This window comes from Pleuronectes platessa, chromosome 1, assembly GCF_947347685.1.
Source record: "Pleuronectes platessa chromosome 1, fPlePla1.1, whole genome shotgun sequence".
NCBI classification, from domain to species: Eukaryota; Metazoa; Chordata; class Actinopteri; order Pleuronectiformes; family Pleuronectidae; genus Pleuronectes; species Pleuronectes platessa.
This window is the reverse complement of record NC_070626.1, coordinates 16,766,788-16,905,193: the sequence shown is the minus strand read 5'-3', so window position 1 is coordinate 16,905,193 and position 138,406 is coordinate 16,766,788. Positions and strand designations below refer to the sequence as shown.

The 138,406-nt window shown below is 41.2% G+C and overlaps 2 protein-coding genes across 4 annotated transcripts; both read right to left on the bottom strand.

Moving 5' to 3' along the window:
* Positions 1-35,811: 35,811 nt before the first annotated feature.
* kiaa1549lb (KIAA1549-like b) lies at positions 35,812-93,431 on the bottom strand. The gene is made up of 22 exons (XM_053419289.1): positions 93,221-93,431; positions 70,140-70,508; positions 65,994-66,491; positions 65,764-65,879; positions 61,632-61,851; positions 61,350-61,483; positions 60,540-60,708; positions 55,759-55,818; positions 53,893-54,044; positions 53,251-53,422; positions 52,603-52,766; positions 51,842-51,877; positions 50,207-50,397; positions 47,059-47,189; positions 46,096-46,220; positions 45,031-45,260; positions 43,927-44,059; positions 40,890-41,273; positions 40,701-40,795; positions 40,173-40,321; positions 39,843-39,994; positions 35,812-38,207 (listed from the first exon to the last, which is right to left on the bottom strand). Exons 1-22 carry the CDS (start codon positions 93,429-93,431, stop codon positions 37,944-37,946), a joined length of 4,155 nt encoding a protein of 1,384 aa, XP_053275264.1. The 3' UTR covers positions 35,812-37,943.
* Positions 93,432-95,941: 2,510 nt separating this feature from the next.
* hipk3b (homeodomain interacting protein kinase 3b) lies at positions 95,942-133,452 on the bottom strand. 3 transcript variants are annotated; one of them, XM_053421007.1, is made up of 16 exons: positions 133,087-133,452; positions 124,591-125,926; positions 113,601-113,724; positions 108,755-108,874; positions 108,322-108,408; positions 107,709-107,893; positions 107,453-107,612; positions 105,887-106,010; positions 105,669-105,790; positions 105,063-105,184; positions 104,027-104,194; positions 103,604-103,939; positions 103,361-103,507; positions 103,011-103,267; positions 101,739-101,878; positions 95,942-100,839 (listed from the first exon to the last, which is right to left on the bottom strand). In XM_053421007.1, exons 1-16 carry the CDS (start codon positions 133,157-133,159, stop codon positions 100,369-100,371), a joined length of 3,972 nt encoding a protein of 1,323 aa, XP_053276982.1. In that variant the 5' UTR covers positions 133,160-133,452; the 3' UTR covers positions 95,942-100,368. The 3 variants fall into 3 exon arrangements, with proteins under 3 accessions (XP_053276982.1, XP_053277119.1, XP_053277049.1); XM_053421144.1 differs by lacking the exon at positions 133,087-133,452 and adding an exon at positions 132,810-132,929; XM_053421074.1 differs by lacking the exon at positions 133,087-133,452 and adding an exon at positions 132,691-132,827.
* Positions 133,453-138,406: the final 4,954 nt, after the last annotated feature.

The window sequence follows — 138,406 nt, the reverse complement described above, 5'->3', positions numbered from 1 at the left end:
AACACAACATGAAATACATGTTATAGTTCACACAAAAGTCCCACAAAAATAGGGTTGTAAAATAGGCTTGTCACAGGGTCCCGCCGTGCCCTGTAAAGTATACATGGAACTGTAGCCACTTTCATTAGTAATGAAAATTGAACCTGTTCTATGGTATCGGCGTTGTAGGATAAGCATTATGGGATTTCACATTTTCATCTGTTAACGTCAGGAGGTCTGCCAACAAAGCTTTTTTTAGTGTGTAAGTGTGTAAGTGTGTAACACAATTCAAAATGTATTTCAAAATAAGAAATGGACTGGAAACATCTTAACTCGCAGAAAGTGTTTAATAAAAAGAGAATGAAGCGTGAGTAACCTATGTTTTCTCTGCTGTGCTTATGCTCCTCTGTTTAAATTCAGAACTGAAGAAAGGTAGTGTTGTAAGGGTAATGATTTGTTTCACAATAAGGTATTAACTTTGTAATTTACATTGTACGAAGCACAAGCAAAAAAAATTGTTTTAGTATGTTATATAATGCAAATTGTAATTTGAACAAAGAAAAGCCTGTAGGTAAAAACTGAAGGGTACCAACATTTAAAGGGGTATTTATTTATTTACAAATATGTGTCTTGTCGCAAATTTGTTTATATGAAGTTATATGAAAAGATTGATACTCTGATGTCTGTCTGTTGGTTTACCTTAGTGCAGACACTGGAAACAGGGGAAGACCTAGCGTGGCTCTTTCAAAAGGTAGTAAAACATGCCAATAACAACATTATTGTTTCTTTAAATCCATCATTCTTCAATTCTTTAAAAGTCAGAGGGGGAAATTAACATTTTACCTTCATTAAAGGATTAAGTATTTCTTGGCGCTTATCAGTCACCATGTCTCCTCCATATAGAAACTGTGTCCGGCAATTAAGTGGTCCTGTACATAAACCACTACACTCTAAAAACAAAAACACTTAAAAATATATTATATATATATATATGGACAAATATCACGGTAATTCTATTATTTCATATAATTCTCTGCCAACGCGAATAAGCATACCGTATTCCTTCCAACATGCTGCTTGATACTAATTTTGCACTTGAAACCTGTCAGCGGATGCATGTGTTGCATAATCTGATAATGATCCTCCCTTTCTCCACTTGCCTTTAGATTCTCAACTCCTGCACGAGCCTTTGAAAACTACCTTGAGCTCTGTTGCTTTCTTAGAGGAATAGAGGTCAAGCAGGAAAATCAAATTAGGCTCCCATTTGATCGTGTTGCAGCAGGAAAGCCTGCTCATTAGAAAGTCGAGCCCCCTGCTGCCGAGTCATTAAGGCCATATTTACAATGCAAAATAATATCTACGATTCTGTTTCCACTTGATTTGAAGTAAAACATTTTAAAGGGAACAGACAGAAAAAAAGGGGAATAAAACGTATTTGATTACTGTCAGACTGAGCTTTAATCCCAATGTGAGGTCTTCACATCATATGCAGTTATTCATGTCAGCCAGGATGTCCACAAAATAATGCATACATGGGTATATCTATAGTGTTTCATCTGTGCATAGAATTGTGAATTAGTGTCATCTTTAACATCACGTATAACCCAAAAAGCTCCAGTTCAGGGAGGATTATGTTAAGGTTAGTTGTAAGTTAGGACCCCAAAGCAGATGCGGATCGAGGGTTTTAGAGATGGAACAGAGTTTATTGTGACAAGCTACAGATGCAGGCTGTGGTGGCAGGGTGCTGGCTGGCTTGGAGATCCCAGATGAGACAAGGATTGAGACTCAGTGGCAAGGCACACCAGGGCTAGGTAGACGAAGGAAGATGCCAAAGTTAGTAGAAATCCATGAAAGACACGAGGGTCGAGAATAGCTGAAGCACATGTTCTACCGTATATGACAGAATAATCTGGCGGCATAGTGGAGAGCAGACCAGGTCTTTATGGAAGGGATGATGAGGTGAAATTGCGAGCAGGTGTGCCCCATCCGCTGCAGCCAGGGACCAGCCACGCCCCCTGCCACACACACAACCTGCAAAGGGAGACAGAAAACAAGGGGAGGGGAGAGAAAACAACAACACAACCTCACAGAATCATCACAGACTAGTCAACATAGATATCGAGAATAATACTTCTAATAGCTATTGTGAAATATGGGATGATGAGGAAAGAATATATGCTCACGAAAAACAGATAACAGATACTCCTGTCTAATTGGCTTCACCAGGAATCATTGAATCCAACCACTGTCATCACCATGTCCACCATAATGCAGCTATAACTACACCTGAGTGTTCAGTTTTTGAAGATTACATTCATTATTTAAATTATTTTGAATGAAAAGTGGTGTTGACAGTACTATACGTCATTCTTATTCAATTCAGGATTTAGGCTACGTATGAGCGTTATAATTGGTTGAGAATTGGAGAGTTTCTGTATTAAAAATGCCGTGATGGTAACAGTGAGATGATGAGAGAGATATGCCGTGGAAAATAATACTGTATTCTTAAAGCTACATCATGGAAGTTATGGAGAAGAGATAAACAAATATCACTATGTTTGAAGTAAAAAAGTAACAAAATAATTCACATCGTTAAAGTGTAGGCACTTGACAGCTTATCAAGATGTCTGAGCACATACATGTTTTTCAAATGGGCCTATATTTTCAGATCAGCAGATTGAAAGCAATAAGGAAGAATAAATGACACATGCTGAGCTTTAGTGTGTTAAAGATCCTTGATGTATCTACGCTGATGTCACTAAGCATAGATCAGCTATGTTGGTCTGCAGACAGAGCTAATGTCTTTTTTTGCACCTTCGCTTCACACATCCAGCTAGTGCTTTGGAGGAAATGCATTTTGATGTCCATCTAAAAGCCTGAGTGAAACGTGCTGCTGGGAGGCCAGCAAGCGTATGGGTGCTATCACAAATGATTACAGTCAGCCAGAGGGTGACGGGATTGCCAGGTGCTGGGGCCTGCTGAGCCATTACTTACTGAATCCTGTCTTTAGCTCTTAGGAGACCTGGGCCATATCTAAAGGGCTTTGAGGAAATCACACACCCTGTCAGAAACTATTAAGTTTCTGTCTCAGAAAAAGACTACCTCAGCCAAGGATTGCCAATAGGCTTTGGGTGGCAAAATCTAGTCTAGCTTAGTAGGGCCTTTGCCTAATGTGTTAAGACAATGATACATAAATGTGGGCATTAACACGGAAAGTTCAACATGTCTATTATGAGTGTATTCACAAGTGAGTCAAAGAAATACTAAATGCATCATGTGGTGTAATAGTTTCAATATATCAATTTGTCAGAAATTCTATCTATAAAAGGTAGCGTTTATTCTGTAAATGTTCCCAGTTAAACAGGTAAAAGTACATTTCCAGTTTATATATTCGATTATTGCATTTACATCTTACTGAATAATTAAGTGACAACTGTGAATTTAATTAAACTCACTCCAAGGGATCCTTATTAAAAATATAAATGCTGGACGTCTAACTGAATATGAATCATTGATATGCAAATATTGATCATGGGAGGTAATGCTTGTGACAGCATACTGTACATTTAGTTGTCCATGTCCACATTCAGAGTTAAAGGCCAAGGCATCAAACTGTGTGGTCTTGTTTAAATGTTACATTAACATCTATAATGTCCGTGACATAAATGCTTTAACCTTCTCCAACACGTCTGGGCAACAGCCTCTCATCATGATTCATTATACAGTCCAATAAATCTGTCAATAGATCACCTCAATTGCTAATCTATGATGTGTTTTTTTTTTTTAAATAAAACTAATGGTACTCCACTTGTTTATTATTCTTACTGTTTTGTTAGCAGCATTTTCAAAAAGGCTTTGACCTTTTCTCAATCTCAGCCCTGCACTTACATATGACCTTTAGCTAGTAAACGGCGTGCATTGGCTAAGGATGCTCTAATGCTATCTCTTCTTGAATGTCAGGCCCGCAAGCACAATAGGTCCTGTATCTCACATCTAAACACATACCACTCTATCACCTCTCAAAACCCTATCAGAACACCAGCACATTTAGAAGCCCATATAACCGCCTGGTAAAATTTACTTTTTATAGAATTAACCCCATTTTACTTTGTGAGACGTAAACACTGATGCCATGTTTGACCCCAAAAAACAGACCATAACAAGCATAATATACACTAGATACAGTTTGCATCCATGTGAGCACATAATACACTATGCCGGAAAAAAACACTGCACAGGTACCAGTCCTTGTAACTATTTATCGAAAGTATATGGTAGCAGTTACAAACACCTTTACAGTGCCTTGCATAAGTATTCACCCCCTTGGACTTTTTCCCATTATGTACTGTTACTAACTGGAATTCAAATAGACTTAAATAAACTTTTTCCCGTTTGATAAACAAAACATGCATAGTACTTTGGAGGTGCAAAATAAATTTTATTGTGACACAAACAATAATGAGAACAAAAAAGTTGACATCTGTTGGGTGCATAAGTATTCACCCCCCTGTGTCAATACTTGGTAGAACCCCCTTTCGCTGCAATTACAGCTGCAAGTCTTTTGGGGTATGTCTCTACCAGCTTTGCACATCTAGAGATGGAAAGGTTTGTCCATTCTTCTTGGCAAAAAAGATGAAGCTCAGTCAGATTGGATGGGGACCGTCTGTGAACCGCAATCTTCAAGTCTTGCCATAGATTCTCTATTGGATTGAGGTCTGGGCTTTGGCTCTTTGGGCCATTTTAAGACATTAACATTCTTTAATCCAAACCATTCCTTTGTAGCTCTGGCTGTATGTTTAGGGTCATTGTCCTGCTGGAAGATGAACCTCTGCCCCAGTCTCAAGTCTTTTGCAGACTGCATCAGATTTTCTTCAAGGATTTCCCTGTATTTGGCTCCATCCATCTTTCCCTCTATTCTGACCAGTTTCCCTGTACCTGCTGAAGAGAAGCATCCCCACAGCATGATGCTACCACCACCATGTTTCACTGTTGGGATGGTGTGCTCAGGGGGGGGCAGTGTTGGGTTTTCGCCACACATAGCGTTTTGCATTGAGGCCAAAAAGTTCAATTTTGGTCTCATCTGACCAGAGCACCTTCTTCCACATGTTTGCTGTGTCTCCCACATGGCTTCTGGCAAACTCCAAACGGGATTTTTTATGGATCCCTTTCAACAATGGCTTTCTTCTTGCCACTCTTCCATAAAGGCCAGATTTGTGGAGTAGACGACTAATAGTTGTCCTGTGGACAGATTCTCCCACCTCAGCTGTGGATCTCTGCAACTCCTCCAGAGTAACCATGGGCCTCCTGGTTGCTTCTCTGATTAATTTTCTCCTTGTCCGACTCTTCAGTTTGGGTGGACGGCCTCCTCTTGGTAGGTTTGCGGTTGTGCCATATTCTTTCCAATTTCTTATGATGGATTTTATGGTGCTCAGAGAGATGTTCAAAGCTCTGGATATTTTTTTATAACCTAACCCTGCTTCATATTTCTCCACAACTTTATCCCTGACCTGTTTGGTGAGCTCCTTGGTCTTCATGATGCTGTTTGTTCAGTAATGATCTCCAACAAACTCTGAGTCCGTGACAGAACAGGTGTATTTATACTGAGATTAAATTGCAGACAGGTGGACCCTATTTACTAATTATGTGACTTGCAAATGTGACTTGTGAATGCAATTGGTCGCACCAGATCTTTGTTAGGGGTTTCACAGTAAAGGGGGTGAATACATATGCACTCAACACTTTTCAGATTTTTATTTGTAAATAATTGTGAAATCCATGTAATATTTCCCCCCACTTCCAAATGATGCACTATTTTGTGTTGGTCCATTACATAAACTCACGATGAAATAAATTTTAATCTGTGGTTATACCATGACAAAATGTAGAAAAGTCCAAAGGGGGTGAATACTTATGCAAGGCACTGTAAATAAGTGTAATTGAAGCTGAATACATGTTTTATCATTTTCCCTACACTTGATATAAATCTGGCCATGACAAATATAGAATATCATGATGAGCAACAGGCATCATCATTATTATTTCTAAGTTCAATATAACTGTGGTTAGCATTGTCGCTTCACAGCAAAAAGGTTACCAGTTCAAATCCAAGCTAGTCGCCTGGAGCTAGCATGTTTTTCCAGTGTCTGTGTAGGTTTTCTCAGAGTACTCCGGCTTCCTCACACAGTCTAAAGACAGGTTAGAAAAGTTAGGCTAAACGTAATTTGACAATGGGTATGAATTGTTTTTTTGTCTGTCAATGTGATGTGCTGGCGACCTGTCCAGGGTGCACCCCACGTCCGCTCAGTGTCAGCTCCAGGATGGATGGACAATAAAATCTCTTAATTGTTTTATTCTGCAGATTCAGGGCCGCGGCTGCAGCCACATCGTGGATTATGATGGTGGATCGCGTATCACAGATCGTTATCGTGATGGTGGATCCTGTATGGCGGATTCTGTATCGTGCTGGTTGATTGTGATAATAATGGCGGATCCTGTATCGTGTTGCATCAGTCTTGACAATCACTGAAAGCGCTTTATATTTCATGTAAAATGTACCAATTTACACAAAGATTCATAAAGCACACTGCACACTCAACCTTCAGGGGCAATTTAGGGTTCAATACCACCAACTGAACAACTGAAATCTTGTTTGACCATTTATTGCAGAACCTTTGTACCCGACATATTACATCGTGACAGGGTTGTGTATACGGCTTTGGGGGATACTTTGGGGATGAATGATAAATTGTTTTTTTCAAGGCTAACTAAAAGTACATGGTACATGGTGCTCCAGCTCAGAAATAGATTGTACTTGAGGATTTTTCAATGCATGAATTCAACACAGGAAACCTGTAATGATGTAATGTATTGTACATGGATCATTCCTAAGAGTTTCCAGAAATAGTATGTGTTATGTATTAAGCACTTAAGCAGGTTAGAATTGCTCCTATATAGGAGGAAAGGTTTCATTCAATTAATTTTCACCTGGGAAAAACAGTAAGTTCACTGCAGGAAATGTCCACCGATCACTATCATACTCTGATTGTGCATATGCTTACATGTTGAGCCTAGTAATATGCATCTAAAATGCAATTTTTTCCCAACCACTCTGCCACTCACTTAGCATATTTTACATTTAAGCGAAACCCTGAAAGGATTTGAGATCTTACTGTATATGATGTCCCTTAAAGCACTTTACTGCACATATACAAGTCTTCCTAAACATTGACGTCCAGGTTTTAAATATTAATTTTGTACAGAAATGTGACACGTCATATCGTCTCCACTTCAAAAGATATCAAAACCCTCTTGCGGAACTGAGCATTTTGCAGAAGACAGAGAAAAAGAGACAGCGCTAAAAGCCAAATAATTGCACCTTTCGAGGTGAAGTGCCTTTGAAATAGACCTGCCTCTGACAAGACAGTTTCCTCTGGGGCTTGAAAATATCCAATACTCACACATCATGTCAGCAAATGCTGATACATTTTCAATCACAGCACACTGTAGTTTAGAAAAAAGGTGTGTGTGAAAAGAAAGAGGTTCTCATTTAAAACTAGGGCAGTGGTGACTGCAGCATTTCCGTATTTTGTTGTTTTTTCTTCTTACGTTGAATCATTATCATCATATATTTTCTCTCCCCTCTCCTAGTCATGATATCTACCACACCTGTACAACTCCTATTCCTTCATATGTCATCATGTGTATAGTATTCAACATTTAAAAGGCAACCTCTTTATTCCTTCATGATCCCTCAACTTAAAACTAACTTTAAATCATCTGATGATGTAAACCTAACGCGGTTGTCTGCTGATTCTATTGTGTACATCATCATCTATCCACCTCCTTCCCCAATCCACCATCTTGACTACATCCATTTTAATAGCGGGGGCGTATGTTGCTGGCATAAAGCACTGAGCGAGTCTGCTTCAAACTCTAATCTCTTTTTTGTATTGCTTCCATCTGTAAAATGTCCTAAAAGTCGACCTAAAAAATTATTGTATGGGTTTCAAAACTTTCCAGAAAACGGAAACATGCCAGTGTTGCCATAGAGAAATTAAAGATAGAGAAATATCTTCACCTCTTTTCCTGCTGGCAACAATGAAGATGAAAATGTAATCCTTGTGGAAGCCAGCAGTCAGTTTCCAATGCGGAATACATTGCTGGACCCAGAAAAGCTATCAGGCTTTGTGCACTTTCTGCTCTGAGCGTACACCCATCTATCCAACACATCTTCCCACACATACACATTTCATAGGCTTTCACACCAGCCTCCAGGCAATAAACTCATGTTTTTCTCTCTAACATGTAAGTTCTATTATCCGTGGGGGATAGCTCCTATTCTCAGAGATCATCACGACAGCAGGGCACTATCTCCCTCTGTCTCTCCATCACACCATCCTATCCCCCAAATACCAATATCTGCACATGATACTATTTTTCCCTTCTCTCTTTCCTGATATAATCTCTGCTGGGGGCAGTACTCATTTCTTTCCAGCACGTTGGGAGGTGTGTTTCAATTGACTATGGACATAAGAAGCACAAGGCGTGTGCGTGCATCTCAACAGTGTGTCGACAGCCCTGTAGCTTTTCACTTTACCTTTACTTCAAAAACAGACTCTCTGTGATTATAATTGATGAATCACAAGAGGGAGTGTGGAAAGCCCAGAAGGGCATAGACAGAACAACCCACTATAAACTGAGATACTCTGTGTCTATCAATTAGCAAAAAGCCATAAATTTACACAGCGAGTTCCTCTGAGACATGAAAAAAATTATAATTTTGAAGGAAGGAAGACAGTAACAGAAAAACCTGGGCTGAGATTATCGCCTGCATAAGAACAACATTACAGGTTAACTTAGTTTTCCGAAAATGAGGCAATAAAAGGCAGACTCTTTTAAGTCACATCACATTAACTGCCCTCAGTGGCTGCAATTTATCAGAGCAGAAATATGCATTTTGTTGCTCACGAGGATAAGACTGGAAGCAAGAAAAAAAAGTCCATATGTTTATTTATTTTTCCAACTATTTCCATAGCCGGAGGTCAGTATTACTCAAGGAGAGAGAGATTACTCTTAAGATCTCTTGTTGTTTATTTTCTGATGTAGTAAGAGAGTGATAAGAAAAGACAGTATAGAAAGATGGACTTAGGAGGACATTTCTATTCCAGGCATCATTAGTTTGAAATGACTGTCCTGGGTAAAGATGTTTTAGAGAGCCTGTAGAGGAAATCAGGGTGTCTGGGAAGAGGGGAATAAAAGGAAAGTAGTGGAGGAGAATCTCAGAGATGGCAGAAGATGTAAGCTTTGCCTCACAAGGATTTATTTGTTAATACAATGCGGCTCTACTGGCTCTCTCAGACCCTGACTGCTATACCATGTAGGGATAGGGGACAAGGGAGTGCTAAGAAAAATTACATATAATAAAGCAGAGAATGAAAACCTACTATGTGCCCCAGATCAAGATGAAATGAAGGCAATGAAACCAAATGTGGGTTAGCTTATGGAGAAAGACACACAGATATGAATATAATGTGCGTTTCCTTTGCACGTCTATTAACCTGACCCAATATGGATTTTGTCTTCATAGCAATTTCACTACTATACTCACTCATTTTGTCTATCTTTTTAACATTGACCGACAAGTATGATAATATAACATATATATATAGTGTGAGGCATCTTTGATGGATTGATTCTGTTCATGTGTTGCTTTTACAAGGATCAGTTAACCACTTTTCCACTTATTACTAATTTGTGTGATGCAAAAGAGTTCTGAGATAGAGATAGACCTCTATGAGCTTTCACCATCCACAACAGGGTGTGAATGGAATTACATTTGTGTTCCTATAAGCATAGAAAAAGACTATCCACGTATTTATCCATGGAGTTAGGGAGAAGCAATTCATATATTTATATATATACATATATATATTGTGAGGGAGCGCAAAAGTAATACTCAAAAACATTCTCGCTGTGTCCCTTCCGAGACTCCGTATGATCTGGCGATTTAAATGGTAAGAGAAGCATTTTATTTGGAACTAAAATAATGCTCTGTTCCTTTGAGGGGGTTTGGGGGGGTGGGCATAAAGTATGGTGATTATGGCAAATTGTGCACTGGCCTTTAGGCAAACTGCAGGGTTAACAAGGGCTGCAAGAATAAAACAAATGTATGACAGAATGCCACCCGGGTGAATGATGTATTGGGATGCTTGTTGATTCCCTCTTCAATAGCTTTTTGTTTGAGTCACAAGTTAAGGCCCACTAAGCTCCAAAGAACTCCCCTACACCTGAATACTAATGAAGAGCTTATGATCTTAACCTGACTTTGGCACAGCAAGGAGGAGACAATGTCAAGCACTCTGCTGGTCTGAGACAGAGACACGCAGAGGTGTTTCACTGAGCTGTCCAGGAACAACAGGAGAAATAGTGTGAGGGCAGAGTGAGGTGATGGGAGCAGGTAGAGAATGTCAATGTGCCATGTTCCCTGGTGTATTAACACATCTGTTCTCTGGTCAGTTTACCCAGCATTTTATCATTCTGAACAGTCTTGTGTTCACTTTCATTATTTTTATCTCAATGCACTCGCTGATGAACGTCCTCAATCCTCTATGTATTCCAACGGCAATAAAAGTAAGTGGGAGGGAGGGGAGTTTGGAAAGTGCTAGATACGGAACTGAAAGTGTGGACTGATCCCCCTGAGAGTGGAGGCGTAGGGTTCTGTGGGGAGCATTAGAGATGTTTTGTAGCTGGAAACAGAGAAATGGAGGCTGATCAGGGATCAAAGGAGGATGAAATACACTGTGAGAAAAAAAACATCTCCCACTCTTGGTTGGACCTGTGTATGTGTGTGTTGCTTAGAAACATGCGGGCAACTCTCTCAGCAGTCTTTTGACGTGGATGCCATGTCGATCACACTGACTCCCACTCACTCTCACTGCAGTGTAAAGTTGCGTTTTTATATACTCATTTGAATATGCAGATATTATCTCAATTAAAGATTAGACCTGGTATTTCCCAAAGTATCCACTATTTTACAACTAATTCTTATTTTAGTATGTAAATACAAATTTTGCTTGAAATCATGGTGCATAAAGAAGTGCACAGAGCATCCTGATGTGTAGTTGTTTAGCTGCAGTAATGTGTGGATATAAAACCGTATAACTGTGTCCGAACCATGGACTGCATATGCAGATGGACAACACTTCTCCACTTCCTTCCATTATTCAGAAATCAAGCCAAAAATATCCTGGATAAGAACGCTGCCATATTGTGCTGTTTAAGTAATCTGGAGCCAGAGACTTCATATTAATGATCAGGGGATGGAGTTGTGGGGTCTGCCGATACATTCTCTCGATTGGTGATGTCAGTGCCAAAATTATAGAAACAGTTTTCTTTTTTCAACTGTATTACCCTGCCGCATGTCCTCAATCCCCAGCTGCCCTGTGCTCTCTTTGCACGTTGATGGTGGACACCGTCACAGGTCAGAGGTTATTGGCAAATCCCAAACACTGCAGTTTGGGGTTTTCATTATGTTGGTTTGGTTCGCTCTGGAGATTTGAGACACATATTTGAACAGCACAACAGAGAGACGAGCAGACACACACACAGGAGAGAAGTTCTTCCTGCAGACTGTGACGCAATTATTGCAGAAGAGGTGACACCCCCTTTATCCAGGGACATGGATCCTAGTTCAGCGGTTCGGTATGTGGGTGACTGGAGAGGAGCAGAGGAACAGAATCACTTGTTGACTGGCACTAGTGGAGGCAGGGGGTTCCCCTGTTGCTAGAAAATAATCCTAGAGGATGTTTCAATGAATTGTCACTACTGCAATAACCTACTGCTTGCAGCATTGTGTCTGTAAGTAGATTAATTCTGCAGCCCCTGCTGTTTCTTAGTCATTGAGCTATACCTGATAACTGATATATCATAATTTTCCTTCATGTTACTTTTCCATTTTATAATTTGAATAGTCCTTTTTTTTTATTTATTAGCAGAAGGCTACATAGCCACTGTTAGTTTTTGTATGTTGAAGTATTTTCACAAAGGAGTGTGTGTTCATGTAAATGAGATTTATTGTTTTGGTTTTTGCCCTGGTATCGAGAATCATGGGAATTGTATGTTATTGGTATCAATTGCAACATTTTTGGTATCTTGATCCCTCCTCTCGACCAATCGTGAAATACTTTCGGTTGTCCATCAGGATGTTTCAATTCGGTTTTATAGCATCAAAGATATTTTAAACCAGATTAAATTATTGGACCAGTAATTTCCTCTGCAACCCCTTTTTGAGATCATAAACTAAGGAGAAGTCTATTTTTATAGAGTGGTTCATACTGTTTAATGACACTTCTGCATAAGCCAATGAAAATTTGCTTGAAAAGGGAAATTTCTTTAAGGCCAAATGGTGTGTCTTTGAGTTCAGACACTGCAGTCTGAGACATGCACAGGTTCCCTAAGATCGACCAATAACAATGATTAGCATATATGTGTATGTTTGTGTTTCATTTTTGCTGCAAAGTGCTGTTGGTGTCAAAGTGAGTTTATAAGAGCTGCCATTGTATCATCATTATACAACCACAACTTGATTTCTTCCACACAAACAAATCCAACAGAGTGACACATCTACATCTTGCATGAACCCAAGTTGGACCCTACAAAAGGCAGTACCTTGGCGAAGTGAGTCAATAATAAATCATGCATTTACGCCACAAAATGTTTAATTGCAGTCAAACGGATATTTGAGAGTGACCGATAAACCTTCCACAAAGAAGCAGGATAAGAGGTAGAACAGCAAATCAATTTATGGAAGTGTCTTCCCTGCTGAAGAGATGCCATCCTCTTCAATCTTAAGAAGGCTGAATAGTTTAAGAGAACGTGTCACAATGTCACACAAAGTGACACTGACTGCTATGTTTACCATTTAAATAACAAATAAGGTTCTAAAAGCACCTAAACCACATTTCACATTCAGAAAATATACAAGGTTCTTAATGTACCTATAAGCAAACAGAGAAACAAAAATCCATATGAATATTTACTGCAGTTAAACCAGGTAGGATGAACAACAACATTTCTAGCTCCACTCTATGCTGTATATAAAAAGCTCTGCACTCGTCCAGCATGCAAACAACAACAAAGTGACAGTTTATCGTAGATCTATTTTATGAGGCTTCACTAATAACAAGGAATAATTATTAAGTAGGCTCCAGAGCATTAACACAGGCCAAACAAACAGACATGTGTAGAACAGGCACTGCACTAGTTTCCTTTAATATGAGCTCATCAGAGCCCATCTTATATGATACATATTTATTTTTTTACATTTATTCAGTCCCATCTGATGGACTCTTACCCTCTCACTAGAAAGCAGCGGTACATACTCGGACTGTGGAACGAGGGATGGGTCCGTTTCTTTCCATTAGGCCTGCCTTGGGGTTGTCTGTTCATCAGCAGACTGTGGGGGCGTGTGCTGTTGAACCCCCACAATCTTACATGGAGTCTGTAGTTAGACCAGTTTGGAGTTCAGCTGCACAGAGAGGTTACGAAAACAATCACGACCAAGGAGGCAATGAATAAAATCCACCATGTAAACTGGTTATGGGAATGTAACAACTCAAAAAGGGAGTAAAGGTCAAAACTGTGAGATATTGCTGGTATTCAGGGGAAGCAATTCATGCCTGAATAAAGACCTCCATCCTCAAAATATCAGGAATTATTATTATTTATAACTATTAATGATGCATAGGTTGTACCTTTTTTTTTTTCAGATAGAAAATGTAAATTTGTACATGTGGGATTAAAATCTCATCTACATTTTGTTCCTGCCTACATGTGATTAAGTACAACAAGAGCACTGATTTAACATGAATACTTTGCCAAATGCACAGAATGTAAAAATATAATACCCATACATATACATCACATTCCATTATCTTTTATCCAAACCAACTTACAATATGTGCATTCAACATTACATTAATTATAGACCAAGATAACCAGACCCACAAGCAGTTAGAATAAGAATCGAACAGATAAACTGTCTGGCAGCTTGACAAAGCTGTAAATTGTGAGAGCAACTGAACACCCCGAGGGTTTAACATGGAGGAGCTTTAGTAAGCTATAAATTACCCTGTAGCTACGTTGCCTATACCACACGGACAGCAATAGTAAATCACAATCATTAGGAAACCTAAGTTCCAGAAAGTGCCAGAAATCTCAACTCGTAAGACAAAAATGTAATAAAATTCTAAAGAAAATAGTAATTATACAAATGATACCAAACAGAGCAGTTTGATCAAGTCAAGAAAATACATCCTAAGAAAGAAACAAGTTACAATCTCCACAGAAAGACTGGAAGACATACACCCTCTTTGTTCAAGTCAGGTAATTTACTCTTATATAACTGTAAGTGTAAAATGTTGTTATCAGTGATTAACAGAGCCGATATGCAGCCGTTCAATTAACTGGCTGACAGACGGTGCATTTGACCACTTGATCCACCATCAAAATGATGAACCTGGATTGATCTGTCCAAAAATCCAAGAGGATTCTCCCTACCCTGTCTAGTGCCCCTTAGCAAGGCACCTTACTCCCCCAACACCTGCTCCCCAGGCACCGTACATGGTCGCTCACTGCTCTGTGTGTCCTGCACCAGATGGGTTAACAGCAGAGGTTAAATTTCCCTACCTGCATGAGTGTGCCTGTGCATGTCTGTGCATGTGTTTGGGACTAATAAATGCATAAAGTGTTTTCTATAACACAACTGCTGTTGTAGCTCTTAGCTCCTGATGGGACATTTGAATTCAAGGCTCAGAGTTGGGTGCTAACCGAGCACGAGGAGTCGTACCCGACCAGCCCATTCAGAGATGGGTCGTTCTGCAGAAAACCATGTGACCTATGACTAATGAGACCCCACATTGCAGAAGAAATCTCACAGGTTTTACTTTCTCGATAAAAGCATCCTACTAAGACAATTAGTAGATTATTCTAGGTGATGGTTTGGTTGGTGTGCCCTAAGTATGGAAGAGTTTGTATCAAAGTTTGCGGTCACAATGCGTTCTTATTTTTATGACCCTACTCTTAGTTGTTGCCATCTCGATTATGTAATATTAAAATGTCCTTAAAATCCTCATTTAGTTTACATTTACTTATTGTATTCAAATTGGAATAAAGTTTCAAGCAATCTGTCATTAGCATATTAGCATTGGCAAAGATGAGAATTTTAGCATTAGCAAAAATATAGCCAATGTCATTCTATCTACACTTTGTTGTAATATCATTCTTATATAAACTGTATATAGACAACCAATTGCTTTCCATTAACCAAGGATCATAACACATTGAAGGCATTGTACATTTTCAAGGTCTAAGAACACACTCTCCTTTACTTGTGATGGATTTTGGTGAATAATTTAAGGCAGAACTAATTACTTTGAACAAATTCAGTGGGGTTACCATGCAATGCATTTAAGAGCACTAATGAGTTTCAGAGCATGCCTTACAAGGCATTCATCAAGGTCCGAACACACAGCTTCACATCAGTGCTCTTCTTTAACCACCGCAGTGACTCCAATGAGTTTTATAAATGTTCCACCTGTGATTTCATTAAAGGCAAAACCAATAACTGTGAAAAATGTATTAACATTAAACTCGAATGACGAGTTGAAATGAAATATTTGATTGTGGAATGAATTCCTGCCTTCTGGCGGGCCAGCTATTTCAGAAGAATAGGACTTTAACAATCTCTGGTTACGAACTGATATAATTTCCCTTTTACCTTCAAGCTATCTGCTATGCTACATCCATCAATAACGTTTTTTGCTTTCCTCTAATTTAAAAAACATTGAAATACACATTCATTATTTCCAGCATATTCTATTTTCCATAAATACGACTGATGGCTGAAGGGCAAAAATTTTAGAAAAGCAGAACAAGGCAGCGCTCATGGATGAACTTCCAGAGTCAAGGAAGTGGCCAATGGGATCCCGATGACTACCAAGGCTGTTTTTGAGTCAAAAAGAAAACGAAAGTGACTATGTATCTTGTCACATGTGACCTATGGTACTAATATGGCTGTTTGTTTGTATGAATTACTAATGTCATTGTGATTGAATTAGTCAAATGCTAACAGCTATAAATTACCTACACCAAAACCTTGACTTCCTTATAAATGATCTCCAACATAATATGATCCACATTTGTGTAGCAGGTTTTCCTTGAAAAAGAAAGCTTATATCAGCGTTATCACATAAATTGAACACAAAGTCAAGTCTCCTATGATAAACATACTTTATCACCTTGAATCAACAAAAATAGATGAAAAAGGTGATGGTGTCTGCAAAGGGCAGCAATCACATCCCATCACATTACTTACACTACATGAAGTAACAATCCAGACCCCGATGCTGCTAATTCTCAGTTTGCGTCCTTCGGTTCACCTTTGTTAGTTAATCTGAAAGTGTCTTTTCTTCAAAGGCACCTCCCTGACACTTGAGATGGTGGTAATGATAGAAATTACAGGGCTTCATTTGGTTTTTCCCCCCTCTTTAATCTAGTGTGTGGAAGCAACTGTGACACTTTCAGAGAATGGATAACCTCTTTGTTGTTGAGGAGAGTATAATAATGAGGTGCAGGGGAACATATTCAGTAAAGACACGCTTGGCTTCAACCACATATTTAGACATTTTCTAATCAACCTGTAATGATCAGGTTTTTTGTGATGTGAATCTCAGACTCAATTGACTGCACGATTATGCTGTATATTTGTATGTGTAGTTTTTAATAGATGTATTCTGAAATAAGTATCCATCACCTTAATAAAACAATGGATCTTTGAGCTAAATGAAAACTGAATGTTATTAAACCGTCAGCTCTATCTGCATAGGTTGTGGGACACTGTCCTCCCACAGTAAGCATTTTCTCTGTCTTGCCCGGGTCGACTTAGTTTCATTATCATAATAGATACCTTCATCCACATTCATTCAGAACAATACTGCCTTGTAATGGCGCTGATAAATTAAGGAGTGATTTAAGATTACCATGGGATGTCGCAGTTGGGAGTCGTATTTTCAAGAAAAAACAACCACTCTTTTTCATTCAGCATGGCAGTAGGGTTATTGGGACGGTTACAATAACCTGTAAATTATGCTGTAGCTGATCAGTAAATCATGTTTCAATTTAGGATGGAAATACTACTCAGTGTTAAAATCAAAGTCAAACTTTCCCTGACTTGTCTTAGTTAAGTGTTGAACAATCTACCACAGGTACTCAGACACACTGCCCCAGCTGAATATGAACAAGCACAAAGAAATCACGCAGGGAGACGTAACAGAGGAGGATGACTTGAGACACAGTACAGTTACGAATACGGCATTTGTGAATTTGATTGTGAAGGCAAAGACGAAAATGTAAAGACAGAAGAGTGTAATGAAAAGCTGCCTCATAGATCACCTTAATGATCTGTGCCTTATTTTCTCATGTGTATGTCCTAGCACTTATATCGATCAGAGCAGAAGCTGAAGTTGGTTTGAACCGAGCTGGAGTTTCTGTTGCCTCCTTAACTCTGACCTTCTCTCACTTTAACTAATAAACACTCATCACTAGTTATCAGGACATGATCAGTACACGAGGTAACTTAGTGTTTGTTTGATTCGCTGCAGAGTTTATGAGACTGCATTTAAACCTCATGAAAAAGGACTCGGCAACAGTTTGTGCTCATTAAAACAACAGGGGACGAGACGCACAATCAGGACTCAGTGTTCAAACGAGCAGAGCGACACGCAGACATGATCCAGCATTATCGTTTCATTACTAAACACATTATCACCTAAACCATCCCAATAAAAAATGGAATCATCTGCATGAAATGAAGGTTGAACTAGTTAATTTTAAGTGTGACCTGGCGCAACACTGAGTATAGCTGCATATATAAAACTTCATAAGCTGTGTTATCAAATATGTTTGCGGCTCCAGACAAATTGTATTTGGTGGAAGAGGGGGCAAAATTTCTCTTTTGATAGTAAAGGTTGCCAACCCCTGGGCTAGTGTGTGTGTGTGTGTGTGTGTGTGTGTGTGTGTGTGTGTGTGTGTGTGTGTGTGTGTGTGTGTGTGTGTGTGTGTGTGTGCGTGCATCCGTGCGTTTGGGTTATTCAGTCACTCTGTGTTTATCTGATAGATGTGATTTTTAAGAATAGTATTCACTTCAAAAAACTAGTAGTGAACGTCATTAAGACAGCACTCACAAAACATCCATAAAATAATTTCACAGCCACAAATAGTTTATTTTAAATTATTTGTGAATGCATTTGGCTAACTGCAGTAGCGGCTGCAGATTAACTAAGGGTTTCTTTGGAGTACTAAGTGGTCATTAGAAACCCTTATTTTAATGCAAGGCTTGGTGTTCCTGCTGGGTTTGCAGTTGGCACAGCTCGTTCAAACATCAGGGAGGCTGCAGTCAGACGGAGTGAAATGTAATGACCTGTTTGGTTTACATGAGACCATGGGAACAAGTTGGCATGTGTATTTTTTTTTTTTTACTAAAATCATATGCACAACATCGAGTACTTTTTGTATTTTGTTTCGTTAAAATCCTTTCAGAATGTAACCATGCTTCACATATGATGGAAAGGCTTTAGGGAGGAACACACATTTGGGCAAGATAATATCTACACAGTGATTGTGATAATAAATACAATCAACAGAAATATTTCTATTTCAAACAAATCACTATAGGTATACGATTAATAAACTGGCTTTGGTGCTGCAACAATTTAAATGTATCATAGATTAGAAAGAACATTCCTAGTCTTTGCACACACAAAGCTCACCAGGGAATAAATAATGAAATTGAATGAAGCAACACATAAACATAAGGAGTTTGTGAAAAGTAGTGGTCTGAGTACACATTTAGACAGATATCCCTATAATCCATAAATTTCATGTCAAATCTGGCACCAAATGCTAATTCATTGGACAGAATTTATGTGCTGCAGAATTCTCCAGATTCAGATTCGTCCAACAGTTTTTCCTACGGATTCTGGGATGGTATTCAAAACCAAAAATAATTTAGGGGAGTATTCCATAATCTGTTATTTGCTCCAGTTGATTACAGGCACTGGTGAGTTTACATTCTGATAGAAAACTGCACTGAAAACTAGTTTCTAGTGGTCTTGTTGTCAATCACGACATGACACAGGGTCACAGAAGCCCATCATTTCTGTCAACAGAAAGAGCTGGGCTGTCACTGTTGTCAACAAAAGCAGTGATGGAAAAGCAAGAGGAGAGGCACTTCATTCTGCTGCTGCCGTGGGGCAATATTCATTGGTGCTTATCATCAGGAGACAGAGAGTGTGTGTAAGTAAGCCTAGAACCAGCATTGTGTTGGTCTGTTGGGTCTTCAGACAAGACACTAGAAGTCTGGGGCTTTGACAAAGAGCACGAATGTCAGTTTAGCCATCATGTCATCAATAACCCCCTTACGTTTGAATTCTGTTTCTTTGAACTTACAATGCAAAAGGACACAATCAGTTGTGAGAGTGATTAGCTGCTGATGAAAACAAATTCATCTTCATCACAGATGTTCTCTCTATCCATCTCTCTATTTTTTTCAAAGCTCATAAAAAGCATATTCACCTCAATAGACCTATTACTGTGAACTGTCATCCACAACCTCCTCCTCACCTCTGAGATACTAAATTAGATTCATGAGAAAATGAGCACAGAGGACAAAGCAATCAAAGACACCAGCTGTTCCATACTAAAAAGGGGATCTATGTACTGTATGTCTCGAGTAAATTTGTGGATCACAGCTCGGTCATATTGAAAGAAGATGATGGGTATGCCAATCATGCAATGACCTTGATTAAAGTCGAGTTAAATTAAAAAGTTTTCAGCGTGGCGCAGAGCAAGTTTTCAATACTGCAGTATTTCAGGACAATCAAATGCAGCGTTTTAGTCAAAATGGAACGCAGATTTTGAAGATTCTTTCCCCCCCTTGGTTCAACAGAGATGAGACAGATGTGGCCAGTAGAGAAGGAATGACCACTCAGCCCTCTATGCGTTTGTCAATTTTTGATATTTACACTTAGGTGACGTTTCAATGGCAGAATCACAAACACCTCCAAACACACTGAAAACTGACATTATCTGACTGGTTGAAGGTAAACTGGTTAAATTTGGTCTTTAAAAGCAGCAAGGATGAGGGTATTAATTTGTATGTAGAGCAGAAAAGTGAGATCATATCTTAAGTGATCACTCGCAGGGAACATGTTAATACCAAGTATTAACAGGGCCCGAGACTGAAGAGTAATTATGCAATTACAATTTCATGGCTATTAGAAATTGACATTCCCAACAGAAAATAGATTTTTTTAAACAAGCACAGTGCAAGATTTCTGAAAGGAAATAAAAGGAGTAAATGTCAAAAAGAAAAACAACCACCCACATACTGCATTGAAAAAATGCAATAGGTTTTGACAGGTTGTTAGTATAGAACATGCACAAACAGGCCATAGGTCAGGCTGGTCCCTGTTCTCATATGTGGAAATAAATGGAGCGACGCCTGCGAGCTAGTTCAGGCAGCAACCTCAAGCTGCGCTGCTCCAATCATGTGACATACATCATGTGACATACCTCACCCTCCACAAACGTCTTTATACACACCCATCTTATGGGGTGGTCTATTTAAGCAGAGAGAAATTTCCCATCATCCCCTTTGCTCGCACTGCTGCTGCAGTATTGCCACCAGTTGCTTCACCCAGCATCCACCTGTAGGCTCCAACGGGGGGGGGGGGGTTATAACTATTCGCTCATCATTCCCTTCATTCCTGTGTTATCATATGAGGGAGTGATTAAGTTGGAGCCTATAGATGCCAAACACTAAATCTGTTCTACTGCTGCAGTAAACCTTTGAACGTGTGTGGTCTGACTGAATTGTAGTTGTGTGTTCGACGTTCGATGAAAAAAACAGTTTCACAGCATCAAACAGATGAACACTGCACACTGACCATGTAAATCTAGCTCAAATGTACCAAAGTGTAGACAGGGAGATTTCTTTTTGAGTGTCTTTTTAAAGCAGGTCTAGGCGCTTGATGAATACTGTGAAAGTAACTAAGTGCTCAATCCATGCAGAAATGAAAATCGATCTTATTAAGAAACTGTGCCTTAAAATGAGCAATCTGGACTTGCATGAATTTGTGATGTAATGAATGTAACTGTCCAACCTTGAAGGATTTGGTTTCTCTAAACGTTTACCTGAAATCTTTGTGTGTGGGTGTTTTTTAAATATTTCTAAGGAGTCTTATTAGTACTTTGTTTGGCCTCTTCAATCAATCAAATTTGATTTGATTAGCCCATATTTGAAAATCACAATTTGTCTCGTAGGACTTAACAAGGTGCGACACCCTTTATCATTAACCCTCCACAAGAGTAGGGGAAATACATTAAGTTCAGTTTAACTTTTCAGTTTTTAATGTTTTCAAAGTCATTCTTTAACGGATTGCTGATTACTTTTATTTTGTTGTTTTAAGTCACCCATTTTTATCAATCGCGTTGTTTCACTTGTTCTAAAAAACAGCCGTTATTAGAGTGTGTGGACTGCGACCTGTGTACTCTGTGTTAAGAGATGATATCCACTGAGAGGAGTCAGAGCTCAGAAACAAGAATAAGTTGTTTCACAGTTTGGTCTCCTTAGCTCCTGCTCAGGCAAAGCATATTCCCCCCATAATCCCCCCAACACTCCCTCCATGCACTCACCTTAACATCACCGCCAGTCCCTCGTCTGCAGTAAGTAAATCCCATTCTAAACTCTACATGGTCCAGTGGCAGTGGAAAGGTACACTGCTCCTTCTCATGGTAATCCTGTTGCCATATTCCAATCTGGCTGTACAAGTTTCCCAATCACCCGCCTCCCTGATGTTCCTTCAGGTATTGAATTCTATGGCCTGGCTTGCCTCGATGCACACAGGTCGGGGCAGCAAATTCTACTCCGATATTGGAAAGACAAAATGCTCATTCAGTATCTGAAGGGGACTTTAAAACTTGGATAAAAAGTGACAGCATATAAGGAGCCAGCACCTGGGTTGGGTGGATTAGTAAGGAGCAATGATATATGTAGTCCTGAGGAGCTCCACAAGGACATAGCCGTGTCCTCCCATCCTTTGATACAACAGTGTACAACAAATCTTTCACATCTACATCCCCCTCTCTCCACACAATTGAGCAACGTCAGTTTCTCTGAGTGTAAGATATGGGCTTGTCAGTATTCACCAGTGAGGGTGCTGGTGTGACAGAACTGCAATTTCCAAGCTGTAGGCTCTATGGGAAAATATAAATAATTTCTCCTCATATGGAAAGAGGCCACCGATTGTACAAATCATTCAACAAACCTGGGCTGGCTGAAAAGCTTTTGTACAAAGAGAGGATGGATATTTTAAAAGCATGGAGACAGGAACACAGAATCCCTGCTGATAAGATCAGATAGTTTTTCCTCAATAGAGCAAAAAAGAAATAGAATATAAAGAATTAGAGTGAAATGGATATAATGTGCTCATGTGGGATGAAAGCTATCTCTACCTTTGGTTCAGTTTAGATGGAGGGTAGGCATGAAAGAGAGGAAGCCAGCCATGCATAGAATTGCCTCTTATATTGCATCGCATCCCTTACATGGCAAACTAACATTAACATAATGGTAAAAACATTTACAAATATGGCAATCAATAGAATGCCATTACGACACTTCGAGGAGGATACAGCGCGGTCAGCTAGAAATGTTGACCCCACTAATTTATTGTTTTACTCAAAGACCACGACGACACAATAAAGATTTATACAACATATACGATTAAATATATAAGAACAACTCATTTTACAATCAAGTTCACCGACTCAACAAGATACTGTAACTTTTTAAAAGCTCCATGTATCAAAATGTATTGATTTATTGCTCTCTTTTTTGTTAAACATCACAGTGATGGATAACCTGAGCCCTTCACTTGACTATATAATCAAACAGCTCAAATGTTTTGCTAGTGTTCTTCCTGTTCCCATACATAACTTTGGTTTCAAAACACTTATATATGATTATCTCTGCATATCAACATCTACATCGGCAAAGCAAAATGAAAAGCGCCAAAATGCAAATTGATAGGAATGATGGAGTGGCTTTAACATTCTATATTCTTTATCCAAGAGACCGATAGCCCTGAATTTCTTTCCCAATCCGAGCCTTATGTAGCTGCTTTCAAAAAGGCCCATGATAGATGGCAAAGGATCACTTTGAAGGCTCACTAAAGTAATGTGAAAATAGGTTTTCATAATTAAATGTTTTCTTCTTGAGGGGTTGGCAAAATACAATGTTGTTAAAGAATCTTTGTAGTGAAAGAAGCATTAGTAACATTCTAAGCCTTCTTTTTCTTAATTTCTCCATGACAACCTTCTATATAGTCAGCTCCCCCTTCAGTTGCATGTTTGTGGCTTGCTTGACCAAGCAGTTTATCCTTGGATATGTCTGAGTAAAATAATTAACAGCCTCAGTTAATACTAGAACAACTCATTTTGCAAATCAGAAGGTTTGAAAGTTTTTCACTCCTTGTGAGAACTGCTTGCACATAAATGGCCTCAGCGCTAAAACACAGCTGCCTGCTGACTGGGTAAGTCTCAACATTATGTGACTTCAGCTTCCACTACAGCAACAACATTACGAGTTGGAGGTAATTAAGTCATTATAAACTTACTAATGCAAGGGATTTGACATATTCTTGCAAGCTACAAATTACTCATTTATCAACATGCATACCTTGCAGCTAAAGACCACAATTTCCTTTCACATTCTCCTTTCTTTTAACAGAGAAAAGTCTCAATGGCATCGGAAAGGGCTCCTTCTTATGTAACCATGACCCACAGGAGGAGTAGGAAGAGTGATGTCCAAGGTGAAGAGAGTTGAAGGGTTGATAAGTAGTGTAAATTAGGAGTGAAGGCACCACGCCAGATGTGGACGTCGGGTGAGAGTTCGTTAACTCTCTCCTCCATCTAATTAAGCTTTTTTTCGGCTGAGGGATTCTCTCAATTGCTGCAGTAAGGTTGGTGAAGCATGAGGAGTCAGGAGTCAGGAGCACAAAGCCAAAGTCACCCCTCACAGAGAGCAGACAGATTGGGTCAGTATAAATGTCAACCTTTAAAAAGGAGCAGGCAGGGTCTGCGAACATCTGATTGAAACGGACTCATTATTTTAAAACCGTTATTGCAGTGACAACCATGAGCTAATTAAACTAAAAAATGTTGGTCATTTCGAAAAGGTTATGAAAATGTCTGCCCTCTCTAGACGTCTGTAAAGAATTGGGGTCAAGAAAACAGAGTCCTGGATCACAATTAGAGCTTAAAGTGATTTACATGGCGGATGAAAAAATATATTCAGTAAATGATAAACGATACCAGTTGTATAATTTACAGCCCTGTATGGGTTTCAATTTTGACCTTGTTGCAGTAAAGTTAAAATTTAATCGGTGTGTCAGTACACTGTGACATGCATCATTGTTAGATGTGGTCAGAGGAGCATCCAAAAAAAAATCGAAGGTTTATTTTTTCTATGTCCTTTTCTGATCTGAACTTTGTGACTTTTCAGTTTAGTCCAAAAGAGTTGTGAAAGGTGCTTCGGACCATGGTGCAGAGCAACAGCCCAAAACAGTAGCTGACCATAGAGGTCTACAAACAAATCAATGTCAAGTACAGAATAAACACACAACACATGTAGGTTATGACAACAGGATGTACAAATGACATACAAAATGCACTCGCCTTATTCCAGTTAACATGGACCGTGGTTCTGACCTCATTTTATTTAAACTTTCCTATATTCTGTGATATCTAATTTGTTTTCCTTAATCCAACAGATTAAATGGCCCCACAAAAAAGAATGTTCAAATTTCAGCTCACTATTGATTCAAACGAAATGCCAACAGTAAATTAAATACAAAAAAATAATTGTCAGTGATGTTATATTGTGTTTTTATCAACTAAAAAAGATTTTGAATGAGTTGCTTTTATAAGCACAGGAAGAACTTGTAATAGAAAACGCTCGGCATCCCTATATTTAATGCATGATAACATTGCCCTCTTCTGCACAAACATATACACCACTAGGAGCTGATTATGTTCGGTCATGTATAGCTGGTCCCGAGTGCTGTAAGAACAGCTGCCAAAATAAATAGTCACCTCAGAAAACCAACTTACTCTTTGGGTCCTTTTTATTAAGTATTCAGCTCCTCTGGTTCAAATAGAGGCCGACTGAATGTGCTGCCGTTCTTCTCACCAGCCCTGCAGTGCAACCCACAACCATGTGCAATTGTTTTTATATGATGTTTTGAAGCCCTTGTTATTTTATCACAATGCCACCTTGATTACATTAACATACAAAAGAAACACCCTTGTGGCACCCGCACTTCAATCATAAAAAACCGAGAGGCCTTGTAGTGTTTTTAGTGATGACATTTGCTGCCTGAGCTAAACACTCATTTGGAAAATAACATAAGTTCGATGTGGTTTCCCAGATTTTTAAGAAATATTACACAAGGACAGTCTGGACTTTATGTCTGCCTGGTCAGGTATGAACTTTGGGTGACTTTGCTCAGCGCAGGGATTAATGCCACTCCCACATCCCTACTGAGCTGACTAAGTGCCCCTTTGCCCGGAGAGAGGAAGGAGGGGTGAGAGCATAACCTAAATACTGCTTGTATTGCAATTCTGTGTGAACCCCAATCCCTGCAAGAGAAGAACGGGAGGAAAGGAGAAAAAAAACGAAATAGAAAGCAACAGAGTAATATCTTTTCTCTTTGCCGACATTGGAGTCCTGCCTCCGAGTGGTACTACATCTGGTCGTGTGTATGGTGATTTACGGAGCAGTGGCAGAGATCCATTAGCAATGAAACAACATACCCTCTATCCAGGAAGTGATTTATGTATTCAATAAGCCTCTGCGGCTCTCACTCGCTCCTTCCCCTTTCACGGACTTATTCTTGATAGCGGCAGTAAGAAAAGCCACAGCCTAGAAAGTAGAATCTGCCAAGGAAGGAGTGCTACATAGGTAAGTATACAACTGCACCGTGTAGCCACTGTAATGGCAGGTTTCCCTATAACAGGCTGCATCCTTGCAAAAAGCTCCAACAAAGTCGTCATTAATTTAAAAAGGGCACAAGGCAGCAATGCTTCAATGTGACAGACCTGAACTAAAAACAGAACACATCAGGAAAAGGATGGTGCAATGTCTATAATTGTGGCAACAACAAAGACTATATCGACCTCTTCAGACTGCTGTGGGCTACATGAGGCTTTGTTAAGCATTCAAACATTCTTCACAACGGATTTTTACATGGATAAAAGCTACAAAGAAAACATTTACATGGTCTGACATGTAACTCGTATATTGTGGCAAGTTTTGCCACAAATTCAGGTGACCAGTGGTTAGTCATGCAGCACTTAATTAAACCTGATATCTTTATACTCTGGTGTCTCAAAGAGCTCACTAAGTGTAAATCCTTCTTATGAAAAACAATGCATAGGTAATAACAGGACAAAAGACAGGTGTCAATATTACAGAAGAATAATATCTATGTGGTCCAAACTTTACACTTACAAAACAAATGATATATCCTATTTAATTTGCTGCCATATCGAGCGATGCAAATGTAAATACATGATTTGCATTTGACTGCACTTTCATGACAGATCACAGATCAGGTATCGACTTTAGATTTCCTGCTACAAAAACAAGAGTCCCATCAGAAAATTCTATTGTTGGTCCACTTTGTTTTCCACACCATCAGGGTGAGATTGACGGCTTCCACATGAGGCTGAAGGTGACCAACCAAATGAAAAATGCTTCAGTGACTCCATCCACACTGCGATCTTTCAGTTTGAAAAAGCATCATGCTGCTCTGTTTACACCTCCTGTCCAAGCTAACCCTGGGGTTTGTTGAGCCCCTAAAACAATGAACTTTGGGAGATGCTGCTTTCCCCATTTTAGTTTGACAACTCCAGGGCTGCATTTTAGAATGGACGGTCATAAACAGAGACAGTCATGACTCACCCAATGTGGTTCTCTGTCTGTAGTGTAAGCAACCAACTGACGAGTAGCAAATCTGCTTCCTGTTTACACCAGTAGGCTAATGCCCATTGAACATGAATGGTCACCTGACATGCGTTCAGGGGTCTGTTTGTATGGACGAAGATTGCCTCTGATACAAAGCTTAAATGCTCATCTGAATTGACATGGTTTTAAAAAGCTGTTAACAAAAGGAAAACATATTTTTATGGCACGCCTAAACTGAACCAAACAGAGAAGTTGTGAGCAACTTTGCAGTAAAATGGTTAAACAGCAGAGAATTTCACTCCTTGTCAATTAAACATGTTAACATTGAAGAAACTAAACTCATCCTATTTTGGCTACTATTTCAAATGAACTGTTAAAACAACTGTTGACACAAAAACACAAAAATAGCAATGATGAAAACTAAAGTTGCCCACGTCATGACAGTGCCAGCTGGGAAAATTGCACAGAAATCAGCAGATAAAGAAGGTAAAGGACAAGTGGAGGGGGCCTGGAAGGAGAGCTGTATAAGGAAGGGGGGGGGGGGGGGCTTAAGAGGTGGCAAGTGAGGAGTCAAATCCTGCTGACTGCTCCGTTTTCAAACAGCTGGGTAGGGAAACTCGCAGCAGTCTTTAACATACAGTATCACTGAGCAATTAATCTACAGAGGGAAGGTATGGGAAGGACTACAGCGAGAGGGAGAAAGAGCTGGCAGATGGGGTCAGGAAAGTAAAAAATCAGCACAAAAAAAAGGTTTGAGGAAGAAAGAAAGCTGCTTACAGTAACACCCATTAATTTCCCCAAAGACAGGTGTTGGGGATATTAATTCAAATGAGAGAGCTAAGCTTTGCCAGCTTCCCTGCTCCTTCTCCAGCCAAAGCCTTCCAGATGCTTTCAATTACTAAGACAGAGTTGTAATTTAATGGCCATGTTACAAGGGAGGAACCCAGCCTGCTATTCACCGCAAAAAAGCTTCCGACCTTGCTCTATGATTAAACCAAAATCTAACCTCGCTGTCTATGGCGTATAGATCTATGCCTAATTATAACTATAAGCAGAGACACTAATTATGGTCATTAATTTTCAAAAGATATATAAAATAGTCTTCTGTCATTGGTTGCAGGCCAGCCAAATGGTTCAAAACCCAAAGGAGGAAGAAGTCATAAAGACCGGAGTCGAATGATGGAGAATACAACCGATCAGAGTTCTGAGTCGAGACCATTACATTTCAGTCTCACCAGGGGGAGCTTTATAATACACCCAAGCTCATCTGTCTCACTGTCTGCTGAGCCAAAACAGACACTAGACATGTTCGTTCAGCAGTCATCATTGGAGAGAGGGTTGAACTGGTTGGTTGGAGGAGAATGACTCCAACTGACTGTCTTTCTTCAGCAGTAACTTGTCACTGAGGTGATGTTACAGGGACATGCTGTTCTCCTGCTGTTACGCTGTACTGGCAATCTGCATTTGCAGTTTACACTATAGTAACCAGGTGATGGAAGCAGTCTGATAATATTTTGAGGTGGTGGAAAACGTTTTGGCCTGGAATGTGCTCTGATACATTGACAAGAGTTTAGGCTACAAAAATAAGCACTTACTTGAAAACTACAGGCTAAACCACACAGAACTGTGGTTATGAAAACCCCACAGATTTGAGCATTAACAGTTCAACTGCACTGACACAAAAAAAAGTTGCAAAGAATGATATACTGTATATTTGATCCAATTGAAATCTGAGCATCTGTTGCAGAAACACAAAAGGCAGTGATATCATTTCCATGTGTATATCTCAGTGAATAGTTCAGAGGAGCCTCAATCTGTGAGAATCTGTGTAGTTTTTTGTCTGACTTTCAATCAACCACCCACACATTCAAATTCACATTATGTTCACACCCCTGGGGAACAGTTAAATCATCGGAAAACAATGTGAGTCTCTTCCAAATGTTATCTATTCAGATATCCATTTTCAATAGATCACTTAAGACTGAAGTAATGAATCATTCATTTCATCAAGACCGTCTGACTCATTAATACGAGACAATCTGTGGCTTGGTTTAGCGAACCCTGCATGTTTTCCCAGGTTTCCCAGCAATGCCTCAGTCTGAATCCAGTTTGAGCGTGTGGTGAAATCTCAGGCACTGCTGAGTATTAGAAGATGTAAGTTTCACTTTAAGTGTCATAGAAGATTTGCTCAATCAATTACAACTCTTTTTGTCCTCCTCTGACCTGTCCTAGCACTGACCATTGTGGTAATTATCGAAACTGTGTGCTGATGTCAGCTCAGAAGGCTATAATGTAATAACTTTAAGTAGCCTTTATTATAGATAATGGAGCTGCAGAGTTAGATCACAGCTTTCAAATGAGGCTCTAACCACACCACACTCTACCTGAGAGAGGATCAACTTGACGAAATTAAATGGGAGCTTAAAATGAAAAAGATAAAATGGAGCACAAAGCTTGGATTCAAGTGATCCTTCACTAAACTACAGACATTTCAAAAGCTATCTTGCAATACTTGTGCATTATTTCCCTTGACAACAAACACAAATTCTCAATATACCTGCAACACCTCCTTCTTATTATTTGAGGAATAACATACAGGATTTTCTGAGGGCTTGGTGACGATGGTCGGAGAATTTGAAATTATTGTAAATTTTTCGAGGAGTTTGAACCTTGGATGACAGCTTATGATTCAAATTCATTCAGTGGGCTGCAATATATGAAATTCAGAACAGGAATAGATTTGATTCATTTTTTAAATTTAAAAAAATGTTGTTTCTGAAACTGCAACTGTTAAGTTTCCTACAGCAAGGTCACTATAAACACTAAATATCTAACTGGAAATACATTTTAAATATCAGTAAAATAAAAGGGAGAACGACAGCAGCCAGTAGACAGTCCTCTTGGCATCCTTTCTTCAACCTCTGCTGCTGCTGTGAAGCTAATTTTACTTTAATTGGCCAAATTTTAAGATTAATTGCAGTGAACAGAGTGTAACAGTAGGAGGTAATTGCCACCATTATCAAAAACAGCAACAACATTGTCACAAAACGTCATCAAACTTTAACGTTGTTTAGTTTCAAAAGGTGAGATTTCCATTCAAGGCTGACCTACATCATCAGTGTGCACAAGTTTAGTTTGATGTTTTTACCATTTCATGTAATGCTTATTGCAACACTTTACAGCACAGGTCACTTTCTGAACCATGTTCTGACTTTGTAAATTTCCCATTTGGATAAGGCCTCTCTATCTGAATGAGAACATTTGTTAACATGGCTTTAGGCTGAACCCTGGTGGGACAATGCTGAACTACAAATCCACTGCACAATTGTACACAGAAAGAATAACACATGAGAGGCTCTGTTCAGACCTGGTGATTTGATCACAAGTGGACAGCTCTAAGTACGGGTGTGAACATACCTAAGACACATTGAGGACGCAGTTAAGATCCAATCACTCAGGCAAGACAACGCCGCGGCAGTCCACCACCAGTCTCAGTTATTAATGGAAAACACTGACTCACCTTTGAGACCTTACAAAGGATGACCCAGGAAAGACCACAGTAAAGTTATCAGCAGATACAATGGCAAGGAGTCGAGTTATTTTTTCCTATTAGAAGACCAAGAAAAAGGCAGACAATACATTTTAAGTGAGAGGTTAAATAAAAACAAACTCTGAATTTATTCTACTTTTCACATTCATAACAACTTTTAACTGTAAGAACTCCATATGGATAACCGTGGCTCAACAGCAGAAAAAATGACAATTTAGCATATAAAACCAACAGGAGTGTCTTCTGAAGTTGAAATGATTCAGTAGGTTACCTGTCAGCATGCATGGCACTACCAGCCACTTGATGATGGTATCTTGAGTCATCATCCTGCATGTCTTCTCCGGATATGCTTTATGACGCCCTGATGGCTGCGTCTGTCCTTGTGTCATAGCTGACACTTTTATGTGGGGGCCTGAGTTGTACAGGAAACACAAAGTGCAAAGTGAGAGTGTTTCTGTCATATACTTTTGTGCTATGCAGCTAAGTTACTTGTCAACACAGTCTCTCTGACTCTCGGAGTACACACACATTGCTCGTTCTTGCCTGGGTTGACTGGTGTCACAGACCAAACAGAGCAGTTAACAGTTTGAACAATGATGCTCTCATTTTCAAACAGATGTCAGACAATTGTGTTTACAGATGACATAACATTCAAGCTACAACAACAATAACTGAAGACCAACACATCAGCCACTGAACTCAACTGTGTGAAATGCATCAGTGACCCTATAGTATAATCAGCAAACTCTATACAATTTAAACACCGAGCAGGACTGTGGAAACTGAATCAGTCAGAGAAAAAGGACTGGAAAATGTCCAATAAGACCAACTAAAACCTGAATACTGAACATTTTAACACCTCAAATTTTAAGTACTTTTGTTTGCTCTTTGTTTCTTCTTTTCTTGACCTAAACACATGTTGGATTTACTTTGAAAAAGCTCTTAATCTATAGAGTAAATAGGTTTGATATTAAGTATTTAGGTAGTCAGAGAGGTCCTGAACACAGGCATATCAGTCTCACTCTGAACTTATTGAGCAAAGTGTTTTTATAGAACTTTGAAATATCCAGAAATGAACTGATTTGATTGTACACATGTTGGATTTACTTTGAAAAAGCTCTTAATCTATAGAGTAAATAGGTTTGATATTCAGTATGTAGGTGGTCAGAGAGGTCCTGAACACAGGCATATCAGTCTCTCTCTGAACTTATTGAGCAAAGTGTTTTTACATTACTTTGAATTATTCTGAAATGATCTATTCCACAGTGAAAATGTTAGACTTTACTTTGAAAAATCTCCAAATATATACAGTAAAAATGTTTGATATTCAGTATGTAGGTGGTCAGAGAGGTCCTGAACACAGGCATATCAGTCTCTCTCTGAACTTATTGAGCAAAGTGATTTTATAGAACTTTGAAATATCCAGAAATGAACTGATTTGATTGTACACATATTGGACTTTTCTTTGAAAAATCTCCAAATCTATACAGCAAAAATATTTGATATTCACTAACTAGGTAGCCAGAGGGTTTCTGAACACAGGCATATCAGTCTCACTCTGAACTTATTGAGCAAAGTATTTTTATAGAACTTTGAAACATCCAGAAATGAACTGATTTGATTATACACATGATGGACTTTACTTTGAAAAATCTCCAAATCTATACAGTAAAAATGTTTAATATTCAGTAAGTAGGTAGCCAGAGGGTTTCTGAACACAGGCATATCAGTCTCACGCTGAACTTAATGAGCAAAGTGTTTTTATAGAACTTTGAAATATCTAGAAATGAACTGATTAGATTGTACACAGGTTGGATTTACTTTGAAAAATCTCTTAATCTATACAATAAATATGTTTGATGTTCAGTATGTACGTATTCAGAGAGGTCCTGAACACAGGCATATCAGTCTCACTGTGAACTTATTGAGCAAAGTGTTTTCATAGAACTTTTAAATATCCAGAAATGAACTGATTTGATTGTACACATGTTGGACTTTTCTTTGAAAAATCTCCAAATCTATACAGCAAAAATATTTGATATTCACTAACTACAGTGCCTTGCATAAGTATTCACCCCCTTTGGACTTTTCTACATTTTGTCATGGTATAACCACAGATTAAAATTTATTTCATCGTGAGTTTATGTCATGGACCAACACAAAATAGTGCATCATTTGGAAGTGGGGGGAAATATTACATGGATTTCACAATTATTTACAAATAAAAATCTGAAAAGTGTTGAGTGCATATGTATTCACCCCCTTTACTGTGAAACCCCTAACAAAGATCTGGTGCGACCAATTGCATTCACAAGTCACATTTGCAAGTCACATAATTAGTAAATAGGGTCCACCTGTCTGCAATTTAATCTCAGTATAAATACACCTGTTCTGTGACGGACTCAGAGTTTGTTGGAGATCATTACTGAACAAACAGCATCATGAAGACCAAGGAGCTCACCAAACAGGTCAGGGATAAAGTTGTGGAGAAATATGAAGCAGGGTTAGGTTATAAAAAAATATCCAGAGCTTTGAACATCTCTCTGAGCACCATAAAATCCATCATAAGAAAATGGAAAGAATATGGCACAACCGCAAACCTACCAAGAGGAGGCCGTCCACCCAAACTGAAGAGTCGGACAAGGAGAACATTTATCAGAGAAGCAACCAGGAGGCCCATGGTTACTCTGGAGGAGTTGCAGAGATCCACAGCTGAGGTGGGAGAATATGTCCACAGGACAACTATTAGTCGTCTACTCCACAAATCTGGCCTTTATGGAAGAGTGGCAAGAAGAAAGCCATTGTTGAAAGGGATCCATAAAAAATCCCGTTTGGAGTTTGCCAGAAGCCATGTGGGAGACACAGCAAACATGTGGAAGAAGGTGCTCTGGTCAGATGAGACCAAAATTGAACTTTTTGGCCTCAATGCAAAACGCTATGTGTGGCGAAAACCCAACACTGCCCCCCCCTGAGCACACCATCCCAACAGTGAAACATGGTGGTGGTAGCATCATGCTGTGGGGATGCTTCTCTTCAGCAGGTACAGGGAAACTGGTCAGAATAGAGGGAAAGATGGATGGAGCCAAATACAGGGAAATCCTTGAAGAAAATCTGATGCAGTCTGCAAAAGACTTGAGACTGGGGCGGAGGTTCATCTTCCAGCAGGACAATGACCCTAAACATACAGCCAGAGCTACAAAGGAATGGTTTGGATTAAAGAATGTTAATGTCTTAAAATGGCCCAGTCAAAGCCCAGACCTCAATCCAATAGAGAATCTATGGCAAGACTTGAAGATTGCGGTTCACAGACGGTCTCCATCCAATCTGACTGAGCTTCATCTTTTTTGCCAAGAAGAATGGACAAACCTTTCCATCTCTAGATGTGCAAAGCTGGTAGAGACATACCCCAAAAGACTTGCAGCTGTAATTGCAGCGAAAGGGGGTTCTACCAAGTATTGACACAGGGGGGTGAATACTTATGCACCCAACAGATGTCAACTTTTTTGTTCTCATTATTGTTTGTGTCACAATAACATTTATTTTGCACCTCCAAAGTACTATGCATGTTTTGTTGATCAAACGGGAAAAAGTTTATTTAAGTCTATTTGAATTCCAGTTAGTAACAGTACATAATGGGAAAAAGTCCAAGGGGGGTGAATACTTATGCAAGGCACTGTAGGTAGCCAGAGGGTTTCTGAACACAGGCACATCAGTCTCACATTCTGATCTTATTGAGCAAAGTGTTTTAATAGAACTTTGAAATATCCAGAAATTAGCTGCTTGAGGCTAAACATGTAGAATTTCTGTGTCGGCTGATTTGACCACAGAGACGTGAGTGTCGGCTGGCTTGACCGCAGTAAACGACTGCGAGGACAAGCTCAAGCCATTGACACAAACTTCTCCTACAACTTCCTCAACTATCACTGATTTCAGTTGATGCAGACTGACCTGAAAGAGACTTGACATTGAAACTTGTTTATCACCAAAAGAAAGTCAGAGGTACTTTAAGGAAAACATTGACGTTGTGTGGCTTTGACGGTTTAAATTGTTGACCTAAAGAAAAAAGCTCAGCTGGAGAGACAGAACAGGTGCTGCCATCAAGCATGGGGCAGGAATTCTTCTTCTCTTATTGATAAGAAAAGTCCTCATCAGCATTGTGCTCCGTGCTGCCACCTCTGGTTGGAGAGTGAACAACAACAGCCAGAGCTCCTGAAGATGTATTGGTCAGAGCTAAGTTCCCGCCAAAGTGTTAATTGTAAATAACTATTCCATTCCATACTAGAATGGGACTAATTAGAGTATACCTCCTCCGCCAAGGCTCAACAGCTCCCTTATGAAACCACATTTAAATTCACGAGAACAATGTTTTCCTTGAATTGCACACACTTATAAATATTATGCCTGATTAAAAAAAAATGTCCCCAATTTTTGTTCATTAAGATGTATTAATTGTTCTCTGAGAAATCAACAGAGATTTGGAAAAAACTCCCTATCTGGGATCTCTCGGATTTCATTAAACTCGATTGAGTAGTAAATCCCGCTAACTTACAAATAATCAATTGCAGACAAAAATAAACACTCCTTGGTCGAGTTATTAAGTGTTGACAGAAATGTGTTATTTTGAATCTGAAAAGAAGAATACACTGAATCAGCAAAATATTTTAAATGCAATAGATATATTTATAACATAAACATAGTATATATACATAGTATGTTTATATCATAGTATAGGCTGAGTAGCATTGTAATACAATAAATAGTGCATTTATGAAATTAAATTCGCCCCCCCTCCCCCCCACACACTATTGATTACAGTACAACAAAAGACATCTGTGTATTCAATGCCTCAGTTGTCTCTGTGTTGATGTCGCTATTAGCAAACTGCTCCAGCATCATGGCTGACTTAAGTCATTCAATGCTACTTTAACCTTTATTCCTAGAAAAAGGGTGTCTTCATTTCATGATGTGACACTTTCACCTCCCTTTGTTATATATAGGTGTTAATAATAATTAATTTACCTATACCACAAATACTAGTAGAGCTGATAGTAGTGTATGGCATCATCACAACAACAGCTTCAATTTTTCTATTGTTCTGCAGCACTAAATAGCATGCAGACAGGTAAAAGGGAAATTAAAGACACACATTTACTCTGTTCCTCTATTAAAACCTTTTATTGAATTATAATCATGTATAGGCTAATATTTCTTTCATCCTCCATCTGTCCCAAGGTATCTCCGTCAGATCAACCTTAGAGGGACATCACATATTACAATTTCAGACAGATGAATAGGAAATGATAAAAACAGTCAGGAAGATAAAAAGAACAAATTTAGCTTACCTCAAATTTCATTTTATAGAATAAATAAACCAATAAACCCCTTTGATTTATCAAGTTTTCTCCATTATCCAGCATGAGAGTGTGGAAAGGTGTTCACTTCTGGTGTATACACAAAAATGGTTTTAATGTATTTCGTACACTTCTTAAGACAATAAGTGCTCATCTGAATGAGTGAGAGGAATCTTGGGAAAACAAGTTTGACTGAAGATTTTGTTGTTCGAAAGATGTTCATTTTTTAAGGGTTTGTCCAAAAATCAAAATGAAAAAAAAAAAGTAATTGCCACTCATAGTTCTCTTTCCCAAGTCACAGCTGACAGACATCCAACAACATAATTCATTTTAACTATTAGCATAGCATTCCATTTGCAATAATATAGTAAAAGTAGGCATCTCACTGTTTATTGCAGCACCCTGTCTGTTGGCCACCGTGCCACAATCTGCAGTCGATTCACAACTTTCCATTTCCCAAAGCAAACCAATTGTTGTAATGACTACATAACTTTTATTTTATTGGATAGTTCATCATCTTATGTTGTGCACTGCCCTTCTATAGGGGCCTTAGTCTTATTAAAAAAAAAAAAATAGGTTGACAGGTAATTCATGTGCAATACGTTCAGCTTTCAGTTAAAAAAAGTACATTTTAACCTCCCTCCTTTATGAGAAGCCACACTCTCCCTTATACAAGTGGCTGCATCCATCTGAAGAAATAACTTCATTCACGGCAGCAAAATAAAAAATGTAAAATTGACTAAATGGTGTAGTTCAATTTATGTTAAAAATATATTTTAAGCCTCAGCATATATGCATTTCAGCTTGAGTCAGTTCTCAGGCAGGCATTCACAATGTTTACTCAAAGCAGGACCAGGACCTCTCATTAGCTCAGAGACCCACAGGAACAGGAAGGTAGGTGCACTCATTAAGATCGTTAAGATGCCTCGAGGCGCAGTAAACAAACGATGAACCCACCTTTATAAGAAGCTGTGGCACTGTTACCAGCAGCCAAGGGAATTATATTTTGGACAGAGATGTTGGGTTAGAATGGCTAATCATTATAATGACTTCCAAGTCATTAAGAAATTGTTGTTTGTCTTTAAGTATTTTAACAATAGTAATTTATTAATAACCAGCCATTACTTTTAATCGGACATGCCTGTGTCAACCATGTCAATGAACAACGTGCACACCCAATCATATATATCAAGGATTAAAGCTTCAATCTGTTTCAGATACACAAACGCAAACATTTCCAGCTACATGTCATATCATCATTGATGCAGTTTAAAATTCGATTTTCAGTTTGGTTAAACTAAAAAAGCAGATTCAAACATACTAGATTGATCCCATTGATCATTAACTAGGAACTAAGGAAGTATAGTTTAAATCAATATGATCAATTAAAAAAACAGATCATTAAAGTCAGTGTTTGTTAATTTTATGGTGTGATATGAAAGTGAACTAAAGATAAAAAAAAAAGTGAATAGTAGTTTGGTTTGGTATGAACTGATTTTCATATCGTCCTAGTTGATCTTAATGGTCTATAAAAAGAGATAAGATACATGATGTCCTTATACTTTATATACACTGCGGTTTACACTTAAACATCTGACAGGAAGTATTTGGTCCTCTCAGTTCAGACAGCAATGCTACTTTCCTCTTCTCAGCCGATGCTGATTCACAAAAAAAGTCTGAAACTGAAAAATGCATTACCCATATTTAGCATATCCTATTAAGAGATGCATGATGCAGTTATCTGGGACATCATTGTTGGAGGATTTTTTTAAAACAATAAACAAAACAACAACATTCTTCTGTTCCTTGAAGTCCGCATAGTTGAAAAACACTAATAGAGAGTGAAAAGAAACCAATCAGTGGGCGATTAGTGGGTAAAGAAGTTCAGTTGTTCTACAGTACAAACATCAAAAATCAGTCTGAAGGAGTACCGCCTCTGTTGTGAAGACACAGTTCACCCACTCCTGCACATGAGGGGGCAGGATTAAAACTCAAACATCTCGTTTTGTTTCTTCGCCAGCTTGGCCACCTCCTGCCGGATGGCCTGCACGAGTGCAGAGGTGGAGAGGCTGCTCAGGGGCATGCTGTCCACGTCCTTCGCCACCTGGGGAAGGCTTTGCTGGGATGCTGTGCTTGGGGCAACGGACGGCTGCTCCAGTGCCTGGTTGTACTCCAGCGGCAGCCTGGTGGGGCTCCCCTGTGGGTAGCGAGGATGAGGAAAAGCCTCGACATACCCAGGCAGGGGCACCTGGAAAAAAGGTCAGCATGAAATCAGTTATACAGCAATTTTATATCATTGCTTCCCACAAAATGAATGGCTGCCAATAGGAAAATAAGCAGGATACAGTGTATGTCAGGGTTCATTTTGCTGAGTGAACATTTTCTCATCCACTGCTTTTCTAGAAATAAATAAATGGGTGATGAGGGGAAGATATACACAGTTGTATGTAGGAGAAAATAATTATAAATCATCCAAAACAACAGGGAATAGAATGAGGGAGGAAAGTAATGAGATTTCTAGATGTGCAAAACTTGTAGAATAATTTATTCCTTCCTTCCTTCATTAGTGTCATATTTATATGACTAAAAACGACGGGGGAAAAGGTGTTCGTTCATAGGAATTATGCTGAACTACCCCGGCATTTTGTTGTGTCCACTCAAAGGCAGCCATACATTTACTTCAGCAAATGGTCTCTAAATGACACTGGCTCTGCAAAAAGACTCTATGTGAAATCATCTGGTTGAAACAGGCGAAAGACAGGGAAATAAGGGAGGGGAGGGTAATAACAACAAATCAGACAAGACAAATGGAAGCTGTGCTATCTTCATTAAAAACAGAGAAGGAAGGGGGGGGGGGGCTCAGAGCTGGAAATAGTATAATGAGGCCCAATCCTGATCAAGGGTAGATAGTAGCATTTTTAATCAATGTCTTTGCCATAATGAGAATCTATGCAAACGACAACACAGAAGTGAGAGATTTCTATTATTATGATCATATTCTTTGTGTTTTAAAAGTTTATTCCCGCTGCAGTGCTGTAGTTCACTTTCAGGCTCTTGGGGGTAGGGCTCCAGAGTAACTTTGGGTCTAGTCTGAAAAAACTAATTTTAAGTAATAATATATAATTATGCACTCACTGACAATAAAGTGTATCAACCATAGACTGTGTACATTACGATGGAGGAACCGTCTCCACATCCTCCCACTATCCAGACACGACTAAAAAATATCCCAGATACAAACGCAGCCATCTTGTGCATTTGGAGCCAGAGACTGCACAGCAGAGAACAGGGGTCGGAGCCGCAGTATTCAGGACCTGTCGACACTTGTGTTCGACCAAACATGAGCAGTCTCAAATGTCAATCATAAACTTTCATCCTGTCTTGACAGCATCAAATAACTGATCAAAACTAAACTCACTGGAAATATTTACATATGAACAAACAACAGTGTGATAAGAACTTCCTTAAATGACAGAAACCATCTTTGAGAAAACTATATTTGGTGATTTTTTTTGTTTGGTCCATGTTTGGTCCCAACAACAAACATGGAAGAGGTGGGATTTATGACTTACATTGCAGCTAGCCACCAGGTGGCGATGCAGACCCTTTTGCTTCAGTTTTGTGAGCAGACATGACTGAACATTATCTACAGTCTATTGTATCAAGAGGCTTCTTTTGTTTTCGTAGCACTTTGCTAACCTGTTCTTGGTCTGGATGAAGAGCGGTTGGGGTCACTGGGACTAATGCTTGAAAACTGGGACACTCACAATTTATTCAAAACATCTCTTCACATTATTGTACCAAAATATGAATTGCTTATCTTATACTTTATTGATGTATTACGACTGGGTGCTTCCAAAACAAGACAAATGGGCTTCCTTACAGAGTCTGCCCACTGTGGTGGTACATCCTCAGGTTCAGGTGGATAGGACATCCAGGATGGACTGTGGTAGGAGGTGGGTGGTGTGGACAGAAAGTATTCTGAGTAGGCGGACCTGGAGGCTGGGATGGCATAGACGGCTGTTATTGGGTTTCCTGGAGAAACGAGAGGAAAGAGCGATAAATGTATTATTTCCACATTTACTGGGGAAGGTAGATTAGAGTAAACATTTTTTCCATTTCAAGAGTTTATTTGGTCAAATGATAACTGTCCTCTAGGTAAGCCCGTCATGAGATACATTTAAAATACAAAGTCAGCTCCTCATATTCATACCTGAGTAGTTGGACAGAGGCTGCTCTGCAGTGATAGATGGAAGTGCTGCTCTGGTTGTTAGCCCATATGGGTTGTTGTCGTGTCGACTCTGCATTTCAGTGACAGATGTCTCTGAGCTCCTTCCCTTGGGCCCCAAGTCAGAAGTGGAACTGAGTTGGACAGAGATGGAAGAGGGCAAAACATGGAGTTGCTGTAATGCTGCACCAGTGTCACTAGATGGCAGCCATGTTCCATATGGAAAGAGTCAGTTGCTCATTAACATTCCTGACATCTCTCAATGCACTATTTCAAGATTAAAATTTATAGACGGCCTCAAATCACCTGTGCCACAGCGCAATACCAAGGGAATATGTGGTCCCTGAATATGAATTTGAATGTGAATAAATGTGGAATATCTGATGGGCTGCATCTGTGTGTGCGTGTGTGTGTGTGTGTGTGTGTGTTTGTGTGTGTGTGTGTGTGTGTGTGTGTGTGTGTGTGTGTGTGTGTGTGTGTGTGTGTGTGTGTGTGTGTGTGTGTGTGTGTTACCGTCTTAAGGCAGCCCCAGGCGGAGGTCCAGTGCGAGGTGGTAGAGGGGGAGGAGAACCCATGGCCATCTCAGGAAGCTGGGTGAAGCGAAAGGCCTAAGACAGACAGTGAAAGGCATTTAAGGTTACACAGCAGACTCTACAACACGTCACTTCTTGAGAGAAGTGGAAATAATGTCGTCCCACTCACTGGTTTAGGCAGGCTGCACTGATACACGTCTGCGCCATATGAAGGTACCCACTGCAGACCCCCTCGCCCACAGTTCATCGTGCCCGGAGCACTGGTCACCACATCTACGTAGGGGAGGGGAGGCGGGCTAGAGTTGTAGTGGTCAGGAGGGGGCTGGTGATGGTTGTGGTGGTGGGACTGCCTTCCGGACGTGGACTGTCCCCCTGAGGCCAGGCTGAACGCCTCCTCCAGCAGCAGGTGCATCTGCTGCCGCACTTCATCGATGGACGGCTGTGAGCTCAGAGTAGACGTCTCTGAGTGGCCTTTCAGGCCCCGGCCGTACATGTATCCCCGCGGACCCATTAGACGGTCAACATTCGTCTCTTCAATCAACTCAGGCTCAGTCTGAAACATGTACGCACACAGAAACGCCGCTGTGACTTCAGAAGCTACACACATTTTCAAACTTGGACTTGCTAGTACACATCTACAGTGTGAGATGTTTTATAGAAGAATGTGAAGGTGATGACATCTTTATAACATGAGCTACACTGGCACTCAGCCAACTGGTCTGTATTTTTATTTGGACCTGCACCAAATTTCTCATAAATATCAGTCTCTAAAAAACGATTTAAAAAAAGAATCAAGATCCATGAAACATTCCTTGAGAAATCAAGGAAAATGTTTTAAGACGCTGTATCTCACAATGTTAAAGAAAGTGAAAAAGAATCCTGGATCTACCAAAATGTAATGGTTCCTCCTTGATCTATTCCACATCCTTCCACCTAGCTCTGTGTTAATCCGTCAAGTAGTTTTTGCATAATCCAGATAACTAAACGTCAAACAAATGCTTATCTTCCTTTGCAGAAGCAATCAAAAGATATGAAACTCCGATACAATTGTTATAAGTATAAAAATAGAGCACTCAGGTAGAAGGTAGTGTTATGGGAATGGCTAGTCACACTTCAGCCACAACCTGAGGTAGATGTTTAACTGGGTGATAATCTGCACTTTTTAAACAGCTTCTGGAAGCCATTCTCTGATATTATTTTATATCTTCCTTCTCTGTGTCTGTTCTCTTATCTTCAATATATTCAGTGCAACCATTATCCTCTCTCCCTTGCATATTCATTGCCTCAAATCATTTACTTGCAACTTTGCCCTATCTTTCCCATCTTTTTCTCACATTTTCAAAAGTCCCTGCGATTTTATTCTTAATTTTTATCATATCCTCTTCTCCTCCTCCTCCCTCTTTCAACCTCTGTTTCCATTTATCCAGCCCTTATACTCGTGGTGATGAATTAATATGAGTTCAGGGCTGCCCTACTTCCAGTGCGAATAAGACTGTGGCCACATGAGACCCAGCGTATAGTGCACCTCATAAATCAGCCCCCCCTGCTACATGAAGCAACGGAGACTTGCATCTGCAGAGCCGGGGCCTGCAGCTACACACAGCTCACAGTGATCAACAGGGCCAGGAGTTCTGAAAATGGACCGTGTAGCTTGGACTGACTACTGTGCAGAGAGTGAACACATGCCGAACACATGGCTGCACCGAGTTTAGTCCCAGCAAGTACACAACAAGAAAAGAGTCATGGGAATGTTGGAATCAGAGCACACTATATGTCAAAACAGTTTCAATTTGTGGAGCTTGTTGGGAGGCCTATGTTACAGAATTGATCAGGTTTGTCATCTTAAGACCTCTGATACTGTGCTCATGTCACCACTAGAGAGCCTGGTATTTCTACATCAATGCACAAGAAGCCATTTTCACATGCCATAGTAGAAAAAGCACATGGTTATACTGTCGTATAGATCTTTCTAACATGGTTCTGGACAGGATTCTGAAATTCTCAGGCTTTTTAAGTACTATTCCATATGTTTATGTTAGTTATCTCCCTTCTTGGAATGATCTATGACCTAGGGAATAATCTCTGACCTGCTAACGGATTGGTGAAGATTTAGCAGGCATCTTAAACTTAAGGTACCAAAACATGTCCATGTTTAGTCAGAGACCCTATGGGTGACATCATTTTATCTCCATTTGGGGGTAAACACCTCCCCTATAAGAATCTTTGCCTGGCAGAGGCAAGGCAGACTTTCACTATCTGGCTTGTGATTGTCTCCGGGTATACCATGGTGCCCGTCTGACCTGTGATTCTTCTTTGTAATAAACGTATTATACAAACAAGAACGAGGTCCGCTGAGATTCCTTCATCAACACCAAACTTCTACAACATCATCGACCTCTCGGCTAGATAGAATATACCATAGTACAAAATTAGGTTCTGTGTTGTTATACGTCATTATGCCAGTGAGCCAGGATGCAAGATACCAGAGCTAGTTACACCCGAGTTTTTCATGCTGTGATACGTCAAATATTTAGGACAGCAGTTATTTCTAAACCAGCGCAAACCAGAATGCAAACCCTCTTCCTGCCTGACTCCACATCAGAACAGTAAGGTAACTATAAAAAGGTGTACATAAACCTGCCATCCTGAATTATATATCTAAATGACAGGACCTTATAATTGTTAAATTATGAAAGAACCACTTCTCTTGTGCTGTGGCACACTTGACGCCTGTTTCCTAAACAGACTAATAACAGACCAATGATCTCCGATTGATTATTATCTTTTCTATTTTTTATTTCCATCTTATTGATGTAAATACAGTGACATCAGTGTATTTTTTATTATCATCTGAATTTGCTCACAAGCATTTGAACACATACTGTTAACAAACATATGTTTGCGTTGGAACAGACTTTCCTCAGCACATCAATAATACATAAAATAAGATGAAAAGTTTATATGCAATTCAGAGGTAAAAGCTTCTATTCCTTATGCATCATTTGTGCAAGAGCCTTCTAAATGTGTAATGCATATAACCTACTACAATTTAAAAAGTAACGACACAATGTTGCCCTGTCCATTATTTGTATATATTTGTATACATATTTGTAATTTGAGTATGAAGGGGGCCATTTTCCAGAATGACAAACTTTCACTGCATCATTCTGAGAGACGGGGTCAGTGGATGATGAAATGCGACTCACGTCATAGCCGCTGTTGCGGATGCCTCTCCTGGGTCGCTCCCTCATAACGAGCAGGTCCATCTCCGTCCCTCCAGGACTCGGACTGCTCAGACTCTGCCGGCTGCGATAGGCCGTCTGCCCTACCTGGGAGTGCCTGCCAATTAGAGTGAGGAGTGGAGGCAGTTAGACCTGGGGTAGTTATTAGATTAAAGCTTTTCAAAGGATTTTGTCCGTTGTTTTCGTATGCCTGCTGTGGAAGTGACTTGGGGGGGCGGGGGAAGATGATGAACAACGTTGGGAAAAGTTTTTACTTTTCAGAGAGTTATATAAATCGAGACACATGACAAATAGAATAGATATATAATAAGGAGACTGAGAAGAGGATTATGAGTTTGTGTATTCAAAATAATATTTTCAAAATGTTACACCACTGGCAAAATGTGAGACCAGCCAAGTGTTTTCCACAGTAAGATACAATATTAATAAGGGTACCAAAGTATATATACACAATCAGTGACTGAGGGCAAGCGGAATGCGAATTACACTTCAGTTGGGGGAAGGTGTGCTGTTGGTGAAGCTGATCGGCTACAAGCAAATTTCGACTGTAAATTACTGCGAGAAAATAACATAATTTAAACATGAGCCACAATTCACGAGCAGCTTTGTGTTCTGAATGCAGCTGGTACATGTTAATCTGGTGAGGAAAAGACTGTTTGCATACTTGACCTATATTTGTAATATCCAAACACGGTGCATCTCTATGTGCATCTGTGAATCAGAGGCAGGAATGAACCAACACACCGGACCAGCCAACACACTGCCAACCCTCTTATCTCCATTACCGCAGCTCAGGACTTGGATACGACTAATCACACAGACCTGATGGGTCTCTCACTGCCGAGTAAGACAGGGTAATGACAAAATTAGAGGGGGCCTGATTCACTTATCTATAAGCTAATTAGACAAGGCAGGGGTCAGTGGTTACAGATATCTGGGCATGGTGAGAAGCCCAATCAGCCAATACTGTGTCTGTTAAAACTGTGACCTCGTCTCCTCACACACTTATGTAAGCACGGATTTCACTTTCTGTTTACACCCAGGTTCCACTTGCTTTTCCACTCTCACCTCCTGTGAGACTTGACATAAGTGGAACCTCGCTCATCATCAGGCTCCAGTGGTCTGCCATGCTCACCGGCTGCCCTCTCATGGCCGTGCCGCTGTCTCTGCTCCGGGACTCGGCTGCCGCTGCTGCCGTCAGCGGAGGGGAAGTCATAGTAGCCCTTCCTCTTGGCCTTCAGCCTCAGCTTGTTCCTGTAGTGCTCGATGTCGGACTTCTGCTTCAGAGCCAAGTTCACCTGCAGAGAAGAAAAGAGCGCAGGACGCGATGGAACACGGGAGATCAGGATGGAAACAAGACACAGAAGGTTCTTCTTGCTGTGCCTGGTTTGGTTCGGCTTTGTCTAAGAAATGTGTGAGGATACAAGGTCAGAGGGTTCATGAGAACATGAAGCTGTTATGCAACAATCAGTCAGAAAGAAACCGCACATGTTTCTTATTTTTCATGGGTAATATATGGCTTCAAAACTGTTTGTGGTTAGTTTCTAGTCGACTAAAACAGACTTATCTTGTACTTTACAATAATCTCACTATATATATGAATATATCTTCACTAATGTTACCTTAAACGAATCTTCTCACTAATTTAAAACTGTGCTGTAACATTTGTTCTCTTCTATGTTTAATTTTACATTACTGCTGCATCTTTTAAAGCCCCTGAAATCTTTTTTCTCTATACTGCACTAAATATTCACAGCTAAGTAAGAGCAAAATCCAAGTTAAAAGCTTGGGAGAATGCAAACTTAGTGTGAATAAATGAATTCAACACTTAAATGCTCATTATTTTCTGCAGGACCTCATCAGTGTGATCATGGTTTGATTGACAAGGGGGTTTCAACACAAACACACAGCCCCATAACCACATCAACAATTTGATGGTCATGCTTAAATTTGATTTGTGTGAAGTAATGTGATCGTTTTCAATCTGAACCTTAAGACCAGTGAGAAAAGGAAGGACAAAAACTTTTAAATATACTTAGATTACAAAATGTTCTAACTTTTGTAGAAAGTGGTTCACAGATCTATATGTGTATATCAGTCTGCGTATCTCTACTAACGGCTGTGGTGCTTCACCTCTCCGTTGACAATGGCTGACTCGTGGCTGCGGACAGACGATGCAGGGTGGGAGTAGCTGGGCTGAGCCGCCACAGGCTTTATGGAAATGAGCTGCAGGGAGCCAGAGGAGGAGTCATACGGATCTGAAGAACAGAGAGGGAGTTCACTCACACAGAGACTACAAATACCTCTAATCGTTTACACTGTCAGTCAGAGAGGAACAAACTATCACGCTGCCTCCTCACCCTCCACCTCTCTCTCTCTCACCACCTTGTCCCTCTGCGGTCGGCACAGCGGGATTATGTCAAACGTCAAGTCGCCTGCATCAGCAAATGAAGAGGCGGACAGAGACAATAGATCACACAGATATGGCTCAGGGCTCCGAGGTTGTGCCAATGCATCTCTTTGATAGATGGAAGCGACTGACTTTGCACTTTTGATTCCTTATCTGACATCAGACAAGCTCGACTCAATTCTAGGTTCCCCTCGACTCAGCTGATGAATTATTCAAATCCGTCCATTAAGAAAATCATAATCTTGAGAGCGCAGTCCAATTTACGAAGCAGAGTTTTTTTTTATTTGATTAATTTAACTCGCACCCGCGGCACGAGGAACAGTTAGCATCTTTATATGCGTCTTTTATCATTTGCAGTGCTGAATGTGTGAGTGTATGTGCGTTGTATGTCACAGCATCCAGTTCTCTGACATACTGTATCATATCAGCCGAGTGTCTGTCTCATGCATATTCACTGGGTCCATCTTTGCTTGCGGCAGGCAGGCTACATATCTGGATGTACATGAAAAGAAATGATAGAGTGGCAGTGCCTCTCTCTTAGGGAACCTGTGTGCATGAGACACCGAGATGTTTGGAGAAGTTTCCCCGTGCAGGAGGGAACTGGAAAAAGACACACCTGACCTCGCCTGCAGAAGAAGCTGTAAAGAAAGAAATCATTTGCATTTGCATCGGCCTGTGACTCTCACCGTCCCTCTTGCGCGTCTCCTCCTTTGTCAGTTTCTGCTGAGCTGTGACTTTCGGCGCCGTCAAGCCCCTGCCGGTATTCAGCTTCTCTGATTCGTCGCTGATGACGGAACCGTCCTCGCTCGGCAACTTGCTGCAAGTAACCATAGCAACAGGAAAGGCGGTGAGCTCTCGGGGGGGCTGGGCACGCAGCCAGGTTATGTCATTCCTCCCTTTAACAACCTCACCTTCCTCTCCCCCATCGCTCCAGCCGGAGTCCAGCAAACATAATAAATCGTTATTGTATTTTTATGTATGTGTGCTCATATTAGAACCGTCTCTATACCACTGCTTGTTTTTAAAAGAAGAACAGTTTAGTTTAGACTTTTCAGCAATTTGTGTTCAGGTTTATTTAATTGATATCCACTTGTTTTACATTAAGATAGAAAATCCTGGGAAAACCAGCTGACTGTTGCAAAACTCTACAAAACAGTACAAGTACAAGAAACGGTCAGCAACTGGTCACATTTCATATTTTGGAATAACGCTGGAAACAAGTGTGTTTATATGTGAGTGTGTGTGTGTGCAGTTCTTAATGTATCTGTCCTTTTGTAAACTTGTTAATTTTTTATGTCCATGTGTCTCTTCTTCATATGCATTGTGTCTGCGTTCATCACAGTATCAAAACCAGAGTGTGTTCATGTCCGGGGGAACGCAGGACTGCTTCTCCCATTAATTGGACAAACAATTGCTTTATCCAATTCTTGTTTCACAAGCTTCAAACACTGCAGTGTAGTTGGAATTAGAGCTGATCAAGCGGCGGCTCAGAGGACCACGAGGCTGACAGTGACATCAAAGCGCCATGGTCTATCCTCTAATTGTCTGGTAAAAATGATAACTGCAAAGGGAGACAGTGGAACAGCGGCCGCCCTCCCCTGCTCTCGTCTAGGCAGTGCTGTCGGGAGCTGGCTCCATGCAACAGTCGCGGGTTCCACAAAGACGTGTGATTTGTTATAATTAATTGAGGTGTACAGAAACCTCTGGCTGCATGAGAGGGATGTATGGTTGAGCCTGAGTTGGTGTTCAGGGGCTAACGGACTTGTTTGACCTTAAAACAAACCAAGGGATGAATTCAGAGAGGAAGAAGCAACTGTCATTTGTCTATATCGATATTAAAGAATAAAATTTACCTCATAGTTCCATCACACAAGTTTCTCTCTGGTGGAATCATTCACACACTGATGTTACTTTTTATCACAAGGTACAACAGGTGAATGAAAAGAATGTCTGCAATTACATAGCAAGTGTCCACCCCTCCGTTAACTACACTGCTGATACTTTAATGGGTCGCGGGGGGGAGCTGCCAGATGTGCCAGCGTCAGAAATTATATTAGCCCCAACCTGCATGTCTTTTGGACTATGGGAGGAAGCTGGAGTACCAGAGAAAACGGAGGCAGACACAGAAAGACCTCGACTCAACTGGGATTCGAACCCCAAACCTTCTTGCAACAACAGGGCTAACAACCGCAAAAACTGAGCTGCCCACTAAAGCAATTACTGCGCTATTTAACTGATATAACAGTCCAGTTTTTGCAATTCGCACAGCGCATCTATTTGCAGCACTTTTGCTATGAGAAGGGGGAATTATGGGGTTCAGTATCTTGCTCAAGGACACCTCGGCATGCGGAACGGGGAAGACAGGCATTGAACCGCCGGCCTTTTTTGTTAGAGAGCGAAAGCTATCCCAACTGAGCCACAGCCATCCGATTGTTTTGTCTTAATTTTTTTGTTCATCAGTCATTCGTGAAGCTCCTTGAACCTCTATGAAAGGAGCTATACAAATAAAGTTTGATTGATTGACTGATTGATTTATTTTCTACCGTTAAACCAGAAGGACACTGGTCAGTTGCCAAAGTTCTCCTCGAGACATGATCTCATAAAATCACAGAAACCTTTTAGACAAATAGTTTGATACAACAGCAAATAAACAACTTTTGCTGCCTCAGAAGGCTCCGGAAAATAATTACTGCAGGACCCTCAGTCCATAGATTTCCTGTTGTGTCACATAAATTTCCCTGGATCTCATTATGCTGCGGGGCTTTAAAAAATGTTGCCCTTTTGCTTTTACTCGATTTAATAATTTAGCATGATTTAACGTGGCAATTAATTTCAGAAACGCTGCCACTGACTGTCAGATGAGGGAAATGGTCCATTTCACCTAGCCATACAGCGGACCCTGTTAATGACGGCCTATCACTCAGGATCAGGGTCGAACGAGGACAGACAATAGGGCCGGAGGGACCTGAGTGTTATATCACCCTGCCTCTCTCTCTCTCTCTCTCTCTCTCTCTTTATGTGACCCAGGAGCTTTCTGATAGAGCAGTACGCGTGCACGCACACACACACACAACCACACACTTTGGATGTTTGCCATCAGTAGGATATGTCAGGTTGGACTGTCATGGCTGAGCTGCCTGTCATCTGGTTGAGGAGGACACATGTTGCCCTCTAACACGCCAACTTGTTAAATGAGACAATCACAGCTGAGACTGTTGAAAGCTGAGCCTCGTCTTTCCTCTGCTCTATCGACTCTACACATTCGCCCTCAGCCAAACACATGTTATGGATCCAAGAATTAAACAAAATTATCTTCGCTATGAACTACAATATTATGATAGCATATTTCTTTCTTTCACAAAAAGTGAGGAGAATTACCATTTTCATTTCATCTCTTTAAATTTTAGAAAGTACTTCCACCAGCTGATAACTTAACTTTAATGTTTGCAAAGTTTGGATTCGAAACGTGAATTCTAATAAACTCAAACAATGTCTCTCATGTATTATTGGGTGTCGTTTGCCGTGAAGCTGCCCCGGGCTATTTCATCATCATAATCTCTCTACCCATTAGTTCTGCCAGACACACAAATCTGTATGTAAACGACATCTTTTCAAATCGACCGTCATGTTCTAATGTTTCTACGGGTCCTTGATAGAAAAAACTTTGAATGTCATAAGGTATTGCGACCTACATCGTTACTCTTAATGCAGTGTTTTATCTTATCTAAAAAGTGACTGAATGTCAATAAGAAGTAGCCCCTCCTGCAGTTTGATTTTGTTTATATCTCTTTGTGATGCAGGTGTCTATGGACATGTAAGGAGAAAACTTATTACCTTTTACGTTTGTCAGTGCTGAGGCTTTTCTTGTTGCCGGTTCCGTCGAGTTGCAGGGCCTTTTCTAGAGCATGAGGCGTGTCTCGAATCTGCAGGGACATGACTAATGTATCCTGACTGACAGGCAGGGTCTCCTCGTCCCCTCCCTGCTGGCCCAGGTGCTGCTTGGCATAGTCGAACCCCTGGACCGGCTGGTGGACGGGTTGAGTGAAGATGGAGAAAGACAAAAGGGACAGTTTAAGGAACAATGAAGACGGGAGAGAGACAAAAGTGATAAACATCTGAAAATAGCCCAAGAGTGTATCCTTTTCCGAGATGTCCGGAGGATTCAGAGAACTGGACTGAGATGACTGTGCTTGTCTGCTTTGAAACAGATAAGCACAGATTTATCCAAGGCCCTTTTTCATCCTCGTCCAAATTCGTGTCAAAAAAATGATTCACAGTGGGCGGTGAGAAGATGAGATTTGAAGACTTACACTGACATATGAAGTTGAAAAATATATACAGAACACATTGGAGGATGAGAGGGTGGAAGAAGAGAGCCACAGTGTTTTTACTGCACATGTTTCTCTATAAATATGTCCACAGGTAAATAGGAAAAGGTACAGAGTGGGTGGAAGGAGTTCAAATCCCACACACACACACACACACACACAGACACACACACACACACACACAAACACACACTCATTCAATATTTAGGGTCGCTATAATTGCAGTGTCATAAATTGCAGAATCAATAAGTGATTCTCTTCTGACTGAGGAACATTACTCCTCTCTCTTCCAAGCAAACACACACACACACACACACGTAGACACAGACACACAGACACACACACACACACACACATACATATATACTTAAGTGTGTGCTACCGTAGCTGGTTTCAAAAGCAGGAACTCTCTTGCGAGGATGTGTGATGAAAGTGAACGCAATTGAGGAAGTCATGGTGCAAGAAACTCAATCAAATTTTAATAAAACACTATCTATATAAGAATAACTTTTTACATTATTTATCTCACAGAGCCAACAATGTACATGAAATGTTGCTTCAGTGTCTTTTCACATGTGTGTACAATAATAAATATTTTCCACCTGACTTTGCAGGACCTCAGACTTTACAGAATGATAACTGCTCCAGAAGCAGCACTGAAGTTTAATACAGAGGATTCTGAGACTACCTCTCTAATGAAATTCTATGAATAAAGCAGTGGCTCATGTTCAGTGTTGCACTCTGCGTTTTCATTATTCCACACAGAACAGTGAACATGGAGCTGCAAAGATCACGTTGATTAGGACACTGTGAGACCCTTGATGTAATGGAAGTAGTTTTCAATCTTCATCACAAACAAACAACTTTCAGTTAATACCCACGGACACACATCACTCATTCTGCTTGAGATCCGTAATAACTTCTCTCTGTAAAGCTTCCTGCTGCTGCTTTCAGAGGAATAGGCGACGCCAGCCTTTTATCCTCATGCTGTTGTACCGTGAGTTTCCATCAGCAGAATTATTGAAATATATCATAGTTGATGTTGGCATGGAATCCCATTCAAATCCTACTGTCAGCACAGCTGAGCACTGAAGATGCACACAGAGATGGGTAATGAGGAGAAACAGAGAAACGCAGATACCTGGTGAAAATAGCCCACATCTCTGCGATACGTCATCTGAAAACGAGCGGAAGACAAAGTGTTTTAAGCAGTGTGTGTGTTTGTGTATGTGTGTGTGTGTGTGTGTGTATGTGTGTGTGTGAGTGTGTGTGTGAATCCCACATATTTACACAGGTCATACATATTGAAAGTTTAGCTCCCCTGCTCTCCCTACCACTCTTTCTTACTTATGAATAGAACAAAATGACAACTTTCTTTCCTTGAAACTCTCTATTGAATGATTTGGAATTTAATAATAATTCATGGACAATAAAGTGATTCCTCTCTCTGCATACAAACAGTCACCCACACATTGGTCATTGTAGACTTTCATCACTTACTGACATTAACATTAACATGTGTTCTAGCACACATGTTGAATCACATGGTTTTAAAGTAACATATTCCTTCTCTAGGGTTACAATTTATAATCCTTTTCATCATCAATTCATCTGCTGGACTTTTCCTGAAGTAGTTAATCAATCATTTTCAAATAAAATGTCAAAAAATTTGAGAAACTTTCATTTCTCAAAGCCCAAGAACTTCAAATATCTTGTTTTTGTCTCACTAGCAGCCCAAACATATTCATTTTACAATGTTATAAAACCATAAAGGACGGTCGATTATTACATTCGAGAGGAAATTCTGAATCGATTATCCAAATAGAGCTGTGTGATTATCATTTTGGCTCTAACCTGCTTCGGGATGCACCAACAGACACACAGAGAAAAAAAGAGTGATACCTTAGCTCGGGGATTGAGGTTGCCGATGGCGTCAGCTTTAAAGTCATTTTTATTCTTCCTGCACAGCACGGCTGTGATAATGATGATTATGAGGGTGACCACAGCGATGGGCGCCAACACTGCAGCAATTATCCAGAGGTTATTAGGAGGGTTCTTGACCACAGCTGAAAAAAAAGGAAAACAGCTTTTCACCATCGTCATGTCAATACTCAGCATTGAATCCACCAGTATAACACGTCTATCCTGCCACAACGTGCAGCCCAATCGGTTACACTGCTGATGTAACACTGGATTCAAACAGTGATCCTGGATCAGATATTACAGATAACAATCTATAAGAGAATGCAGCAGGCTCTCTCTCTCTCCCACTCTCTGTCTCGACCAACTCATGCCTCCCCCCCCGTAACAGAGCAGTGGGCAGCACTGCAGCCCGAACAAACAGAGTCCTGCCAGAAGCGTTTCACAAAGATAAGAGAGCAAAGAGGTAGTGCTCAAGCTTTTCTTCTTCCTCTGCCTTTAGCCCAGCACCAGCGCCTCTTCACAAACTCAGCACGGGTCATGTGTTTAGCTTTTTTCTTTGTGTCTGTCTCTCAGTGGTTCTGTCTGTTTGTGTACTTGTCAAAGGCTACAGAGGGATGCTGTGCTCACGTTCTGCTTGCAGCTGGACAAAGTAGCCCAGGGTGAGCGCCATGGTCTGAGAATCCACTGTGTTCAGGACCTTGGCCGCTGACGTGCCGGGTAAGGGAACGCCGTTGTGCTGGATGTAGTAGGTCATCTCCGCTGGATTCTTCAACCCTGACACCCGACGGAGGCTCACCATCTGATTGGAAAAGAAAAGCAAGGTCTGCACTACGTTTCAATGAACCTCAATAGTCTGAAGATCAGCCGCCACTGGATGGGTGGCTCACTGAATTGAACAGCTCTCATTTCAACAGAGAAAACCAAAGTAAAACCATGAATGTAGGCTGAGACTCCCATGAGAGAGAAGTAACACAGAGGATACTTGTTTAGTAAAACATTCGACCTCTGGCTTGTTTGGATGAGCAATTAGCAGATGATGAGCTGAGACGCCCGCTAATTAGGAGGGGCTGACCTGGAGTAATCACACAAATCTGCACCAACATCTCATGAAATATTCATACTGTAAGAAATAAGCCAAAAATGAGAGCGAAATTAGAGGATTGATGCTTTCAAAAGACACATCAGATTGAGAATCAGGATGGATTCTTTTCACTCTCTGTGTATTGAAGAGCTGGCGTCTCCCCGTGGTCTGCCGTGCCAGCCTCTTACCTGGACAGTGTAGCTGCCGACAGCAGTGGCCCGTCTGAAGCGAGTGCCCTGCTGGCCGGCCAACACAAACAGCTCTGCCAGTCGCTGCTCCATTAAACTGGCAAAGCTCTGGTACTGTCCCTCCAGGCTGGCGTTATCCACGTCCTGGATCACTGCAAATGTGGACAAAAGAAAGAGGATGGCCAGAAAATTATTTATTGGCTGAGGGAGAGAGAGTGGCATGAACAAAGAAGGGATAGAGGCAAAATTAGAAATGTGTGTGTGTGTGTGTTCCTGTACTTCAGGAATCTTTGTGAGGACATTGCAGACTGAGAATATTTGGTAAAGTGGCCGATCCTCACTTTTTCAATGGGCAGTTTGAAGGTTAAGACTTTGTTTGAGGGTTTACAATAAAAACAAAAGGATAAGACAATAATCAAGTGTTACAGCCTATACTAATCAAGTATTCAGTGAAAATAAAGCATGTGTCGAGGAATAGCCAGAATGGGCCAAATTTTGGGTGTCAAGTTAGGGGGCCTATCAATTGAGCCCCAGGTGCTCTCAACTTTGTCATGAAGCCTCTCAACATATATCACTGAATCTAGTTCCATTAACCATCTGGAGACACAAGGTGCTTTAATTCTCTTTGCAGCTGCTGTACAGTATGTGACAGTGCAAGAGAAACTACAGAGCAGCTAAGCAGGGCAACCAATGCGTCAGGTTTAATCTGTGTAGATCACCAATTTTGATTGTTTGGATTGTGATGATTAAGATTAGGGTAAGGGGGTAGGGAATGTTACACGGCAATGAGTGTCCTCACTAAGATAGAAGTACAAACGTGTGTGTGTGTGTGTTTGTGATTGCCAAAAACACAGCGGGGAATATTCTAATTTGTATTTAGCAGGGCTTTTCACTGCAAATGCATGATATTATTGGTACTTCACAATCTTCAGTTCACTTAAAGACCGGGGTGCTTTCAAAACAAACTAGTTCAGATGAAGGGCGGATGAATCACGTCTGAAGTGTGAGTGTTCCGTCTTTCCTCAGAGGCACTAACAGGATTACGCTCATTTCTCTATATGAAAAGTGACAGACATGAACAAAGAGAGCTTAAACCCTGCTCCCTATGTCACTGGCTGAAAGGAGGCATGGTTGTCGTTTTCCGAAAAGCAACAAAATGTGTCAGAAGCACAGTTCCGAGGTCTCTGTCTCTATATGATGGATATGTAGGAGAGAGATGTGTTATAGGCCAGAACATCTTGATAAGCTAACGATGAAGAATGTGCCTCCTGGAAGCTTTGAAGTTTTGTTTCTGTCCCGCAGTGTTCAGCCATCAGAGAGCTGCAGCTTTGACCTGTTTTTATCACAAGCAATAATCCTGGGTTTACATTATGTTCAGTGTTACTAAATCCCATTATCCAGGGTATGACCTTGAACTTACTCGGCCTCTCATCACAGTAAGTGCAGGGTGAGGAGCTAAACTGCCTAATCTGAGAGGCCCCATCCAATATACAGTACATGTACAAGTACTTTGCAAACTAAAATATATTTTTACGGCTCAGTGTATTTAGTCATTCGTAAAGCCCTAAGACTAAATACTACACAACAAACCACCAAGGAGTCCGATGCATGTAATTGTTCAAATGATAATAAGCAAGAATAAGCAAGAGGGGATAACCAGCATGAAATTCATAATTTAATGGTCACAGAACATATCGGCTACTAACTGTGCATCTAGTTCAGGTTCTTTCTGAGTAGAGAGAGAAATCCTTGCATTTGACAACCTGTCAGATTTGAACCACTGGATACGCTCATTGAAAATCAAACAGGATTTGTTCTAGCTGTATGAAGGATGGATTCTGTAACATTTAATATATTACCACGTACCTGTGATAACCCAGAAGTCTCTGGTTGCAATGGACGTGTTCAGATTGTTATACTCCAGTGCTGCAAAGACAATGACAAAACAATGTGTTCATTATTTGCATTAGCATAGAATTCTTGACTTACTTTTTAATAGTAATAAACTATTTTATTATCTTTAGATATTGTTTGTAATGTCATAACTCATTTTGCTGCAGCAAGAGAAAATATCATATATAAAACATGTTTTAAGATAAAAAGTTAAAGTAACCATGAAAAGTAAAAATGTCAAAGGTTAGAAATAAAATAAGCAGCAAAATTATGCACAGTGCAAGAATAAAATTATCATCTTTTCACATTTTGGTAAATGGTCTGTATTAATACAGCACTTTTCTGTCTTTGACCACTCAAAGCTCTTTATTGTACAGTATTTGCCATTCACACATTCACACACACACACACACACACACACACACACACACATTCATACAGTGCATCTCTGTGCAGCACCTTCTCTGTCGCACATCACTCACACACTGCTGGCACAGCCGTCAGGGGCAATTTGGGTTTCAGTATCTTGCCCAAGGACACGTCAGCATGCGGAATGGGAGAGACCGGGATTGAACCGACGAGTGGACGAGCAGCTTTAACTCCTGAGCAACAGCCGCCCCACAATACAAAGCTGCACGATAAGCCAACGAGCCATTGCCTTTGTCTCAGTCATTAGAATTAGCTATTGATAGAATCTCGACCAATGTAGAAAAAATATAAAGTAGTTAAAAAACAATAATGGAAAAATCATTTTCTGTGTGGTTATGATTCCAACAGGTGTTGTTATCACAACGCAGAGGAACAAGTGCTTGTAAATCTGGGCCAAACACACAAACAACAATTCAGAGAGCGATCATGAAGACGAGAGACAGTTTTTGGGGCAGTGTTGTGTGGTTGAGATCTCAGTTTAAATCCTCATTATTACTGCATGTCAGACAAATACAGGAGCCAGGAGAGCTTCAGCTGCCTGCGCTCCGGTTGGCTGTGTTCTCTTACATACATTTCCTGCCTGATTAGGCTCTCGTGCTGGCGGCTGCCGCAGTGTTTGGGGGGAAACGCTGTATCACTGGCCTGTGAAAGCAGACACGCTGGAGAAATGCACACTCGGGCATGACAGGAGAGAGTAGAGAGGTGTGTGTGTGTGTGTGTGTGTGTGTGTGTGTGTGTGTGTGTGTGTGTGTGTGTGTGTGTGTGTGTATGTGTGTGTGTGTGTGTGTGTGTGTATGTGTGTGTGTGTGTGTGTGTGTGTGTGTGTGTGTGTGCGTGTAATGTATTTGTGTTTGGCCCAGGCTGTCAACAAAATCTGTTAAATTCTGTCAATAAGTTGGAATCTCGAACAAATATTGACAAAAATTCTTCCCATAAGCCTTCGGTGTTTTGTGGTTGGAGTTTGGGGAAGGACATTTGTAAGTTATATCAGTAGACAAAAAAAAGAAAGCTATTATAAAAACTAAATGTCAAATTTTTCAGCGGTTTTAAGATTGCAGTTTTCAAAAATAAAACAGCCCGGATCGTGCTCCACCTGAGAGAAACTGCTGAAGAGCAGAGGGGGAGAAGAAGAGCTGAACTCAGCAGTCCGACCTACACCAGCACCACAGGAGCGATGGAGCGCTCAGTGCAACAAACAGGCGGCACTGGGGTGTCGGAGTGGTGTGAGATCCCGGGTCGTTTCTGTCAGAGCGGAGCCAAAGGTGCTATGAGAATATGAGAATATGCGGAAATTGTCTTTGAAGTGGGGAGGCCGCGGCTGCCAGCATGCCCCCCCTCCTCCTGTGAAACGGTGCGACATCACTAATGGTGAAGGGCACACAACAAACAAGAGCAAAACCTGACACCACACTTCCCCCCCCTTTCCTTTCGTGTCACTTTCTGCTCTGTTAGAGTCTCTATGTATGCAGCTGCCTCCGGTGTTTTCGCTGCTCGCCGACCGAATCTTCACTTTTCAACCTAATCACAACACAAAGTGAGCTTTGATTTAATAATCACCAAAAGAGATTATTTTTAAGTTGATTGAAGCTGTGTGTAAACACTGCCCCCAGTGACACTGATGCTGCATCGCATATCAGGCTGTGCATCCATTCGAAGAGTCAGATTTGGTTGAGAAATGCATCTTGGAAGATACAGCCATAAGATAAAGTATCCCAAAATCCATTGCAGTCAACTGTGTAATGGAGAATTCAGACAGTTTAAATACGTAAAGAATATTCTGCAACTGTCTATAAATTACTTGTTTTGGACCACCGAAAAAGTCACTGCAGAGGGAAATTAAGAGCAGCAAGGAATACACTTATCACAGTGCAGGCCAGCTATTCATCATGAACTATAAGGCAAAAAGTCACAACACTGAAATAGAGTCACACTGAAAATGAGTCCACTGCTGTTGTGTATTGTCTAATAAGATGAGATAAGATGAACCTTATTAATCCTAGATGGGAAATCATAATTTTAACTTTGGGGCTTTTTGAATTAACTTTGTGTTGAAGAAAGCAGCAGTACTGTTTGTCTGTCTGTTAGCAGTATTAATAAATACGATTTCCATGACATTTTGCTGAATTGTAATGTAGATATTTAATTGCAGTGCCTGAATTGTTGAACAGTGATGATATTATTTAACCTCCTGTCCAATAACAGCCCTTGACTGAACATGGAGCTAAATATGGTCCATAAAATAATCCTCGAGGAGGTTTGAGAAGATCCATAGCCCATTTGCCCTTCCGGGCTCAGCAAGTGCTTTAAAAAATGTGCTTTCAACACTGAGCTCCGCAAGCTGGTAATACATGGAGACCCTGGTTTAATTCACAGCTCAAGCAGCAACTCTGCTGTGATCCTGAGCATGAACTTGAATAGTCAAAGCCTGTGTTGTCAAGGTCCACACAGCTAAATCCAGAGATCAAATTCTGGAGAAATGAAAAAACTACAGCTGGTTAGACGCGACAACATTTTTGGTTTCAACAGAAACAAAACCAGAAGCGTGTGCTTGTTCAAGCCACAACCAGTCTAATGTCAGACTGTCTCCTGGAACCAAAACCTCTTTTTATAGATTCTTTCCAGGCTTCTTTCAGCTTGATGAGACAATGGTTTGGTTTCACAGAATTACATTATGCGAGACAATGGGCCGCTTTCACACATATTACCTGTGACTCCCTGTTCACACAGGAGGCACTCAGGCTCAGTATGAACCGTGTTTTGTTTTCGCTCAGAGCCCGAAACACGATCAGCGTAAATAAAAGAGACGTGACAGAGAGCTTGAAAACAGGTTTCAGGTCACGTATAATGTAAGTGAAACATGCGCTGTTACACGGCCTGTGTGGAAAGCTGTATTCATTATATAAGAGAACCTCTTCCATTAGATGTGCACAAGACGGATGAGTGAAGAACGCAGCTGAAATGACCCGTGTCGAAGCTTCACAAGACTGCTTCACGGGAACAGTCGTTTATCCTGCTCATGCTATTGGCTACTGTCTGTCGAGATTTGGAGAAAGATGCATCACGCATGACATGTTGCATCTTGGGAACGTGCTGGAAGATGTCTCTTTTTATTGCTTTAAAGCAATGGTGGATATAAAAAAAAGACCCCTGCATGAAATACAGGTCCCATGGCTTGTGTTTGCACTGACAAAACAATAAAAGCACAGATCCACGAGTGTGAAGTCTGGTTCCTGTCAGACATTGATCCTGAGACGGAACATTTCCAAACACTTTATCAGCTGCAGGATCCCAGTGCTGCTGCTGAACCTGTATGCTGAATTTGCTGCGAACAAGATCGGGATGTGAATCTCAACGAAGCACCGTACAAACAGATAATGTCTCATTATATGTCAGCGCTCTGCATCAGCGCCATATCTCCCTCTACAGAGCAGCATACATATCAGTTCCCAGTTACACTGCAGGGGATGCAAACAGGCTGCACACTGGGACTCAACTGGGACTGCTGCTTAGACTCCTGCTGATTCCATGTCACTCTTCATTTGTTTTTCTCTGAGTGTACCTCTAGCACAGACCAAGCACCAAGCTAATGGGAGGCCGAGACGAATCACACAGGCTTAGCTGTGTACGAGTTAAACAACGTTCAATTGACTTAATGATCCATCCTATTCATTCATTATCCATACCACTTACTGTCACTGGGGGGCTGGAGCCAATCCCAGCTGACATTGGTCATCATCAAATCACAGGGCCAAGATACAGAGACAACAAACTATTCACACTCAATGACAATTTCCAGTCTCCGATCAACCTAACCCCAGTGTGCAGGTGATTGGTAGGTAGAGGAAGCTGGAAGACCCGGGGGAAATCCCAACAGACGTGTGTGGGACATGGAAACAAACAGTGAAGCTTTGATCGAACCCGGTTTGAACTGTTTCTGAAACAACAGTGCTAACCACTGCACCACCGTGTAAATGTAAGAAAATAACTCACTTTCAAAACAACCACTTTCTCTTGACTCAATCAACTGCAGTTTCTAAGGTTCTATCAGCACTTGATTTTTACAAATAAAGCAAATAATTTTTTTCCGAAAGTGTAAAAACGAAGATGAGAAGCAGATGCTTGATGGAAATTTTATAGAAAAACCTCATGCGGGCATCAATCAAGGACAAAACAAGCAACACTTATTTGTTGTTGAATCTAATTTGCATCCGGAGAACAAATCATTCCCGAGAGAATACGACAACCACGTCTGGCGTCTCTTCTTGTCAGGCTGTTGAATTACAGCTGACTAACAGACAAATCTCAGAATGCAAATTGCAACTTACGCTCAGCGATGATAAGTGGCGGATAGAAGAGGAAGTAGCCCACCAGCTCAGCCGACAGCTGACCGAGGAGATTTGAGGCTGTGGTGCCATTAAAGAAGACAGTGCCATTACTCACAGTGTAGACCAGTGACACAGCAGGAGAGCCCGCTGCTTGAGTGACGCTCAACATCTGGGCAGAAAACAGAGAGAGGGCCGAGAAAAGAGAGCACAGAAAAACAAAGGTGTAACACAACTAAATGTCGTAAAACAAACATATACAGAAGAAATTACATAAAAAAAACAAATTACTGTCAAAAAATCACCGGGAAGCATGATTGGCTGAGAAACTGGCGAGACATGACTGAGTGCAAAATCACTGTAGAAACAGATTTTTTCATCCATGCGTAACCTTCATAATAGCTTTAATATAGGGCACACTATAATGTGGCAGCTGATCAAGATTAATACAAACACTGGCTCCATCAACATAATTTGCATCTGAGAGGCAGCGCGTTTTTTAAAAGGAAAAGCCTTATGGGAGAATTTAACACAAATTTCACGTAGTTTGCATCACTTTGTAGCTGCCATATCAACAGAACACATTGTGACGTTGATGTGTAAAGAAACAAAAACGTTCAAGTCATATATTTTCTGGTAAAGAGCGTCGTTTTAAACCTGATATCAATGTTTTTGATCCATTTACATGCAATAACACCAGAGCACCACTTGTGTTATGTTAATACTTGTGTTATGTCCCCTACGTACGTCCTGACAGTAAGAGGAGCACCTACACAGTGTCGTACTGATAACACACTTGTTCCACCACAGTACCTGAACAGAGAGCCTGCTGCTAGTGCTGAGAACTTTGGCCTGTGCTTCTGCAAACACCTTCTCAAGCCTCTGCTCCATCATTTGAGAGAATCGACAGGACCGAGGATTATCGCCCACTCCCACAAACTGCAGCACTGGAACATATCAGATACAGATAAGGCCTTGCAACATTGACATTTGAAAATGTTTTACTCCTGAAAAAAGGTTTTCACTGAAATTTGCACAATTGCAGCTGATGTCGGAGTTATTTTAAGTTGTCATCCTGACTGAAGAGCAGCTGACCTGTTTTGAGCTGGAAGCCAGTGGCAGGGCCTGGTCTCCACAATGCAGCTGGGAGGGGCAGGGCTGTTACCATGGGGAGATACTGCCGCAGGTCTGCAATCAGCTTATCACGGCCGTAGGACTCCAAACCTTCCAGCACTACAGAGGGCGGGTAGACAGTATCCCCCCCAGTCACGTGATAAGCCACTGTCATGTTGGGAGAGCCAAACACAGTCTCCACCTGAGGGAGGAAAGGAAGGAAGAGATTTAGACTTCATTCACACATTGGTATATGTATTACCCTTTTACAGAAGAACACCTTGATGGAGCCTGTTTTACCTCTGACCACATGCAGCATCAATGAAGGAGGTGATCAGACGCTTTAACGACGTCCAGCATCTTATGACCTGTACCTCTCTTCCTGACCTCTGTTTTACCACATAACAAACTGCCAGACCAAAGCACAGTATCAACACTTTGGCCTTGTCGTTATGGCATTCTGTCTTCACACTGCCACCCTGCTCACAAGGGCGTGTGCCCTGTGCGTAGGCTGCGACCTAACAGACACACCAACAAACTAATGCTGATTAAAACACAACCTCCTTGGCAGAGGTAATGAAAAGAAACCACCCGAGATGTAAAATATATATTTGCGATATGGTCCTTTAGACTGGATGTTAGTGTCAGTCAGTCATATCAGCAAACGAGCTAAATGACAAGTTATTGGACAGTAGGGGATCGATGGAGCACTTAAAAGCACATCCCTAACTATTTGCTAATGAGAGCATCAGGACAGGAGAGGGAGACGGTGGCATACAGATAAGTGCAGAGGAGAGAGGGAAGGGCTGCGAGGAGGAGAGTCAGAGATGAGCGAGACATGGGAGAGACTGTTAAAGACGGAGTTTGGGACAAAGAGTCTTGTGTTCCTTCTCTCCTGACTCAAAAGGGTTAGGTATCACTGCGTTGTCATCCTCACAGAGACAATGGGGACATCAGTGTGTGCTGTGTCATGACAGAAAAAGATGACATACACGTGTTTGTCAGTAAACGTCTGACTGTTTGTTGAGCTGTGCGGAAACTGGAAAAGGGAACGTTGAGAGATGTAGAAAAACTGTGTGTGTGTGTGTGTGTGTGTGTGTGTGTGTGTGTGTGTGTGTTATGAGAGAAGTGAAACCATGCAGGTCGGTTATCTAAACCCATCAGGAAGCCCGTGCCGACAAGGGCCCCACTAGCCAAACCACTGAGAGCCAGTCACTCGGAATCTGCCAGTGCCTGAGTATCTGAGAGCCAGCGCTGTGCCTCCACACAATCCAACCCTCTCATGAGCTCCGTAAAAAGAGCCCTTTATTATCACTTCATCCTCTCAGGCTTCACCCATGTGAAGGTGTTATTAAGAGATTGCATTTCGAGCAAGCCGAAAGATCGGTAACACACCCACTGACTCCATCTCACGGTGGGTGAAAGACTGCCAACAGATTAACCCAACACATCTCACTTCTGACATTCAAGGCATTGGAGCGCCCTGAGTAGAAGACACAAAAATAGCTCGGTTTTACTTTTTTAAAAGGTTCAGAATTGTCTTAGGTCAAATTTCGTCTTATTCCGCATCTTCTTTTCAGCATCAGCAAAGGCTCTCCTCCCAACCATTTATGACCTATAATTAAACACAGAAGCAATTTCCCCTGCCAACAGCTCGCCTCCCATTGGATGAGAGGGAGCGGCGCTGCTAAAAGGAACCCATGTTGAAATGGGTGACAGGAGTGCACTGAAGCAAGGCACCTTCAGAGACTATAACAGTGTGTCTCTCAGTGAACATGTGAGAGCGCTGACCTTCACACAGGCACAGGGCGAACACACACAGGCCCCACTCTCAGTTATTTGATACTTCCACGTCGAGAAATCAACACGACCGGACATTTCACCGGACTGCGTTATGCAAGTAAACACACACACACATAGACTCAACACTTGCTCATAAGTGCAACACTCCAGGGTCACTGCAAACCACTGGAGACCAGCAGGAGAGTTAGTCTGTGTGGAAAAAGGCTTCATTTATTTCTGGTTTCTTTCAATATATACTGAATTCAGTGTGCAGCACGAACAACATTCTACTGCAACCAGCGAACACCTTTCCATTAAGACATCTTCATACTTGTTTCTACCTCTCACTTTAAAATGTTCTTGTAGCACACTGAGGTATTAGAGGCTTACAGGACAGGGAGAACGGATTTGTCACAGGAGGAATCGTGATTGGTTCCGCAAAAGGCTAATCCACAAACACAAATATCACTGTGTGTGTGCGGGCAAAGTATTGGTTTGTGTTATTAATGCAGCAGTAATGCTTATAGTAGGTTGGTTTCTCAGGATTCTATGCCTCCGTGCAGGTGACAGCCAGTGGCCGGAGGCTTGCTGTTTTTGGGTTGTCCCTACGTACGTCCTATTCTTGTGAAAATGGTATGTCAGGAAAGACTTGAGGGAATTTGAACACAAAGATGAAAGTCGCCATGATCCCACAAAGCACATTTTTTGCCTTGTGAACACGATATCTCAGCAACACCTTGAGGACTTTTCTTAAAATTTAGGAAAAACATTCACTTGATCTAAAAAATAAACTGATTCGATTTTTGTAGTCAAAGGTCAATGGTCAAGGTCACTGTGTCCTAATGTTTTTGTGAATGTGATATATAAGGAACACCCAAGGAGAATTTCATTACAAATCTAGTACAAAAATTCACTCGGACTCAAGGATAACCTTACCAGAATTTGAAGGTCAAAGGTCAAGGAGTATGTGACAAAACATGTGTAAGTTGAAACTAGTCGACAACTGCAGGGTGGTAATTCTAGCTGCAGGCTAAATCGGCTGTGTTCACCCCTATGATAAGATTACCTTTTGGAGAAGTATGGGCAGACTCTCTGGTTGTAAATAAAAACTATTATCTCTAGTAAATAAAAGTCAATAGTAGCAACAGTTCTTCTATACATTCCTGCCACAGCCCCACATCTTGTTTTAGTGTCGGTACAGTTACACAAATATGTGGCTTCACCCACTGCCTTCTGGGACACATCCAGTCAACCTAATTTCTATATTAGTCCTCATCTCTCTTCACGTAGCCTACATGAGGGTCCTTGGTTTAAGTGTAATTCACTCAATGCTACTAAACTACCACGTCTCCGCTGAGGGAAAAAATCAAGAAATGTTCACTGATCATCAGAGTCAGAAGATGTTTCTGAGATCAGGAATGAGCAACTGCCGGGGTCAATGAAGAAGCAGTTATCAATCGACATATGTACAATCTATGATATATACACATAGGATGAAGCTTCGAATAAATAGGCTTGTTAAATTGAGAGAGGCTCAGAATGCAATACATTCAAATGACTGTCTCTTCTCTCAGCGCACAATGATCCAGAATCTCAGCATGAGTGAACCAGTTCTCTGTATCTGGATGAACATGTAACACAACCTAACACAAGCCTCACAATTATTTTTGTATTTTCCCTTCTGAATTCATTTTTTTTTTTACAGCCATTTGGATTCTACCTCTGCTGTAGGTGACACAGATTTGGTTTTACCATGTGGAGAACTTGTCACTGTTCCGGGATCTGTTTCTGTGTATTGACGAGATAAAAGAAACAGCAGTGTTGGTGTCACTTTGCAGAGCAGTGAGAGAATAGTGGTAGACGCAGCATGTCACTCTGAATCTGCCATCACGTTCAAATAACCCCTTAGGCTTAAAGTTGCATAGGTGGAAATTCTTGGAGGTGGACACTTCTTTCACGAGTTGCAAAGTTTAAGTTGATACATATATTTGTTAATGGATCTTTAGTATAAAGACTGTGTAAAGATGAAGGGCGTCATCAGGATATTTCGTCCTGTTCTATTAAATTGAAACCAAAATGTTCCACTCTGCACTTTTGACGTCAATTGGAGTTTGTGCAGGAATGATTGTGGTGTGGCTGATACACAAGCACAGCCAATCACGAGTCACTGTCAGCTGTCAATCAAATTAATGCGTGTACGGCCGTCAGCCACCAGGGGGCCATCAGGAAGATTTGGTTTCATTTCTAGGAAATGTCCTCCATCTTTATATAAAGTCTATAGATTTATTTCAGTTGTTAAAAAGTGTTTTTTTTTCATGAATACCAGTCTGACCTGTGCTTGTGCAGAAGTATCATTCAGGGCTTTCCGGAGGCCCTGGCTCAGTCCCCTCCGCAGGTTCTGTCTCTGGATGCTGTCCAGCCTGTTCCTCCGCACATAGATGGACACGACTAACAGAGATGCAGATACAGAGATAAAGAAATAAGACAAAACATGTTGGATTAATCAGGAAATTTCATACTTTTCTTTTCCTTTAAGACTGTGGTAAAAGTATTATTTATCACCTGTTTTCACCCACATCCTCTCAGTGATGTTGCACTGCTGTGGAGGAGCCTCGGTGGTGGTGGTGAAAGGGGAGATGAAGGTGGTGGTGGCCCCCCTTGGTGGGCTTGTTCTCGGGACAAGTGGAGTGAACGTTCTCCTGGTCTGAGTCCTGACGGTGGTGGTGGTGGTTCTCCTGGTGACCGCTGCGGGCTGCTGAGTGGTTATGGCGGTGGACTCGGTGGTTCCAGCGGTGACTCTCAGGGAAGGCGTGCTAGTGGTGGGAGTATGTTGACTGGTGGTGGGTGAGGCTGCGGCTGTGGTGGTGAGCTTCAGCGAGGCTGTGGTGGTGTCCAGGGGGGGCGTCAGAGGCGGTACCTGAGATGACATTTCAGTGGGAGCAGCAGAAAGCGTGATTCTGTCTGATTGAGACGGGGACAGACCGGCCTCTTGTTCTTTGAGGAAGGTGAGTGCGACAGCTCGAGATGTTCCAGCGTTTAACTCGTCTGTCCCCGCCGCCTCTGTAAGGACAACAAACGAGTCAGTCACATGCTGAGGGAGGAAGATGAGGGAGGAAGATGAGAGTGATGATGTGGTGCCTGGGAACATGGACGGTTTGGCTGACAAAATCATGTTAGTGGAACTCAAAGTCGATGATGACATTGTCGATGGAGACATTAATGATGAAGCTTTAGACGACATTGATGTGGTTAGCTTCACATTGAAGGAGGACACCTGAGATTCTGTGGTACCGCTGAGTGAGGGTGATGAAGACTCTGAGGACGATGATGACAGCATCAGATCTGTTTGTGACGTTAACCCCGTCAGCTTTGAATCACCGATATTAACAGTATCAGTCATGTGTGCAGGGCTGTTTGGAAGAGTGAAGGTTGTATCTCCTGCCACGGGGGGGCTGTTCTTATACACGAAGGCTAAAGTAGCTCGTGATGATGTTTCAGAGTCGGTGGTGACGTGGGGGAGGGGCCCCGATGTGTCTGAACCCCCCGCTGATGGCGCAGCCGTGCCCCGTTGCTTTACACTGACAAATCTGAGATGAGCTGGAGAGAAATTCATACTCTGCTCTTTATAATCTGATGCTCCTTTCACATGTGTAGGGGATGGATATCCTCCAACAGAGGGATAAACCGAATGGAAATCACTGCCGACAACTGTTGGATCAGTCGAATTCAATATATGCGCATTATGCTCTTGTCCGTCTTCCAGGTTCGGCTGTTCATATGCCGGGCCATCTGCTGGTGAATTAGAAGAATCGCCTCTATCAAAGCTGCTGGGTGTGTTTTCTGAGTGAAAAGCGCCGCTTTGAAAAGGACCGGCCTCTGTGGCTTTCCACTTTGTATATGGTGCCATTAATTTTGTGCCAGAGCTGAAAATAGCGCTCGCCGCCTCAATGCTGTATTGTCCGTCACTGGAGGAAGTAGTTGCTGCAGAGGAAGCGGTGGAGAGAACGGCCGTCTGTCTGTCGAAATGAAACTTTGATTTATTGCGATTCACTCTGTGAGGAGAGGAGTTTGTCCCCGGTGTTGTGGTGATTTCTGACCGGGAAGAGGAAGGACCTGTGACTGTCATGTCGTCTTTAAGAAAAAGGCTTATAAGACTTCCTAGCTCAGCATTTATCGTTCCTGGAGAAGAAGGGAGTGGAGTGGGAGATCCTTTATTTAACATAAAAACACCTTCTGCAGTCATGAGAGTTGGAGGCTCTGCAGTGAACTCACCCTTCATGTAAAACGTGGCATCTCTGATTACAGTGGACCCTTCATTTTCATTGAATAATGGAAAATCTGAACTCTCTGCTGTGTTTCTGTGGAGGCTCTCGGCATATAACGTGTGTGAGGTGGGTTCCTGTGAGGATTTCCTGTTTCCTGCATAAGTTTGCACCTCGAAAGTCAAAGGTTGGCTGTGGCCAGCTCCCTCTGATTTTAAAATAAAGGCAGAAACTTCCCTTGAGGATGATCTCTGCTGAGATTTATCGGGAGATGGCAACAGACCAGATGTTGTGTAAATCCTGTGAGGAAAATGCTGTAAAGATCTAGTTTGATCAGATATTTGGTCAGTTAAATTAACCTCACCACCGTCCAACATGTCATCTTTAGTGTTGTAATTCGTGTGTGAAAAACGTTCATGTGTGGTTTTATGGGTTGTCCCTCCTGCTGATCTTAGTGGCATCACTGGACCAGAAGGAGACACTGGCGTAATATTGTAGGAAAATATCTTTAGCGTCGTCCATCTGCTGCGCTCCTGAGTTGTTCCACTGGGAGACTTTCTCTGTGTCACAAATCGTTGGAGGTTTGTGACGTCATGACTCTGCAAATTAACTGAATCTGACTGTGATGTGAAGGAGGTTGTTCCCGCTCTGGTGATCGTACCAGTGGTGGACTCAGACAAAAGTTCACTGTGGTCAGCTCCCTCTGATTTTAAATGAAAGGCAGAGACTTCACCTGAGGACGATCTATTCAGAGATTTATCGGAGGATGGCATCAGACCAGATGTTGTGTAAAACCTGCTTGGAAAATGCTGTAAAGTTTGACCGGGTCTTACCAAGGAGGTAATTTTGGATGATAATGAGGCTTGTTCTGCTAAATTAACCTCACTACTGTCATCTTTACTGCTGCTGTGATCTGGGCTGCGGCTGAGAAATAAGGAAAAAGAGTATGTAGGCTCAGTGGGCTGTGAAAAACGTTCATGTGTGGTTTTATGGGTCATATCTCCTGCTGACCTAACTGACATCACTGGACCAGAAAGAGACACTGGCGTACTGTTCGCAGGAAATATCTTGAGCGTTGTCCATCTGCTGCGCTCCTGTGTTGTGCCACTGAGAGACTTTCTCTGTGTTACAAATTGTTGAAGGTTTGTGACGTCTTGACTCTGTAAATGAACTGAACCGGACTCTGGTGTGAGGGAGTTTGTTCCGCCTCTGGTGATTGACCTAGAGGTGGACTCTGGCCTGCGCTCTGTGGATGAAAGTGAATTATTCTGGTGGGCTTGAGTGGAAATAGATTTGAGCTCTGCTCCTGCTTCCTCTCCCTGGTTGTTATTTATATTGATGGCAGGAGCCCTGGCGCTGTCGTGACCCGCTGCCATCACTAAATCACCGCTATTAGATGCAGGCTCTGAGGACACCGCGTCAGGGCGGCTAGGTATTGGCTCCGTCATTGCGGTCGGAGAGAGAGATTTTTTATCTGGTGCAGTCTCGGAGGAAATGGTGAAAAATGGTCTGAATGGCCCCGCTGGTGATACAGTGTGTGAACTGGGAGGTGACGTGACTGCATGTCCGAGGCTTTTGTGAACAAATGTACGACTATCGACCGCTGCTGTGTCTCTCTGTTCCGCATATGCTGCTCGATATAACATCTGCTGTGTGACATGACTAGAAAGTGAATAGCCGTTAGGTTGGGCAGACAGCAGTGCTGATGTTGGATTTTGTGAACCTCCCTGCTGCGTTTGAACAGCTTGACTCTCTTGATTAGAGGGAAATGAGGTGCTAATTGTAAGATTATCGGCCGATACAGAGTTCGTACCTGGGAGCTTCCTATGAGTGAGGTCGTATAAAGCCTCTAAAGGATTTTGTCCATGTTTAGGAGAAGAGTATGACGTATGTGCGCTGGTTGCTGGTGTGGTGATCACCTTTGAGTTAATATATGTTCCACTTGCTGCGTAGATTTGATCTGCTGATGAGTAAGTTGCATTTTTGGTTATTTTATTGCTATTTTCATCACTGGTTTCACTTGCAAAGTGTGCTGGTTTGGTTGTTGTGCTTTGCAGTCTGTGTGCAGCTGGTAGGTCAACGATTGCAGGAGTGGTGAGTTGTGCAGTTTTTAAACTGGCTGTCAAACCGTGAGGCCTCGCTGGTGATAACGTTGCTGTTTCTGTTGCAGGAGCAGGGCCGGACACAATCCGTTCACCCTGAGTCGATGCAGCTTTGCTTATCCACTCAGTGGAAGATGACCGGGAGATTGAAAGCAGAGACGACAACAAAGAGTGAGTGGATGGAGCTGGTGATGACATTAATGGTGACAATGAAGGAGATGACTCTGAGGAAGATGAAAATAATGAGACATTCGTATTTCCATCCATAAAGAAGACATGCGATGGCCCAGAGACGGGTGATGAAACAGCCACAAGTTGTGTGTTGTGTTGGTGAGACGTCAGACCTGAGCCGGAGGGGGGGATCCTATCTCCCGCATTCGACAGTGAGGAAGACATCTCTGAGCCACGGCTGAAACTATGTGAAGGCCATTGGGTGGTGTGTGTCTCGTCCCTGGCGGCAGTCGGCGAGGTTCTACTTTGATCAAGGCTCACTGGATGTTTGACAGTTCCTGCCATGACAGTTAAGACAGAGGAGAAGGCAGGCTGCCCCGATAGACCTCCCCCCTCCGACTCTGAGTCAGCGTCTGAATGAGCGGCCGAGAAAGGCACCACCTCCGCCGCCGACAGGTCAGTCAAAGGGCGGGTGGGAGCTGCTGTGGCTGTGGGGTCACTCGGTAGAGACAAGGAGCCAGAGGCGTCGAGGGTGGGTGTTTCTGTTAAGAGAAGAGACAGGGAAATGACATAATTTTATTGAGATGAAAAAGGGCTACTTTCATTTTGAAGTCATGTTTATCTCTAATATACCTTCACCATGTCACGCTTCATAAAAAGTTTGTTAAATAGTTATTCATAACAATTATTAAAGGAGATAATGTATTATAGTTTTTGTGTACGAAAAAGTTCTTCAAAGTAAGAAGCCCAAAGTCCGCAGTGAAGGGAGCTCCTCTCCCACACAGAAAACACTGATCCTGAAGCTGCTGAAGTATCTTCCCAGTAATCAGACTTATTTTTGACATGTCATTCTGATGTCACACATTGCACACATATTTCCATAATGCTCGCAAAATAGCCAGAGCAGAGGTCGACGTTTAAGAAAAATGCCTCGAAGCGGTTGACCAATAGGAACAGACTGGTCCTTACTGGGAGGGGCGGATCTTATAGGGACAGGAACTAAAACCAAGCTCTTCAGACAGAGGCTGAAATGAGGAGCTGCAGCAGAGGACAATATGAGGAAAGTGAACGTTTTCTGAACATTAGAGTTTGTAAAATTGTGAACAGAACCAAACCGGTGCTGGACTCTTAAGATGAAGAGGATACAATTTTTTTGAGGACAATCATTGTCTCTGAGTTTAACATCTTATCAGTAAATCATTGGTTAATTAAAAACTAAACAAAATTTACCATTTGTAAACCCTAAAAATGTATAAAATAATCTGTCCTTAAAATGCAGAAAAACTCATGCTCATTCATTTGCATGTCAGCAAAGGATTCACTTATCTCAAGATGACAGATGAAACGCTCACATCTGTGACTGTGGTTAGGATCACTTCTAATCATGTGAGATAAACTGTCAAATTTAAAACATTTACTTTCAGGTACAATTAATCGTCTATTGTCCAATAATCATCTTAGTGCCAAGGGAAACGCATTTTGTAAACACTCCTCACATACCAGGTTTAGAAGTGTAAACACATCTCACTAATAGTCTCTGATCGTGCTCCAAGGGCACACATTCACAAATTCTCAAAGGAGAGAAAAAGAGACAATCTTCAAAGTAGAACAAATAGAATTATTCAGGAGATGTCAGACGAGTGCTCAAGTATATCCAAGATAACGCTACGTCTGAAAACACACAATGGACTCATGGTTACAGTGTTCTGACCTTTGCAGAAATAACGCTTCAGTGAAAATCTAGAGAGGAATATGATATGGAGTAAGGATCATGAAGATGGTGGAGGTGATCCGCTAACGTGGAGTTGTCGTCGCTCCTTTTATTCTCAGCAAATCCTTGACACCAACAGAGCTCCTTTTATCCGTTGATAAAACTTTGCAGTCCTGTCACATCTCCCACCCCCTCAGCATGATTCCCCTGCTCAAGTGTATCCAGCCAGCACTCGCACACGACTCCTTCAGCGTCAGGGAGACATGAGCTTGAGAGTGGGACAGTCACATATCAATACATTTCCATCCTTGGTTAAATAAATACATAACTGAACCTACAGAGTAGAGTTCTGGGTGATGTCATACTGCAGAGTCCTTGCTTTCTGTATCACACACATGATGACTCGCCTGAGGCAGTGAACTCACACATCTGGCACTGTACAACATCCGTCTGCAGATATTTGCAGTTACATTAAATGAAGAGTGGAACAGAATCTAACGCCTACGAATTCAATCGAACTGCACGTTCTTAAATGTCACCACTATCCCAGAAAATTGGTATAATGCTTCTTATAATTGGTTTTCATACGAATAGATCACCAAATTTTTCGCCGCCAGTATTTGTCTCTTAAAGACAGACCCTTTGTGAGGCATTCATGATCCCACTTCATTCCTTTTCTTCAAATAAATCAGTTATGTGCTCAAATGTGATTAGTGAAATTGCAATACCGCAATTTCGAATCCGTTCTTGAAAACCGGCAATATAAAAAACAAAGAGCTAGAAGAGGGGAAATGTATTTCACTGAGGAGCTCTAGCATAAAGGATTCGTGTCGTCCTGCCTCAAGGCTGCGACGCGGTGACTCAGTTGAACCACCTGGTCATCAACATGAAACAGAACCGTCCTGCACCCCCCCCTCCCTTCCTCCATGCCCGTCCCTCCCCTGCTCAGAGTGGCGACATGAATTTGGGTGCGCAGGACGGCAGCCAGTCCGGAGCGGAGGTGCCGGGTCCACCTGTGGTTCGCCACCTGCTCCGACTGAGCTAAGCATATGGAATGATTTCGATAATGGACGTGAGAGGATGAGGTGTGCAGATAAAAAGAGGGGGATAGAAAGAGAGGAGGGGGGTGATAAGAAAAGGCTGGAGGGTATGACAAGAGAGATAAATTGTCTTCAAGAGAGACTACAGAAAGAAGAACATTAGTTTGGTTAAGTAGTGGAACATGAAAAAGGAAATAATGGGAGTGGAGGTCATTTTATTCTTTGGAAGGAAAACTACTCTACACTGGTCATGATTCTTCACACCATGAGGTTTTTATCTTTTAAGCAGAATAACAGAATGACTCACATTATGTTGCACATATCACTAGGTTTTATTCTAGGCTACTAATGCTGCTCAACTTCAATGAAAAACAGAAGCTCTTTTTAATCTAATTTATTTAACCAAACTATGCCAGAAATTCACAGGATCAGCTTGAGTTATGAAAATGTGCCTATTTTCCTCTGTAACCCATCACTGCGTGTTGTATATAGTTGAGGTTTTGAGCTGATAGTTTGGATGAATCAAGCAGTTTTAAGATGTTGGATTGTGATGGACATTTTTCAATATACCTGAAGACAAAAGAAAATGCGAGTATGTAAGAAATCGGTGACTGCAAACACAACTCGAGTGCAAACAATAGACTGTAAATAAAGATCAATAAAAACACTTCCTCCAACTATCCAGAAATGAAGCCCAAATATCCCGGATACGAAAGATGCCATCTTGTGCATTTGGAGCCAGAGACAGTTCAGACTGAAAGACCTGCAGTAGGTCCTGTCGATACACGCTTGACCAATCGTGAGTTAGTCTCAACTGTAAATCAGTGTTTCATATTAATAATCTAAACTGTATTCGATTATTTCTATTTACAGTTCCGACCATAGTTTCTCATAATAACATAAGAGATATCTCGCTACCATGAGCTACAGAAAACTTGCCCTACCACAAATGCGCTATAGTCCATAAGAATTTTACCGTCCATGCAGACAGACCTCATAGTTTCAGCTGCAGTTGTGACATGTAAAGCAGTTCTGTGTTTCACTCTTATGTCTGTGTACCGGTCACTCTCAATCTTTTCCGGTGAGAGAGACCTTTGTGCGAGTGCACCTGTTTCCGCCATAGATTGAATTCATTCTGTTGGATTTTCAACATCGGGCATAATGTTTCATTCACTTTTTTCCTTTGTTTGGTTTGAATATTTCATCAGAATTAAGTCTCAATGAAAAGTGCGAACAAATGAAATAAAGTTGTTTAATACATTTATGTCAACAGTTAAAGCATGTATGATCATAAAAGGTTTGGTTGTGCTTCACTTGTCTCATCCCTGTGCAACCAGCACACACAAACCAGAGACCTCGTTTCCACACTCATTTCCTCCCCCCCCCCCCCCCCCCCCCCCCCCCCCCCCTCTCTGAAGCCGGCGCTATCTTGGAGCTGCCAGGACACAGACATGACACGGCCCGGGATCCTGCTGCTCCACTCACATTATACACTGCTTCTGCTTTTGCTCTGAGCTGTTTTGCTTCTCTTATGTGCAGAAAATGGTAAACAAGAGAGCACAATTCAACATTGATGTGGATGGAACACCCGGGAGCAGAGAAGCAAATTTCAAGGAGCCCGGTCTGCTGCGTCCTCGGGAGAAGCCGGAGAAGTCCCTCCTGCTCTCCCTGTTTATGGATGGCAGGAGCATATACAAGCGCTGTGAGCTGTTGTTGTTCTATTAAAAGGATAAATAAGCGCTTCAATCGTGAGGCTGGAGGAAGAAGAAGTCTGCGAGAAGAGAATTTTAAATGAGCAGTTGGATATATACGTGTTGCGGCCTCATGTTCATGCAGGGCTGCAGGAGCGGTTAGCAGTGATCTGTGATCCTATGCACTGATGAGGAGACGGTGTGGATGGAAGGAGGATGTCACGAGCATCCAGGAATATGTGATTTATGAATTTATGTATTTACAGAGGGTGTAATCAGCGCAGCAGGCTGAACACGCATGAGCTGTCTGGAACAAAGTCCAGCAGACATTTAACCCCACAAGAGTGCAGACAATTGTTCATGGTCAGTCACTGAATCATAAGTCACTGACTCTGATGAGGAGCTTACAGAAAGTTTTTGGTCAAGTTAGGCCAAGGAATACAATTTGTTTGTTGCGTGGATTCATAGTGCTTGAATATAGATGATGCAAAGGATGTAAAGGTTCAGTGTGTAATATTTAGGTGAAAGGGATCTATTTGCAGAAATTGATATTAATAATATATAATATTTAAATACTGTATATTTACGTCAGGAGCGGGGCCTCTCTACGGAGGCTGCCATCTTTTTTTACAGTAACCCAGACTGGAAAAACTAAACACCTTTAAACTGAAGGCTACCACAGGTTCTCTTACATGCTTGGAGGGGGCGGGTGAGGTGAGGGTTATTCAGCTGCTACATGACACTTCACCACTAGATGTCACTAAATCCTACACACTGGACCTATACATGAAGTGTCAACACACAAACAAATCCTATTTAAGTGTGCACTATGGAACTTTGGCTGCTAAGGATCTGGTATCAAAGCAATAAAAGACTCAGTTTGATGAAGTCTTGAAGCAGCATGGCATCATGAGAGTCTTCAACACCATTGCTCCGGAAAATCTACATGTCATTTGCAGCAGAAATTATGCCAGAGACGAGTAAAGCGAATATGTTATTCCTCAATCCAGCACACTCTAGTGTTTTGCTGCTACAGCCTCAGAAAACAACACGTTCATTCATTACATCAGATAATCTCTGACAGACGACTGCAAATATGGTATTTAACACTGTTGCATTATTTACAAGCTCTTTACATCCCATTGAAGCCAGTGTTTAACCGGCAGGAGTTTCTACAGGCTCTTTACAATCTCCTGACATCTTGAGTGCAGAGAGGGAGACAAAACAGCCGTGAATGACATCTCTCACAGACCATGAACTCAAAAAGATGTCAGGGAAAATGGTTCAGAGAGAGGATTGAGAGTGAGAGAGAGGAATCGACTCGCTACAATATGTCAGTCAGCCGTACGTGATCGTGACGCGACCTGCCCACAGACGTCTGACTGAACAGAAACTCGGAAAAGAAGCCAAACAAGGTTACACTGTCAGATGTCTAAATACCTTTTTTACCTGTGATGATCTGTAGAGCGCAATGTGTGAAATGTGAAGGATTAAATCCAATTTTGTTCATCAATAGTCACAATCGTTTACATTTTTTGCTAAATACCATAAAACCAATGCATAATTTAAGGATTTAAAAAATGCATTCCCACTCTTCGTCCATTGTAGTCTGACATGTGGACACTTCTGTCCTGACGCAGCTCAGGACACTGTACTCAGGGCTTAGGTTGCAGCTCTCTGTCTTCTCCTGTTACTGCTCGCTAAGGCTTTTCTCCACTGTCCTTGTCCGTTTGTGTGTGTGTGTGTGTGTGTGTGTGTGTGTGTGTGTGTGTGTGTGTGTGTGTGTGTGTGTGTGTGTGTGTGTGAGTGAGTAAAAATCCGACAATGAGCAAAGACAGAGAAAAGTGATTGAATGAGCAGACATGTTCACATTGAGTACTACGGCTCTGGTAGCTACATTATCACTGGTGCATTGTCATTTCTAAATAGCCCACCACTTGATATTTCAGCAATTTATTCCTGTAGCTGCGTCTCTATTAGGAAAATGTTCCAATGGAGTGTTTCTATGTTTATCTCTGCAGCACTGGCTCAGTAAAACACACATGAGAGCCATTATTCAGGGCGTTTGGAAAGCTTTTTGGAAGGTGACAGGGGACACATTCTCTCTACTCCCACATGAGGGATCAAATATCTGCTGGCTCAAACTCCTGCTGGCTCAGACCCTCTTGGTGAAAAATTGATAAAAAGCAGCAAAACCAACTGATTCCTGTGCTTCATTATGTGAGTTGAGAACGGCGGCTCAGTGAATGAAGGATATAGACAGAACAAACCAGAACAACTGTGGACACTCAGCCCTTTAACAGTGTTTTTGTATTATGTGAAAGATGAAGTCGGGCAAAAGGAAAAATATAGAAATAAGAGCGTAACGAGCCAAGAGATAATGAAGTGATTCAATTCCTAAATTGGGAAACACTGCTGACTCAACAATAAAGTGAGCTTTCGGATCTTTGTTTCTGTTACTGTACAATAAGTCCTGGTCCATATTGTACAGGTTTTACTGCTCCACCAGCAAACACACTGAAGATTATACATTCAACTAATCCTGACCTGAGACATAAGGACATTTGTTGTTTCATTAGGAGGCAAAACATGAACCTAAATAAATGCAAGATGGTTCAAGAGCATTTCAGTTTATGTATGTTGCTCGACAGTGAGGTCCCTGAAGTAAACCATCACATCAACAAGACATCCGGTATAAACTGTATAGAAATAATAAAGATGATGCAAGAGTGTGAATGACCATGAAACTCAGCCAAATGCTTGGATCTTTTTTTCATATATTGTTCAAAGGACAAAAATAATCCTAAGCACCTGATAATTAATAGACCAAAAACTGAAAAATGCTGACATGAAATAATACAAATAAAATAAACTGTAGTGTCAGCAGTGTATGGAGTCAAATAAGGGTCTTTTCTATTTTGAGTTCAGGGAAATAATGTTCACAGCTAATTTCATAGCCTGTGAAGGGAAGTTTTTGTTGGTATTTTCTTGAATGTGATTGAATTTGAGTTGTTGTGTCCACAAGCAAAACATTAAAATACAACAACTGCCAGTCAGGTGAGGTAAAGAAAGGTCTATTAGGGTAAAGAAAAGGTAACTTAAGGTAACTCAAGGTAAGGTATAATTTATTGTCCCATAGGGAATTTGTCTTGGGTTGTCTCCGGGCCACTGCATCTCATTACATATACATCACAAGTGAAGCACATAAAGCACATTAAGGAGAGATGTTATTTTAAAATCATGAAAATTGAGGGAATGTCATTAATATTGTAAGTTCTACCAGCAAAGATTTTCCTTTAAAAGACATTTAAATGTTTCAGTGGCCTTTCAAATACTGTTTCTTTGTGTTTAAAATCTTAATTTCAGTTGGCCTTTCAATTTAATTGTTTGATTTAATACCTATTCATCTTCAAATGCTATTTATTTATATTCCACTAGTTATAAATTGTGTTCTAATTTGTATTTTATTTATTTCTTCTCACTTCTTTTTATCTGATGGATGTTTTAATACCCCTGAATGCACAAAGAATTGCCTTTCAATACTATAGTCAAGAAGTTTAACATGACATATTAAAATATCTTTACCTCAGTGAATAAAACTGTGCATATTGTTCAGCAAACCGCTAATCCCCTAAACATAAATAATACGTTCGAAAAAAATGACATCAAGCTACCGTTACCCCTCAACAATTCGAAATTATGAGATTATTAAAATACGTGTAATATTATTATTTCAAATTATGTCTGATATTCGAGGTAGATTGGTTAAGGGACGTCTGGATTAACGGTATATGAAATTTGAAAATATTTCTAGGTTGAAATATTCCTTTGAGGCTCGGGGTGATCAGATGGAGACAGGATGACTGGATGTCAGAGGACTCTGTCGGTTCCTGCAGGTAAACCCAGTTCCATTAAAAACCAGTCATCGTTCACTTCAGCACGACGCCCAGAGGCAGCACCGTCCTCTGAACTGTCAGGGCTGGAAGCAGACAGGGCGACTGGGGGAGCCACAGATGAAAGCAAAAGGTAAACACACACAATATCTTTGCCATGGGAGCATCATACATCCAAGTTTCTTTACAAAAACAGAAACACAAAGGCTTTGTGACTGAGATTGTGCAAACGCATCATTTTTTTAATATCAATAATTGTAATCATCTCAATTAAACTGATTGTAAATATGTGCATAATAATCCTATATCCTAAACTAACAAACCTCCAAACCTGATAATCTTAAATACGTCCAATAAATCTGTAAAAACTGTGTTTACGTCACTGCTCCTTCAACTATCCCTTTAGATAAAGTCTTGTCCTGGTATAACCCAACACACTTACACTGTGTGCTGGACACACACAGAGAGACAGCGAGAGAAGGGACTGTATCAAACCGGAGCTGGTGGCCGTCTCCTGGGGTCGTGCATATTAGAGAAGGCGAGGGATGAGTGTGAGAGTTTAGCTGCATGCTGGGGCTGTGATGGGTCGGGGGGATTACGACAGTGGGTGTGAAATGACAGGTGGGGGTCAGAGGAGGACACCCGATAGTGACGCAGCAGCGGCAGGGACTATGCACAAGGAGAAGCCTTGTTCAATTCTGGACAACAATTATAATTATCTAAGACGTCTCTGTAGTAAAAATTCTATATGAGATCATTAATCTTAAATTTTGCTGTAGCTCATTGAGGTGTTGATAGATTAGAGGTACCTTATATACAATTCATTATTTTAGTCCAGTGGTTCCAAACCTAGGCGTCGGCCTTCGCCATATAAATCAGAGGTTCTGTGAGCTGGTTACTTGATGAAAATTATTTTAATTTTTGGGACAGAAAATCACTACTTAATTTATAATCAAAAAGTAGACCTCACCCCCAAGATTGCACTTCTTAAATATCCTAAATGAGATTCCACCACTGACATCCAGCAACCTGATTAAGATGCTGCCACAGTTCTAACTATCAATATAACAGATCAATACAATTGTTGCTGTGGCCCCGGTGAAGTAAAGTCTAGAGAAAAACAGGATTGTACAAAAGAACTATTATCGCTGTTAGGTAGAGGTGTGGAAAAACAACTTAAATGTTCCTTTCCCCAATTGGTCAAATATTTCTTGCAAAACCCAACACAGAAGAGCATCGTTTAAAAAAAGCAGTCAGCTCTTAATTGTAAAAGTACTAACTAATCTGCATTTATTGTACTGATAAGTTATTTATGGTAAATCTCAGCTTGAGGCGTTTAGCTCCTTTAATTTTAAGATCCGTGTCATTGAGGACAATTTCTCTTCTGCAATTACTGCAGATGGCAAATAACACCAGTGTGATCCTGTCACAAGCATAAATAATTCATGTCGCCCATGTCAACTGTATTAACATAAACAGGATGCAGAAGGAGATGATCTCAGGTGGCACGACAAAAAACAAATCTGTTTGTTTACCACAGGAACCATTGGAACCATTCACCTTCCTATACCTGAGCTGGGTGCACGGTGTTCTGAATGTTTTCAGCATTTCAAAAGAAAAATTACAAATGAAAGAAAAATATTTAAAAATAGACACAATAATACGACTGTAGGGCAGACAACCTCCACATCTGTGTAACAAGACATCCTAAGAGGACCAGACCCCTATACTGACAACCACTAACGTATGAGGCCGAGCAGATGCCGACCCTGACCGTGTTTATGGAGTGTGTGTGCAGCGGAGGTGCGTCGGGGCATGACGAGGACGGAGGGATGGGGACAAAGAGGGATGACAAGGTGGGATAAGCCTGTTAAGCCTCCAGGATCCCCTCTGAGATCCACACTTGGGTCAAACACAAGAATGAACACAGGTCCCACAATCACAATGTGGTACAACCTGGGGTCATGACCAGTGGCAGCAGTAGACCACCACCTCAGGGTTTACCTGGAATGGTAGGATTTAGAAGGATTGGGGATTTTATCTCTTTTTAAATCCAAATATTCCACATAATAAGGATAGCAATGTAATATACATCTTTACAGACTTGGATACAGTTTGTAAGTGTTGAGATTGAAAATAGATCTAAACAGCTCATTAGGACCATTATTAAGGCCAATTAGTGGATAATGAATGGACCGTTTTACTAATTTACCAAAAAACTGCTAAAACTTCAGTGGTTTCCGCTCTCAGATATGAATATTTTCTGCCTTTCTTCATCCAGTACTATTGTAGCTTGAATATCTTTGGTTTTTAATCTGCACTGGAAAATTGTCACATGCATTTTCATAATTATTCACTCTACAAATATTTCATTGACCATGATGATATAGTATAAATTGTAAAGGAAATTACAGCCTTTGCTTGTGCATCTCTGCAGGTGCATTGTTCCCACACTGGAGACCACTACTCAATTAGTCTACTGGTAATGTTCCGTTAGTGTTTGTGAGACAGTGGGAAACGTGCATATGGCCCTGTCTTTATCCTGCAGTGCGATGCCGTCAAACAAGAGAACACAATGAGCTGTTTCACTGAAACATTTGCTGAAGTTTATCCACTTCTTTTGTAGAAAACAGGAAAAGAAACAACAACATGTACTGGTTGACACCATACCTCCCTTTGTGGGAACATTTAGCACAGAGAGAAAGAAGAGCAGGGGAAACCTAAAAGATATAAAAGAGAACAAAAATAAAAATAATATTATGCAGTTTGCAACGGCTGAGCAGCAGATCCGACAACACGTTTGAGCTTCAACACCGGCGCTGATGGTGCTTAACACCGCAGCGATCAAATATTCAACCTCGACACTCAAACACAGAGATCACCACCGCCGCCGACTCCAGCAGGCAGCGTGATGGACGAGCCCTCAGACAAAGGCCGCTGCTGAATCCTCAGCTCAACACAACACAACGCGGCCAGTGCAGCTGCGAGTGTGACGGCCGCCATCCAACATCCACCCATCACGTTTCCAACAAGGAAGAAAAGACTGATGAGAAATCCTGCACGCTAATTTAACAGATATTCAGATCAGAGCTGTGGTATTAGAGCTGATTCATTGTTTAATGCTATACCAGTGTTAATCAGTTACTTTTCTAATCCACAACACATACAGCCCTTTAATCGTCACTTGAGTTATTTACAATCAAGCACAGTTTTTTTCTTTGATTGAATTATTATGAGTCACTGACTCTATTGTAACAATGTCATTTTACAGTGATTACACACTACAGTGTAGTAAACTGACATATGCAGTTACATGATTTAGAAGTAATAGTGTGACAACCCTTAAGCTGAGAGAAAATGTATAATCAAGAGCAGTAATTGTGAGAAAAACAGCTGAGAAAACAAAGAGCTCATATTCACAGTTAGCAGTCTTTTCTCAGGCCAGCTCATACAAATGTTCACATTGGAAGAACGAGAGGAGATTATTTGTTGCAGAGTGAAGACCAGAGGTGGGACCTGAGTGTGAAGACACAACCAAAAGGTGAAAATGGATTTTATTTTTTCTGATTTTCTACATCCCCAAAGAAAAGCTAACTATGATGGGAAGTTGCAAAATCAACGGAGGATGTGTCCAAAATTGATCCGGCAGAAGTCCCACAATAAAAAAACTAACGTCAGCCCTGAAATTGTGACATTGCTTTTCACAAACTGACCTTTACAAATAGTTCTGGGTCACAACGAAGCCTTTTCTTGTGATGATTGAAATGCAACATCCTGGGATTAAACGGCAGCAGTAACTGCTGTGGCCTTATGGACAGAGACTGCTTCAGTGCACGGTACCACACAATGACCCAGTTACATGGACAGCAATATTCAGACTACTGGCCTTATTCTGAATACGAAATTATTCCCAGTATGATGTTTAAATGAGTTGCCCATAGAGCATTTCATTCAGATTCCTGTTTACATGTTAGAACAGACTATTATTTTAAATGGGGTTAATATAGGAGTATTGGTTTCCATCTGAACATAGTTTTAGATATCCTTAACTCCAGCACTGTGTCAGGGCAGAACTAAGGATGTTTCTTATTAAGTTATATTTTTCAAGTTCCAGGTAAAAATCCTCAGTCTTTCTACGATGTTAAATTTGTTATTAAAATAAGAAAAGAAGGGAACATTATTTTTTTTAAGGCAGTTGCTACAATGGCCATCAAGAGATGTCCTATGTGCTCCTTAACATTATGTTCTTAAAGCAGTTAGCGGTTCTTTAGCTTTTGGAAAACAATGACGTAAGCCTGGTTGGACGAGGTTGTGGGGAAGTACAGAGACACAACTATCTGTTATCTCAACACACTGTGGTAGCATATGACACAAGGGAAAACTGATAGTTTCCAATGTAAACCTGCTCACTGGCTGCAGCCTTCACATCTCATCAAGGCAACACCACAAACTGCACGATGCAGCCGATGCAGTGAGTGTTGACTACAACTGTCTCAGGGATTACTCATTTTTGTATTTCAGTATTTATGATCATCACAGCTCCTGTCGTTAACCTGTCTGACTTTGCATACACATAAAATAATGACTTCTTTCAAATCTTCCTGCAGGGACACCATTCTCCTGCTTTACGAGTGAAGCATACAAACAGCTTTTTTCAGATGTGGTACATGTGGCAAGGCTCGTGTTAAATCTCTCTGCTGTATATATATATATATGTATATAATGGATCTGGGACATGGCTTCAAAATACTTTTCTGCCCTTAGAAAAAACAGATTGCAGAGACTACTCTTGAAGGGAGAATTAAAAGCTTAATGTAGCGAAAAGAAGGAAGGATGTTTTTTAATTGATTCTGCTGGTGACCGTCCAAGATGTGGGTGGACAAACAGCACACACTGTAGGAAGAGTCAGAATTCAGATGAGACCTTCTGCTGGGAGAAGGTTCTCTGATTCCGATTCGGTTGGCAGACGACTCATAATCTGATACCAACTCTTAAAAAAGTTGATTAGGAGGTTTGACTGGGATTATGAATCCTGCAAGTTTAGATTAATGGTGGGCACATAGACACTTTAAAGAGGATGGATGTTCCCATGGAAGCTGTTGTTTCAGGAATGGTTTGGCTTACAGGTAGCAGCTTTCCATTAGAATGAGAAATGAGACACAATGTCAAAATGGAGACACTGCCTCTATGGCGCCATATGGATTAAAGTACAAAGATATAGGATTAAAAAAATATTAAATGTTCTTTTCTTTTATTTGTGTGTTTCTTTGAGGACCTGGACAAACTAAATAGAAATAATTGAATTTTGTTTGATCTTTTCCCCCCCTTCATCTCATTCTCTATATAGTTTTTGTGTCCACTTTTAATCTGATTATTATTTATGGAAGAAAACAAGACGACAGACCTTGATACCTTTGGCTTTTTGATTCATGGTTTAAACTGCTTCCTTAACGACTTACTTTATAAATCTGATATTCTGTTATTCCCCGTCCCGACTACTATGATACCAACTCTTAAAAAAGTTGATTAGGAGGTTTGACTGGGATTATGAATCCTGCAAGTTTAGATTAATGGTGGGCACATAGACACTTTAAAGAGGATGGATGTTCCCATGGAAGCTGTTGTTTCAGGAATGGTTTGGCTTACAGGTAGCAGCTTTCCATTAGAATGAGAAATGAGACACAACGTCAAAATGGAGACACTGCCTCTATGGCGCCATATGGATTAAAGTACAAAGATATAGGATTAAAAAAATATTAAATGTTATTTTCTTTTATTTGTGTGTTTCTTTGAGGACCTGGACAAACTAAATAGAAATAATTGAATTTTGTTTGATCTTTTCCCCCCCTTCATCTCATTCTCTATATAGTTTTTGTGTCCACTTTTAATCTGATTATTATTTATGGAAGAAAACAAGACGACAGACCTTGATACCTTTGGCTTTTTGATTCATGGTTTAAACTGCTTACTTAACGACTTACTTTATAAATCTGATATTCTGTTATTCCCCGTCCCGACTACTATGACAATTTAATGTGCTCAGCTAAACGTCTGTCAATCATATCTCATGATGATGTCCACTGTCAAGGAGAGGCCTGTCTCCAAGGTGACAATATTATGACTGAGATGTAAGCGTGTGTGTGTACCATGAAGTGCCATGATCTATCTAAGGACACACTCCTGACCTTGATTAGTATGTTACGCATTACGGAGCCACAGCCGACAAGGAAACACAAGGTCAGGAACACCTACACAGACACACACACACACACACATCCATACCCGCACAATGCATTTCACTGTGACTGTATGTGCTGTAAAATCATATTATATTTGGTTTGTTTGTTTGGTTTGCTAGATGGAAAAATATACACATCCATTTTTATAGTTTAAGTATTGAGCTCTGGGTCTCCTGTGCAATATATCCGGTCTTATACTGAGCTGTATTTCAGCTTCAAAAACATTGATGCGATAAACATGATTTTGAGAAAGAAAGTAATGTTCCCTCACTGCGGCTGGTTACAAAGTGCTGAGAGTAGCAAGTTTAAACAAATCACACGCACACAAACACACACACACACACACACACACACGCACACACACACACAGTCTCTGAGGACAAATTAATAAGATATCCACGGAGGATGCAGGGAGAAAACCTCAGAGACTTGCCAGACTGGACTTTTGCTACAAATGGGTATGACCGGGAGTGTGTTTGTGTGTGTGTGTGTGTGTGTGTGGGTGTGTATGTGTGTGTGTGTATGTGTGGGTGTGTGTGTGTATGTGTGTATGTGTGTGTGTGTGTGTGTGTGTGTGTGTGTGTGTGTGAAGTTCTCCAGAGGCAGAGGAGCTAAACACTCTGATCATCCCAGTAATGAATGGCCCAGTGGGGAATGGCCTGTCTCATATTAAGACTTAAGGTAAAGCATAAATCAAACAAATGTGACTTGCAATAGATTAATGAATGTCCATAAAAGTCTGTGCATTTAATGTACTGTGTGTTTTGGTGTGTGTGTGTGATTGTGTGTACGTGGCCAGAAGGAAAATGTTCTTTATTTATGACAAATTATAAGGCCGTATCTTCAAACTTCAACAAAACTTTCTTCTATTTGTACAAGTTATTAGAATTACCTCCAACGTGGATGAGTATGAGCTCAAAACCTACTTCTGTTCTCCGGAAGGACGGACTTAAAATCCTAAGACAGTCTGGTTACTGATTTATAAGATAGGCTTCTAAAACGAACATTTCCTTTAATGCTTTCTGAGTTCAGCTTATCCTTCCCCAGGACTTTTGATGCTTCGCTGATGCTGTCGTCTTTGGGGCACGTTGGCTTCCCCCCCCCCCCCTCTCCACCTAGCTCACTAAAGCTAGAAATCAGAGCGAGGCACTGGATCAGTGATGTCACGGAGATTTGAAACGAGAGGCTTCTCTATAGACTAATGTGTTACAGTCATAGTTTACCACGGTTGATATCTCTTCATGTTGGTGCTACATGGGGACGTTTGTAATGAATGAGTTCTTAAATGAATTAGACTGTAGAATAATTCCTATCAGGACTGGAAGATGTACCTGATGCTCCAATATTGATAAGCAGAATATTAATATTCTAAGTTAATCTATGAAGCATTCCACCAGAAAAGAAAACTCCTCAGAAAATAAGCTCAATGAATGCTGGTCAGACTCTTTTCATTTAATTCAAAGAGAAATTTCACATTTTTCTCACCATGGTGTGATTCCACTGGAAGCCGACGCATGTTCAATTATCCCAGCGTAACCTCAATTTCTATATAATCCAATTAGAGCACTGAAAAGAATGGCATACCCACATTTACATGACAATATGATCGTTGTGGTCGTCAAATATTTCTTACTGGAAACGAGGTCACAGACCAACAATGTCCCATTCATCTGGATGTTTCTATGCGAACAACAACTCAAATGACAACATGAAAGAAGACGATGCTTCTAACACACGACAGACGCAAAAATGAAAAAGTGCCGTCATTCACACAGAAGACACCAACGAAGACGTCAAGAGTGTTGGTGGTGATGGGAGCTGACGACGGTGTCGGGCTGCTGTAAACATGATTGTGTCTGCTGCACCCGGCTGCTCCTCCTCTCGCCTGAATAATGCGAAGGATTTGATGCTGTTGTGAACGCGTCTGTGCAGAGAACCTCCCGCTGCGTTGTGTTGTGCATGTGTGGCAGACTACGGGGTAAACTCTGTAGCCAATTTTCCGGAGTTTACCTGCAGGTCATGTCTGAAAAGGCTTTTATTTTCCCTGCCACGAAGGACGGTTACTCGCCGAGAGTAGACGGCAGTAATGGTTGCTTGCCAAGAGCTTCAGCCATCACTGCGTTTACAAGAGGAGGGGTACACACACACACACTTTAGACAGCGCTCCTTCGTCAGGGCTGATAGAAACACAAGCATTAAGTTTGGCTTCCCTTTGCAGCACTAAAGAGTAAAGGAATGAAGTTTGGTGCTGGATCGGTTACAGCTGCTAATGCTAGGGTTGGCTAGGAAACAACGGAAATAACTTGAATGTAATTAACTCTAAATGTCAAAAGTCTTAATTTATTTGAACACATTTGAACTTTAGCTGTGTGAGGGACGGCCCACTTCAGAGAGACTGCTGGTGAAAACCGATTATTGAGCGGCCGTCCGGTTCTGAAGACTCCGACAGAGGCGTCCTTTCATCCTCAAGCTACCAAGGCTCGGAGCGGCCGATCCAACTCAGGCAGACGTTTCCCAGGATGCATTGGGCTTCTGTGATTCACGTTCACTCGTTCTGAGGTGAAAGGACATTAGCCGAAATGCCACAGACCACAGAGGCCTGCGTGTAAAAAAGCAAAGCCTACAGCTACACTTAGCATTTCCATCTGTAAGTGGACTGAATATGATATGATGACAGTGACGCCATTAAATATGACTGATGACCCTCTTCCTCACTCTCTTTTCTCCCTCATTTATACACAGCAGAGATCAAAATTCGGATCGGCTCCAGCCTGGTTCATTTCTGCTAAAAACCCTCTTACATTTTTAAATGTACATATTAATAATGTATTCTGGAGTCAAGGCCCAATCTGTGAATCCCAAGAAGTGATTCGCTGGAATAACTCGTACAAGCCATATCCAATCGTTCAGTTTCCTTTAAATACGCGTCAAGGAACGTCTGAAAGTCCTGACATGACAAACCCACACGGGTGATTTCACTTGTTTGGGATAATTAGACCTCACTTCAGGATTGAGCGGGCAGGCACAGACCACACGTGATTGACACCTCCCCGACTCTCTGAGCTTTGCTGCAGCTGTTGGAGTGAGATAAATAGCACATTTAAAAATCACACTGCATGAAGTCTGGTGAGATGCAGTGAACATTTCAACCTGAGCAGAAGTCTCATCGGCCCGGACAACTGGAAACACGTGTGCAAACTGTAGGAGCCGCGAACACCTGATTCCCTCAAAGAATCATTGGGCGTTCAAATGGGGTCAGTATCAGTCTTGGACCTCTACTGGAAATATTCACATGAGCTTCATGTCAGTACAGCAAGTTGAGTTGAAGAGTTGCTGACGTCATCACTTTAAACCAATTAACTTATTTTGATAATCAGCTCTAGCTTCTAATAAGAACTTTTTGTCAGTTTGCAAACTGTGTCCATCAGTCACGAGCACCTGATACAGACTTTTTAGATTATTTATTTCTTATAACTCACACCTGATCCTTTTTCTCTGATCTTCATTATTGTGCAAATAGTTGAAAGAGATGTAAAGGTGTTGTTTAAACAAATTCAACAAGCTTTGTTTTCGGCGTTTATGTTTTTTTTCCCATTTTCCAACTTCAAAGCACATGAACACACAAGGTCGGGAACAAGGACTCGGGAAATGGGACCTTCTGAGGAGCACGTGAATGCACAGTGATTGTTCAGAAGTTAGGCTAAAGTGATTTCATCCAATCACACTTTCAACTTTCTTATTTTGTAAAATAGAAATAAGTGGTAGAATCCGTTTGCACCTATTTCAGATGACTTCAAACAAACCATGACTAAAGCCCGTCCACGCAACACCTACAGGAGATCTGTTGACAGTTTACTCTGAGTTTGTCTATCTCGGCTGCATTTTGATATAGTTAGTGGATTTACATTTTTCTGATTTTAATTTGCCTTAATATCTTAATCACTTATGTGAGCTAAATCTTAGAGATTCATTGGACAGTCACGCTATATTTAATCCAAAAGTTGAGAGGAGGAGTTTATAGCGGTCTTCGGATTGGAGAGCCCCAAATTTCCCCGAGACTCCGGCCCCTGGTGCCCTCCTCTGCTGTGGTCCGGCGTGATTAAACAGTGGCCTCGGGTGGAGCGGCGCGCTGTGTCATACAGTGTGTCCTAATAAATCTGCAGCCGCAGCAGAGCCAGGCCTAACATCCGCAACACAGGGCGACACAGAGGGAGGGAGAGAGGGAGCAACATGAAGACGTAAAGGTGCAGGGAGATACTGGAGGGAAACATGGAGACAGCTCATAAACCACACACACACAAACTCACACACAAACTCACACACAAACTCTCACACACACACACACACACACACAAACACACACACACACACAAAACAACAAACACAATATTCCCTGATTGCACTGAACTATATGAGGGATAATATGTGGCAGATGGTCCACAATACTAATTAGCGGCCTGTCTCCTTATCCCTGTATCTATGTTGTTGTAGAAGTGTTTACAGAAGTGAAGGAGACTGTGGACCTTCTGACTTTCTTTAAGATCTGACAGACACAGACTGAAAGAATCCTGGGAGTAAACTACAGCGAGGAGGGATGTCATAATGAAAGTTCATTTACCGGCACAAATATATTAAAAAAATTACTCGGTATTCGCTTCCTGCCCCTTAAGCGTTTTCATTTCTTTCACTCAACTTCTTACGTAATGGTGAGCGGAGCTGGTCTCCCTGTTGGAGCATCTGCGTAACGCACAGGAGAAAACATGTGGAAGAAGGTGGACAGGATATAAACCAGTCCTTTAACATGGACGGCAACGGTTATCGATTTTATTTCTGTGTTCACATAGACTAATGTTTGCATCAGGACGAGGTACAGCTCCAGCTCAGGAGAAAGCATGTGACTGCGTACACACACACACACACACGCACGCACACACACACACAGGGGAAAGCCCTCCTGACACGCTCACCCACAACATAAATAAATACGGTACAGTAAATCACTGCAGTGAGGGGGAACGAGGCAAATAAACAATAAACCGGAAAAGAATCCCATCCCTTATTTGCTCCTGAAAACCCCAGAGCTGGTGCGGACAGGTCATCAGCCCCCGGAGTGAGTCACGGCTCTTTATTTTTAAAAACCAATTCCTGGAAGTAGTTTGAACATTAACCATCGTGACAACCCCTGAAAAGGCTAAACCAGACGGAGGGGAAGAAAACTGCATGATGCTTAACCACATGAAAACAAGAGAAAACCAAGCAAACCAAAGAGAGAGCGGGTCGTGTTGTGCAGCTCGCTGGTTACGTGATGCACATTAACATTCATTTTATGGATTAAAAAATTCCCTGGACTGCATTGCAAATAGGAAACAAGGTTTTGAATCCCATACTGTCATGTCTCCTTTCAATGTTATCTTAAGCAGAAAGTGATGACTGGCAAAAGCCCAGGGATAGAATCTCATACGGCGAGAGGTCTAGGAGGTTAACCCCCATCAAAACCAAGCTGTCGGCGCTGGGGGGGGGGGGGGGTCGTCGGAGTAAACAGACCTGACGTCAGAGGAAAGGTATAAATATTCCTTCGTTGAGTCCCGGAGCTGATCTGTGGACACGATTCCTCCTGCTGCGTTTATAAGAAAGCAAACAAGAGATCCTGTGGGAGAGTTAAAAATCAATCTGCCTGCGTGGAGACGACCCTGCACTGTCCTCTACTGCAACTGATGCAGATGGTTAGAGGGGGAAATGTTAGTATTGGCGTTTCCATAGAAACCACATGTTGTACTGGCTCCAGACATTAAGAGAGAAAACTGTGAGTCTGGACGTTACCTGGTCGGAGCAAACTGAGAGTCTGCTCATACATACACACAAAAAAAATATACAAACAATTTTTGAAACTAACAATTTAGTAGCACTTAATTGGCACTTACTTATAGCACTTTGTAGTTTAGCTTTCTTGAAGAAATTGTACTTTCTTGATTCTTGTGGTTCTAGGTTTGTACCCTCATTGTTGAATGCACTTATTGTAAGTCGCTTTGGATAAAAGCGTCAGCTAAATGAAATGTAATGTAATGTAATACACAGTGTCTAAGCACTGACACAGCCGAGCACAAACAACACCGACGGTGAAATTTAGCAGAAGAAACGATAATTGGCTAACACTGATTTATTTTTTTGACGTGAATAAACAATTTGATTGCACTCCCATGTTTGTTTGTTTTTAAACTGTGACCAAGTTTAATTTCCTGCGCATTTTACGTCTGAAACATTGACCGGTCAGTGTTGTAAGATATCGAACAGGTCACAGGAAACTGAAGTGAATTGCAGAAAACCTTCTTTGGCATTTCTACACTGCAGTGTATTGTTAGTTATCAGTGGCTTGTTGAGCTCCAGTGTTTCCAGTAGTTCATGAGAAGCCAACATGACACTTTAAGTCATTCTTATGAAGGAAGGTGAGTGTAAACCTGCATTTATCATTTAAGGTCTGTTGACAATCATGTTTTTAATCTAAGACGCTGAATGGTCTCTAATATAAATATTGAAAAGAAGTTATTATAAGTGTAGATTTCCTCCACTGTGATAATGGTGCCTGTAGTTAGATTTCTCCAACATGATGGATATTATATCCACAACAGCCTGAAAAAAGACGCATAATGATATATTGTATTTTATATTTAAAGAGGGTATCTTGCTCATCATGTGTTCTTTATAAAGGCTGAATGATGTTGGATGTGTGAATGGCATACAGATGAACCAGGATGCAACACAAGAACAGCTCAATCATTGACTGTATATGTAGCCTGTCTGTTTTATAACGGTGTATAATGGAATATTCCCTATGTGAGATATTCACAATTAAAGTGGTTCTGTCACTGATTAAAAGCAACTGAGCACATTTTGTGATTCATAATCCAGGGCTTAATAATCAAATGATTTTTATAAATCTTAAATGTAACTTTCTTTTTAATAAATAGATTTTATTTTGGGGAGATTTACAGAAAATGCTCGACAGCAAAGACAAAGTCGTGAAAGGACATTTCTGTCATGTAAACTGAATCTCTTTGAATTTGTCTTGTTAGCTCACGACTTTGCACCTCAACAAATCAATCAATCAATTCAAATCCAGAAAGTAGTAAAGAGAGCTGCTGCTCCTCCATTAACATACTGGACTCCATCATAGAGTTACAATGGAAAGGAAAACATACTCTGTGTGACCATGAGGAAACTCTGGATCACTTTTTTTAAATCTTCCCTTTTTTCAAACGAATAAACAAAAGAGCTAAAAGAGCTAAAAGGGTTAAAAGAGCTAAAAGAGTTAAAAGAGTTGAAAGGCAGCATGTCGACTGGTGAACACTCGACCCTCAGGTTCCTACAGCTGATCTTCTACCTACAGTAATGACAACAGTCCAGGTTCACAGTCTCCTTGTCCCACAAATGAATAATGTATGTATTGGTATGACTCTTCCAGCACGTATGTACTGTACAGCTCAGGTGCTGCTGCCTCGCTCATGTGTTAAACAATGGATGTGCTGACTGAGAGGAGGAGGAGGAGGAGGAGGAGGAGGAGGAGGAGGAGGAGACTGTGCTACTGTAGCAGTGCATCAGCAGAGGTGAGACTACAGCCACCACACTACAGTTTGCTGACTGCGTGGACAGGAGGCTGACGGAGCCGCTGTTAGACACACACACACTCCCGATCGGTTCCATTTCTAATTGTGCTGATGCACAGAGACGTTCACACTCATTTATGTAGAAGTGCATGAGGGGGAGAAAGGTGATGGAGCGTTCGTGGCTGAAGGGCGGCTACGTCGGCCGGAGTGGGAACAGCATGCGTGTCATTTGTGCTGACCCAGATGCTCTGAAACCCTGACTGTCCTGTGGCTGCACTGCATTCCCACCACAGCTCCCACCTCATCACACACCACCACCATCTGTAATGAACCTCTGCCGTGGATCATGCAGAATGCAGGACATTGGGAAGAGGGGAGGTGAAGTTGAGATGAGACCATGAGGAGAGATAATGAGTCCATCTGCAGGAGGAGGAGAGGAGGAGAGGAGGAGGGGGGGGGGGGGGCAGGGATTCAGTGCAATCTGATCAGTGAGACAAAAGAGTTGAGTGGCTCTGGGCACAGGTGCAAAGATTAGTAGAGAGAGAGAGAGAAGAGAGTTACATCACACACAAGCAAAGCACAAATCCTCAACACCATCATCAGCAGCAGCAGCAGCAGCAGCAGCAGCAGCACTCCCACAGCACACCACATCATGTGAGTGCAGGTCAGGGAGGGAATCCATCCTCCCGCCGGACACTAACTGCCTGGCTGCGCAAATTCCTCTGCACAAAAGAGCAGCAGCCTCCTGCATGTGCACGGAGCTCATCTGTGATTCCTCCCGATGGAGCACACATACTTTACGCTCCTTGATAGAAGCATCGGATGTGCGGTGTCCCTGCAGCCTGTGAATCCCGCAGCCTGTGAATCCCGCAGCCAGCGGCAGAGAATGTGCGGTTTACAAGAGACAACATCTTCCCTTTGTGCAGCCGATCTGCTCTAACTCTTCACAATAAAAAAACAACTCGCGCACGGTGCATGTGACAGAGGTTAATGCAACGCACCAGCACGCGCTTTTAGGAGCAGACAGCTCCAGGGGCGTGCGTGCGTGCGTGAATGCATGCGTGCTTGCGCTTGCTTACCCTCTGCGGCCATAGCGCACCGGACGAGCAGTGAGATCATCCCCGCGGTCAGGAGGCAGTTTGCGGCCACGCTTCCTCCGCCGGCTCCGCGCCAGCACCACCTGCGCCTCCCGTCTCCTCCTCCTCCTCCTCCGCCGCCGCTGCCCGTGCTCCGCGGCGGGCACACACCGGGCTCCGCCGCCGCGCGTCCACTCCTCAAAGCGGGAGCCATATCCGGGGCACAAGTTGCAGAAGAAGTTTGGGTCGTAAATAATACATCGGATCGATCCTGGCGTGTGCGTGAGAGCGGGGGGCACGGGCGGCGGGTCCCGCGGTCTCGTCGCGTGTCCAGGGCTGTGAGTGCGTGAGGGGGGGTGGGAGGTGGGGAGAGGAATTAAGAAATGCGCCCTATCGCTCCGCTGCGCTCGGTCCATCCATCACCAGCATCACCAGCAGCAGCTCCGTGTGGCGCAGGGCGGCGCACACTCCCCCCGCCACGGCTCTGACATCCAGCCGCTCCAGCTCAGGAGGATGCGTCCAGGTGCATGTGACGTGCAGACAGGTCTGTCAGTGCTGCCGTCAGTAGATGTTTTCACAGACCGTGGTCCTCCTCCTGGTCAGAGTCAGTAAATCCTGCCTCTGCTGATAAAACTGTGGCCACCAAAGTCACAGCTGAGCCTGCACAGCGACCCCTGCTGGTCACACTGACACACGACGCGAGTACAGGTCTACTGGCTGGCCTAATGGGTTTTTATTTTTTACTATATATATATATATAATGTAATAATTATATTATATATATAGAGAGAGAAAGAGAGGATGACACTAGCACACAGACATGTTCTGTCTATCCTGAGTTACTTAATCACCACTGCAATAGCTGACACTGGCTGCCATACCTCGTTACGGCCACAAGATGGCAGCGCACACCCGGAAAGCCACTGAAGAGGGAACCAGTAGATGTAAACACTGAGGGACCCAATTAACTTAACCACGTTCATTTGTAAATAATAAAGACTGAGACGTGTTTTTTCGTAGTAATAATTTTATATTTTACTTGGCTCTTAGCCAAGGGGAGAAGAGCTATCTCACCACAAGGTTCATTGAAGGGCTGTTCTGTAAACCTTCAATCATATCACATCACTAGCTGGGGTTTACACTGTTTATTATTATATATTATTTGTATTTCTCAACAATAATACAATTAATGATTATAACTTTTTATTAGTAATAGTTGTATTATCAATTATTATCAGTTTTATTAAAAATATTTGTAGTGCACGTTTCTTATCAAAGTTACAAAGTGCCTCACAAGAGAATTAAACAGCAATTCAATTTAATTTAATAGTGTAAAATAATTTATAAATCAAGCATGGTATCATTTCAGATCTTAGCTGGCCCTGTACTGCTGAAGCATGACGACCTACTGTCACCAATCAGGCTCTGAAGCTGAAATTAATCTGTTACATCAACTGGCTTATTATCAACAGTGTTGTGCATGAACAAACGCAAAATAACGCGTTCAATGAACACACACACGATAATTTGTCCATCACCTTAATGTGCTTAGTTCCCGGTGGAAACCATCAGGTGACGTGGCCTAGTTGGTAAAGCGTTCGGTCCCTAACTACAGTGACCTGAGTTGAAATACCACTCTTTCCCATTTTCAAGCTGTCAATGTGTTACACTTAAAATTGGCAGGACTTCTCCTATTGATTGCAAAATGTCTCGCTATGTTAATTTAAATTAATTAAATATAAAAACAGGAAAAAATTTAATTTAAAAAAAAAAAGCTGCGCGCGCAATTCCTGTGCATTGGGCTTCTGCGCAGGATGTGCGCAGTGGCCTTGTGCGGAATAGGCCTCTGCGCACATTTAGCCTAATACTTTTAGCGTATTTTCCCACAATACCCTGGTGCACTACGTCACACACTACAAACTTTCCTTAAAGGGGCAGGCCATACCTGCAACACAACAGCTCTCGGTCTCATATACAGATGGCAAGAGAAAGCAGAGACGCAGACTCAGCAACTACATCCGAGATCCGATGCACCTTATTATTATCTGAGGGATTTTTACACACTGTCTGATAAACATTCCGACAGTAAAGGCAAGGGGTAGTGATGGGTAAGGTTTTCTATAACAAGTTAAGTCTTTCATTCTCACTGTCCACCTTAAAACTATGAAATGAACTGAAATATGAACTAGTTCAGAATTTAAATGGTGAACTATGAACGTGAACTATTCATGTTTACTTGTATGAACTGAACTTTGAACTTGTTCATGAGAGTAGTGAACTTGCACAACACTGATTATCAATACCTACATAACTATTTTCATGTTTGATTCATCATTTAAATCATTGGTCAACGAGAATAGGAAATCATTTCTGATTCCAGTTTGTCGGACGTTGAGGATTCAATGCATCATTGTAAAAAAAGATACTTGTATTTCGGAAAAGCACAACATTTGAAGGGGATCTTGGAATAGTGTCAACCATTGTATGTTCATTTGTACCTATAGTGCAATATGTTTGCTTGATTTACACAAGTAATCCCACTACAAACTATAGCAAACATTGTTTTATCTCACATTCATAATACTTAAAAAAGTTATCGATTGTTATTGTGCCTACACATAAAAGTTTGAAATCAATGTAAGAACAATAAAGTTTCAATACAAGGCAAGGAAATAAAGGCACCTGTATGAATGTGAACGATACAAGAGACAAGAGTCCGGAAGATCTGCATCAATAGATTTTTTTTAATTCAAAGTGAATCTTAACAATAATACACCATAAAGTCTTATTTTGACACTCACCAAAAGAGTCACCTGGAAAACCCGCTTAATGTGACAAAGTAGAGAAGGCTTGGTCACACCTAAATCACTGAGAACTAGAGAGGAAACACTATCGCAAACTGTAAAGAGACATCACATCCATAGAGTTAGTTTCCCAGTCCTCATACTGTAAATATTGCACAGTGCAATTGCTACATGGCAAACTAGTGTAGCACAAAATAAAGAAGCCAATGAAACAAACAAAATAAACGAAGAAACTAAAGAAAAGCCACAAAAAAAACTACAGATATTAAACAGTAACAGTTCCGATTTTATAATCAAATTGATGAGCAGACGATTCCATAACTTGCAGTGTGAATTAACTCTGAAATTGATAAGATGACCAGAAAACTGAAAATAAAAACAAACCTGATCCAATCAAATCAAAAGAGTAACACAGTAGCACGTTCAGAATAATACAGACCCTGAATTTACGTCTCAAAAAGGATAATACCGCAGCAGAGGATTTGTTTTTACTGATAACTTTTAAAGTAATGTTACACATTTCTGTTTTATCTCTTAAATGTTACATAAATCCTCAAAATGAAGAAAAAACAATCCAAACAAAAAGGTGTCAATCGTGTGAGAAATAAAACAGTTTTACAGATTTCTCTTCTCTTGCATCAATTCCACTTTCCTAAACAAGTATCGGAGAGTTTATGCAGGCGCATTGCTGGTGAATACCTTTGGAGGAATCAAAACACAGATTACATTTCACATGCTTATTATTGGGGAACTATTTCAAGCACTAATCTGCCAAGTTCATGCCTTGTCGTCATAAGCGTTTCTTTCCCAACGTGATACTGGAGTATGATCAGTAAAGCAAAACGGGTTAGAAATTTAAAAACCATCAAATAAATCATACAACCACATTAATGTCAGTGTTTGAAGTGGGGAGTATTGCACTCATGACTGACTGTGCAGAGAAACCGCAACCATCTCCTTGACAGAGCGGTTTCCTTCCAGGACACACAAACATCCAGGAAACAAAGCCGGCGCTGTCTCGGTTGCTTCCCGCTCGGCCTCGACTTCGCTCGGTGGAACCGCTGCTCGGAGCGCACGGCTTCTTCTAGGCAGACAAAGTGAAGCAACTCAGGTGTACATGCACGGTTATGTAAAGCATGGAGATTATCTAAGAACACTTGGTGGTGCAATTACCGCACAATGTAAAAGTATTGCATCTGCTGTTCAGCCAGAGTGACTATCCAAAGATCGTTGAGTGTAATATCATTCAAAGAGGTTGGGTGTGTGTAAGTGTGTGTGTGTGTTTTACTGGTGGGTTATCACAGAGACTTCAGTGGCGGCGCTAATCTGTAACAAGAGAACCAGCAGCGCCGCCGCTGTGTCCATGTCCTCTGTCGTGTCTACAAGCTGATCAGAGGAGAACAAGTCCCTGGACCGACACTGTGATAAAGTCCTATTTCATATGCGTGTGTGTGTGTGTGTGTGTGTGTTTAATTCCTGGTTGAGTGGCCGCTAAAAAGGACTGTCTACATGATAACAGACTGTAATTGGACTCATGTTTTCTGCCTCCAATTAAGCGTTGAGGAATCACCGTCTCCAATTCTCACTTTCTGAATCTCAAGGCACATACACAGTGCTGCTCACACTGTCTCATTTCAGTAAGGAACACGGAGCGATGGCCACAGTTTTGATATGAGACACTCGTAAAGGGGAGAGCGATCCGAACACAAGGCAGTTTAGAAGAACAAATTGTGAAAAGAGATTTTCTAGCCAGATATAACATTGAACAGATAAAAAAAAAAAGAGAGGTAACAATAAGTATTTGTTGAAATCAATTTAACGGTAAAGCGAGTTGTGAAACGTTCTTTTTGGAACAGAATCATTGGGCTAAGTTCTCTTTTGGACTTTAAGTCTAATCAGCCAAACCCTTACAAGCCTAACTACCTGTATGATTGCTTAGTGGCAGAGTGTTTGTTGTGTGATCGTTGGAAACTTTACAGAAGCTTTTTTCAAATCAAAACAATGGTTTTTCATTTTTTCTGGCATCTCACAGTGCTCCTGTATAACACCTAAAGAGTACTGGTAGTATATGATATACGTACAATGAGAAAGTTAAATCAATCCTGCAAGCTACAGCTTCAGATGTGTACAAAACATCAATATGAAAACATACAAAAAAAATTAAGTTACATCGATACATCATTTATATGCAGTGATGAGCCCAAAAGGTTAATAAGGATAAAATACTGATGCAAAAAACACACACCCCGAGAAACAACGAATGCAACTAATGTTCATCATCAGCAATACAGTAGTTACAATGACACTCCAAATATGAACGCAAAAGACAAAAAATCAAAACCACTTCTATTTCAGATAATTAGGGACCTATACAAAAATAGCAACGCTAGGTTTAAACTCAGAAATCACCTAATTTCACAGCTATTGAAGTGGCAATCATCATATAGCAGCTTATCTATGATACATTCAAGAAAGAAATGATACGACTTATTAATTGCCCAATAAGCTAGACAAAATCTCGGCCAGTTTAAATACAAATACATATTTTTTTGTTTGTTTGTTTTAATTTAACCCCATTCTACGACTACAGTATAACTGAGGTCTATGCAAACAGAATAGCTACCTTGCTCAGGAAATTAATTACAGTCTTTGGTGCTGCACAAGCAACTTCATTTGAAAATTAAAGACAAAAACAAATTACACACGTAACTAGTAAAATGAACAAAAAAAACGCACACATAGCATATCCACATATATATTAGATGGTGCTACCATCATAAATATATGTTTATATCCTCCCTGACGGAATGTAGAAAAATAAGCAGTAGACACTGATAAGCCTCAAGCCTTTAACAAATGGTATAATGTAAAGGGAAAAAGTTAACTTTGTCACACATGCATAAATGAGAGAATTGCACACAAATAACTCACACCTTATCAAGCATCTGTACTAAATAGTCTAGCTCTATAATATATGTCCATATATGTGTGTATATCAAATACTGCATGGTTTGTTCAGGCTTAGAAAATTCCACACCATTTCTTTGCATTTTTTCCCCCTTACCTAATCAAAGCCATGCCCACCACACTTCTAAACATCTAAGAAACAAAGTGAAAACACACACAAATGAAAAGTATGTAGACGAAAAAGAAAAAAAAGAAAAATAATTAATGACTATTTAGATTGTATTGCAGTTTCATCAAACAGTACAAATACTGTTAGTAATAAGAGTTTCACTAAATAGAAAGTGATTATCAAATATTAAGCAATACTCAGTACTTGCACTTTGTACACTAGTTCATTCGGGAAAGGGGAGAACGGAAAAGAAGGTTTTTTAATGAAACAGCAAGCATTCGCAACAGCAAAGCATGCCGTTCTTCTTGAGAGAACAAAAAGGTTACTCACTACACACTGAAATATTACACCGACTCCGAAAAAGAAGCACCGCAATCCGCGATACATCACATCCATGCAGGCTATGCATGGAAATATACACAGGTGCATATATATACTCACACATAGAATGCATCGACTGATTGGAATTTCAAGTGCTGCAGTCCAGTACATTAATAATCATGTATATAGTCATATATAAGTAGTAACATGAACAACCTCAAATATGTAAGGCACTATGGCTGGGGACAGTTATACAATGCAGCGAGTCTTGTGACACAAACAATAAGAGCAACGTCTATGCATCTTTCCGTTTACAATTTTGCTCATGCAAGACCACATGCAGCGTGAGGAACGACCCTATTTAAATTGGTTAACTGACTTGACATTGCTAACACCGAAAGACACCGAAAAGGTACAAATACTTCAAACGCTGTACGACATACACGGTGGACAACATGTGCATCTGTCAATCTAGAGCTAGAGACTGGGATGGCTTTACAAATATGAATGTGTCTTGCACATGTAAGAAGGCAATATAGAAAAATAGCTGGGATCAGGGGTGCAAAGTCTAACTATTCAACATCACCCCAATTATTTACCTGTTTTGGGGAGTATTTGTAGAAGATCCAATGCAAAGATATATCAAATGTGCAAAACACATTAAGTGTGAGTTTAACTATCAATCCATACTTTCATTCAATCATTCACACATTATTTCCTTCTAATTTCTTGCCCAAATCATCTCCACTATTGGAACTTTATATTTTAAAGCTTGAAGTTCAATTACACCCAAGTCTACATGATTCAAAAAATAGCTTGCTTTCTCTGTGGTTGTGCCATGGTTTCTGGAAAAAAACTAAAAAGGAACCATGCTGTTTGTGGTTTAAAGATAGAATTCACCCTGCTATCTTAGCCCTCAGGTGGCATGAAGGGTACCTGGGCAAACATGCTCAGATGTAAGGGTACTGGTTTATTTTGGTGGGGCTGAGAGGGAAACTGGTGTAGGCGGGCGAGGCGATATAGGAGTGCGGGGGAAAGAGGGGCTTGAATTGGCCCTGGTGGTGCAAGGTGGGGGAGGGTAACAGCCGGGGGTTGATGCCCATTGTGACCTGATGCATGATGCCTGCCGGGTGGGAGATGCTGTAGGTGGGCTGGAGGCAGGGGCGAGAGGATCCTGGGGAAGCCAGGAGGTGTGCCACAGGCGCAGCTGTGACCAGAGTACCAGACGGGGGATAGGACAGTAAGGTGGGCTGGGGGTGGGGGTGGCCCCCGAGGTGGGGGTGGGGGCCCGTAGTGTGGTTGGGACTGCTGTGGGACAGGGTGAATGTGTGCCCATGCATGGTAGGGGGGATATAGGCCTGTGGTCTGCGGTGGGCAAAGTTGCCGTTCCACTCCTGGTGGCAGGAACTGAAATGCTGCACCTGAAGGTGTAGAGAAGAAAATCAGATTGAGCCTTTTCATCAACACCTGAGTTGGTGTTAGAGAGCCACTAGATGCTGCTGTTTTCCACCTCACTGTTGTGTCTCTGATCAACCATTAACAATCATCACTTAAACCTTGTAATACTATCTTAATTTGTGTGAAGAACATTACAACTTTCTGTAAATTACCTCCACCACAGACGTAGTGTCTCCACCACTGGCCACTTGTTCATTTGCTGCTTTATTTTGCAAGCAAGATCATGCTAAAACTACTGGACGGATTCGCACAAAACTTTTAAATCGTCAAATCTGGTGTGGATCTAATCAGGGAACACTTTCTTTAACATCACAAGACATTTGAATGATTTCTCAGGGAATAATTCATGGATTTAGAAATTGGACAATTGTGGTACAATTTGCCATCTTCTTCATGCTCCCAAAAAGGGACACTTTTTTTAGATCTTCATTTTATAAGGCAATCTCATTGAGAGACTTAACATGGCAATTCTTTATAAAATACAGCTTCCCACAAGCAGACACTGTCAATTGTGTTCAGCAGGACACCCCATTCAAACCAGCATTACCTCTGAAATGTGACTAAACTTAGGTCAGTGTTATTGTGGGACTGTTTTAATCTTAGCCATCTGTTTTCTTTTGAATATTAAATATAGTTTGGCCATCTTAGATCTTCCCAAATTCTCTCTGGTGGTACAAAAGCTTTTACTGCTCTATATATTCTGCTTGATCACCGGGGGCCAGTGTCGCCCAGTGTCTCACTGCTTCCAAAAACCATTAGCAGACGGAGGACAGAAAGCTGTGTGTGTGTTTATATGCCTTTGTGTGTATTTTTGTACTTTTGTATGTGACAGCATGTACTGTATGTGACTGCATGTACTTACCTGCCCAAAACCTATAGGCTGGTGTTGCTGGGGCTGGAATGCAGGGTTCATCTTCTGCGGCCTGTTGAGGAGGGGGGTGGTGTGGTGATGCTGTCGCCCGGGAATGCCTCGCCATCTGTACTGGCACGAAGACTCTAAGACTGAGGTGGGACATGAAGAGGAGAGACACGGAGTGATGAAGGTGACGTGCAAACAATTCCGCATACAGCCTTATTACCTACATCATAAATAAGAGACACAAAAAAGATTCAGCTACACCATCCGAAAAAGGCAACATTTGTGGCAGGAGGATTTGTGGGCCTGTCAGTGATTTCAGCTGTGTTTGATCAAACCTTTAAGCATAGTGGCAACTGTCCTCCGAATATGATCTAGATGATTATAAATAGAAATGTTTGGAAGATACGGGGGGGAGGGGGGAGGTTTATAGAGGGGTCAGACTATCACCTATAAATACAGCTGGTAGCACTAGAATAGTAAGCTGTGCCCTTTTATGCGAGGTTTTACATGCGATAGTTTGGGGGTTGGGGGGGAGATTCCTTTGACATGAAAGGAAATACGATTATCATTTTTCTCTTAGGATTTACGCTTGAACCCATCACTTCTAAAAAGAGGCAGTCTTAAATGACAGTGCTGCTGAAAAAGACAGCCATGTCCCACTGACCACAGTTGTTACTGTGTAAGCCTTCATACTGCATGCGTGACTCCATTTTAACATCTGAATATCCATCAAACATTTGTTTGGAATATTTTTCTCAGAGCGTTAAAAATCGTGGTGGAATATGTATGCGTTATGCGGCATAAGAAAGTGCACATCCACACAGACACAGAGGCCGGAGCCGGAGTGAGGAGTGTTGACAGCAAACAAATATCCACTCAGGAGATCGGAGCAGATACGACATATCACCTGTGAGAACCTCTGTGGCCTACTAAGACAGTGAAATCCCAGGCCATGTGACCTGTGGAGCAGACAGCAGCAGTGGTGACTGGATCTTAGAGCGAGCGTGACCTACTCATGCACTTCGGAGTAAATAGCACCATCAGTGTGGACTCGAGACATAGCAGCAGATAGAGGTACCCTGACATCTGCTTTATTCTTATAGGGTTTGAAAGAAGGTAGGTCAAATAATCTGCTTCCAACCGATTTTAACTATATAACAAAGCACACATTTCAGTCCGTAAGCTTGACACCTTTTATACATTACGTCAATTCCAGTCAGACTTGAACTTATCAATACGATGTGTGTTACCAGTGCATCATGTGTCCAACTTTACCTGTGTTGCCATGCATTTCGCTGACACCAGCGTTGTTGTTGTTTTGCACCCTCATCGGCGGCACCACAACAGTTCGAACTGTTGGCTTTCCAGGCTCCGTCTCTGGGGCAACGCAGGCCACACGGGGCTCGCAGTTCTGGTTGCTGTCGGCCATGTAGCGCTGCTCTGTGAACGGACTGTTGCTATGGCCCGAGGCATCGGAGGCAGGCGAGCTGTCCACTGTGTCACAACCGCTCTCCTGCTCGTCATCTGACATACTGCAAGCCCAGTGAGAAGGGGGGTTAAACACACGTCTCATTTAATAAGGTGGAGCAACTAAGCTTTTTCTGACTCGGCTCCGTTGACCATACCTGTTGGGGTGTTTGCAAGGTGAGCTGCTGGACTGGGCTGAGGCTGAAGAGCTGGTGCTGAGCGTGCTGTCTGGACTGCTGAGGGAGCACACTCTCTCCATACTGACAGTGCTCTGACACGCCTCACAATCTGCACTTCCCTTACATCTGTGTGCAGGAGGAGAGGAAACAGCAGCAGCCAATCAGACACTGGTATTGCACAACAAAAAAAGTAAAGTAGTCTGTAGGAAGTTAAATACGTACTCGCCCATCGAGTGTCCTTGTGCGCTCTCCTCCTCGTCGCTGCTGATACTGATGACACTGACAGTCGGGCTGGCAAGCTCAGAGATCACCATGGCCTGCCGCTGCTCCTGTGAAACTGACAGCTCTTCGCAGTCCACTCGCTCCACTTTACAGCAGTTCTCGTCATCCTCGTCCACCTGCTGTGATCTTTGCTCCTCTCTGTTAACAACATGCCTTTCCTCAGGGCATCTGGCTTTCTCCTCCTCTACCTCCACCACATTCTTTGCTGTATCAGCCATCTTTGGGGACTGGCATGCTAAATTTTGGATGTTTGTGTTTTGGGAGAAGTTGCTGCCCCTACAGGGGAAAACGTATTGCGTTCAGAGAGGGGAAACACATTTTCAGTGCATTTGTGTGTTTGTCTCGACTGTCCATGCATCATACCTGTTCATACAAGGCTTGGATCTCTTGTTGGCAGTCGGCTGCGGCCACACCACATGTGCAATGCCTATGTTGATTGGCTGGTGCGTGGACATGGTCATTTGGTTGGTTAAGAACGGCTGAGGGTGTGCAATCATGGAGCTGTAATGGTTACCATGGGGATGCACTTTCCTGCATTTAGAAAACAGAACATTGCAAATTGAGACAAAAGGCTTTAGCACCATTACTGACATAACGGTCCCAGTCTCTGGTCTCAAAGGACATGTATGAGTCATCTGTCATTAACATTCAGGGGACTCAGCAAGCTGTACTCTGTAATGCAATCCCTCTCCAGGGAGTTCACAGCAAAGGTAATAAAGCACAAACATATTTTTTTTTCTTTTTTTTTTTTCTATATATATATATATATATATATATATATAACCTGTAAAGACACAACGTCATGACAGGATACAGACAATCTCAGTGAAAAGATATTTGCTGTGTCTCAATTCAGCGGCCGCATTCTGCGGAGGACCTAGTCTATGCAGTCAACGACAGCTGCATCCTCCAACGACCACGTACACCGTGCCCGACCGAAACAAGACTGTCTGGTCGTCCTATTGAGTCACCAGCTTGTCCTGCAGTTACAGCTGTTGCCTAGCAACAAAGCTACGGACGAAAACGTTCTTCGGTTGATTAAAAATGTTGAAAACATATTTTGTTACCACTGTGTACCGTACCGGTTAAGTACTTAATACTTAAATTCTGACATTTTCGCCCTGCTTTTTGCTACCATTACCTCTTAAAAAACCGTCACTGAAGCGCAAGAATTATGAGAAATGTTGAGGCAGGAAGGATCCGGCTGGTGAAGCCTCCACTTCTCTGGCCTCGAACGACACCATTTGCCGGACGCATTTGGAGGAGCCTTTGAAATGGGACAGTCTAGTCGCACCGCTGTGATGCAATCGGTCGACAAATGCAGCAGATTAAGGATGCAGCCCTAAATTGAGACACAGCTATTTTGCAACTCCCTGACATACACTAATTAATTGCTTACCCCCAGTCACCCAATCTCTGAGAGCCCACAGTGTCGGATGGCAACGTGGTCTGTGTTGGGGGCACTGATGTCACCTGCTGCCAAGTGGGCACCAAGATCTGCTGTGCACGGTTGGACCAGGCCTGATGGGAGTGAAGAGAAGCAAAGCAGCTTTATTTAGTAATTTTCCTCTGAGTGATGCTTTCATCTGCCTGTATGTACAACTAATAGGAAGTTGGGTGTATTCCAGAGGCCGGCAGACTGGTACACAGACACAGTGCAAGGGTTGGTCAGTTTGTCTTGATGAATGCTCTTGATAATTAATCCGATAATCTGACATTTATGGTTTTGCTATGTATTTTTCTAAACTTGTATTTTTCAATTTGGCTCATCTGTTGTGTGTGTGTGGATGAATTGTCTGTACACTTTTGTTTGCTCTCCCGTCGGCCTTGAATTTCCCCTTGAGGGACGAGAGTATTTTGAATTGAATCAGCTCATACATCACACCATCCTACACGTAGATACATCAGGGTGATTACAAAAAATGTAAATGTAATGATAAATATCTAATAAATGATTATATTACATTCTCTACTTCCATTGTCTCTATCCTAGCTAGACCCTCACCTGCGTGATGACTCCAGGTCTGATTTGTATGGGCTGGATGGGGGGTGCCTGAGTGACCAGAGGCACAGAAGTCTCCATTCGGACAGAGTAGCCTGCTGTTTTAGCCACGTTGGTGGGGATTCCTTCAGAGACAATGGACAGGAATAATATATAACAGTTCATTCAGTCCCATCACCAAATGAGTCATAAGCAAGTGAAAATAAGATCCAAACTCCTACCTTGAATGGATGGGGGACACAGAATGAGGGCCTGCTGATATGACTCGTTGCATCCAAACTGACCACTTCCTGTCTGCAGTGCTATCCCAGGGTGCATCACTGAGGGGGCTGATGGAGCTAACCCCTAAAAACAGGAAAAACAAGAGATGAGTGGACTCTTCTAAGGTATTTAAATGATAAACAGTGACATCAAACAGCCAGTAGGGGGCGACATTTAAATCAGGAGCAGTCTTGTTCTGCAGCCAGGCACAGAACAATAACCTGTATTGTACTGAGAGATGTGTGCGTTAACTTAAGACGTTAACGCCGACTTCTCATCAGGTAGACAGTGGCTCACTTGGTTCAGCAGTGGTAGATCAGCATTGTGATCTATAACACTCGACTCTTCCACTCCAGAAGTAGTTCAATATACATAATTAAACATTTAACCTATTCAATGCCCACTTCCTCTCTTGTCAACCCCCTCAATGTTGATCTTGTCTAAATTGATACACATTTTTAATTGGACAAACTCTCAGAACATTGGCTGGCAGCTCTTGGGTTGATAGCCGTCTTTTATTTATCTTCTTTTCTTAAATATCTCCATAACTAAAAGGTTGTCAGACAACGTTCAACTTGCTCTTTGAGACAGGCCCGAGGGATAAACAAGGAACAGTGGAGCATGTGCCTCTGCTTCACCACTCACGCTGCTCTCATGCCTGGCTATAATCACATTTATTGAATAACGAGAACTTGACGTATGTTGTTTCCGCTCTGGCTCCTGCAAGTAGCCCAGCCCCCATACACATGATAGTAAACACAAAGCAGCCTTTCAAAGGATAATACTAAGAGAGCTGCAATCCTTTCCTGTAAAAACCTCATTAACAACAACGATTTCTTATTTACTATACTGCTCAATGGGGGAAAAAAAAAAATCACAGCTGTTTTATTGTGCAAGGCATGTGTTATTTTGTCAGGTTGAAATTCTGAATAGGAATGAGAGAGCCTTGAGACTTTAACATTACCTTTGCACTGATGAAACACATATGTTGTTACTGTTATAGTGTCTTACGAGTCACACATGGTTGTGATTTCACATTTCCTCCTCATCACCGTGGCTTTCGAAATAGACTTTAAGGTGTTTTGCATTATGAAAGATCTCAAACCTGAATAAGAGGGTCATCTCCCTTTTCTCCTCAGCAACAACACTGATATGAGCACCGTTGCCATGACCTCAGAAACATGACGTGATTTTGTTGCCATGACAGCAGTGCAAAGACGCAATAAGACAGGCAAGTCGGCATACACAAGTCGGCATACACAAAGGCAATAAAGTCGAGGAAATAGTCGACATGAACAGTCTTCACAGGAGCAGATGATCACTTACCTTTGCAATCAGTGATTATTCAATTATAATGGAAAGGGTAATATATATATATATTTATTTGAATAATACAATGAAATATACAATTATTTAATAAATGACTCGGTAGTTGGTTCCTTTCATTTCCCTTTGATAATTGTTTAAATCCCTTACTATGAGTGGAATAACACCCAGTGCACATCAACATGTCCTGTACGTCTTACTTGTGCATGGACACCGCTCATCTTGCTGAAGGGATGGTTTACTGAGGCGGCAGCCGTTGTGGTCACAGGTCTGACAAACGGACCCTTATTTCTGTTGGCCATCTCGTACGCACTGGGACGAGTCCAGCAAACATCCATGATGTGGAAACATGACTTAACACTGTGGGCAGAAGAGACACACGTGGGAGAGCTCAAGCTGTATGTAGGGAGGTCAAAATAACAACATGTCAGAGAATTTGAGGCACAGCGGACTCACTGGTTGCTGTGGGGAAAGTCAAACAGGTGTTGCATTGTCACAAAGGGGTGGTTGAGAGCCTCGGCAGGGGCTATCCTCTCCTCCGCGTCAATATACAGCATCTTCTTCAGCAGGCCCACAAACTCCAAACGGTCTGCCTTCTCTGCCAACAAGTCACTACCTTCCAGATTCATCACCAAGTTCACCTGGAATCCAAACACTGGTGTTAAAACCTCTTCTCACAGGGCTCAAGGATTATTATGATATCTATTTCCTAAGGATGATAAACCTCTATTCATCATGAGTAATGAATTCACAAGAATCGCCTCCAACTCGGAAAGTACAGACCTGAACAAGCATTGATGTTTGCCTGGGGAATTTCCTCTGTGGTCTCTTATTACAAAGTAATACCTGAACCTCCATTTCTTTTTATTCAGGTTTAGTATTTTACTGATGGAAGTTACGCTTACAGGCACTTTTTTCCTTTCTCTGTAATAAGATGTGTGTGCTCTTTTTCTATTCATACAGACTTACTACCGTGAAGACCTAGTAACCTACATTCTGTCTTCATTTGATATTGAACCTCCCCTGAACTCGTCTTAAGTTCATTGTGGTCTGAGCAGCAAATACATACGTGCGCTATGTCATCCAAATAGCTGAAGATGTACTTCCTTGCTTCCTTTGATTTCATTCCTGTCTCTTTCTCGTGCTCGTCTGTTGACTAAAAGAAAAAGAAAAAGAAACATAAATGAGGACGCGAGTGCTCACCGTGCGCAGTAATATTATGATCAAAACAGTTTGTTATTAGCGGTAAGTTAATTCATGCTATGTCTGAAGCCACTGGGTGTAACTTTGCTTACTAGGAAAATGTCATTGAAGAACCGCAATCTGATTCCCAGTATGTGCAGCAATGTGACTAACACCCTTTGTTTCAGTAAAGGTATCATTGCCTCTTTATGAGGAACCAGTCTTTTTTTAAACCGATGGGAGTTAGTCCTGACCTTAACCAGAGGGATGCTTGTTTTTTAATTACTGGTAACAAATCTAAGTGTATGAATACAACTAACCTTTAGTCTCCATGCTGCATACGGTGAGTCAGCCTCTCTGCGAAAGAACCGTGCCGTCTTTGTCCCCGTGTTCAATAAGTGTTCTCCTGGCAAACCTTGTGTCTGAGAAATGTAGCGAATCTGTTTGACATCAGGATAGAAGGGAGAGAAGAAAGATCATGAACAGAAGAAAAACAAGTTTTTTAAGTTCTCCTTCACAGAAGCAACTTATTTCATGTACCGATGATGATTTACAAAATCATTTACAGGGACGTCACTCCATTATGTCCCCCAGAGCTTTAGGTTCCTGAGTGTGGATGTGCATGAATGTGCACATGGTGGGAACGGTCGCAGACACCTAAAAGATGTCAAATTCCTGACAAATGGATGGACTTGAGGTCTTGTACTGAGTGTAGCCCGTGTTTATGATCTCTGAAAGGTGTCAGAGTCTTTTCATATAACCTCGGATAACAATAATCCTATGGTCTCAATGCCAAGGGCTTCACTTGGTAAGGATGCTTGTCAGTCAGATGTTGCGGGGCAAGAATGTCACACACAGGTTTATGAGAGGAGACCAGTGAGGCCTCGCTGACGTCAATCACACTTAAGTGTTAAGGACAACAACCATTACAGATTCAGCGCTGCTTAGAAGCCATGAGACAGAGCCGCACAGTGAGAGAAGAGTCGCTCGTCATATTCAGATGTAGTGGATTAACAGATTTACAAAATTATACCCTAGTCTATATTTGAAATTCCCAAATACAGATTTAAGACAGACAAATATGCATGGCCTCAGATATGCATGTTCTCACTCCTTCCATTATTTCTAGTGTCCACACTGTAGCTATATAATAGTGTCTTTATATCATTACAAATATTTTCCTTTAATTTAGTCAATGCTGATTTAAACTGACTAAAACTTTACCCCTCATTTTCTGTCTTGCATCTATTCACTACCATTCAATAACGTAGACAAGCTTTACCGACACCGTCACTTCCAACAAACTTTAGCCTGAAAGTCCCCATCTATACTATCGTTACTGTAATTCAGCAACATCATATAAACAGCAACAGACAGCAAAACAAAACAAAGGCAGTGTGTGTGCGTGATTAAAGTCTTGTGATGGGAGAACCCTTATTTTTCCTAGAGGGTGTGTCTCTGCAGAGATCTGGCAGACCAGTGAGATCACTGATGTAAAGCCACTGCTTCACAAAACAACCATTTAGCGAGCCCGGGCCGGTTTCAAAGCAGACAGGAAGCAAAGGCAGCCTTTCTTTAATGGCAGGCCAGATAACAATGCATGCTGTATAAGATGCATTTCAATGCTACGCCTCACTGTTATTACTAAGAGAACAGCTCAGTTTAGGATAACGTACCCAAACCCTCCTACATACCCTTCAGACAAAGACTCAGCAACCAGAACATTCCTTCTGGTACCCAAAAAACAAGATACGGATAAGCTGTGCACATATGAAGCATGATGTGTTCCCAGCAACAGAAAAATGTCACATTATAAAAGCAAGGGCTGGCGCCTGGGTAGAGAATACAGGAGACAAAACATGACGCATATATTCTGCTGCGGAAATCATGCGTTTTTGTTTACAGCACATCAGCTGCGTCTGCCCTTATGACCAACAGCTCTAGACTCTCATCTTCTTTCCAAGTTGACATCTCTTTCTGCATCTTTGACGTGTAAGGGTCCACTTTTTCCTTTATGTTAAAATATTTGTATTCTTTTAGTTTTTTTCAATTAGGTGTCACTTGTTAAAAGCGTCATCGAGACGCCCACTTACTTGCTGTTAATTTTCAGGACATTTTTTCCTACTGTATTCTCACATGAGCTCACTTGGACATTCTTTTGACATTTTACGACCAGGCTGGCAGGAAAAGTTCAGGAAAATGCCCGGAGTAACTGACTTGGACATTTGCTTTCTCACATACAGACCCTCTGCAAAATTTCAGGGAAATGCCCAGAGTTCGATGCCTGTCTGAAAGCTGAATTAAGAGAGACCAACAAGACAAAAATATGAGAGAGTGAGACACCAGTGACTTTAGCTCCTGGGCTAATTATAGCTACTCATAGCGAGACGACTGAATGCTGAGACTGTCGCATCAAGGAGGTGGGCAACCTCCTGCTGTAGTGAAGTAAAAGATGAAGTGACTGGGGGATGAGGTAAGACGAGGGCAGAGCAAGAGCCAGGGTTATAAATACAATATGCAGTGTGGGATGGAACAAGACCCAATGCAGGAAGGGGGAGGGGGGGGGGGGGGGCAACGGCTCAGTCAGCTCCAACCAGATCACCCTGTGGCCCCCGGATGACACCTCACACCAGTAGTTTGCTGCCGAGCTGTTTACTGACATGAGTAGGTTATTTTATTTTAAGCAATAAAATGATGTACAAGCTTCCCATTTGTAAGTATGGTTTTATATTTATATAGCAAACAAATAAAGGTAAATATACACTAATACTCTACAGCTAGACATCAATATTATCAAAGCAATTTATATCGATTCAGTTTTTCTGTCACCAATGAAGCTGGGAGAGACTGTGATATAACCTGCGCAGATAACTATGAATTCGTGTCCTTGTTTTTTGTATTTCTCTGAAATGTTTTGAGGGAATAATGAGTGATGAAGAGGCAGAGTATTTGCCTTCATTATGAGATGAAAGTACCCAGAAAGCACTAGGAACCAAAATGAAAGTCATGGCATTTGTTCCATTGGTGCTATGCTCCTGCACTGGCTGGTTTTCCTATTCAGCTAATTAATGTAGAACCTTTGTGTCAGTGGGCAGGTCTGCCAAAGAAAGAAAGAGTTTAACCGAATGGAGGAGGCAATGAAAGCAGAGTTCAGTCAGGACCACAAAAAAATCATGAGCATTCATTGAAATTGCAAACCCACATGGCTAAGATGGGGGTTTCCCTGGGATGTGCTTGCAGTTCAGTCGTTGCGGAGAACATACAAAGCTCAAAATTCACTGTAGGTATTTTAATCAACTGACAAAAATAGACACTAACATCGTGATCCATGTACGACCCAGCAAGATAAAATCTAAAGCAATTTAACGCTTGATTTTGCTCCATGGGTCTCTCCCACCCTCTACTGCCAGTGTTTACAGTGCATTTGGATTTAAATTCATTTATCCGCTATAAGCAGATGAACGGATCCAATTTTCCGAAGTTGGCCCCTCACATAAAGAACACACTATGAGTTTGGCCGAGGCCGACACGCTCACAACAGAGTGAAATGTCCAGAACATTCAGCGGAGAGGTGGTGTCTGGGGCAGGACATGATATAAATTCCACAGCAGAAATCATGCGTTTTGATTTAAAGCACATCAATATCGGCCTGAAAGCAGCTATACAGTAGGTTTAGATTTTTATCTGATGAATGCTCTGTGCTACCCTATTCCAGAGTTTGCCTCTCAATACTTAATTTATTGTTTATTAAATACTTTTTCACACTGCCTGTGCATACAAACTTCATCCCATCCCCCCTGGTCTCCCCCTCCATCAGCTGCAAGCAGTCCCTTACTTAATTGAGGAGGCTCACCCCAGATTTCTTTAAAGCTGCTTTGCGACAGGCTGGCTGGCTCCTGCAAAAACAGATTTATCATATTTAGACAACTGCTGCAGCACTCAAGTCAAATCTCTTTCGGAGGTGTTGAGTTATCTATCCTGCCTTGGTCCTGGTGAGAATGAATAATTATGCCAGACCATAAAGATACTTTGCTATGAGAGCAACATGCAATGAGGCCGAGTGCTGTACTGTAGGGTACTGCATAGGACAGAGCCGGATCTGACTGAGGCTCTTTTGGCAGCCTTTGAGTAGATAGGGCTCCCGGGTAGGGGAAAGCCACTCAACATAAGCCCAGATCAGTCTAGTCCTGGGAAGACACTGTAAGGGCTTCACTGGGAGGGGCAGACACCCAGCAGCTCTTAATAGACATACCATCGGTCACAAGAGCATGCCTCTCTGCTCGCTGGCACAGACGCCAGCTGGTACAGCTCTCAGGGTAGGTATATCACCAAGGTACCGGTAAATGCGGCACTAATTTGTTATTTCAAGTAATTTGAGTGTTCTGCCTCTTTCTTCATTCAAACATTCTGCATGCAATTACGCAAAGAAGTTTTTCTTTCCGTCAAAGAACAGATTTTTCCAAGATAATGGGGCATTCTTGTCTTGGCTTCAGAACATCCAGCCTAAACTTTGATGGTCAATGTCCCTACTGCCTTTTTAAGCTTTTGTCTGCTTTTCTTTCATACTGGCTTTTTGCAAAACTTCTTTGGGGAGATACAGACTGAAGAAGCCATGAATGACAAATCCCACAAAGTTGAACAGCCTGAGCCACATCTGAGTCAGTAACCCGAGTGCTAGCCTGTAATAGAAAGCTGGATTGCATGCAAACTCAAAAACAAACACACTGAAGCCTCTCCTATGTGGGCTGCTGTGATGGAAAATAATAGGGGGTAATGGAAAGAAGGAGAAAAAGACAGACAAAACCAGAAAAATAAGTGACTCGGTGGAAACAGCGGGTGGAATGATGCCTTGACTGCCACGTGGGCGATTTAGGGATGGGTGGGAGGGAAATGGTCAGCGAGGATATTTATGAGAGAATAGACGGTCGGGTGGGTATAACTTATAAACTGAGGGAAGGCCCACTATAAAATGGTGTGCCATCATGTGGTGATACTGCCGTGAGGAGAGTCTTAGTCATGGGAGGGGGAAAGCAGAGGTAAGAGATGCTGGGAGAATTTTAATAAAGATCTGGAATGTAAGAATAGAGGATAAAGACGCAGGAACTTCTTCCAGAATTATGAGCAAAGAGCAGCTAAACAGTGACTGGTGAGAAAATAGATTTTTACCTGGTCATACTCCAGGGCCCCGGGGTAGAGGGGCCAGCCCAGAAAAAGTTCAGCGATCACACAGCCCAGCGACCACATGTCTATGGCTTCACAAAACGGCAATCCCAAAATAATCTCTGGAGCCCTGTGGAACAGACAAAACACACAAATGTTAGACTGCAGTTACAGAACAACAGTGTTTAATATGACGGTATTTGAAATGTGACCTGTAGTTGTCAAATAAATTTTGTGCCAATTTTAAAATCTGTTTCTATGAAAGTTATCACAGAATGAAAACAGATTCAAACACTGAAAGTTTCCCAGAAAACAAATCCGAAATTAAACTAATTTCTTATATCGCGTTAAATGATTAAATCTTTAGCAGACAACAGTTCAAAGAAAAACGACTAGTGGGTTGTAGATCTCAACTTGTTCATGATAGCACCAACAAACAAATAGCACTAAAATGTCTCTTCTCGTGGATGTAATGTTTTTGGCTTTGTAAGCTTAAGGCTTCATCGAATACATATCCATTATTAGTAATGTTATAGAGTTCCTGATGAAGGCCAGTCAGACGGGATTGTTCGGTACATGTGTAACAGTGCCAAGTGACCCGCAAGCCAATGTTGTGAGTGTACTAGAGCCGCCAGGCATCAGCAGGCTGATCCAGTGGGTTAGCAGGTCAGCCAGGCTGGGATCAGGGCTTTGACAGGCTGTTTGTATCTGATCCAGGTTGCTTAAGAATAAGAAGCATAGTCACTATTTCTTCACCTACGTGCTGGCTCAGTGTTACTTTGAGCAAATCTATAATAGCACTGTAATACCATGTCACAGGGACGGCTGGTGCTGACGCAGGCCTGTCAGCTCCAATATAGGTAAGACGTGTCTGTCTGACATGACTGTCAAGAACTCTGGGTTTAGGACACAACAGCCTATAAATGTAGACCGAGCACTGACAGCATGAGGTATACAGGGTTTTTTATATTTTGGCGCGGTTCTGGACAAGAGGGTGGATCCAGGATATTTTTCTTCTTTTAGTTCCTTTAGTTGTCATTATCATACATACATATTTTCTGAAGAAAACAAACATTGTAAGCCTGGTGGAAGATTGATTTACATATACACTCCTACAATTGGGCATAAAAGAACGATTGCGAGTTTCTTTGGCATTTTCAGCAATTTTCCAGGGAATAATCTACAGACCTTGACGAAAATAACTATAATTCTTCTGCCATGGAGGTTGTGATATCATGATCTGCATTGATTTGGTGGTTTAGCTACAAGGCCTTGGTGGAGGTATGCGCTCTACTTAATGCCATTCCAGTTTCAATAGTCATTATATCCTAATTGCCAACATAGATTACAGCGTTGCTTAGAGGAACTCAGCCCTAAAATAACATTACAGAGTAATTTAAACGATGGAAATACTTTTCTCTTCGGTTCAGTGCACATGATATACCCTCTAGTTAGGCTGCGGTTTCATAAAACTGGACACAACTGTACCTTTACTTGCAGTGTATAAGGGGATACTACGGAAAACTACTCTCTGACGTCTTTAGAGCTATAGGGGACTGAATAGTGAGGGACAGAAGCTACATATGGATGGCAACAGCGAGATTTAGACCAGCCAAAATAAGTTTTGGGCAACTTTATCACATGGTCAAAACAAATGCAAGCAACAGCTGCTGTAGCAGGCAACATAGCAGCAGACAATCAACAAGGCAGTTATTCTAACCATCTCAGCTTCACAGAGACGTCCTATTTATAAAGGAACAGGTTTTCCCATGGGAAGTGAGGAGAGTGAAGCCACATATCAACACAACCCTTGCATTCATCAGGAACCAAGGATGGTATAGGGGCATACTGTGCTTAAGGAGGAGTGCAAGTCATCATACAGTTTGTCCTAGGATAAGTGCTTCTGGGTGCAAGGGATCGTTTCTTTATCTGCCTTTGTCCTCATCTTCCCCTGTTGAAAGCACAGTAGCAACAAAAAACTAATTTTTCGCATGGCAGACAATCAAGGAACCTTAACATGTAAAATCACATGCTGAAATAAAGAAAGCCAAACAGAAAACAGCAGGTCTCTCCCTTTGGTTAGACGGTTGCACAGCTCAGCCCTAATCAACGCAACTTAAGCCGCACCGCACCGCCCTGCTGTGAAACCAGATCTATTTTCCATCCTGAGGATATGACGTACAAGCTGAGGGGCCACCGAATGCTAGACGAATGACTGTTCAGTGACACGTGCAAGACCTCCGAGGAAACAGGCAGGTAAAACAAAAACAAGGTGATGGACCAGCATTCTGCCTTTAACTCCGTTCACAGATAGATTCCAACTCCATGTAACACTTAACAGGAATAAATTGATGTAGAATATTAATGAATGAATGGGTGTATCTGGTAAAAATAAATAATCAGACAAACCTGGTCAGTGCCTGTAAATAAGAAGCTTTTAGATACATTTTGGAATAAAATAATTGAGGCCGCCTCTGGAGTAATAATCAAAATAATAACCTGTCGTATGTGATGTGCTGATTCTAATCTTGTGGTGTGGGCATGTTTAAGATTATATAGAAGATTCTCCTTATGTTTGTAATGCAAACTGATTTCAGCTCCTGCTATTGTAGTCTGAGCCCAATGCAAGTTATAAAACCACATAAAACATGCAGGTACATTAAATACAGAGGCACAATTCCCCAATATGTACCAAAAGTAATGGTAATGGTAGATAAAGTAAATTCAAAACGATAAAGTATTGGATTTTGATGCATGATCATGGTGGATGTTTGCACCGCATGCCAAGTATCTATTTTGATATGGACGTCTCTCAGAAAATGTCTTATATTTAAGAGGTTTCGGCATCAACTCAAGATGCATCAGGCAAACATTAATGCATTTACCATCCATTAAATGCAATCAGACTTCTTCTAATGCTCTAAAGTGCTGAAAATGTTTTCCTCAGTCGGAAGACAATAGGCTGAATGTCAGGGCTGTTGACTCGTAATACTACATTCAGGGAGGGTGAGAAATAAATGACTTGGAGTTAGACATGAGTTCTACTATATCACTGTGTTCAAAGGTTTCGATGGAGTCTCATCTGTTATCGGTGCAAAACACCTTCAGAGAATGCTTTCTCCTGCATTGTCAGATGTTTTTTTTCCAAAAACATTCCCCAATTCACTGTTCATGTCTAGAAATGCAACCTTTCTATAACTGAATAACGTAGTGTAAAAGATGCTCATTAAGTTGAAAAAAAGCAGCCGTTTGAATAAACTAAGTCACATTTTCATAGATTTTATCCCGACATGTTTCAATGTGTAAGACTGAGTTTTGGTGATGGCCCTACAGAAGGACAGATAGAGAACAAAGTCTGCATTGGCTGCTAGCTTGACTTTAATGGAGTCATCCCTAACATATCCTAATGTACAATGCTGAGCACAGCAGTAACAGCAGACCCAGCACGGGCACACCACCATGCCAAGTCTAAGGGCTTGGCTTGGCTGCTGCATTTGAGAGGATTTTCAACTCTTGACCGATTTAAAAAAACATGGGAGACCACAGACATAATGACAGATTAAACCGGTTTTTCATCTATAATCTTCCGAGCACACCCTGTACGATTTGGTAAGAACATCAGACCACACACTTGGCATTTGTAGGAAACAATTTCAGTGGTTATTTCTTGATCCTTGAAATCTCACAGAAACTTGACTTTAGACAAAAAACTAACATGGAGGAGTACCCACGTCCTGTGTTCTGTTTTGCAGTAAAAATGAATGTAGTCATGGCTGAGTAGCCCCTGCAATTGTGGCAAGGGGCTAGTCCGGTCTAAAATCTGCCCAATTATCGTCTAGTGTGCGGCAGCCTTAACTGCAAGTATGATTTTCAGCAACAGCCACATAATTAAAACTCAAACAAGCAGAAGTAGTGGTAAAACCTTTTTTCTCCTCTCAGCCTGAAGCTCCCACTATATTTTACTGCTCCTTTGTGGATTAGTTCTGGCCAATGAAAGCATGTTTTTCCCTGGTCAACAAGTTCAACAGTTTGTCCCCTTGACCCAAACGGTTGCATCCCTGCTTCCATCCATTTCTCCCTTTTCTTCTCTCTCGGTTTGTTTCTCTCTCACCCACAAAGAGGCTGAGGCACAAGCCAATTAGCAGAGGCAATGTAAAGACGATGCATGGCCAGATTCCAAGGTGGCTTGCTGATGTTCAGAAAAACTCCCTAAAAATTGGAAGAGGAGATGGGTCTTCTATTGCGATAGGGCTAGGGCTAATGTAAGGACAGAGAAAATATAACCCCTATTTATCTCCAAACTGTCCTCTTTTCTCAAGATAAGAACCATGTTTCTAAAGAGGTAATTTTCCTTTAATCTGCAGGTCTCCAAAGTGTTTTAATTTGACTTCTTTATCTCAACTGAAAAATAAATAAAGAGCAGACACAAGTCCTATTATTTGCAAGAAGGGCCATGGTAGAGCAGAGAAATGCTCTCTTTTTCATATTCATGCCCATTATCTCACACACACAAACACAAATTATCCTCTAAACTAGGGTTGTGCTGATAGGCAATAAAAGCGAGGACCGCCAAAGGTCAGAGCCCTCAGCGATTGCTGATGGTTAACCAATATCAAGTAAATGTTTGTTGTTTTCCCCATTCCAATTTTGAATTATTAGTAGGGCCTAGAAATCATTTAGATTTATTTCCCCCTCCTTATAGTTTCATTTTGGCACCCCCTCTACAGTCCACACAAACATCCTGTCACCAAAATATGCCTGTGCACACAGTCCCCAGTTGCAAAAGAGAAGAGGGATATTTTTATTAACTATTAAATGCAAACGTTTCCACCAGTGTCGCCTCGATCAGAGTCAGTGCAGACAGTGTGTGTCATACTAAAAGCCCATTGAAGAGGGAACATCATATGATTAATTGAAACATTTCATCTCTTGTCCAAGAGGCTTCCAAGTTCCCCTGGTTTTGTTATTAAGGAACAGATTCATAACTCGTGGCCACGACTTATCATCTCGTGCCCACGCGTCGTAATTCGCAGAAGTATAAACCAGGCTTTACACAGGCCTCCACTACAGTTGTCGTGAGCTCAGTCACAAACACAGACTGACCCCATTGTGACTCCATGGTGGAAGAATGGAGCCTCGCTGCACGTCTCTTCCAGGAAATGTAATTCCTCACACTCCCTCAGCACACTGCATTATTCAGTAGAACACATAGGCAGTGTAGTACAGGCAGCACTTGCACTCTGATCTTCCCAGACCTCAGATTAACGATACAAGGCTTTGGACATGTTTTACAGATGTACACCACTTAATGTGTTGACAAAGAGCCAGAGTTCAAAAAAGGATTTTGTTTATTCCCAAGATGCACTGTGCTTCTTTGACTTATTTTCAAATCATTGGCAAAAGCTGTTTCTCAGCTCTGGGCTTAGGATGACAAAAAACCCTTCCTGAGGGTATATTAAATAATTAGATAACTAATTATATGAATACAAAGCTAGAAATGGAAGCCAACCCACAGTTGACGAAACAACCAGCAAAAGATTCTGAATTTATCATACATGTAACAACCAATCAGCCATTAATAGCCTTGACAACAAAATATCCTTCCACGTAGTTGGCAGCTTTGTAGCTTTTTACCATTTCCAAGGTGAAATCATACAAGCTGTCCTTCAACATCTCACCCAAAGCGGTTTATTTTAGCTATAACTGGAACAATGACAACATCTGGAATACAGAGCTGATTTGGGGATTTGAAGCATTTTCTACAGTTTTTAGTTTCTTCTTGTTGAGCTACCAAGTGAGACAGGCTTCGTTTATCGTGAAGCAGTCATATCACAGCAGACTATGTTACTGCAGCAACTCACTGTGTTATTATCATGTATGTTGTAGAGTTATTCAAACAAAGTTTGTACCTTAACAGAAGATTTGCAGCTATTCTCATGAATAGATTCCTCATCTACTCTGATGAATACTGCAGCTCCATTTATTCCTACCAGTAACAACACAAGGCAATATTGTATGAAAACAATTTGACCATCTGCACAACAAAAGCTAAATCATTTTTTGCTAAAAACATGAAACAGTGACACCGACTGATACCAAATCATCTTCATATCCAAGATTAAGTTTAAAACTACAAGAACTTTACTGTTAATTTGTCATAACATCAAATGCTATCTTCTCTTGTTAATACAATACAACATGATATAAACAGTACAATTTAAAAAGCCCATGATTCATAATTCCGATGCTTGCTAGCTGAACTGCTAATTTGTCATAGCATCAAATGCTCTCTTCTCTTGTTAATACAACATGATATAAACAGTACAATTTAAATAGCCCATGATTCATAATTCAGATGCTTGCTAACAAAAAGACTACAAACCATAACAAGCTACTGAATCCACATAAATACTTTCCATCTGCTACAATCATTTTTGACTGCTCTTACTACATTAAAAATTGGACAGAATTCAATACGAGCCGATTTATATTCTTATTTAAAAAAACTAACACGACAATACAGTTAATAAGATAAACATGGTTTTTGAGGAATAGAATAACATTTCTTCCAGCGGGTGCATCAGAAGTGAATAATAATAATAATAATAATACACTTTAATATTTGCAAAACGATACATTTAAAGCTACAACTTTAATCAATATAATTAAGGTTTCATTTTCAAGTTGGCGCCGTTATTGAGCTCAGAGAGTTCCAGCTAAGCTGACTCTACAAATATGGCTGGAACACCGCCCGTGGTCATTGGCCAGAAGCACGTAAACTGAAGGAGCAATCTGTCAAACTTATTAGTTTGAGTGGCAGATAGATATGAGGTATCCACCAGCCACTGAACATTACTGGCTTACAAACATGTAATGCTGTGCACATAACCAAGTGCACACAAGCACAAATTAACATATAAAAAAGAAAACAGCTGACATTAGAGCTAGTTGACCTTGAACAAGTGTGAGCTCTCTTGTATTTCAAGCTATCCTTATTTCATTCTGGCTGTCTATGTGCTTCACCATCTATAGAAGTCAAAGCACACTGGCCGGTGTCCCATGAGCTATTTTAAGCAACTCTTCACTCTCAGCCACAGCAACGCTGTGAGCCTCACCGTATGCTTTGCATTCTCCATTATGTGAGGGGCTACCAACTACAGGGGGACAACATTTTCACAAAACCTTTTTTTCGTGTCATTAGTATTTTGTTATCGAATATTTGTCCTGAAAGAAGACTGGCACCTAAAATTAATGAAAAATATTCAGTTCTTTGTATTATAGTACTATCACATTCACTGGTCAAATATACAGTTATTTTTGCTATTGGTAGAACTTTATTACGAAGTTACTATAAAAACTATGCAGCAGCTTTGTTTTGTCTGAACACACCATAATCTACCAAATGATGATATAAAGTAAAGATCATTTGTTTATCTGACTTCTGTATGTAAAGCGTTGCTACTCATTTATGTAAAATATCTTCCATCTGTGACCAGTTGAACATACAAATAAAGTGGAAAATACAAATTTTCATCGCACCTGCTATTTTGGTACATCAAAAATATACTAGTGCAAGGGATGTATAAGCAGACAGGTAACATTATGATCCTGCACTCTCACATCGGCTATTGTACTGACGTATTTATTTTTATAAAAATACAAAACCATGTTAGACTTGGAAGAAATTGCTGGTCACCAAAGCTCCGGCTTGACAGTGCTGACAAAGAGCTGAAGCAGCTGCACGGCTCACTTCCTCCCCCACTAAAGTAGAACAAAGTACGACAGCTCTATTTTGAGCAACTTCCTGACACAAAGTGCATTTAGAACGATATTCACAAGAAAACCATGATCAATGTGTGAGAATAGAGAAAGCAATCATTTTGTGTCATTGACAACTATTTTTTCCCCCAACGTTTTCATACAATTGTGACCAAGGTAGGGGCAAAGCAAGTGTTGTTTTCTAAATTTAGTGAAAAAAGCAACAGTAAATACAAATAGAGATTCACGTCAAATCATCCATTATCAATAACAGTTTTTTTTTTTTTTATTCCCTTTGGACCGTGCTGCTTCACTTGCTCAACGTTCAGGCGGTGAGAATCATTTAAATGCCGTGTAAATTCTTTTCACTGAAACAGGTAGCACCGACCTGAGTCTCGTAAGCCTCAGGAAGACACATGTTCACTAACAATCTGCACCCAAACAAAATATTCAAATGAACCTCATCAGTAGAGCACATCTATAGTTGGTCAGATATTACTGCCAAAAATGTACCAGGCTGTAAGACAGTGATATAAATACAAACAACCTCCAGATTAAATGATTGTGTTTGTTTAGTATAAAAAAAGTTGGAAGGTTTATGGTTAACACAATCTGCAGGGTAAAGTCAATCTTCCAGTACCATTTAATCAAGTCTTTAAGGTTAGGGTTTTTCTAGATTTAAAAAAAAAAAAAATTCAATTTCTTTTTACAGAGGTCTGGTGATTCATGCTAGTGGCATTTTTTTATTTTCAAACCAAAATCTCTTTTCATTTGCTTCTTCAATGCTGTTGAAACTCTGTACAAAACCCTGACACGGTAGTGAAAGAGCTGTGCTCTCCCTTGTGCTCTTGCTGACACTTTGAATAAGCGCTAGAAAAATATAGGAAATTACAGCTTTCAAGGCATTAAAGTTAATGCCTCATGCCTCAGTTAACCTCATAGAAATTAGTTAATGTATTTTGGGGTCAGACATACGCCGTCTACAAGTATAAGAGAGACGCGAGATGGCCCATTAGCATTGCCAGGCAGTAAAAAACACAACTAAACCAATTAGTGCAACGCATCAAGCTGACGCAGAAATGACATCCTGCGTACTATAGGATGTCCTCACAGAGTAATATCCCCTTGCACAGTAGAGAAAACAAGAGCCACTTGCCTTTCAAGATGAATATTGCCTACTTGCATGGATCTGTGCAAGACTGCAAGCAGAATTTTTTGATTCCTACTGTCCCACCTGTGTAGGCCTTTTCCTTCACATTCCGCTACCCCAAACAAACACGTTTATGATGTAGTGTACACTCCACAGTACTTGTATATAATAATCTTACATTCTAAAGCGACATCTATAGATGACTTGATAGATCTTGCAGCATATTATGTTATAATCTACTTGTGTGTGTAAATAGAGACTTGAAACCGAAAAGAAAAAGAAAAAAACACACACTGGGTCACAGTTATGTCTCTTCTGTAAGTAAAGCACGAGTGAAACATTAAAGATCCAGTTTTCACGGAGCACAAATAAGAAGGAAGTATATCCACTGTGTCAGATGGAAACTTTAATGAAACCTGCATAGACAGCCAGTGTGTGGGATTGTTCCTGGATTTGGATGAATACACCCTTTTCAATGGGCTCCATTTAGCACAAGTTAACTGTGGTTGTGGCGTGATCGTGTGCATTTACACTATATCATTACAGCAGTGGGTGACCACCTGGGGAGCAGCAGAATACAGGAATCCTGACTGTATGTATGGTGGATAAATATTGACTGTTAAGAGCTCATTACTTTCCAGTGTTCATTACTGGAAAAATAAAAGCAAGACATAATGACATAGAGTTAATGAGTCAGCTAAAGATATGACTTGGTTGAATCAATTCTGCTAGAGAGGGTACACCAGCTGGCAAGGTTGGAATTAAAACTATCTTCAGTCCAGTAGTAGGGATGGGCGATACAACGATGAAGATAATAATTGCAAAATAACTAGAAATATAAAGACATGGTCAATACGTCAATAGAACTCATTCCATCCATGTTTCGACAGACTACCCGAACAGCCAATGATAATGGATAATAGAGCGTAGGATTAGCAGCTGGCAGCAGCACACATGCTAATGACAAGAAGCCGAGAAGTGTGTACTGCAGATTGTGTCAAATTGTCGGTGTTTCCTGTTAATTATCTTGACAGCCCGCCATGTTCTGATTTGTCTCAATTCTTCTCATATTGACATCAGAGATCTCTAACTTGGTGTGCAACACAATTTGGAGCACCATTTTCTGTGTGCTCATTCGCGCTACCCTAACATTTTTAACTTTCACGCAGAGAGTCAGACGTCATAGTTTCAGCAGCAGTTTTGGCAAGCAATGCATTTCTTTCTCTCGCTTAAAATCTAGTCTTTCATTCTTTAGTCTGTGAACTGCACATGCACCCTATGTTATCAACATAGAATGATTTAACTGTAAACGTGTAAGGAGATGATAAATGCAAAAGGGCCTTCATTATATTTACTAAACATATTAAAGTATCTGTGCAAATAGAGTAAAAGGTACAGTGAACTGATTACTCTGGCCTCTTATACTACAGTTGATGCCATTTGAGGCTTGTTTTGCTACACAAAGCAGAACACTTCTCGCAAGACGCCAAAGGTAATCTATCCTGCCAGTTTTCCTTGTGCACATGCAAGACCAGCAGAAACAAAGGCATCCTCCTAACATATACCTAAAGTATTGTATCTACAGCCATGCCAGACCCCGCAGCCGGTAACAGTATACTTGCGTGTTAAATGGCTTTCTGCATTTCCTCTCCCAATCTTTCTTGACTGAATCAAATTTTGCACTGCAGGTGAGTCAGTCTGGCATTTGTCTGTCTTTCTCTCTCATAGTTGGTGTAAATTCTAATAATACTCACGACCAAATTTGCTTTATGCCCAACATACCCAGAATTTTCACAAAATTAAATGAATATATTTTCTCCTGTTCTTTTGAAGTCTTCCAAAACAATTTTTTCTCTCATAGGCAGCAACAATGACTGAACTCTGCTAATAAAAACACTGCAGGGTCAGATATTTTTCAGCATGTGGTATGAGGTCCTGAATGGGCAGGATGTTGTGCAGTATGGGAGACATTTCCTTGTTTTGCCAGAGGAAGGATATTTTTTAACCTGGCTGTGGTGGTTTGGACACAATGTTTTATATGAATTGAACTCAAACTTGCCATGTTAAAAACTCTTGTTTTCTACTCACCTATAGTACCGAGACTGGAGGTACGTGGAGCACACCGCTTTGGACACGTGACTTGCGGAGCCAAAATCGATCACCTTCACTCTGTAGGGTTGCCTCACTGGGTCCACCAGCATTATGTTCTCTGGCTTGAGGTCTGCATGAATTAGACCCATGCTCTTCAGCTTTTTAAGAGCTGTAGCTACCTGCTGTAACACAGGTCTGATCACTTTCAGGGACAGGGGGCTGAACTTATTCTGCTTCAGGAAATCATAAAGGTTCTGCTCGAGCATCTCAAACACCAGGCAGGTGTGACTGCGGTGCTGGAAGCATTCAAAGGCTCGCACCAGATTGTGCTCATCTGCATTCTCCCCACTCAGACGAGCAAGGATGCCGACTTCGATTTGACCCTGTCGTGCGTATGAAGGGTGGTTCTTCAGAATCTTCACAGCCACAACCTCCCCCGTGCCCCTTTTCCAGCACTTTACAACCTGGCCGAATGTGCCACGTCCCAAGAAATCCAGCACTTCGTAAGTATTCTTCATGGAACACAGGACTTCATGATGTACCACCTGATAGTCCCCATCTCCTCCTCCTGCTCCTCCCGCTGCACCAACACCTCCTTGGCCTGCAACCTGTTTGGAGGGGCCCCCTCCAGCCACCACACCTGCAGGCGCGGTCACGGCTGCGTTCCCCACATTCGTCGTTTGCAACATGGCGGGCAACATTGACAGTTCTTCCACAATCTGCATGGTGCTCCCTCGATTATCCAGTTCCTCACTTTTACGTTTCAGTCCACATCGCTGCGAGCTGTCAGCTGAGTTCAAACCTCCACAGTTCTCTTCTCTGTCACCCTCCTCCTCTCCACCTCCCTCGCCTCCTCCACTGCAGCCCTCTCCCCTTCCCCCTCCTGCTCCTGTGGCTCCACTGCTGCCCCCACTTGCTGCGTCTGCCTGCTGCTGCTGCTGCTGCTGCTGCTGCTGCTCCTGCTCCTGCTGCTGCCCCTTGCCTTGCAAGTTGACAACCCCTGCGTCCTGCCGCTGCCGAGCCGCAGCTGGACCTCCTCCTCTTTTACTGGGCTGCTGTCTTTGTACCCCACGCACCACCACTGTCTGCACCGGGTACTCGCGTCCTCCACGTATTTTCACACCCACTGCAAAGTCTCGGTTCACAAACAAGTGGGCTTGTTTTGTTGGGTGCACGATGCCAAGGTTTCTGCTGTTCAGATAAGTCTGCGGGTGTGCCCTCTCATGGTACACACAGCTGCTGGGCTCAACTTTGAGTTTCTTCACACTGCTAAAGGCACTTGTCTGGGTTTGATAAATGTGTGGTGGGTAGACCAAGACTTGTGAGGCCATACCTGCAGACAAAGAGAAACAAACCAACAGGTCATTAGTTTGGATGCTCAACAAAAACAAGACAGAACCATTTTAACGTGATGTACAAAGAATGGTGCATTTTAAAAGAACTATAATAACAACTGGAGGCCCATTAATAAATCAGTTATAATAATAATTTGGTCCGATATAAGCCTTTCACAGACGATATGCCGTCTATGCATGTGTACGCTAAAAAGCACCAATATAAAAACCTTTTTTGTAAAGAACAATGCAAAAAAATATACTTATTTATGTTTAAATTTTCGATGTTAATTTTCCTTATTTCAATGGTTGCACAAGTTTATGAGTGAACAGTAAAACAATCAATTAAGTTCTCATAAGGGTTTGTTGACATCCTGACATCTTAGGAATCATTGCCATTTTTCTTCTTTTAGATCTGCTGACATATAGTATCAAAATATTTTTTTTACTCCCTATATCCGTATCAGCCGCTGAAAATCCATGAGTCTAGATCTAGTTGATTTATTATACCCCAAATACTGACAGCACTGATCCATCATGTTGTGAATATAAACACGTGATGACTTCACTGATTGTGGTGCCACACTGACATCCGACCACCTGTCACCCAGGCATTTGTTTAATGTATCAGAGCAAGAGTGCATGTTATGGTGGAGTGCTCGAAAACACCTTCACCAATTCTGCCCTATACTCTGCAATCCCAACCACACCTCCACATAGCTGATGACTAACTTCTCAAAGGCTTGCCTGACCTTTTCCTGCCATTTCCATGCATCCTACTGCAGGTATCTAGGCAACCAATGAAGATGGAGAGAGAATAAAGAGACAGACAAAGAGAGAAAGAAAAATAACTAACAAAGTATCATTGGGCACAATTACTTAAGATATGGTTCTTTCTTCCCTCTTCTCCTATTACATGTGGATAAAACAACTCATGCTCAATCACTGTGTAGCAGAAAGGGAGCAGTGGAGTGGCATGAATTTCTTGATCATGCTCATCTTATAAGGCCATTTTGAAAATTCTCCTTACTGCACAAACCGTTTGTGTGCACCACTGGAGTCAATGACCTAATTTCATTCTGAGGCACATTTACTGAGATACAAGCAGCTGGTCCCCAAAGGTCCCATACTTTAATCAATAGTGATTTTGCAGACCCATGTTTGTCTGCATAAAACACTAATCAGACAAAACTTTTTCAGTGTTCTGTGTATAAACAAGATTTACTAGTACCACCGTCATTTTGATGTTCCTGTTTCTCCAATTCATTAAAAAAAATTCAGTTTCTAAAAGTTCATCAATAAGGACAAACGAGTGTGACGGGTGTAGTCTGTTGGTGGCTCTGTGGAGTCTCCTAAAATAAATACCCTTGATGGAAAACACACTTATTTTGTGATAACAGACGCTGTGAGCCACCCCCTGTGACTCTATTCTGAGCAGCAAGATAAGGTCAAACAATTACCTAGACAGCTCCCTGCAAAATCACAACCAGTGTTGTTCCTGTGCCAGCATGGCCACAGAGTACATGTGCTGTGTGTGCTGGGATTTCCTTTAATTGTTTAATTGGGACCGTTTCTAACACATCCTTCAGTTATGGTGTGTTGTCTGTAATTTAGAGGGCAACAGAGGCGTCCATTAGTCAATAGAGAACAAGTAGTGTAGAATGTGAGAATATCAGAATGACATACTTAATGGGATATTCAAAATAAAGTTGCTAAGTCAGACATCAGTGCACAGCCAGATGCACAGACAAACATATATACGTCTTATAAATGAAACGCACAACGTACTGAGTGTTTACTCTGCTTCCGAAATAGATCTGTTAAATGTCTGGTCTGGAGATATGGTCTGTCTTGTGCCAGAGTCCCAAAACAGAGGTAGGCTGCACTCTCACCAGATAATCAATTAGGACATCTAGAATTTAAATACAAAAATAGTGTTACACAACACCCAAATTCAATTTAGAACAAAACTAACTTGGGTATGAGTTTATTTCCCTGGCCAAAAAAATACAATCACCAAATAAAAGGTAAATACAAGTCTGACACAAAGATATGAAGTAGGCTGCCTTTGTTGCTTCGAAGCCAAACGCATGGCAGCTGCTACTATTATTACCATCTGGAGCCAGATACTGACTTGGTCAGCTCCTCCTGTAGTGTTGCATTACATTTTTCAAAGCTGCAAGACCTTTCCAGAAACCTTGAGCTGCTAAGTAATTGCTCACAGTTGAACCTTTGACCCTGGCCTACTCAAAATTAAATTGAGAAGAAAATAAACACTAGCCACCTGTCTGCAATGAACAAATGGTACTGACTGATGAACCAAAAGTGCCTTTAGGCAAAGAAATGATGGTGGTGAGAGGACAAACAGGTGTTGACAGTCACAGCATGTTATGAGTAGGGGACAAAAACAACAATTGAAGCACACTCTCCACCACAATTTCTTCCTAACAGGGCAAAACAAATACATGGTCTGATCTAATCTACAGCAGAATGTTATGTTTCCATTCAAATGTCACTGAAGACAATTTAAAAAAAACTTACAACATACAATACAAAAGTGTGTATGAGCATGTTTCCACAAACTACAAATGTTCCCCTTAATACTGGTCTTACTCAAGATCACTTAAATTGTGAATGAGGGAAAGACAGTAATGATCTGTTTGTTATAGGACCAACAACCCAAAACTGCACTACTGTGCTGTATACACACAGACCCATGCCACAGGTCAGTAAGTCAGTAAGGAGTTGTAGAAACTGTTCATGCCCATGTGGCTTGACTTCACAGTGAAACAGTGTGGCTGCTATTAGTTCAGCTTTCACTCTGGAATATGTGAGCTATAAATATGTGTCATCCTTCAGCATATTAAAACAGACACATTGAGCATTCACACTTAGTCAAAGGCCAGATGATCAAAGTGATAACATCACTTTGCATCATCAATTCTGTCAGTACATAAAGCTAACAGCATACAAAAAACAAATGCATAAAAATGTAGGGGTCCAAATATTAAATTAACAAAAGTCTTCTTTAAAAAAGACTGGTGATCATTAAGGAGTGGACGACTAACAGAATTTCCTCAAATATGCCAAAAAATCTGATCATTACCGGGAACGCAAGATTCAAGTAAAAATGAAAGCCAAGACTAATTCAACTCAGAATTGAGATCAATTGGTTTTCCAATTCTGATTAAGTGAGTCTTGACTGGATACAAGTCTTGCAATTTAACAACTGCTCACAGAAGTAGGTTGTCCAAAACAGAGACAATCTGCAGTGTCTGTGTCCTCAGAGTGGGAAAAGCCTCTGGACTTCAGTGTATAGACCCAGAGGGGGGTTGTTATACTTATGTCTGGAGCTCATCGTTTGGTTTACAGCTCAATGACTATGTGTTGCAAGTTGTCAGGTACTTCGGATGGCTCCACATTAAAGTTTTCAGTTGTTTGTTTTCTTTTCAGCTCCTGACACCTCTCACAAAACGCCTGAGGGAGTTTTGCAAACACCAATATTCTGTCATAGAAGTGACAGCAGACTCTTTTTTTCTTGCAGAGCAGGAAAATACATGCCGAGTTGCAAAGATAGCAATTCCTTCTTCCTATCCAAGTTGGCAGCAATCACATGCAGAGATGTTCTTAATTGACTCTTAAAAATTTAACTGACAGATCACTGTTTGCCATTAACTAACCTCTTTCTAACTTCGGTTGTAGGTGAGACTTTCGTTTATTGCAGTAAAAGGTCAAATGCTGAGATAAGATTTTTTTTGTATTTTAGACTTTTTTGTAAATGAATATGGTCAGAAGGATCCCCCTAAAAATCTACATCTACTCCTTGTTGGATTAGCCCCTGTAAAAAGCGTATTTACTGTGCAGTTGACTATTATTCTGAGGGGATTCTGACTGAACAAAGATTGTCTCTTATTGGCCACAATAATAATGGGATCAGAGGCTAAAAATATATGTAGGTAAAGTTTCACTATAAGGAAAATGTGTCAATATACGTGTTAATTACTTATCAGCCACAGAGAACCATAAAAATAGACTTGACACCAAAGACACAATCACTCCACATTTTCCTCTTAGAAATAAAATAATCTGTTTTCCATTCAAAGCTATTAATCTATCAGATCTATCGCACATGTATCAACAGCTGTCACCAAGTAGCACACTGTGAAATGCTATATGTCCAGACATATTGATCAGCAGTTGTGATGACACAAGCTTACATTTCTCACTAAAAAGCACATGAGCACGGCAGCAGAGTGGGACGTTTTACTTGAAAAACTGAAAAACAGATTTTTTCCTCACCAGTAGCTGAACTAAAGCATCTGATGTGTCTTTAAAACCCATGGCTATGACAGAATGACTGAATGCTGGAACAAATTCTTGGGGGGGACATTTTACACTCATGATTTTGTGATTGATGCAAATTATGGCACAACATCATCTTTTCTTCACAATCTAAACTCTCAATCATTCTGTTTTGTTCCCTGAGTCATGTCTGTGTGAACACCTCAGGATGACATTACCAGGAACCCAGTCTTTAGGCTGGCCAGTCTGGCCACAATGCAAGACAGATAACCAGCTGCCCCAAGTGCAGCAAATCTGTGCAGCAGGACATCACATGACAGCACATTCCACCAAAGTTCTGTTGCCTCCACACCTCAGTTAACATCCAGCACTGCCCTGCTTGTACCCATCACTGTATGGGAAAACACGTTTTAAACATTTATTTACTGGCCTTGTTGTGCCGAGTCTCTTGTATTACAGTTATCGTTATAACTTGGAACCTTGCTCATGTGGCCTTGCTACTGATAAGCTGAGGAATGTGACATACAGCGGAACCGAGTAGCAAAGGGGAAACCACAAAAACATTGCACTTGTGTATTTATGGGTAAAACGTTTTCTCAAATGATGACTGGCAGCAGATTCCATACCATCAATGTTTCAGAAACCTGAACACCAACTCATCTCTACTCACAAGAATGTATGTATTTATGTATGCATGCATGTATGTATATATGTAAACATATATATATATATATATATATATATATATTACGTCATTTGGACTAAGACAACCAATGCAGTACACTCTATTATCCTTGTGTTCCAGGCAAAGAAATAACAGGTAAAGATGACAGGTAGTACTAGTTGGTCCAGTAATCAACTACAACTCTTGAAAAAGAGGCAAACCGAGCTGCCATGACAGCTACGTAAATCAACCCAGTCAAAACTTTCATTCTGTGACTGATGTGCCTCATATTTTTTGCCTAAGCTGAAAAATTCCCCAACCCCCACGTTGTGGTACATCTTTGTGACTGGAGTACAACAATCATACAGGACCCACATACATGCTGGGGAAAGTACACGACTTTAGAAAAGGTACTTGTCCACCATCTGAAGCTAAGATTTCTCTTTCTGGTTTCACAATTATTAAAACGTGTGTGTTTGTGTGAACAGGAAGTCAAAGTGGTAGTTCCCTGTCATAAATAGCAGGTACTGCAGACTCCGTTGTGCCTACAATTATAAACTGGCTACGTCTGTTTTGCTAGTGGGTGATGTTGATGTCCAAACCCTTGCATTGAAGCTCAACTAATAACTCTATTTCTTCTTTTCAACTTGGTTATGAGTCACATGAAAGTGCTCGTTATGCATAAACATACACTGTTGTTAAACATGATTTGCTAATATATTTCAAATAGGGAGTTTAATATTTGGACTTTACCCTCAGCTTCTTCAGAGTTGAGCATAAATAGGAAGAACAAGGCAGAGAAGTGCTAAACAATAAGAGTGGTATAATAAAGTCAACATCTTGTCTATAAGCCATAAAAACAACAGGTACTGCAGACTATGTTGCCTACAATTATGCATGGACTACTTCTGTTTTGCTGGTGGGTGGGGATAATGTCCAAACCCTCCCATTGGAGCTCAACTATTAACTCTATACATCCTTTTCAGCATGAAACCACCACCTTCATGGGTGGTCATGGATCAAGTAAATGAATACAGCCATGTTAGCCTTGATTAACTTTACTAGAGCTCTAAATGTATTACCATTGTTATTCAGCAACTGGTGTGAGGTGGCAGGTATAAGAGAGAGATTATGGTTTCACATTACGATATGAAATTATATTTTTATGAAGGCATATTTTAAAGCTGCATTGTGACAAAATATTTATCAATATTAACAGTTACTTACAACACTGATCAACATTTAGCCGAAAATAAATGCTACGTTTTTCACCCTGAAAAATGTTTGCTATCACCAAAGCAAACACGGGTTAAGGATCTGCTGAGCCCCTTAAGTGACATGACAGTTTCAAACAGGTGTTAAGGACACATTGTATTGTGCCCTTCCTCCTAGTTCGGATCTTGACGTATATTTTATTCTTTCTATAATGTTTTTTTCCCACTTGTTTAAAATATTCTCTAACCTGTGCTCTATTGCAGTGTGATCTTCAAATTGCCTTTTTTTATGTTTCTTGTTGTCTGCTTTCTAACTGTCCCCCTTTCATTTTCTTTTTTAACTTGTGAAGCACCTTGGAACTGTGTTTTAAACGGCGAAGCATAAATACGTTTCTAAAGTACATGTTGTACATTTATCCATTATTCAAGGTTATCGTCACATGAGACGCCTCCCAATTTTGTACAATGGGTGATGATGTGAATTCTAAAAGGTCCGTTAAGTTTTTGCAAGCTGTGATTATGGTTCATCGATGTTTGAGCCGAGCGTTATCTAACATATGTGATGGATTAGAACAGCACTCACGAGTTCAGCCAGTCGCTCCGTGTTGTCCGTGTGTGCGAATGGCCTCTTATGACACAGGGTGTTCTCATGATTTAAACATGTTCAAACACACGTCGACAGGTCGCCGTGACAACACCTACCTAACAAACACGCGTGTTAATGATTAGCACCAACGTCATCGCCGCTGCTGTTGCCCACGATGATCGAAGAACGAGTCGATTACTTCAGCTGCGTGTCGTCACAGTTAGCTGAATACAGAGGCTACTGCTGACACCCGAATATAGCCCGGAGCTCGCTAGCTAAGTTTGTGGCTAAGTTATGACTTTGTATTACGTCACGTTTAAACTATCGTGTCAAAGCTTTGGCCGAACACGCACGAGGCCATTGACAGACAGGCCCCCACCGTTGAACACTCACCTTCACATAGAGTCACTATAAATATCATCCAGGGCTTCTCTGAACATGTTATGGACTTATAAATCCACACCATGCACAGTTCGCCTGCACTGCTGCCATCTTGTCCTGGACGACAGGAAGGGAGAGCTCGCTCTCGGCAACGCCACCATCTCCCACATTCTTAAACACTAAATAACTCCGACATGCGACCGTCTCGAAGCACCGCGTCGGGCCCAGGTCGTAGCTACGCACTTCAAATCCGTCTCCTTGCTCTCAGGGCGCCGCTGCCCATTTCCGAGAGGGTGTCCGGACCCCGTCTAGACGCGAGGTTCTGCGGCCCTGCCACACTCCGACATGTCCCTTTTTCTACAGAGACTCTGCGTGCGAATGTTTGTGAACTGACGGCATCGGCCAGACCCAAGGAGTCGAGCACCGAGCACATGCAACCGCAAGGATTCAGGATCCACAGTGGCACGTACACTCATACGTGCATGTGCAGCCTGCACAAGATTATATATGAAGTTTTCACAATATTAACTTATGTTTATATTTACTCACTCAACTATTTCTTTTACATATTTCTATTTCAATAAAGAAAGAAAGAAATATTTACATTGTGAATGGAATTGAAAATGAATGAAATGTACATTTCACTTGTGAATGAAACACATTCATGTTGTAGATTTACTCACCTGAAGCTGATGGTGAAAAAAACTATATCCACTGGAAGTTGTTCTTTTGACTCTAGATATAGCTTAAGTCAATTCAAGTTAATGAGACAATTGTGAATTATTATTTTACATGCATATACAGTACATGATAGGAAGTAGATTATATAGACATTCCACATATATAGATGGTAAAACATAATTAAACTCTTTAACCATACAAATGTAGATTTTTTTCTAATATGATCAACACTTTGATTTTCACACAATCAAAATATCTCTTACTTCATGGAAGTCTAAAGTCACAATTGTTGTCTCAGTTCACTGTTCTTGGCTATTTAGCTAGGTTTCGGACTCAGAATCTAGACTTAACGATTTGCCACCTCATTTTCCTCACCCTGTTCTTCATACAGCATCTTTAGACCATTAAACCGTATGTCTGAAATGATTGCAACCAGCCATACTAACAATTTGGATGTAGAAAATCAAAAACATATTTTCAAATGCATATCAATGAGTCTATTAAGTATATACTGTTATGTTTAGAGTTTTATTTAGATGATCTAGCTATGGTTAGCTAGCCAGAAAAGAAGCTAGCTAGCTAACAGTTAGTTACACTACCGTTCAAAAGTTTGGGGTCACCCAGACAATTTCGTGTTTTCCATGAAATCTCATAGTTTTATTTATCGAATGAGTTGCAAAATGAATAGAAAATATAGTCAAGACATTGACAAGGTTAGAAATTATGATTTTTATTTGAAATATTAATTTTGTTCTTCAAACTTTGCTTTCGTCAAAGAATGCTCCATTTGCAGCACTTACAGCATTGCAGACCTCCGCATTCTAGCTGTTAATTTGTTGAGGTAATATGTAGAAATTTCACCCCATGCTTCCTGAAGCCCCCCCAAAAGTTGGATTGACTTGATGGGCACTTCTTGCGTACCACACAGTCAAGCTGCTCCCACAACAGCTCAATGGGGTTGAGGTCTGGTCACTGCGCAGGCCACTCCATTACAGACAACTTACCAGCTGCCTGCTTCTTCCCTAAATAGTTCTTGCATAATTTGGGGGTGTGCGGTCATTGTCCTCTTGTAGGAGGAAATTGGCTCCAATCAAGCGCTGTCCACAGGGTATAACATGGAGTAGCAAAATGGAGTGATAGCCTTCCTTATTTAAAATCCCTTTTACCTTGTACAAATCTCCCACTTACCAGCACCAAAGCAGCCCCAGACCATCACATGACCTCCACCATGCTTGACAGATGGCGTCAGGACTCTTCCAGCATCTTTTCACCTGTTCTGCGTCTCACAAATGCTCTTCTGTGTGATCCAAATATCTCAAACCTTGATTCGTCTGTCCATAACACATTTTTCCAATCTTCCTCTGTCTATGTCTGTGTTCCTCGACCATATCAATCTTTTATTTTTATTGGCTAGTCTCAGATATGGCTTTTTCTTTGCCACTCTGCCTAGAAGGCCAGCATCCCGGAGTCATCTCTTCGCTGTTAGACGTTGTCACTGGTGTTTTTTGGGTACCATTTCAAGAAGCGGCGAGTTGAGGACCTGTGAGGCGTCAATTTCTTAAGAGACTCTAATATACTTGTCATCTTGCTGAGTTGTGCACCGGGCCTCCCACTTCTCTTTCTACTCTGGTTAGAGCCCGTTTGTGCTGTTCTCTGAAGGGAGTAGTACACACCGTTGTAGAAAATGTTCAGTTTTATCGCAATTTCTCGCATGGAATAGCCTTCATTTCAAAGAACAAGAATAGATTGGCGAGTTTCACATGAATATTCTCATTTTCTGGCCATTTTGAGGGTATAATCGAACCCACACATGTGATGCTCAAGATACTCAACTAGCTCAAAGGAAGGCCAGTAGTATAGCTTCTCTCAGCAGCTAAACAGTTTTCAGCTGTTATAACATAATTGCACAAGGGTTTTTCTACAACAACCTATATCCGTCCAAGATTAGATAAGTGGTGTGCTACCCATCAGGGTCCGACATCTCACTAATGTGGGCGTATGTGTGCCATCCACAGATGGCTTGAGGATTCATTGTCTCTTTTACATGCATGTTCAAAATAAAAACATGAATCTGTGAATTACTTTAATAGCTCAATGTTGTATGCAAGATGTATGTTTATAAATGGCAGTGGCATGGCCACCCTGTACCTTGCACATGTTCAAATTAAAAACATGAATAAATGAACCCTTGTAATATTTGATAAGCTTAGTATTGATTGCACAATAACAGGGTAGCTATGTTTATACAAGGCACTAGGCCCAGTTTAATATAAAACACAATTTTATACTGTATATATATATAGTAGGGGGTCCCTGCTCCATCTCTTGCCCAGTTTGGGGGTCCTTGGCCTGAAAAACGTTGAAGACCCCTGACATAATGAATACAAACTGTGTGGGTCATTTTTTACCCATGTGTGTAAAAGTGATGTAAAATAGCTACATTTACATTTGTTTATCAAGTAGGAAAGAAAAATAATGATTTGTAGCAATCAAAAATTTTGGAAAACATTTCAAACATATAGCAAAGAAACACTCATGGATGAAATAACACAATAAATAAATACAGGTCATTTTTGACCCATGATGTGCATTAGAATGTAATGATACGAAAATGACTTTTATTCAAAAAATTGAAATAAGGATCTGTGATGATCTAAAACAATTTAATTATGAAAAACCGGAAATACTGAATGATGAGATTCATTAACTACGAAGATATAGAAAATAAAAACGGAGCCGGGTCTCTTTTGACCCAAGTTGTGTATCAAAGGGATAAAGTGCTGAAAGAATAACAGTTGTTTGTGACTCACTACTTAGCTCCTCCCATGCATTATTTAAAATAAGCCTTCTAAGGATGCATAAATACAAGACTTCTTTGTTGTCTTTGTTTATTTGCTTTAATGACACAGTGCCAGTTGTCATTGATTCCTTTGATGTTTTTTAGAAGTTAGAAGATGTAATATGATCTGAAGAAGAGCAAGTGTTTTTGACCTGAATAGACTTATTAGTCTGTTTCAGTGATAGAGACAGCACCACCTCCTGCCAAAAGAAGGCAAGTATCGTTTTACCCATCTCTCAGCACACTTGGCTCCAGTAGCCCAGCCTATCCTCTGTCACACATGCCTGCAGCTAGCAGCAGGGGCTCTGGAGGAGGCAAGATGAGGCGACAGAGGACCACTCAACCGTACTCCACAAAACGCCCAAAGGAGCATGAGGTATAGAAACCATGATTTTGTTTCCAAGATTAGTTATTAATTTCTAGTACATTATTTATTATCTATATCTTAACTCTCAATTTGTTTTCCAGTGTTTAACAGTTTTATAAAAAGTTATACAATGTACTTGTATACCAGGGCTTATTTTCAGATCAAGTCAAAAGTCATAAATACAGATGAGATAATCATATATGATTATCTCATCTGTAGTCATTTCTGGGTTTGCAATTTCTCAATATAGAAAAAGTTGTCTCAGCCCAGCGATACTCATGCTTGTTTCTGACTTTAGAAATGTGGACAGGACCCCAAGAGAAACGACCAGGCACATAATGCTGCGTTTCTGTCCACAACATTGTTCCTACAGACTAAATATAACTAGTTTGTGTCTAACACATTCTCTGATGCTAATTATGTTCTTGTGTTATTCCCACAGCCCTCAAAATCACCTCAACTACCCAGGGATCCCCTAACTCTTTCTCAAAGGTACTGATGCAACACTATGAGAGATGCTCTGTTTGATTTGGTATCAATACACCAAAATTCATTAGTGATGATACCATAAAAACAATATATATATAATAATAATTGTTGCAAAGATTGCTGGCATTTCTGTCAACTTTTTTCAATGTAGATTCAATGTAAACAAGTCATCTCTGCACCTTTAATAATTGTTTTTGTTGTTAAAAATCTTGTCTATTGCTGTTGTTTCCAATGGAAACAAGATAATTTCCCCAACATTTTTGTAGTAATAAGTTCCAATGATAATTAAATGACAATGAAAAGCAAGACAGTCACAGCAATTTTCAAACGTTTTGCAGATGTCTGACTGCTTTTTGTGAGGTTTATGAAGTTCGGTTGTACTTACTGTACCCTTGTTACCCATCTACCAGCACACTTGGCTCCAGTAGCCCAGCCTATCCTCTGTCACACACGCCTGCAGCTAGCAGCAGGGGCTCTGGAGGAGGCAAGATGAGGCGACAGAGGACCACTCAACAGGCCTCCACAAAACGCCCAGAGGAGCATGAGGTAAAGAAACCATGACTCTGTTTCCAAGATTAGTTATTAATTTCTAATACATTATTTATTATCTATATCTTAACTCTCAATTCGTTTTCCAGTGTTTATCAGTTTTATACACAGTTATACAATGTACTTGTATACCAGGAATTATTTTAAGATCAAGTCAAAAGTCATAAATACAGATGAGATAATCATATATGATTTTATCTCTTTCCATAATCAGCCTGATAAATGCACTCCTCAGAAATGGCAGAGTCATTTCTGGGTTTGCAATTTCTCAATATAGAATACGTTGTCTCAGCCCAGCGATACTCATGCTTGTTTCTGGCTTTAGATGGTTGAGATGCCAGACCTTCCGGAAATTTCCCTTCCGATCAGCGCATCCAACTTACCCACCTTCAACTTCTCCATTTATG

Bases quoted from the DNA above. Each gene is read 5' to 3' on its own strand.
- kiaa1549lb (XM_053419289.1), bottom strand. From the start codon at position 93,431: ATGGCTCCCGCTTTGAGGAGTGGACGCGCGGCGGCGGAGCCCGGTGTG. The intron at 46,221-47,058 runs GTGAGAGTCACA...TCTGTTCTTCAG, and splicing joins GGAGACGCGCAAGAGGGACG to ATCCGTATGACTCCTCCTCT. The intron at 45,261-46,095 runs GTGAAGCACCAC...TCTTCTCTGCAG, and splicing joins CAGCCATTGTCAACGGAGAG to GTGAACTTGGCTCTGAAGCA.
- hipk3b (XM_053421007.1), bottom strand. From the start codon at position 133,159: ATGGTGTGGATTTATAAGTCCATAACATGTTCAGAGAAGCCCTGGATG. The intron at 103,508-103,603 runs GTACGTATTTAA...TCCTGCACACAG, and splicing joins CAAGGACACTCGATGGGCGA to ATGTAAGGGAAGTGCAGATT. The intron at 101,879-103,010 runs GTAAAGTTGGAC...GTCCCACCTCAG, and splicing joins CGAAATGCATGGCAACACAG to TCTTAGAGTCTTCGTGCCAG.